The following is a 144,179-nucleotide window of genomic DNA, read 5'->3' as shown; positions in this document are numbered from 1 at the left end:
TGGCAGTGGCATTATCAGAAGGGCCTTTGATAATGATGCTTAATGCTTGTCCAAAACAAAAGTACTTATGCAGCAGGAAAGTTGGTAGTATACTCAGAGTTCTCATTTATGTAAACCATTTCTTTGTTATTGATATTTCATAAAACAGTAACCACTTACTAAGAGACAGAATTCTTAGATAATTTGAATAGTAATTCTTTGTAACATTCTTTATTTGGAAATTTGAGACTACTCAAAATAACAGTGTCCTGCTAGTTGAAAGTTACGTTGTAGTGCTGAACTTTGAGTTACTGTGCAAGATTTTTTTTTTATGCTGTCACTTGTAATATGTTTAGTGAGAATCCTTAGGATTAAAGTTCTGATTACAAATTGTTGTTTAAAAAAATGTAAGAGTTTGTAAATCATTGTCCTAGGCATGTGTGTTAGACTATCACTCCATACATGGTAAGCTACAACTTTGGAATGGAACAGCATTTGTACACATTGCACTCATTGTGTCGCCTACTTGGGCTTATGACAGAGAATGTACTCTGAGATGGTGCAGAACATATAGCTTATTGGAGGACATGGTTGTGTGAGCAGAAATGAAGTTTATTGAAAACTCATTTTGTTCAAGAGCTTTATAGAATATAAAATATATATAATGTTTTCAATCTTTCTTAAGAGTCATAGACACAAGTTTTAAAAAATTAAATGTGTGATAATCCCATTTGGCCTTTCAGTTCATTAATTCATTCAATCTAGCTCTTGCAAGAACACTAAATCTTTCATTTGATTACTGCAGAATTCCCAGATATTTTGGTATTAATTTCTTATATCTATTTCTTTATCTCCCACTCACTCTTCAACCCACTAGAACTTTATTTCTGTTCCTACTGTTTCATGAAAACACTAAGTCCTTTTCTCAAACCGTATTTTATTTGATTGGAAATATCCATTAGAAAGGATATTAGGTATATTATATATGCCCCATTTTTTGTTGACCAAACTAAATGCTAATAAAGGAGAAAAAAATGAAGCTATCAAAAGGTAACATAATCCATAGAAGCTTTTATTCTACATAATGCTTTTACATACTTCTTAGTGAGAAAGATTAAGCTAAAACCCTAGTACGTAACAAAACTTAGGCCAGGGGAAACTGACGTGTTTTGTAGTTATGCTAAGCATCACCCCTCCTACCCTTGACGTTACAGAATGCTGAAACAGTTTCTGATGGCAGTAGTTGAACAAAGGAGAAGTTAAGGCTGTTTTTAGAGAGAATAAAGAGTAAGTTGTTTATTCTAGGTAGCATTATATGATGCAGTTGGTTAAAGTTTATATGTGAATGATCTAGTTACTTTTACATTGAACAAGCCCTAGGTTCATGGGTGGGGAAGACCCCTGGAGGAGGAAACAGCAACCCGCTCCAGTATTCTTGCTTCGAGAATCCTGTGGACAGAGGAGCCTGGCAGGCTACAGTCCATGGGGTCGCAAAGAATCAGACATGACTAAGTGACTAACACACTTTCGTTTAACTTACAGTAACATCTTTCCTCTCTCTCAGCTATGACTGAATTTAGTTGCCAGCTTGCTAATCTTGGTTTCAGACCTTTCCAGATTTGGTTGGAGCGTGAAAGAGAGGAAGAAAAATATGGTAAGAAGGTAAGAAAATCCTTACTCAAAATTTGTTTGGTGGGCTAGATTTGAGGTCCTGGGATTGAGAAATATTTAGGGCTGACCCTTTCATGGATGGTTTTGTAGGTACTTGGCAGAGTCCCATCACTGGAGCCTCTCACCTCGGATTTCCTAATGGATAGATCTCTATTCGAGTGGTAGATTTAGGCTCTCTCTGCCCTTGCTTCCTCCAGAAATTGGGGGTCCACATAGATCCTATCCTTGTAAATTGAGCCCCTTGATCCTTTTCTGTAGCCTTATTGTACTAAATCCAAGATGAGCTTTTTCTTATATACTACCCACCTCCATGCCATGGGAAACCCTCATGTAGACTTTACCTGGTCGCATTTGAGAGTTCTGGCCAGTCCCCAAACAGCAGAACCTCTCTCCCATTACCATCAAAGCAGTTTTTGAGTCAATCTCTTGACTCCTCGATTTCTCTGCAGTCATTTTGCCTCATCACTGCAGAAATAAGACAATACATTTTCTTAGTAGGTTTCTCAAAGGCTCCTTTCAGTAGGCTTCCTGGAGACACATCCAAATAAGCGTGAGGAAACAGGCATAGCCTAATCCCTACGCATCCAGGATGGAGGACCTGGAGGTCCAGGAATTTTGTGATCCTTTCCTTTAAAAATCTGAATTTGGATCTGGCACCTGCCTTGGGTATGAAGTATCTCTGTCCTCTTGATATCTCAGCTGTAACTTGTCATTCAATATCCTACGATATTCCGTTTTTGAAAAATAAGAAACTTGGAGCTGGAATTGAATTTGACTAAGATGTTAACCAGAGAAGGCAATGGCAACCCACTCCAGTACTCTTGCCTGGAAAATCCCATAAACAGAGGAGCCTGGTAGGTTGCAGTCCATGGGGTCACTAGGAGTCAGACACGACTGGGCGACTTCACTTCCACTTTTCACTTTCATGCATTGGAGAAGGCCATGGCAACCCACTCCAGTATTCTTGCCTGGAGAATCCCAGGGACAGGGGAGCCTGGTGGGCTGCCATCTCTGGGGTCGCACAGAGCTGGACACGACTGAAGCGACTTAGCAGCAGCAGCAGCAGCAAGATGTTAACACATTATTTTCTGTTCTTTCTTGCATCTGTGTGTGATCTCAAATTTGTCATTTCTCTTCCTGGTTAATTAATAATTTAGTTATGGGGGACTGGGGAAGGAATTAATATGAATTTTTCTCTTTACAACATTTCTATTATAATAACTGATACTTATTTGAGGATGGCATTTCCCACCTCTTTTATTCTTTTTTTCCCTTTCTGGTGTGTAAAAGAAATAATAAAAATAATCCTTCAAGTAAATCTTGGAGGGCTGATCTTGGACTGTGAAAACTCTCCTGTGTGCCATTCATTTCAAATTTGGACTTCTCTTTGCCTGCTCTGTAAATTGCCTCTCCAACAGTTGGGGGTGATTACATCTCTTCATTAAGGAAATCATCTTTCACATGAAATGTCATCTTGTTAATATTACCCATCTTGCCATGTAATATTTCTGACAGAAAATTCTCTCATAGATGAAAGGTAGTTTCTTCCTTTTAATCAAAGGAAAATGGTGTTTCACTAGCTAATAAGCACTCTTTTTTGTTAAAAGACAATAAGATCTATGATGTCTAGAAATTACAGTTCACAGATTGAAAAATCAATAATATTTACATCAATTTTGTATTACTTCCTCCTAAGATATTAAAGTGTTGAGACAAGAAAGCAAACAAAGATTACTTGTAAAACATTGCTATGAGGCTATATATTAGAGTCTATAGCAGAATTAGATATATATAGATATAAAATTAGATAGATATAAAATTGAGTGATCTTGACTCATTTAATTTATATAGGCACATAGGAATTACCACTAAGTCAGAGCTATATTATTATTATTTCTTGTACATATCAGAAAGGGAAAAAAGAATAAAAGAGGTGGGATATATCATCCCCAAATGAGTATCATTTTACTAACAACTGTAGCCCAAGTTTATGAAAATCACTATGCTAGAACTAATCATAATGTCTGAGAATTTAACACATTATGGAGTGATTAAGTTGTTGGAAACAGAAAGTTGAGTTCTTTGAGTCTTTTGTCTACCTTATATATATGTACTTGTATACTCAATGAAGTAAAATTAAAAAGACAGCTGACTCTCAAGATGTATCCTTTCTTTATATAAATTTAAAATTCTTTGATAACAATTCAGTCTCTACTCTCTTCTCTGCTTTTACATAATCATAAACAGAAAAGGAAGGAAAAAGAAAATCCAGAGGGTAAAGTGTTAGGAAGCACTGACTTTGCTTTCCAGAGACAACTTCAAATTCACTTAAGAATTTGATGAAACTTGTGTATGCTCCCAACACAAAGTCCCTGTGAATACATACACAAAAAATTTCATTCCATTTGAGGGCATTCAAGGCTCCTGAAAAATTCATCCATATAAGCACAGGGAGTTTATGAACCTCCACTTCCTACCAGTTCATTAGGAATTCAGTGATCCAGTTGGCCAAACCCCCTATATATTTCCCAATTCCAATACCCTCTCACCATCTTCACTCTTACCTTTATCCTTTGCCTGGACAGTAGTAAAAGCCTCCCAGTTGATTTGCCTGCTTCTACCCTTGACCCCTTTGGTTCATGCTTCACAGAGTAACCTGTTGGATCCTTTGAAAACATAAATCAGATAATTTTCTTTTCTAGCTTAAAATTCTCTCATATCTCCTCATTGCAATTAGAGTAGAATGCAAAGCTATAAGGCCCCACATGACTTGGTCCCTGACAGTTTTTTCATGACATTCTCTTGACACAACACACTACCCATATACCGAATTTAAGACCTTTCTGCTAGCTAATTCCCTTTGCCTGACATGTTCTAACATAGCCAGCTCTTCTTATATTCTTGGCCAACTCTTTCTTTCTCTTTTTTAAAGATTTTTAAAAATGTGGACCATTTTTAAGATCTTTATTGAATTTTTTACAATATTGCTTCTGTTTTATGTTTTTGGTTTTTTGGCTGCAAAGCATGAGGGATCTCCCCAACCAGGGATCAAGCCTGCACCCTCTGCATTGGCAAGTGAAGTCTCAATCACTAGACCTCCAGGGAAGTCCCCTTAGCCAACTCTTTCATGTCATTTTAGTCACAGCTGAAATGTCATCTCTTCAGAAACATCTTCCAGACCACCACGTCTAAGATTGTAGCCACCTCTCAGTTATCTTCTGTTATTGTCATAACACTTGCCACTATCTAAAACGGTCCCCTTTCTTTATATATCTGTTTACTTGTTTACTATCTGTCTCCTACCTCTAGTGCTTTGTCTACTTGTTTTCCACTACAGCTCCAAACCTAGCTCACCATCTGGCAAGAAGTAAGTGCTAATTAGATACTTCTTGAGTAAAGTGCATGATGGTTTTCTTTTATTAAAAATTATGAAATTAGTTGATGTCACAATTATACTCTGAGTTTTTATAACATGTGCTTATAGAAATAATAGAATTTTAATTAACACTGACTGTCATGCCAATGAATTCAAACTAGTGGTATTTATTAAATTTAAGGAAATTGCCCAGTAACATCTGTCTTACTACCACAACTCAACTCAACTCTCATGCTGCTGCTGCTGCTGCTAAGTTGCTTCAGTCGTGTCCGACTCTGTGCGACCCCAGAGACGGCAGCCCACCAGGTTCTGCCGTCCCTGGGATTCTCCATTCAAGAACACTGGAGCGGGTTGCCATTTCCCTCTCCAATGCATGAAAGTGAAATGTGAAAGGGAAGTCACTCAGTTGTGTCCGACTCTTAGCGACCCCATGGACTGCAGCCCACCAGACTTCTCCATCCATGGGATTTTCCAGGCCAGAGCACTGGAGTGGGGTGCCATTGCCCTCTCCAAACTCTCATGCTAGTGAGCCTCAATTCTAATAAATTCCTTTTATAGATTTTTTAACCTATAAATGAGGGTGATGGAGGAATTCTAACATGAGTTGCTCTTGTTAGATGATCCTTCTACATATGACATGGGTAAACTCTAAGTGAGGCATTGGAGAATGACCAAAAGTAAGTAGATTCTAGAGCGAAGTTGACAGTTTGTAAGAAGGGTTGTTGTACTCAGGTCCCTTGTTTTCACTGTTTCCAGACTAAGGACAAAACTGAGTCTGTTCCCTGCATTTTGGCTAAAATTCTGCTACAAAACACTAGGTTTTGTGGCTTGAAGAGTAGAGGACTGAGTTTGGCATAACTATAGTTGCTTGAAAGTAAGGGGAAAATCCAAAGTAGGAGGGATCCAGAGAAAGGAATCCTTAAATCTTTTTAATGACTCTTCTGCCAATGCCTGAATCACGCCTGAACAGGACAAACTTTAAGCAGTCAGCTTTCCAAAATATAGCCCAATCCATCAATTGCATGCTAAATCAAACAAACATACCAAAAAAAAAAAAAAAAAAAAAAACAAAACTAACATTCTTTGTGAGAGTATTACAGACTCCAATCTGTTTGCAAAATATATGTTAAGGCTATACCTAAAGTTGCTAGGATAATAATATGTTAAGGATACAACCTAAAATTACTTAATAAACCAAGAAACATGGCAATTGTGACTCATTTTTGAGATAAAAGACAATCAACAAAGATCAACCCATAGATGCCCCATATGCTGAAACCAACAGACAATGATTTAAAGCAATTACTATAAAATACATTCAAGGACATAAAAGAAAATATGTGCATTATGAATGAAATATAGAAAATCTAACAGATAAATAGAAACTATAACAAAAGAAATGTAAATTCCAGAACTAAAAACTGTAATATCTGAAATAAAAATTTACCAGATGTACTTAACAACAGAATGAAGGTGATGAAAAAATCAGCAAAGCTGAAGGTATATTAATAGAAATTATTGGGAATTCCCTGGTGGTCCAGTGGTTAGAACTCTGGCCTTCCACCATAGAGGGCATGGGTTCAATTCCTGGTTAGGGAACTAAAATCCTAGATGCCAGCCAGAAAAGAAAAAAGAAAAAAAAAAAGAAAAAAAAAAAAAAAAAAAAGAAAAGAAAAAAGAAAAAAATTAATAGAAATTGTCTAACCTGAGGAACACAGAGAAAAAAAAATAATGAAGTAAAAATGAATGAGCCTCAGGAACTATACTGAAAGCTCTAGGACATGTGTAATTAGAACCCCAGAAGGAGATGAGAGAAAGGTATAATGGGCAGAAATAATATATAAGGAAAATGTGGCTGAATATTTTCCAAATTTTGTGGAGGATATAAATTTACACATTCAAGAGCTTAACAAACCTTAAATGAAATAACAACAAAGAAAACCACACTGTTGTATAATAATTTGGCTGTTTTTTTGTCCCTACTCCCTAGGAGACAACCTCTAAATCTTTGTAATTTCTTGGAGTGATAGGAAAGTCTTTGTTACTCATGGTGGGCCTCTGGGCCCACACCTGAATAAGATGACTCCAAATGGGGGCTAGCCACATGAGAAAGATCAAGCATGGAATTACAGGGTTGGGGCTTTGAGTTAGGTGTTATAAGCCCAGCCTCTGAAGAGGGCAGGATTGGCTGGAGATTGAGTTCAAGCACATGGCCAATGATTCAATCAAAATATTCAAAATTGATTCAGTCAATCAAGCCTATGTAATGAAACTCCAGTAAAAAGTCTAGTCACTGAGGTGAGCCTGATTAGGTAATTATACAGTAATGTGCCTGGAAGGTCGGGCATTCTAAGGACACAAAAGCTTTGTGGGTTGGACACCCAGACCTCACTCTATGGGTCTTTCCACTTGGCTGGTCCTGATTTATATACTTTATGATAAAATTATAGGGTTCCATCCCTAGTCAGGGAATTAGATCCAACATGCCTCAGCTAAGAGTTCATATGCTGCAACTAAAGAGCCCACATGCCACAATGAAAAGTCCCGCATGCTGCAACTAAGACCTGGTATAGTCAAATCAATAAAAAAATAATCCCATGGACAGAGGAGCCTGGCAGGCTATAGTCCATGGAGTGGCAAAGAGTCGACATGATTGAGCAACTGAACATGCAAGTACAAGTTCTGTGACTCATCTTAGTTAACTACAATACTTTGGGGAGTACTGGAAACCTCTGTGTTGGTAGTCAGTTGATCAGAAGCATGGGTGACCTGAAAACTCTGGAATTTGCATCTGGCTTCTGATGTGAGGGTAGGATTATGCTCCTAACTTGCCAAATGTGGCCTAATTCTAGGTAGTTAGCATTGTTGAGTCCTGCCCCCCAGACTACAGGTTGAGGCATTGCCCCAAAGTCACAGAAGGGAAACCCAGAACTAAGCTCACCTCTAAAGCTGACTGAGCCCCTTTATAACCATTGCCAAACGCCCCAATGATCATCACTAACAAAATTTCTGACTCCCAATTAGACAAAGATGCCCACTACAGTAGACACCTTATAGCATTCCAACCAGTTACCTAACACTAACCTTCCAACAGGAATTTTCTTTGTCTTGAGGCTATAAAAATTGGCTATTAACTCTCAAAAACGCTTGACTCTCCCTGGTCTGTCAGGAAGCTGGCCTGCTGCACTTGCAGTACCCACTTTATCTCTATTCTTTGTTCTTACACTCACTCTTTTCTGCAGTACTCTGTCTTGGAGCCTCCTTGGTGACTCATACAGTAAAGAATCTGCCTGTGATTTAGGAGACCCAGGTTCCATCTTGGGCCGGGAAGATCCCCCTGGAGAAGGGCAGGGCAACTCTCTCCAGTATTCTTGCCTGGAGAATTCCATGGGCTGAGGAGCCTGGTGGGCTACAGTCCATACGGTCACAGTTGGACATGACTGAGCAACTAAAACACACTGTGTCTGGAAATTCTTTTCCAATCTGTGCTCAGATTGCCCCAACAAGCATCAGAATTGCACTGTGCACAACTAAGCACATTATTATCAAATTTGAGGGGAAAAAGTTATTTTGAAAGCTTTCAGAGAAAAATGACACATTGCATTTGAATTTGAATTATTGACTACCAGAACACAGTGGAGCATCTTTAAAGTGCTGGAGGGGAAGGGATAACAAGACTACAACAAATCAGAATTCTATATCCAGTGAAAATTACCTTCTAAGAATGAAGGTGAAATAAAATATATTTTCAGAAAAAGAAAACTAAAAGAATATATTGACAGTGGGCATGCACTAGAAGAAATAATAAGGAAGTGCGTGCATGCATGCTAAATCTCTTCAGTCGTGTCCAACTCTGTGTGACCCTATGGACTGTAGCCTGCTAAGCTCCACTGCCCATGGGATTCTCCGGGAAAGAATACTGGGAGTGGGTTGCCATGCCCTTCTCCAGGGGATCTTCCAACCCAGGGATCAAACCCAACTCCCTTACATTGCAGGTGGATTCTTTACCATCTGAGCCACTAGGGAAGCCCCACTAAAGAAAGTACTACAGGCTAAAGAGAAATACAAAGAGATGCAAATTCAGATCTTGTTGTTGGGGGTGTCGATGAGAGCATTGAAGATTGTAGTATCTATCATGGAGTTTTAATGTATGTAGATGTTATACATTTGACAGCTTTAGCAAAAACAGGCAAGGGTGAGTGAATGAACTCCTGTCTTGAAAAGATTTCTGTATTTGACATGAATTGATTCAATACTAACCCTAAGTAGGCTGTGAAAAGTTAAGGATATACATTGTGATCCTTAAAACAACCACTAAAAATTAATGCAAAGAGGTAAAATAAGGATGCTGGAATACATGTTTATGCATATGCTGTGTTAGGTAAACCAAAGATAAAGATACAGAAACCTAAGTCAAACTTTTTATTTCTTGTACTTATTAAATGATGACAAAATATTTCTGTTAGTGGTCTTTTTTGCCAAGGGTTAAGATTATATGATCTTTTTTTCAACTTCTCTCTTCAACTCTTTCTTTTTCTCCTGTTTCAGAGTCAGTATTTGGTTCATCTTTTTCTCCTATGTTCTTGAGAAAAAAATTGCATATTTTCCCTTCAATTTGTCAGCAGTCAGCTAGTGCTTGTTTTCTCCGCAGGGTACTTGTTTGTTTCAACTTCATTTCCTGCCCGTTTTCTCCCTAAGGTCATTGAATCACATTTTGATAAATACATTGTTATTATGGTTTACTAAAGGCCATTATATCGGTAGATTTTTTAATTAATGTCTTTCATTATAATGAGTCAGAAAGTCAGTGAATTGAAAAATTACTCTTTGTGTGGATATTCAACATTAGTCAACATGTCCTTGCTGTGTGTGGAGTGCTCTTCTGAATTCTGTGGGAGTGTGATTATGGCAGTATTTCCTGGAGATAAAAGCTATATAAAGAAGAAATAGGGTAAACAAAAGTGACAGATAAGTGTAAGGTAGGAAGCATGGGAGCAAATGAATAAGCTACTGGCCTGACTAACCTAGGAAATTTTCACAGGCAATACTAGAGTTCTGAAAGACTTGGGTGTGCCTTGTGGAAAGCTGACAAAACTCCCTAAGTGGAGTGAATATCATGGATATGAAGGATAAATCAGCTAAAAATTATTTCCTGAGTGCTGATTGCATCATATGCCAGTCACCAGAAGAACATGAAATAAAGATAGTATTTTTAGTATTTAGATAGTATTTAATATTTCCTAAACCAGTCCATTCTGAAGGAGATCAGCCCTGGGATTTCTTAGGAAGGAATGATGCTAAAGCTGAAACTCCAGTACTTTGGCCACCTCATGCGAAGAGTTGACTCATTGGAAAAGTCTCTGATGCTGGGAGGGATTGGGGGCAGGAGGAGAAGGGGATGACAGAGGATGAGATGGTTGGATGGCATCACTGACTCGATGGACGTGAGTCTGGGTGAACTCCGGGAGTTGGTGATGGACAGGGAGGCCTGGTGTGCTGCAATTAATGGGGTCTCAAAGAGTTGGACACGACTGAGTGACTGAACTGAACTGAACTGAAAGATAGTAGGAAAGATTACATGTTCTCATGGGGGGAAAAGACAATATATATAGCCATAGATGCCAAGTACAAATAGATGCCAACTATTGTAGTGAAAATGGATGCTTAATTGCAGAAGGAAGGCTGAATTAAATGGAGGGGACTTTAAAGTGGGATCAGGGCCTAACATAACAGAGAGAAAGGGAGAGATAGGATATAACTTAAATGATGAAGTCTGGGGACAATGGGAATATGCTGGGAATAAGAGGATCATGATAAGATGGTGGTGAATATGTTGCTGCTGGTGAAGTATGTTGTTAAAAATGATACCTGACATGGAAAGTTGGATTATTCAGGGTTTGTTTTAGATGAAATTATAATTAGATGGATTAGTTAACTTAACTTTATAAATAACAAGTTGTTAAATCTAAGCTTCTACATGAATTTATCATGGCTATGTTTAAATAACGGAGAAGGCAATGGCATCCCACTCCAGTACTCTTGCCTGGAGAATCCCAGGGATGGCGGAGCCTGGTGGGCTGCCGTCTATGGGGTTGCACAGAGTCGGACACGACTGAAGCGACTTAGCAGCAGCAGCAGCAGCATGTTTAAATAAATTGTGTACTTTTGAGTTTCATCACTCCTTTTTGCCACGTGAAAAATATTATTTTCTAGACCAATTTTCCAAGTGGAGACCCATACCAGTGTTTTGATTCTTCAGCTATATACTCTGTCTTAGTTCATTTGGGATAACATAACAAAATACCACAAACCAGCTAGTTTATAAACAACAAAAATTTATTTTTCACAGTTCTGATAGCTAGAACAAGATCAGGGTACCAGCATGGTTGGGTTTTAGTGAAGGCTCCTTTCTGGATTGCCTTCTTTTGGCTGTGTCCTCACCTGATAGAAGGGGCCAGATTCCCTCTGGAGCCTCTTTTATAAGGCAGTGTTTGTCGCTCAGTCATTTCTGACTCTTTGTGACCCTGTGGACTATAGCCTGCCAGGCTCCTCTGTCCATGGAATTCTTCAGGCAAGACTACTGGAATGGGTTGCCATTTCCTTCTCCAGGGGATCTTCCCCACCCAGGGATCAAACCGGGATCTTCTGCATTGCAGGTGGATTCTTTACCATCTGAGCCACCACCTTTTATAAGGCACTGGTCCCATAAACACTTCCCATGGGCCTCCATGTCCTAATACCATCACCTATGGGGATTCGAGTTTCAACATAAATTTTGAAGGGGCACAAACATTCACACTATAGCATCCTCCCTTTGGTTCTGTAACATCATACCACCCTGGAGCTTGTATGGATTGATTGTTCTATCTCTTCCTCCTTCACTGATTCCATTTGAAGTTCATGGACCCCTAAGTTTGGGCATAGTCTTCTATCTTCACCTTAACTTTCTTTTATCAGTGTATACTTTCGTGGAAGCAATAATTTTTATCAAAACAGAGATCGCTCAACTTAATTTTATTTCTAGCTAAATTTTAGATACTCCAGAAGATCCAGAATCAATTCTAATGCAACACATCCCAGATCAAGTTTAACTTCCCCACTAATCTTCCTTTCTGTTTTTCATATTGTTACTGTCACCCCCCAAAAGCAGGCATACGAAAACATTAGTTATCTTTTCTTTCCATCTCATATCAATGTGCGGAGAAGGCAATGGCAACCCACTTCAGTACTCTTGCCTGGAAAATCCCATGGACAGAGGAGCCTGGAAGGCTGCAGTCCATGGGGTCACTAAGAGTCGGGCACGACTGAGCGACTTCACTTTCACTTTTCACTTTCATGCATTGGAGAAGGAAATGGCAACCCACTCCAGTGTTCTTGCCTGGAGAATCCCAGGGACGGTGGAGCCTATTGGGCTGCCCTCTATGGGGTCGCACAGAGTCAGACACGACTGAAGCGACTTAGCAACAGCAGCATATCAATGTGACTAGTTACTAAGCTTTGTCTTTATGTATTTGAAATATATAATTTTGTCACTGTTCTAGAAGTTTTAACATGCATTATTTGACAGTAGAAAAGAATATACCTAACACATTTGTTGGCAACTGTAATCATTTAAGAGATTAAGGAAATTCCCTTCTAAGTTTACTAAGAATATTTTTTGTTTTAATCTTGAATGGGTGTTGAATTTTATCAAATGGTTTCTCTCTTCAACTTATGTGGTGAATTATGTGGTGAATCCACTAATCAATTTTCATGTGTTAATGTTTCATTAATTAGGATAATCCCAGCTTGATGCTGATGTGTATTTTCTTAGATCCTCCTGAATTTGGTTTGATAATATTTTGTTTAGGATTTTTCACTTGTCATATTTTAGTGAGATGGTCTTGTGACTTTACTACTGTTTTTCACATTGTTCTTGTTTCTGGGTCTCAGAGCTGCGGAGGTGAGCAAGGTGAGGGCGGGGCCTTGAGAGCAGCCACCCACTCTCTGCTGGCTCTCCGTCTCTAGAAAAGGCGCGTGGTTCGGTCTGCAGGGCTGACTTCCGAGCCCCCAGCGGCCGCAGCAGGTCCCGCAGCGCCGCTCTCAGGGCGCCTGAGCCGCTTGACTCCGCAGCACGGTGCCGCCCAGAGGGTTCCTCAGGGCGAGTTCAGGGTGCCCGGTGAGCGCTCGCGGCAGGTCACAGCACCGCTTTCGCCTGTCACCTGCCTGCAGTGGGTGGGCTTGGCTGGGCAGGGTATGGGAGTCCCCTCTGAGACCTCTTGTCCCCCTCCAGGCAGGAGCCACCCTCGTACCTGAGGGAGCGCAGTGAACGAACGCAGGACATCACACCAGGACGTCTGTCTCTGCTGCCTACGAGAGGTATCATTCCCCGCCGGCTCCCTCTGCGTGCAGGTGGCCCGATCCGGGAGGAGAGCACTGGTTGGGAAAAGTATAACCTGAAATTCTCGGGGAAGAAAATTCTCTGGTCCCACTCAGTCCCTTTGTGTCATAAACTGGCTACTGTCAGCTCTATTTGGGAAATCTACACAATTTGGGGGAAGTCGTGTTAGCTCTGTTGGGGAAATCTGCACAATTTTCCACAGTGTGGAAACGACCTGAATAATCTAAATTTAAATTTGTTTCCTTCGATTTGTCTTTCACCTAACTTTATTTATTTCTTTTGGCCGGGAGGCGGGGTGCTGGTGGGAGGGGAAGTGAAGGACCGCTGTACACAGGGAAGAATGTGAGTCCCATCTCCTCGATCTGTTCTGGACACTCCACTCCTGGTTGTAAAGGTTGTGTCAGGGACATTTCCAGTGCCAGCCTGGAATGGTTAACTGTATGGCCATTCAAAGCGAATTTAGACCTTGACTTCATCTATAGGCTTCAGGCCCATTTACTGAGCAGTCAGTTTTTAGAGAAGCTTGTGCACAGAATCATAAGAAAATATCAGGATTTTTCTTGAATTTCTTGAATGACATTTCTTGAATGTCATTTGTGCTGCACCATGTCATATTAGCTTCTATCATCTTTATTGTCTTCATACTCCTGAACAACTTGAGAAAAGGCAGGGATCCACTAGTAATCAGTTCATAACACATATTTTTTAATGAATATTCAAAGTTCATCAGTAACTTTGAAACCTAAAATGGTGCTTGAGCGTTCAACACTTGATCGATTGGAAAACGCCAGCGAAACACCACACACTCTTTTTCTTATGGTTACACATAAAATGGGCTGCATTTTGATCCTCTTGATTGAAATGTATGGTGGTAAGATTTGGATAGGGAGACACAAGAGCTAAGAACTTGCTGAACCATATCAAGAGAAATTTTCTAACCTGTAAATGGGAAAGGTTGGAGCACATGCTTCAAAGATCTTTGATGAAATGAATCTCATCACAACTTCATAAACATGTGTTGGATTTCAGAGACTCCTGAAGACTTTATCAGAATGTTGGTAAAGTTGTTACTCTAATATCCTTTTGAGGGGAGGTCTGAAAGTCAGCAAGGTAAAGGAAAACCAACAAATACATAGTAGGCAATTATGATTTGATGAAAACCAAATATATAAGTATTTATAATTTTTAGGTTTAAACAGATCATAAAGTAACTGAATAATTTTCTTTTTAAGCTAAAAATATATTCCTTTTTTTCTGTACAGAATATGGATTTTGCCACAAGAAGATGGTTCTACCTGCCTTTGGGTTGCATGTTGCTGATCCATCTGACTCATGCTGACTTTGAATTTCAAAAGGGGGTACTTGCCAGCAACAACCCAGGGATCATGGAAGACATTGATCCCCAGTGCTGGAATACTTGCTCTTTGACATTGATAGAGCTCAAGGAACTCAAGATAGAGCACAATGTGGATGCTTTCTGGAATTTCATGTTGTTCCTGCAAAAATCCCAGTGGCCTAGACATTATAATGTCTTCTTAAGCATAGCTCAGGATTTCTGGGACATGTATGTAGACTGCTTGCTTTCAAGATCTCATGGAATGGGCAGAAGACAGTTGATGTCTCCCAGGTATAATTTTCTACAGAAGATAAGAGAATTTAAATGTGTACTTAGATAATAGCAGTTTGGTTTTCTTAAAAATTCAACATTTAATCTTTCTGATTTTTAAAGTTTATCTAATAAGCTAGCAAATTTGCCATATTTTTCCTAATTTGATCAGCTTTGGTTTTCATTTTTGCTGATTTTATATTGTTTAGAAAGCATGGGAGCTCTGATGTGCAAATACTTGATTCTAAATGATCTTGGAATATAATATATTTTGGTAATCATTAAATAAATTATCTTATTTTTCCCCATGAATAGTTCATAAGAGAGTCATTTAGCCCTGTAATTATTCATATTACATTTGTTAAAAAAATTTTAAACATCAACATGTGTTTAGACTTTTGAAATTAATATTTTCAGTAGGGTTGCTTAAAGGGAGGGAAACTCAAGAATCATATTAAAATAAGTGTTAACAATTTTTCCTCTCTGACTTTACAGGACTGGATTTTATAAAACATGAGTTTTACATTTAAGAGAACACAGAAAATACCTCAAGCAGGATGGCACCAACCTGAAAATTTAACCCTGTGTCAGTATTTATGAGCTCAAATATTTCCTACAGCATTTATCAAAATTGTTATTTCCAGTTATTTAATATTGATGAAAGTTGTATTTTTGTTGATGTGTAATTGTTTTATGCCTATTGAATCATCATTTCTATATTTTTGGATAATTTTTCAGTAATTTTTTATTTAGAAGGCATCTTTGTAAAGCATCTTTTTTTTTTAAAAAAAAGAAAACACCACTTAAAATGCAAATACAATATATATATTTTAATACAATGATCAATGGGGTAAAATAACAACCAGTTTTATCTGGTGTTATATGTAATATTGACCTTAAAACTGTGCCAAAACTAATGCCAATATTATCCTAAAAAGTAATATTTAATCTTGATGTAGTGTACTCTGTGTCTTCTGATATATGTGTCTCATCACCAAGCTATCTTATATATTATTTTTTATCCATTAAGGACTAAAATTTCATTTTATGTTCTCATTTTTATTGTCCTCATTTTTAAAAAAGGAATAACAAACAGAAAAGTAGTAAGAAACTTCATTTTAGTAAAGTACAAAAATGAAGTGAAAGTCACTCAGTCATGTCTAACTCTGACCCCGTGGATCTGTAGTTCATGGAATTCTGCAGACCAGAACACTGGAGTGGGTAGCCTTTCCCTTCTCCAGGGGATTTTCCCAACCAACCCAGGGATCAAACCCAGGTCTTCTGGAATTGCAGGCAGATTCTTTACCAGTTGAGCCACAAGGGAAGCCCAGGAATACTTGAGTGGGTAGCCTATCTCTTCTCTAGAAGATCTTCCCAACCCAGGAACCAAACTGAGGTTTCATGTGTTGCAGGTGGATTCTTTACCAACTGAGCTAACAGGGAAGCCCTTTAGTAAAATGTAATTGGATAGAATTTTTGTCTTTAGAAGACAAAAATTGTTTTTATATTTCCTTTTATATAACACATTTTATTGTAAAAAGGATGTGGAATTTAAAGACATATACCAAACAATAGAATAACATGAATTAGATGAAGAGGTTGGGATGATGAGAAATAGAAAACAAATAATATGCAGTTAAAGTTTTAGGTCAGTGCTTTTAAATGCATGTCATAAAGTTCTATACCTTTGATAAAGGGTAGCCATAAATTTAGTCTGAATTTCCAATGTGAATTGGGACTCATGAGCAGTTTCAAGATTCACAGTGGGGACCAAGCAATATGTTTGGGAGCCTAGCTTTTCCTAGGTCTGAGGATCAATAGAAGTCTGTCCCATAGGTTTTTTATAATGGCTGCCATGGGTTACAGCATTGTGTTTTCAAGTATCCCAACAGTGACAGCTAGCCTTCAATGTAACCTGATGCCAGCACACCCAAACACAATTAAATACAATTTCAAAAGCATCAAAAATAATATGAATTGTCTGATGGTTTCATTTGATCCAAGAATAAATTTTGAATTAAAGGAGGGGACCTGACATTCTTTGAGTTGTGGACCACTTTGAAATTCTGATGACATTATAGACCCTCTACTAGGGGTTTTATATACATACACTCATACTTTGTACATAATTTCAGGGGTCCCATGAGTCCTAATGGACTGCATAACTTTCAGGTATTTTTTTTTACAAGTAGCATTTCATATAAATAAGTTTTGTATAATAACTGGTTACAGATAATATGAGGTTTTAAGTTTAATATTATAAGTTTCTAGATTGAGAATATTTTATCTTGCCAATTACAGATAGATCCCTAAGCTCAGAAAATCAACTAGTTGGAGGGTAGGTCACATGTTCTTTTATAAAAATGACCAAATACCCATGAAGCTGATTAATTCATTTCCTTTTGTAGAGGCATGGGGTCATGATTTTCCTTAGAAAACAGCCCTCTTTTGGAACTTCAACAGTTGAGTGCCATAAAGCAAGATCATGTCATTTTAGCCTAAAAAATTATTCAACCAGTTGTCAGCAATCCTTGTTGTCATCAAAATTTTATTGCACCAATGATAAGCTTTTTAATATTAATAAAATTAATTTCTAACCTTCCAAAATAGATTAACTGAAAATGGTTTCATAGTTCTCCTAGTTAAATTTACATGCTACCTTGGATTATTAAAGATGTTAAAAATAAACTGAGCATTCTGGTTTTAGAGCCGTTCATCTTAAGTCTCTTTGATGATACTTAGATATAATGCTCTGTTAAATCACCCCAGTTTGGGGCACAAATCATGTCATTTGTATATAGAAAATTTTATTCTTTTTTCATCATTTATTCAACACAAATTCTTTGAGCTTGGAGGTACACTGCTGAGTAATCCAGACACAATCCTTGCTTCCAGAATTGTCACTGCTGTGGGACAAAGATGCAGCAGAAAATAATATAATTAATTCAAAATCACTTTTATGATACCAAAATATAAGCTTTTTTTTTTTTTTTAACCAAAGAGAAATGGTAGCCAGAATAGGGTTGAGTGGGGAACAATTCATAGTTCTATTTTCCATATTCCAAATCATCAGACTAGTCAGATACGACGATGATCCAAAAAAAAAAAAAAAACCCAAACCCACCCATTCTTGCAGTGGTGTTATGGTAAAGACTCAATCAGTTTCACAGCTTTGTGTATATGCTGAACTCTTATAGCTTAATTCAAAACCAGTTGTTTTTTCATAGTGCTGAAAGCTAAGGAGGGAAAAAAGATAGCAAAACATATATTGGGAATTCACTGGAAGTCAAGTGGTTGGGACTTCTCGCTTCCACTGCAAAGGACATGGGTTTGGTTCCTGGACGGGAAACCAAGATCCCACATGCTTCAAAGTGCAGAGAAACAAAACAAATAAAACCATCTAATATTGCTCCCAAAATATTTCTTCATGAGGTGATACAATGGTTAATTTACTGAGTGCCTATGCTTAAAATTACTCTGCTCTTCCTAGAGAATTTTTTTTTTTTTTACTTTAAATAGGCTTTTTATTTCAGAATAGTTTCAAATTTGCTGAAAAGTTGCAAGCTAGTGCAGAGAGTTCTTATATACGCCTCACCCATTTTTCCATATTATTAACATCTTACATTAGTCTGGTATGTTTGTCATAACTAATGAACCAGTATTGATACAACCTAAATTAAACTTCATATTTTATTTGAATTCCACTAGTTTTCCCCCTTTATGTCCTCTTGCTGTTCCAGTCTGATGATTTGGAATAAGGGAAAAGAAAACTATGAATTGTTCCCCACTCAACCCTATCCCATCCAGGACACCATTTACATTGAGTTGTCATGTCTCCTTAGACTCTAAGATGTTTTTGATGACCTTGACAATTCCAGATACTGGCCAGGTATATTGCAGGATGTCCCTCAATTTGGGTTTGCCTGATGTTTCTCTCTGGTTTTGATGGGGGTTATAGGTTTTGGGGGATGAAAACTACAGAGGTAAAGCACTGTCCTCAACACTTCATATCAAGGGTACATGCTGTCAACATAACATACCCCACGGATGGTGTTTAACCTTGGCTAAGGTATTTGGGCTTCCCACGTGGTACTAGTAGTAAAGAACCTTTCTGCCAGTGCAGGAGGCATAAGAGATGCTGCTTCAATCCCTGGCTTGGGAAGATCCCCTGGAGGAGGGCATGGCAACCCACTTCAGTATTCTTGCCTGGAGAATCCCATAGGGAGAGGAGCTTGGCAGGCTACACAGTCCATGGGGTCACAGTCAGACATGACTGAAGTGACTTAGTATGCAAGGTAGTATTTACCAGATTTCTTAGCTGTAAAGTTACCTTCCCTTTGCTTTCTATGTTGTATTCTTTGAAAGCATGGCATTAAGCATAACCCACACTTTAGGGAATGGGAAGTTATGTTACATTTCCTTGAAAAGGAACTATCTACATAAATTAAATATAAGTGTTCATGAAACATGGCTGCCAATGACTAATGTAAGCTTAGGCTGTGTTGGCCGTAGGTGAGAAAAAATGAGTTCAGTTCAGTCGCTCAGTCGTGTCCGACTCTTTGCGACCCCATGAACCACAGCATGCCAGGCCTCGCTGTCCATCACCAACTCCTGGAGTCTACTCAAACCCATGTCCATTGAGTCGGTGATGCCATCCAACCATCTCATCCTCTGTCGTCCCCTTCTCCTCCTGCCCTCAATCTTTCCCAGCATCGGGGTCTTTTCAAATGAGCCAGCTCTTCGCATCTGGTGGCCAAACAAAGTATTGGCGTTTCAGCTTCAACATCAGTCCTACCAGTGAACACCCAGGACTGATCTCCTTTACGATGGACTGGTTGGATCTCCTTGCAGTCCAAGGGACTCTCAAGAGTCTTCTCCAACACCACAGTTCAAAAGCATCAATTCTTCGGCACTCAGCTTTCTTTATAGTCCAACACTCACATCCATATATGACTACTGGAAAAAACAGCCTTGACAAGACAGACCTTTGTTGACAAAGTAATGAGAGGGACTAGTTTTATTATACCCTCTATGTATCTATGTTAAACCTGTAAATTTTTGTTTGGTTCTGTTGGTGTCAGTATAGAGGAATATTAACAAATTTCAGCACTTCAGAAAGAGCTGGCCAGATTCATAGTCTGGAATGATTAAATAAACTGGATATTTGATCCCCAAAGACTTAGGGTGAACATCATAGTTTTTCCCTGTGATATGAAATGTACCCTGTGTTCCAGAAGGCAGACTGAGGAACAGAAGAGCAATAGTTGTTCACCTAATTATTCACTGGTTTTCATCCAATATGAGCAAGCACTGGCTGAAAGGATCTAATCAGGTAATGAACTCCTCCCTCATGTAGTAAGATTCTCATTGAACAGCGTTGAAGCCACTTTCTTCTGGGCTCACTAAACTCCATTTTTATTTTCTTGACTATTTTTTCATTTAGTTTATTAGCAAAAGTTTGGGAGCTAAAATTTTGTCTCAGTTGACTCATGGAAGGAAATATACTATCCACCTTTCAGCCAGGCTGGATGGGCTCAGGAGTGATGTAGTGGGAGCACAGATGTGAGGAGAGACGGAGACTTGTTAGAATTAGTGACAATGTCAGACAGAGGGACTGATTTGCGGGCTCACTGCTGGGTGCCTAGAACTATAACATGGGATCTTGGGTATTGTCTGTCTACCAAGTACAAGCGTCTGGATTAAGCAACCTTACTACCCTTCATCCACATACATTTCTTCCTCTGTTGAATGGTAATAACCTGCCCTATTTTACCTTTCTTCTTTCTGATGGGTGAGATTTACAACAGGGAGAAGTTCTACAGAAGGCACAGACTGTTTTGATTACAGTCAGTCCTAATAAATCTGGAGATACCAAGTTGTACTATATACAAAAGTAATATCAATTCTATTTCTACTCTCTGGTCATATTAATGTAATAGTACTTGTGCCTGATTTTAGAGAAAGTCTACCACTCTTATGAAGTGAATGCATCTGAACTACCATAACGTGTCTGTGTTTAGCATTCCTTGTATAGTGTTTTGTTGGTTGAATCTTCCCTTTGAGTTCAGGACTTTGCTGTATTTGTGTAAGTTGAGGGAAAGGCTGCCAGGAGCTGGGGCTACAATCACACTTATTCAGTAATTAACTAAGGTGTTGGTTACCACAATGAATGAGATATGGTCTCTGTCTTGTCTTTAGGGAGCTTGGAGCCTGAGGAAGGAACTTATAGTCTACAAAATGGGGTAAACATTCCTTTCTCTTAGTCACGGACACTTCATCTCCATTCTGTATGTATCTCAGATGTACCCAATGTGTATCTGGTGCTTTTTGTATGGGCCATCTCATTGTTGCAGGTTCCTGTCCACACCCATTCTTGTGTCTCAGTCATTCCCCTTTGCATGTGTGCGTGCATGCTAAGTTGCTTCAGTTGTGTCCAAATCTTTTCGACTCTATGGACTGTAGCCCGCCAGGCTCCTCTGTCCATGACATTCTCCACACCAGGATTCTGTAGTGGGTTGCCATGCCTGTCTCCAGAGGATCTGCCTGACCCGGGATCAAACCCACGTCTCTTAAGTCTCCTGCATTGGCAGACAGGTTCTTTACACTCCCCTTTACATGGAACCTTTGTGCTTAGGACTGCCTGTGAAGAAGAGGAACAAATTATGCCTTCTGCTGTCCTCTTGGGGGTGGTGGTAATAGAGAAAGGGATTCAAGAGAAGACAAAGATCACTGATAAGCTGATGCATATTATGTACCCCTATGAGCCACAGGAGAGTGGGCAGCCAGGCCAGGCTGAGAGGTCACTGGCAACTCATTCTAATTAGAACAACATCAGTAGCTGTCATTTCTTCTCTCATTGCAAATGCTACTATCCTCACAGAGGGAATAATGAAAAATCCTGGAGGAATGTGAGTTGGAGGAGGAAGTGTAAGGGGAAGAGGGAGGAGAAAGTAGGAGAGGGTGGGCCCAGTGGGGTGTTGGAACCCTCTTTTATTTGATAATGCAAGTGGATCCTATGCATATCTTCCCAACTCTGCTTTCAGCAGCACCATGTTGGTAGCTTGAAATTGGTCATCCTGGGAATATTTATATCATGCAAATTGGCAAACACTATATATAAGAGCTTTTTCCCCTTGAAGAGCTGGTTCTTATACATTTAGCCAGTACACTGCTATGTGCACCCTATGGGTCTAGAGACTAGGCTCAAATTCCAACATATTTTCCTTTCTGAGGAAACAGAGTCTTGTCTCTCCCAGCCCTGGACAGGAACTCAACTTTGCAGCTTCTTGAGTGAAGAAGGGGGTTGACGGGGTTCCAGGCTTTGGAAACACATAATGGCACACAGGGACACAGACACTTATTGCTCTACATCCAGTATTAAGGGATCTACCTCTATGTGGCAAGGTACCTCCACCACCAAAACAGTTTCCCTCCACACCCACTTTCCATCCCCATTAAAGAGAAGTATCATTGGGATTTATTTATATATTAAGAGTTAAAATAGATAGCTAATGGGAAATTGCTGTATAGCACAGGGAACTCAGCCTGGTGCTCTGTGACAATCTAGAGGTGTGGGATTGGGTGGGAGGTGGGAGGGATCTTAAAGAGGGAGGGGACATGACTGATTCATGTTGATGTGTGACAGAAACCAATATATGTAGGTCAAGAAGCAATAGTCAGAACAACAGACTGGTTCAAAATTGGGAAAGGAGTATGACAAGGCTGTGTATTGTCACCCTGCTTAATTTCTGTGCAGAGTACATCATGTGAAATGCTGGGCTGGATGAATAACAAGATCAAGATTGCTGGGAGAAATATCAATAACCTCAGATATGCAGATGATACCACCCTAATGGCAGAAAGCAAAGAGCAACTAAAGAGCCTCTTGATGAAGGTGAGAGAGGAGAGTGAAAAAGCTGGCTTAAAAGTCAACACTCAAAAAACGAAGATCATGGCATTTGGTCCTATTACTTCATGGCAAATAGATGGGGAACAAGTGGAAACAGTGACAGACTTTATTTTCTTGGGCTCCAGAATCACTGTGGACAGTGACTGCAGCTATGAAATTAAGACACTTGTTCCTTGGAAGAAAATCTATAATAAACCTAGACAGCATATTGAAAAGCAGAGACATCACTTTGAGGACAAAGGTCCAGATAGTCAAATCTATGGTTTTTCCAGTAGTCATATCTGAGAGTTGACCATAAAGAAGGTTGAGCACCAAAGAACTCTGCTTTCGAACTGTGCTGGAGATGACTCTTGAGAGTCTCTTGGACAGCACAGAGATCAAACCAGTCAATCCTAAAAGAAATCAGCCCTGAATATTCATTGGAAGGACTGATGCTGAAGCTGAAGCTCCAATAGTTTAGCCACCTGATGTGAAAAGCTGACTCACTAGAAAAGACCCTGATGCTGGGAATGATTGAGGGCAAGAGAAGAAAGGTGTGACAGAGGATGAGATAGTTGGTTGGCATCATCGACTCAACGGACATGAGTTAGAGCAAACTCTGTGAGATAGTGAAGCACAGGGAAGCCTGGTGTGCTGCAGTCCATGGGGTCACAAAGAGTTGGACATGACTGAGTGACTGAACAACAAAAACAACACAACATTGTAAAACAATTTTTCTCCAGTTAAGTATAAATACAATTTTTTAAAAACTATCTTTATTTTTAATTGTTATTGTTTAGCTTCTGACTAACATTTGGTTTTTATAGGAGAAGAACTTTTACTTTGACCAACATACTTGCTGCAAAATTTTTGCTGTCCATATTTATATATATTTATAATAACTTATGTACTTAGCCTGACCCCACTCTAACCATATGCTTTAGATGGGACTGACCTTCAGGCTCTGGGTGTAAGCAGTCCTCAGATCTGGCTAAGGTCATGATGAATGGTTCAGGAGTGGGCATGTGGCCAATCAGATGTCTCAAGATGCAGAGACAGTTGCAGAGACTGTTGAGAGGTAGGCATGCACTCTTTCCTACTGGATATCAACCTGGGAGAATATAATTCAGGAGCTTCTAGGAAAAGAGAAGATCTACTCACAGAGTTTCAGTTTCTGGATCCAACAATGCCTATAGTTTTAATTAGTTTTATATTTGACTTTTGTTATTGTGTTTTTTTTTTTTGTTTTGCTTTTTGGCTCAAATCAGTTGGAGCTGTTCACATCAGTTGAAAGAGTCTTAACTGATACAATATGTTTTACAATTTTCAGTTAAGAGGACTGTAATCTTTAGAAAGAAACTGATGATAACTCTTCTCACAGTATATGTTGATACTTTTAATAACAATATATTATATTTCCTTTCTTTTATTTTTAATAGTATTTTACTAAAATATTTATTCTAAAATGTTTGCTTTACATTTATATATAAAGATATTTAGCTAAAAATTATCAGTGGAATTTATTTCAAAAATCCTTTAGAGTATTTTATGCGGGATCACTCTTCTTTGGCTCATCCACAGTTTTTACTGCTTTCACCTTCTGTAAGGCTCCTCCTCGAATAGGCAGTTTCTTAAGAGCAATATCTGTATCAGCCAGAGGTCCTCCCACTAATCGGGCAGGAGTGCTTTCCACTGTTACTACCCCACCAGAAGGCACCTATAAAAGCAAAATTAAACATTTAAGAGGCCATTTATAAAAATTTTCACTAAGAGGAAAATTTATTCATCCTTTAGCTAACTTTGGATAAGACACAAAATGCATATAGTAACTAGGAGGCAGTGTGTAATAATGGAAAAATCAGGGCTTTGGGGCCTTTGCAATCAGGGCCAAATTATTTCCAGAAGAGGACACCAAGAACACTGGAATATGGTATGGATCTATTAACAAGCAAAGGAGGCACTGCACACTTCCTGTCAATGAGATGTAGAGACCTACTTTGACTAGTGTTTACAGCAGTTTCTTGGGAATCCTGGAGGGCTAGGTCTGGTCTAAACCAGCACTAGGTAAGGGCAGGGATAAATATGCCTTAACTACTTGACATTTTAAAGCAAAAAGAAAAAGTATGAGACAAAACCTCATGGAAATAACATTCTTTGGGAACTAAATTCATTATCTATTAAGAAAAGTTATGGAGAAAAAAAAAATCTTACTGTTGCGTTAAGGCCTTTAATATCTGTTCTGTGAAATATCGCATTTGGTGGTCTTTCACCATATCTAGAGGATTCTATAGCTTTCTCTTGAAGTCTTTTTGCTTTCTGAAGATTTTTAAATTAGAAAGAAAATAAAATTGTTATTAAAGCATTAACTATGGTACTTACAAAGAAGTATACAAAATATATTTGTGTCTGGTTTATAATTTATTAGCACTAGATCTAGCATTTATTCATTTAAGCTAAGAAAATAGTTATTAGCAAGTTATATCCTTTGCACATTGCAGGAAACAACTAAAAATGTTACTGAAATTTCCAGAGGTACTGGCAATATATGACCAAGGGATAAAATAGTTCCTAAGGAAATCAGGCTCAGTTTTTTGCACATGGTTGAATAAACTACTAAATTTACAATAGATGATGCATGTTTTCAAATTATTTTGTACAAATACTAATCCAGTACACTTAAATGTTTTAAGAATTCAGAATAATGCAAACTATATAATTTGCTGCTGCTGTTGCTAAGTCACTTCAGTCGTGTCCCACTCTGTGGGACCCCATAGACGGAAGCCCACTGGGCTCCTCTGTCCCTGGGATTCTCCAGGCAAGAATACTGGAGTGGGTTGCCATTTCCTTCTCCAATGCATGAAAGTGAAAAGTGAAAGTGAAGTCACTCAGTCATGCCCGACTCTTAGCGACCCCATGGACTGGAGCCTACCAGGCTCCTCCGTCCATGGGATTTTCCAGGCAAGAGTACTGGAGTGGGGTGCCATTGCCTTCTCTGATAATTTGCTGCAGTTACCTTCAAATTCAATAGTTGAGGCACTAGAACAGGTGAAATCCTAGGTAACAACTAATCTGTGTGGGAGGGTTTTCATAAACTCTTCCTTAAAAGTACAGGTAGTTATGGGGCTATTTGGTAAATAACATTGGGAAGAACTTTTCATGAGAAGGGGGAGACATGGTATCTTGAATAAGCTTGTTGTTAATTTTGATTTTCCTATCTTAATATGGTTCCACTATTTTTGTGGGCTAATATATCATTTAATGATTTCATATTTAGAGGAAAAATTATCACATTATGTAAAAGTGTATCCCAAGCACAAATGGAAAAAAGTAATGAGATTTTAGAACTCTATGATGTTCTTACATATTTCAAGTGAACAATTAGCATTATAAACTTTTTAGATTACTTTCAAGCTTATTGCTGAAGCAGGTTATCACATTTTCTCAAATTCCTATTTAATCTTTAATATAATGTTTCTTATGGTGGTCACAGGGAAAACATCTTTGATCGAGAGGGCAATATGGACAGTTGTTATTTGTGTCCTTCACTCTGCTTCTTACAGAATCAGTGAATAAGAAGGCTCAGAATGGAAAGCAGAAGCACACTCCTGCTTATTCCTGACTAACTCTCATCTCTTTTATGCAAACCAGGAACACCATCCTTGCATCACCCTGCTAAGCCAAATGAAGCTCAGAGTGGTATCTTCTGAAACTGTGAAAAATGCTTAGTTTCAGTTATCATCTTAAACTGCAAATGAGGATCAACAATGTTGGTATCCCACAGAAAGATCAACAGAAAAAGGTGAATGAATATTTCCCTGAAAAATTCTGTCAGAGTTGGCTGCTTTTTGTGGTTATCATAATATTTAAAAAATCCTACCTTTAAAGTTTTAGCATTTGATGTTCTGGCCAAGAAATTTTCCCATGATTTATTAGCCAATTCTCTTTGCTTGTGTGTGGCTTGTATCTGAAATGAGAAAGATAATTAAGAGTTCGTCAAAGGGCTTGAATACCTCTATTTTGAAGAAAGAGCTAGTTTTTGCCAATATAAATTTTAAGGCCAACTAGCAAAAAGATTAGAGTTTAACAACTTAAATAACGAAGGTCTTAAAACAAACAAACAAACAAAATTCTCTCCTCACTACGTGGCCAAGGTTTGAACTGCTTCCCATGAAATGTAATGAAAAACTGGTGTTATAAAAATATAAAATATGAGAATAACAATAATCGTTCTCAGCAAGACTGTTTTAAATAAATATCACTTGCAAAAACAGAGTATAATCCAGAGCAAGTTACATAAATGACCCAACAGCAAATCCACAGAGAAAATAAAGAGATTTCTGCTGCCACTGATAATAGTTTAGGCAAGATTATATTGGTGGAGCTTCTTCTAATTTATGACTTCAGCAAGACAAGCAATTTTGTGAGAGTGCTGAGTTTGTTGTGGAGTTACAGTCTGGGAAATACTACTGACAAACTACAAAGACTGTGGTTCTCAACAGACTCTCCACTAAATATATAATCAGAAAACACATGCCCTTGGTTGGTATATAGTATATTATTAAGCTTAAATTATGAACCTAAGGGTATTTAATTAAACAACTGCTAAAAAATAAGTGGGGTCAGAGCCATGATAACAAAGCAACGATAATCAGCAGATCAGCAATAGCTAGTCCACACAGCAGAACACTGCCACTCAATATAACTACTGAGAAGCAGAACTTCCATCAGGGATACTCCACTAAAGATCCAAAGAATGGCTTAAATGGCAGTATCCTTGCAATAAAAACTCTCCAACAAATAAAACTTTTAAGAAGGGAGGTATCTAAGATGGAGCAGAATTTATAAGTGGATGCTAAGTTCTGCTAGACGGAAGACATAAACATTTAACAGTATAAGTGAAAACATCAGGCAATAGAAAAACACTTTGGAAATCACCTTAAAGAGTTCTAAATATTTAACTTTAGTCATAAAGGATCACCAAGCAGCAATGGGGAGTCTATATCATCTCTGCATCGGTGGACAAGTTCACTTAGTCACTTAACCTATTTGCTCAAAAACGTCAGGTGTGTTGTTTCTCACCTGTGTAAAGCTTTTGGGGAAAAATGGCTTATATTTTCCCAACAGGCTTTTTCTGACTAGCTAAAGTCAGACAGCACATTTACAGAGTGCTCACAGCATGTGATTTGGCACTGAGGTGAGGAGATGTGCCTCTGGTTGGCATACAAGTGAGGGCCTGTCACAGAGTGAGGGACAAGGGCCGACTTTCTCATTGAGGTTAAACTTACAGTCACAGAGATACACTGTTTGTCAGAATTTTCTAGATATGTGCACTTAAATAGACCACAATTTTTGAAACTCTGACATTTCAAAAATGGAAATGTAAGCCTTTAGAAATAAAATTATAATGTCATAGACCAGCATTGACTACAATAATTGAATTTCAAGCTATTTACTCCATGTTTTCTTTCAATCTGTACAAAGACACAGAAAGTAACTATAAAAGAAAATCACAAAATGACTCTTAAGTGCTGAAGCATTCACAAATAAGGCAAATACCTTAGGGATAATTTCAACTAGTTTATACACTGAAATTATTTTGGCTTACTTTTGTATATACTTTTTGTTCATTTTGCACATCTTGGCGTGCTTGGCTTTCAATCATCTCACTTTGCAGAGAAACAACCATCTTTCCAATATTTTCTGATGCTGCTGTAATAGATTCCAAAATTTTTTTGTCTGTGGTGACTGGTCTTAGCTTTTCTAATTTTATTTCTTCATATATTTCATTCCATATTTCTCCAATCTGTTATAGCAAAGTTTAAACAAGTTAAACTAACCAAAAATAAATGATATACTTTTAGGTAACCTAAAATGTATTTGAGTGATCATTCCAAAGTTAACACTTACGGAACCAGCTTTTCCTAACTTACTCTTTGGGAATAAGTGGCACTGGGAATGATTTGAGGCAACAGTTACATTTGAGTATTCAGGAATCACTTACCTAATGTTTTTCAATGATAAGTATTCACAGAGAAGGCTCTACTATCTAAGTGTAGTTCATTGCCATAATCACTGCCCTCTCCTTTATAGTCACTCTGTTTTCACAGCTGCACAAATTGTTGCTTTACTTTCATCCTCCTGAAGTACTGATGCTTTCCTTTCTAAAGCCCTGTTTGAAGACTGGGTCAAGATGAATTTATAGAACAGTGAAGATGGAGATTTCTGGAATCCTGGTACCTAGTCATCCCAGAAACAGGGCCTTGTCCCTCATCTTCTAGCTAAGGTAATACTTGACCTAAAACTCTTAATATGTTGATTTCATCATGCTGTAGCTCCACCTCATATACTGGGATATATGGAAATTACTGCATTTGAGTATATTTAAATTTAGAGGAAAAAAATATTCATCCAGGATATGGGTAAAATTAAGCCTTGTTTTCCCTTTTTAAGTAGAGATTTATTCATTTACAGCATTCAATACATAGTACTAATATTAGAAGAGCATGTTTACTTAAAAAGGCTTTTCTAGAAGTTCAAAGGCATTTATTTACCAAAAAGTATATAACCAGAGAAGTAAGCAACCCAGGACTATTAATTGATATTTGACCATTGGATAATGTAATGATAAAACAATACTTTAATAAGTATTAATTTATTTTAATAAGTAATAATTCATTCAATTCTAGCTCTTTTAAAGAAAATTATTTTTGAAACTTTTGACTGCACTTAGTCTTCGTTGCTGTGTGTGGGCTTTTTCTAGTTGCTGAGAGCCAGGGCTACTCTTCATTGCCATGCACAGGCTTCTCATTGCAGTGGCTTCTCCTGTGGCAAAGCACAGGCTCACTCTGGAGCACAGGCTCAGTAGTTGTGGCACCAGGCTTAGTTGCCCTGTGGCATGTGGGATCTTCCCAGACCAGGGATCGAACCTGTGTCCCTTGCATTGGCAGGTGGATTCTTAACCACTGGACCACCAGGGAAGTCCCAATTCTAGCTCTAAATACCCTTCTAAAAGAGAAGAAATTATGTTTTAAAGATCTGTTAGGCTTCTATTCAGTAATGTCTATCTTTCTTTATAAACTAAAAGTTGGATGAAATTTTATCCCATGGAATTACCCAATTAATTAATTGTATGCTCCTTGAATAGTATCAGATGTAAAATGAAAACTAAAAACTATATAGTATGTGGATTATTGCTCACAAATATGAATAGATCTTTCCCAACTGATGACTTGTATACTAGATTTTAATAACAAGGCTAAGAAGGTACTCACTTTAAAATCAAGATATCTATGTATGATACACAGAGTGACAAAATCTTCAGCAGATAAGCCAGGTAAATTTTCAAAATCTAAACAAAGTTTATAAAGAGAGAATTACTTTAACTGAGCAAATAATTCTAAAAGGCATATATCTATCATAAAAATGCAAATGATTCCTTTTGATTTCATCCTGATTTATGAAAATGTTACTTCTGTGAGCATCTGGCTTCCTCCTGTAACAAACCTCTGCCAGGTCATCCTTATGTAGTCATTAAAAAAGGAACGCTTTCTGTGCTGTGGTCAGACCATGATACTGTACTTTTACAATCTTTAGAGTGAGGACTTTTTTCTTAATAAGAAGCGAAGTTAAGTCCTCAGGTGATTCAGAATTCTACTATTTAAGTCTAATCATCTAAACTAATTGTCTTTAATCCTGACTGTACTCTGGAATTGCCTGGGGAGCTTAAAAAATACTGATGCCTTCCCCCAAATCCAGAGCTCAAGGGGGCAGCTGGTTGCATTGTGATAACAATGGAACATGCATTTGTCTATATAAAGGGACTTTTATTCATCATGTCTGAAAAACGGACTCCAAAGTGAAATCAATTCACAATACTCAGCAAAGAAAGAGAGGCTCTTTAGAATTTGACAAGTAACTTCTTACCTAGTTTGCCCAACACAGCATAAATTTTTGCTCTGATATTCTCAGCAACATCCATAACTGCAATAGTTGGGCAGTTAGCAGGCAGTGGTATGATTTTTTGCTCTTCTTGAAAACTAGTAAATAAAGGTTTCTTTGTATCTAATCATTGGATATCATAAAAATATAGAAAGGACAGATAAAAATTGTAGTAAATTAATAATTTTAAGATTTTAGTCTAGACATCATACTAACAGAATACAGTACTGCCTGATACATGGTTACTCTTTTAAAAACATAAGTAACCAGCAATTTTTCCCCATTCTGTTGGAAAAATTTAATTTTTTACTATTTATGTAAAGTATAAAAATTTCACAAAATTACTTTTTAAAACTGAAACTTTCACATAAAAAACTTTTCTAATTTTGAGATCCAGAAACTGAACATGTCAGTTTAACAATGATTTAATCTCCTATTTGCTTTTGGTTTCTATATGTTATCCTATAAATATAAAAACTATTTTATGATGTTATGGGTTAGAAGTTAGAAATAATACAAATGGATTGAAGAGAGAAATCACCAGGAGTTAAAGGGGAAGTATTTTCACTTAAAAATAAACAATACTAACATATAAAATTATAATAAGAATCATAAGAGGTTTAGAAAATGTAATAGAGCACTATGCTGCTGCTGCTGCTAAGTCACTTCAGCTGTGTCCGACTCTGAGCGACCCCATAGACGGCAGCCCACCAGGCTCCCCCGTCCCTGGGATTCTCCAGGCAAGAACACTGGAGTCAGTTGCCATTTCCTTCTCCAATGCATGAAAGTGAAAAGTGAAAGTGAAGTCGCTCAGTTGTGTCTGACTCTAGCGACCCCATGGACTGTAGCCTACCAGGCTCCTCCGTCCATGGGATTTTCCAGGCAAAAGTACTGGAGTGGGATGCCATTGCCTTCTCCGATATAGCACTATAGAATAGATAAATGAAATATAAATTCTGGTACTATAAACTTCATTAATTTAGAGTCTAGTCACTTAAATTTATGACCATTGATTTATTTTTATTTAGAAAAGTTTCCTCCTTTACATAAAAAGTAAACTATAAATGAGAATCAACAGAAATGTTCAAAATACCAGAAAAATTGTTCTTAAGCACTCTACTTTTTAAGCACTCAAATTATATTGGTAAATGAAATATTACTGAAAATACTTACAAAAGCAGATAACCCAAAGAAAATGCTTTAGGTTTTTTCAAATTTTATTGGTAAATGAAAGATTACTGAAAATACTTACAAAAGCAGATAACCCAAAGAAAATGCTCCTGTTAAGTTTTGTTTTCCAAGTTAAAGAATATAATCAAATACCATTTCCTGAAAATATTCTATAAAAACATGAACCTACTAATTTACTTAGTTTTCTTTCAATCTGCAGACCCCTGTGAAAAGAACTTTAAACAAAGAGGTAGAAGGCCCCATACTTTCCTAATGTCTCTTTCTAAAAATACGGATCTAATTATTTCTACAAACAATTACAAATACACTTACCAACAATCTTCCCATATTTATCACGTTTTACTCCTAGTTCTTTTTCTTCCTTTCTCCACAATTTAATTAAAAGACTAGCAGCTGTCTGGTCCTTCTTCCCTCGCCAAGCATTGACATGAGCCGCAGTTTTGGGATTATCACAGAATTCAACCATTATTCCAAGTATTAGATTGCAGAATTTTTTTTGGTTTAACTTTTGCAAGGAAACAGAAAAAGAAAAATGTTGCAATAAATACATATATTTTAAATAAAAAAATAAAAATTTTAAGAATTATTGTCTTTTAAAAGAGAAATATTGTATTAATCAGTAGGTTTTTTTCCTAAATGACTGCCTTATAAAATCAAGACTCTAAGTATGATTTGTGACCATCTCCTGTTAAAATAGATACCATTGTAATGAGTTCATTTTCAAACAATAGAGACTTTTAAAAAACAGAAATAAAAAGATTGAATATAATTCTGATGTAGTCATAAACATAACCTGAACAAAAATGTCATTGATTTAGTTCAATAAGAAAAAGAAATATTGAAATTAAGTGGAGCAAGGTCATCTGTTCTATACATAAGAGTGTAATTATAGGATCTTTTTAATTTACCTGGTTTATTAAAGTTTGTTAAGACTCATCCTTGCTGTAACCTCATTATTATTAAGAGACTAACTGATAGTAACTCCAAATGGCAGTCACATGTGAAAATAAATCAAAACGAAGTATAATTTTATAGTTTGAAACTCAGCAACCATAAAAGAGTAGATTAGCATTTAAGAAAAACTATCTTATTAAGCATATTTCCTGTTTTTCTACAAATAGTTTTCAGTAAACTAAAATTTAAGTATGCTGCTGCTACTGCTGCTAAGTCGCTTCAGTCGTGTCCGACTCTGTGCGACCCCATAGACGGCAGCCCACCAGGCTCCCCTGTCCCTGGGATTCTCCAGGCAAGAACACTGGAGTGGGTTGCCATTTCCTTCTCCAATGCATGAAAGTGAAAAATGAAAGTGAAGTCGCTCAGTCGTATCCAACTCCTAGTGACCCCACGGATGGCAGCACACTAGAGAAGTCCAAGTAGAGCAAAGGCGTCCACACAGTTATGGCTTCTGTGTGAAATATTTTTGGTTGAGAAACTCTTACAGTGTACTGCTAATAGAATATGGCAAAAGAAACATGTAACCTGTTGTCTGAATTACATACATTATCAGTTTCCTGTTTGATTAAATTATGGATAATATTACCTGCTTTAGAGAGTTATTATAACTTATATGGGGTTTCCCAGGAGCTACAGGAGACACAGGTTCAATCACTGGGTTGGGAAGATCCCTTGGAGGAGGGCATGGTAACCCATTCCAGTATTCTTGCCTGGAGAATCCCATGGACAGAGGAGACTGGAGGGCTACAGCCCATAGGGTCGCAAACTGTCAGACACGACTGAGTGACTAACATACACACACACTGTCACATAGTAAACTCTCAGTAATATTTAACCTTTATGAGCAATTATTCGGTTCAGTTCAGTTCACTCGAGTCCGACTCTTTGTGACCCCATCAGTCGCAGCACACCAGGCCTCACTGTCCATCACCAACTCCCAGAGTTCACTCAAACGCACGTCCATCAATTCTGTGATGTCATCCAGCCATCTCATCCTCTGTCGTCCCCTTCTCCTCCTGCCCCCAATCCCTCCCAGCATCAGAGTCTTTTCCAATGAGTCAACTCTTCGTATGAGGTGGCCAAAGTACTGGAGTTTAAGCTTTAGCATCAGTCCTTCCAAAGAACACCCAGGGCTGATCTCCTTTAGAATGGACTGTTTGGATTTCCTTGCAGTCCAAGGGACGCTCAAGAGTCTTCTCCAACACCACAGTTCAAAAGTATCAATTCTTCGATGCTCTTTTCTTCACAGTCCAACTTTCACAATCATGTATGACCACTGGAAAAACCATAGCCTTGACTGCTGCTGCTGCTGCTAAGTCGCTTCAGTCGTGTCCGACTCTGTGCGATCCCTTAGACGGCAGCCTACCAGACTTCCCCATCTCTGGGATTCTCCAGGCAAGAACACTGGAGTGGGTTGCCATTTCCTTCTCTGCTTTTCAATATGCTATCTAGGTTGGGCATAACTTTCCTTCCAAGGAGTAAGAGTCTTTTAATTTCATGGCTGCAGTCACCATCTGCAGTATTTTGGAACCCAAAAAATAAAGTCTGACACTGTTTCCACTGTTTCCTCATCTATTTCCCATGAAGTGATGGGACCGGATGCCATGATCTTCGTTTTCTGCATGCTGAGCTTTAAGCCAACTTTTTCACTCTCCTCTTTCACTTTCATCAAGAGGTTCTTTAGTTCTTCTTCACTTTCTTCCATAAGGGTGGTGTCATCTGCATATCTGAGGTTATTGGTGTTTCTCCCGGCAATCTTGATTCCAGCTTGTGCTTCTTCCAGCCCAGTGTTTCTCATGATGTACTCTGCATATAAGTTAAATAAGCAGGGTGACAATATACAGCCTTGATGTACTCTTTTTCCTATTTGGAACCAGTCTGTTGTTCCATGTCCAGTTATTACACACTGAATAAATATTTTAACAGATTGTATTAATCACAATCCTTAATCAAGTCAGTTTTTTATTCTTCTACTTCACTTTGGGAATGCCTAATGGCTCAGTGGTAAAGAATCCACCTGCAATGTAGGAGACATGGGTTCGATCCCTACATTGGGAAGATTCCCTGGAGAAGAAAATAACAACCCACACCAGTATTCTTGCCTGGGAAATCCCATGGACAGAGGAGCCTGGTGTGCTACAGTCCATGAGTCACAAGAGTCAGATATGACTTAACTAAAACTACCACCACATACTTCAGTTTTAGGAGGGAGGCAAATGTCAATGGTTGAAGTTTATATACAAACTTCATTAAAGATTATTTGTAATTTATAATTAGCTTGGTTGGTTTAATCTACATTCAGTTCAGTTCAGTTCAGTTGCTCAGTCGTGTCCGACTCTTTGTGACCCCATCAATCGCAGCATGCCAGGCCTCCCTGTCCATCACCAACTCTCAGAGTTCACTCAAACTCACGTCCATTGATTCTGTGATGCCATCCAGCCATCTCATCCTCTGTCGTCCCCTTTTCCTCCTTCCCCCAATCCCTCCCAGTATCAGACTCTTTTCCAATGAGTCAACTCTTTGCATGAGGTGGCCAAAGTACTGGAGTCTCAGCTTTAGCATCAGTCCTTCCAAAGAACACCCAGGGCTGATCTCCTTTAGAATGGACTGTTTGGATTTCCTTGCAGTCCAAGGGACTCTCAAGAGTCTTCTCCAACACCACAGTTTAAAAGCATCAATTCTTCGGCGCTCAGCTTTCTTCACAGTCCAACTCTCACATCCACACATGACCAATGGAAAAGCCATAGCCTTGACTAGACAGACCTTTGTTGGCAAAGTAATGTCTCTGCTTTTGAATATGCTATCTAGGTTGGTCATAACTTTCCTTCCAAAGAGTAAGCGTCTTTTAATTTCATGGCTGCAGTCACCATCTGCAGTGATTTTGGAGCCTAAAAAAAAAAAAGTCTGATACTGTTTCCACTGTTTCCCCATCTATTTCCCATGAAGTGATGGGACCAGATGCCATGATCTTCATTTTCTGAATGTTGAGATTTAAGCCAACTTTTTCACTCTCCTCTTTCACTTTCATCAAGAGGCTTTTTAGTTCCTCTTCATTTTCTGCCATAAGGGTGGTGTCATCTGCATATCTGAGGTTATTGGTATTTCTCCCGGCAATCTTGATTCCAGCTTGTGCTTCTTCCAGCCCAGCGTTTCTCATGATGTACTCTGCATAGAAGTTAAATAAGCAGGGTGACAGTATACAGCCTTTACGCACTCCTTTTCCTATTTGGAACCAGTCTGTTGTTCCATGTCCAGTTCTAACTGTTGCTTCCTGACCTGCATATAGGTTTCTCAAGAGGCAGGTCAGATGGTCTGGTATTCCCATCTCTTTCAGAATTTTCCACAGTTTCTTGTGATCCACACAGTCAAAGGCTTTGGTATAGTCAATAAAGCGGAAATAGATGTTTTTCTGGAAGTCATTCAGTACAATCTAATAATTACATTCAAGAAAACACAGCAAAAATATGTCAGGAACTATTCAAACCACTGCATGTAAATGTATACACACATGCACATAATTATTCATACAATCCTAGCAGCAATGCATGAGGTAGATAATACTGTTATCTCTATTTTATAGATGAAGAAATTGGTAACAGAGGTGTTAAATAATTTGTCAAAGTTACACAGCTAACAACTCCAAGAGGCCTCAATCAGACTGATTCCAGTCTGTGCTCACAATCACTGTGCTATATGGCTTCTCCTACCAGCCTTCATATCTTTCCATCCAGAAACCCTAATGGTGAAGGAGAATGAATATAAGTAAGAAATGTCTTTTAATTTTTAAAATAAATTTTAATTACTTTATATATATATATATATATATACATACATACACACACACACACACATAATATCATTCCTTACTTCCAAATATTAAGTAGAAGCTACATTCCAGGAAGATATGACAAATTAATTTTGTAGCTTTGAGAATTCCCTGACACTGACCATGTGCTTCTAGACATACTCTAGTCAGAGAAACATGGTGAGATATATGTCGTTTAAGTCTGCCTAAGTAGAGCTATGTGGAGAAGGCAATGGCACTCCACTCCAGTATTCTTGCCTGGAAAATCCCATGGACGGAGGAGCCTGGTAGGCTGCAGTCCATGGGGTCGCACAGAGTTAGACACGACTGAGCAACTTCACTTTCACTTTTCACTTTCATGCATTGGAGAAGGAAATGGCAACCCACTCCAGTGTTCTTGCCTGGAGAATCCCAGGGACGGGGAAGCCTGGTGGGCTGCTGTTTATGGAGTCGCACAGAGTTGGACACGACTGAAGTGACTTAGCAGCAAGTAGAACTATGCATATATCCTTTGTATTATGCTCAATTTTCTGAACTTTCAAAGGGTTTCTGCTTATGACTCATTCAAGGTGGGTTATTTTTATTATTATAATTATTATTTACTTATTTTTTGTTTGTAGTGTTTTATATCTAATGAGCTTGCTATCATCTCTGGTGTCAACTAATTTTCTTTCACAGAGATGAAAGGACACAAATAAGTTTAGTATCTTTGCTAAGTTAAAGTAGGTTCATTATTCTGTTAATAATATCAAGAATGGTGGCAATCACAGGCAGTGACATACCTAGAACTCTGCATGAGAATATCTCTCAGAGTTTTACTGAAACAAAAGTATACTTTTTCTTTATATTATCTTAACTATGGACACACTTATTGAGGCTAGGAGGGGATTACTGTAAGGATAAATGTGAGTCTTTGCCATTCTTCTCAGCCTTTCTGGATTATTCTATGACACACTAGAGTCTTCACATTACCTACAAATCACACAGTTTTTTTTTTAAATGTTGATCTTTCCTTGTTTGTCAAGCTAGAAGTTATTAGTAAATGATTATTGACTTTGAAGTAGTCTAGCTGTTTCTTTAATTTTGTGGGGGAAAATCCACATAAAACAAATTCCCTGCTGTCATATGTTTGGGAACATTCATCTAAGTAAACCAATTTCTTCACTGGAGGAATTTTCAGACTCTTTATTATGCCAATGCACATTATGGAACTCCAGGAGGGATTTTTGTTTAAAACAAACATTTAAACACTATTTGGGGGCACATTTAATCACAGAGTAGTGTTCTGTGATACTCAGTTTGTAAAGAGCTAATAAAGACATATTTAATTTTTGTTAAACAGTTATTATACTTACTGCTAATAAATCCAAAAGGAGAAAAATGCCTTCTTTTTCAAGAAAGTAATCCTCTGAGGGGTAACATCCCAAAATGCAGCACCTTAAATAAAAAGGAAGGTAATAACTTAACAAGGCTTTATTGTTAAATTCAATTTGTGAGTTTATTTCTATCAAAAATATCTTCTCAAAGAATATTTTCCTTCATTCTCTCAAATCAGTTTATTTCTTTGCTTAAAAATTGAACTTTGAAGAGACTTTGCCAGTGTAGTTTAATTTCAACTATTTAAAAACTAATCCCAATTGTTTCTCATTGCTGCCTTTTTTCTGTAGATGCAATGTTCTCCTTTGCTTTCCCCAAATTAATTATTCCTAAAGGTCTCCTCTGGGTGCTCTATTAACTATTTCTTCAAGCTTTATTCATTTACTGTCTTTTACAGTGCTGGCATACCTGAAATACTTGCTTTTTTAAATTGCTTTTAATTACATCTTATCTTGGCATGAGATTATTTGCTGAAGTGCCTGCTGTGAAGTGCCTCACATGGAGTGAGGGGCTGAAGTTGTTGCCAGGGTTTCACTGTTCCTTTCACTGTTTTCCTGGGTTGCAACAGACATGGGCTGAACAAGTCACTGCTGGTGGTGGTGGTAAATTGAGCCCAATCTCCCTCTAGTCTTCCCAGGAATGGCAAGCCTGCTGGGGTCAATCGAAATCTCTTTTCTATTTAACATGGTATTTATCTATGATTCAAAAATAATATGATAATTATTTAACATGGCTCCCTCTTGGGGAAAAAAAAGAGAGAGACCTGTTTCTGCTGGCTGTTTTGTGATGGTGGTTGTGTGTAGTGGTGGTTGTGAGGGTTGGTGCATAAAGGCCATCAGCTTGGCCTCTTTCACTCATGTGCTTTCAAGTTTTACCACCTATGGGTATGAGTCACACTTATTTTGTTCCCACTTTTGAGGTAGTAACTCTCTCATGCCTATCATGGCCTGTCTTTTGCCTCTTTAATTCATAGCATTATTGTAATAATAAGAGAAAAAAATAGAACATCCTTCTCTGTTCAGAAATTAAATAATATACTTCTAAATTTCCCAAAGATTGAAAAGAAGATCACAATGAAAACTGGAAAACAGTTTGAATTTAATGATAAGAGCATATGGAACCCTGTTGGCTTCACAGGAGAATTTACAGCCTTAGATGGATATATTAGAGCAAAAGAACAGTTGAAAAATCTATGATCCTAGCATGTATCTCAAGAAATAGAAAAGATAAAATTGAATGAAAAAAATTCCACAAAATTAATTAAATAGAAAAACAAAATAGCATAGAAACAATGATGCAACAATTGATTCTTTAAAAAGACTAATAATATTGGTATCGATCAACCCTAGTGAAACCCATCAAGGAAAAGGAGAGAAGGCAGAAACGACTAATACCAAGAAAGAAAAAGAAGGCATCACTTTATATCCTACAGACATTAAAAATACTAAGAGGATATTATAAATGCTCACATAGCAGGAAATAACAAAAATTTAGACAAAATAAGTCCCTATAAAAAGACATCAGAACCTATACATGAGTAGAAAATCTTAACATATTTATACATATTAAAGAAATGAAACCTATACTTTAGAATCTTTCTACAAAAAAAATTCCGGTTTTCTTTTCAATTGGAAAACTAATTGGTGAATTCCACAAATTATTTAAGAAAGATATAAAAACAATCTTAGGCAAACTCTTTCTAGAGAAAATAAAATGAAGGAATACTTCCAAACTTGTTTTCTGAGGTCAAAATAAACTAGATTCCAAAACTATTCAGGGAATATTGATAAAAAAGAAATATTAAACTTACATTAACATGGTATTCTCCCCCAAATCTAAAAATATTTGCTAATTGAATCCAGCAACATAAAAAATAAAGACATAATACACCATAACCAGGTCAGGCTTATTCAAGAAATATAATGTGATGTATCATGTAAACAGAATGAAGGAGAAATATGATACTTATATAGAACTAAGTGTTTGATAATATTTAAAGTCCTTTCATGATACAAAGGAATAGATGAGAACTTCACTCATTTAAGTTTCTAAGAAAAGGAAAAAGATCTGATGCCTGGTATTACCAATTAAACACTGAACTTTGTTGTTACTGCTGTTCAGTTGCTAAGTTGTGTCCAACTCTTTGCGACGCCATGAACTACAGCACACCAGGCTTCCCTGTCCTTTACTATCTCCCAGAAGGCAATGGCACTCCACTCCAGCACTCTTGCCTGGAAAATCCCATGGACGGAGGAGGCTGGTGGGCTGTAGTCCATGGGGTTGTGAAGAGTCAGACACGACTAAGCGACTTCCCTTTCACTTTTCACTTTCCTGCATTGGAGAAGGAAATGGCAACCCACTCCAGGTTCTTGCCTGGAGAATCCCAGGGACAGGGGAGCCTGGTGGGCTGCCGTCTATGGGGTCGCACAGAGTCGGACATGACTGAAGCGACTTAGCAGCAGCAGCAGAGTTTGCTAAGGAGAAGGCAATGGCACCCCACTCCAGTACTCCTGCCTGGAAAATCCCATGGATGGAGGAGGCTGGTGGGCTGTAGTCCATGGGGTTTCGAAGAGTCGGACACGACTGAGCGACTTCCCTTTCACTTTTCACTTTCATGCATTGGAGAAGGAAATGGCAACCCACTCCAGTGTTCTTGCCTGGAGAATCCCAGGGACAGACGATGCATTGGAGAAGGAAATGGCAACCCACTCCAGTGTTCTTGCCTGGAGAATCCCAGGGACAGACAAGCCTGGTGGGCTGCCGTCTATGGGGTCGCACAGAGTCGGACACGACTAAAGTGACTTAGCAGTAGCAGTAGAGTTTGCTAAAACTCATCTCCAACTTATTTATTACTCATCTATTATACAAAGGTATTTGAAGTTGTGCTTTAGTAAAAGACACAGATAAAGTCATTTATCTTTATCCTAGTATAATTTTGAAATATCAAATAAAAAAGGGATAAAACATCAAGTTATTTTCTGCAGTAACCACTGAAGCCCAATATATTGGTATATAGGAAGGTACTCAATACTCATGTCTGAACTTTTTACTAGGCTTAATACAGCACTTTGGTCAATAAGACTTTGCTGTTGAAACTAAAGATCAGGTTATCATGTTATCACTATATCCTTCTCTGTAGTAAAAAAGAAACTAGATAATTGATTAGCCCCATTGCCCATGTTTATCTGGAAGAGAGCTGACTATTCCAGCTCTGTATAAAACGAGAGAATTTCCAGGGGATACATCTAGTTACTTTATCCTTTGGAAAGTAATATTCATCAGAGTTTCCCTACTACCCCCATGTTTATTGCAGTATAATTGGAATTTTTAATCTGTATATAGTTTTGTATATAATTTGGTGAGTTTGGACATATGCAAATACTTGTGTTGCTATCATCACAATCCAGGTAATAAAAACATTTATCACCTATTAAAGTTTCCTTATATCCCTTTGTGTGTTTTTGTTGTTGGTGTTTCTTTTTGGTGGGGGGAATAAGACCATTGAACATATGAGATCTACTCACTTAACAAATGTTTAAGTACACAACATCTTACCTTAACTCTAGCCACTATATTCTAGAGTAGGTCTATGTGCAATGTGAGTGAGTGAGTGAAGTCACTCAGTCGTGTCTGACTCTTTGTGACCCCCTGGACTGTAGCCCACCAGGCTCCTCTGTGTGTTACACTGCAGATCTGATCTCTGGAACTTACTAATCTTGTATGACTGTAACTTTATATCCATTGAACAACACATCAAGCCTCCCTCGCTCCATCATTCTACATACTCCATCGTACTACATACTATTATCTACTTTTACACTGGTGACTATTTTAGATGCAGTGTTTAAGAGAAATTATGTATAAGAGATATCCTTCTCTGAATGACATTTCACTTAGCATAATGTATCCTATGTTGTTGCCAATGGTAGGATTTCCTTCTTTTTTAAAGCTGAGTAATATTCCACTGTATGTACATAACACATTTTCTTCATTCATCTGATGGACATTTCTGTTGTTTCTGTATCTTTACTATTGTGAATAGTGAATAATTATTCACAGTGAACAGCGCAGCATAGAACACAGGATGAAGCTATCACTTCAAGATACTGATTTCGATTCTTTCGGGTATATTCCGAGAAGTGAGATTACTGGACCATATGGCAGCTCTATTTTTCATTGTTTGAGGAGCCTCCATATCGCTTGTGATTGCACCACTATGTCTTTCACCTCTTGTTAATGTTGATTTCTAAGAACTTTATTCTTAGAAATTACAAATGTCATTGCTTCTAATTTCCTCTTTACTGTATAGTTCATTACTAGTATATAGAAATGCAATTGTTTTGTATGTTAATTTTGTATCCTGCAACTTTAATGAATTCATTTATTAGTTCTAACAGTCTTTTGGTGGAGTCTTTAGTGTTTTCTACATATTAAGATCATGTAATCTGCAAACAGATGCAAACTTTACCCTTTTTTTCTGATTTGGATGCTTTTTTTTCTTTTTCTTGCCCAACTGCTCTGAGTAGAACTTATGGTACTATGTTGAGTAAAAGCGGTAAGAGTGGGCATCCTTGCCTTGTACAGATCACATGCGAAGCTCTCCAGACCTGGACTTTTTTGGTTGGGAGGTTTTTGATTGTGGATTTAATCTCTTTATTGTTACTGATCTGAGCAGGCTTTCTATTTCTTCTTGATTCAGTCTTGGTAGATTGTATATTTCTATTAATAGTTTAGGTATGTTGTGTTTTCATTTTAGTTTGCCTTGAGAAATCTTCTAGTTTCCTTTTTGTTTTTGTCTCCGACCCAATGGTTATACTAAAGTGTGTTGTTTGATTTCCATGCTTTTGTGGATTTTTCTGGTTTCCTTTTGTTATTGATTGCTAGTTGAACTCAGTTGTAGTCAGAAAAGAATGATTTCCATTTTGTTAAATTTGTCTAGGCTTGTTTTGTGACCTTGTACATGTCTTACCCTAGAGAATGTGCCATATGTGCTTGTAAAACAAACAAACAAAAATCTCTGTGTCTCTTCTCAAAACTACTCTAAATACTTCACTTATGGCCACCAAGTGTGTAGGTTTTTTCTATACCAAACAATTCTTCAATTCGCAGTGGACATCAACTGGGTATCCTCCAATTCAATTCAATTCTGAAACTACTACCTAGAGTCAGCATCCAGTCTCACAGGTTAAGAGCTCAGTCCCACAAGATCATGCTGCTTTCCTCCCCCCAAAATTAGATTCTAGTCCAGGTTGTCACCTGTGCTTCTGACCAACCAGATGTAGAGTAGCTCACAGAACTCGGGAAAATAGCTTACTTACTAGAGTACCAGTTTACTATACAATAATATAACTTGGGGACAGCCTGATGGAAGAGATGAACAAGACAAAGTATATAGGGAAGGGGCCTGGATCTTCCATGCCCCTCTCAGCAACTCCGCGTGTTCACTGACCTGGAAGTTCCTCAATCTCATGGTTTAGGATTTTTATAGAGGCTTCATTGTGTAGGTATAACTGATGAGATCAGTGGCCATTGGTGATTAAACTCAATTTTCAGTCTCTCTCCCCTCCCTGGAGGTTGAGGGTGGAGCTGAAAGTTACAACCTTTAAGTAACTATATAGTTAGTTCCCTGGCAACCAGGCTCCCATCCTGTGGTTTTCTAGGGGATTTCCAAAAATCACCTTAGTACCATAAATTCAGACGTAGTTGAAAGGCGCTTGTTATGAATAAAGAAAGATACTACTTTCACCTTTATTACTCTGAAAGTTTTATAGGAACTAAAAATAAAAGACCAAATATTGTAACAAAAGATGTTCTCATTGCTCTTATTAAGAAATTATAAGAGTTTGGGGGGTTCTGTACTAGAAATGGAGCAAATATAAATTTTTAAATTATAAATCACAATATTACAGTGATTTTAAAAATGTGTTTTCTGCTGTTATTGGTAGAATGTTCTACATACATCTATTAGGTCTCTAGTCATGAAGATTTTTTTTTTCTTAAACAAATCTCTCATGAATTCCACCCAAATAGAACAAAAGAAATGTATAAGTGTTAATGATATATGAAACTCAAGTAATTTCCCCCAAGACAAAATTTCATAAATTGATGTTAAGAAAAGCAGTTTATTTATTATTTGCCCTTTGGGATGCTAAACTTTTTGGGAAATAATATTGACTAGGAAATACCTAATCAATTGGTTTTCAACTCTTTAAGATAAGATGAATGAGGAATTCAAGAGTCTTCATATCCTTTTGAAGGATATGAAGAATACTATATGAGTAACAGTAGATGCTTGTGTTTTCCCAGGCCAGGCCAAAATGGAAAGCATTCAAATCACAAATATAAGGATCTAAGTTTAGATACAAGAATGGTTTTTATATTTGAGTTATGGACAAGACTACTTTCCAAGGTATACTTGTAAGTGTCATTTTTGGACTATTGAAAAGAAAAAGGCTTGTCTTTCTTCTGCAGTTTTGAGGGAAGAAAATGGATACATAGCTAGAGAGGTAATTTTCTTTTACTGTGGGCACAGGCATACTCACCAAATGCTGTCCAATGTACTATAAAGAAGTACATTATAGCCTAATCCACTCTGTAACTTCTTGGGGTCTGTTTTCATTACATGAAGAATTATATCCACTCCTTCAGTTCCAAAAATTTCCTAAGAGATTTATTTACAATTATTTCTTGAAATAAACAAATACTCATTTCCTTTCCCATTTCATTCTGTCCCATAAAACTTTTCAACTAGGAAAATACAACATTGTTAAGAAAATAGTGTGTATGTGCATGTTCAGTTGTTCAGTCATGAACTACTCTTTGTGACCCTATGGACTGTAACCCACAAGAGTCCTCTGTCCGTGGGATTATCTCAGCAAGGAATACAGTACAGTAATACAGTTTTATTTTTTTAATTTTTACTCACTTTTCTCAGGAACTTAAGACAAATTATTGTAAAGTTGATCATTTTTTAAGAGAGGATACCAATCAATATGCCAACTTAATGCCCATGTATATTTTTCCTCTTTCTCTTTCTTAAAAAAAAAAAAACCCATAAGACTTGTCTCATGGTTTTTTTTTTCACACTGTAGTGAATGTAGTCTAACATAATGTCAGATAAGTACCAGATAGCAACAACTAATTTAAGGGGTTAAAATTCTATTATGGGAGATTTTCTAATGTTTCCAAGAGAGAAATAATCAATAGCAGTTAAAACTTTTAATAATTTATATAACGTTATTACCAGTTAATATTTGTCCCATACTAAGTACCTTTCTTATAGTCCTGTTATTCTATTCTGGGTCCCAGTAAGCAAGACTATGAGTATTTTCCAGAAGAACATAGGCACAAGATGATAGAATATAAGAAGTTTCACCAAAGCTTGGAGCTAAGTATGTATTTACTGTTCTTTTTGCTTCTCCCTCAAATCACTGTACTGAAGCCTTCATAATTTTTAATTTTTGTATTTCCAAATCTGTATTATTATGTAAGTTATTAATCTCTGAGACTCAGAGTTTTCTAAGGCATTAAAAAGATCAAAAGGAATTAAACTCTTTTTTAACTTTTAGTTTTAGATACGAACCCAATTCAAACACAAAATAGCATTTATAACGGTACAGCCACTTTGGAGAACTATTTGCCAGTTACTTCAAAATGTAACACCTAGCTTATAATTCATCAGTTGCACTCCCAGGTATTTACCAAAGAGAAATGAAAGCATTTTTTCCCCACAAAAAGACTAGTACAGCAACTTTAATTAAAGCTTTAAACATAGTGGTCCCAAATGGAATCAGCTCAAGTGCTTATCACCAAGGGATAGAGAAACAAATTTTGGTACACAATGAAATACTATTCAGCAATAAGAAAGAATGAATTATTGATATATGCAACAACATGGATATATTTCAGAAATGGTGCTGGGTGACAAAAACCAGAACTAATAGGGTAGATAATTGGCGTGCTGCGATTCATGGGGTCACAAAGAGTTGGACACGACTGAGCGACTGAACTGAACTGATTCATATAAAGTTAAAGAATAGGCAAAACTAATTTATGAAGATAGAAATCAGAACAGTGGGTTGCCTAGAGGCAAGTAGGGGCATGGCTGCTAAGCAGCATGAAAGAATTATAGAGAGAAAAAATTCTATATATTAATTAGGATATTGGTTAAATGGATGATGTTTGTCAAAATCGAACTGTATACTTAAGATCTATATACTTTACGTAATTATCGTAAGATTAAAAAACACCAACATTTATGGACATTTACTAAGAAATAGTTCCTAATGTTATGGGATTGAAAGATCTGAACAATGATTCACAGGCATACATACCTTCCCAGGAATATGATATTCACAAAGACCAGACAAAATAAGTAAAATATCAGACTGAATTTCCAGAAGAATGGCCTCTTCCTTATCATTATACTTGCTTATTGTATTTTTAAAGATTCCTGATTTGAAGAAAGTTAAAGAATGTAAAGTTATTGAACACTGTATTTTTATTTTGATCAATTACTGTTCTGAAGTTCTTATAAAATTTCAACTAGAACTATCTTTAAAAGGGTTATTTTCATTGCATGGTTTCCTAGAAGCTGTAGATAGATGATAAATAGATTCTTTGAGCTCTCAATACAATCAATATTCTGATATATATAGAATTTCTAGTACATAATTAATTGAATATTATTAAAAGCAGCCTTCTCCAACCTGATACTTCACCAAGAAATCAAAACTGTTTAAAAATATGCAGTTTCATGAGGCAAAGACACATGCCTTTGCAAATATATGACCAAAATACTGATCTTAGCTTGCCTCATCTCTTCTTGTCCTTATGATTAACAGGGTCAATTTGGAAGAGTGCCCTAAGTATGTTTTCTATTTCTGTTACTTCTTTCTGTGTTGTCTAATTATGTCTACCCAAAAGCATCTTTGACAACTGAGGTAGCAATATCTCTATGTCCTTTAAAAGTTCTTCCTTGCTTCCAATCAAAATTTTAAAAGACTTGAAAACAGTCACTTACACTGATGGAATGTCATTCACAAGAACATTTTGCTTCAAAAAGGACTTCTCCTTTAAACTTTATATAAGGAACAAAAGTCACTTTTCTTCACTTAAAGGGAATCAAAGGGAATTAGCATTAACAGCAAGGTGTGGAGCTATGTTTCAAAGTAAAAGGGCCATGGAAACTATAGCCTATTTCCATAGTTGTCCCTGAAGGGACAGTTCTTGGTCCTGTTATGGTGAATTACAGGTGAAGGATCAGAGTCTAGGAAGGCTAGTTGAGTGTGCTGGAGGCCAGGGCAAAGGTATGCCATGGACAGAAGGCCTATATTCTCTTATTAGGACACCTTCTAGGAATCCAACTTGGCTTGCCTCAGGTCTGCTTCTCTTTTCTAGATTAACTCCTCTTCTTCCTATCTGTGTACAGCTATGTCACGTTCTCTGTTATCTGTAATAAATGTTAATACTGAATTATTTTCTTAATATTTATTCTTTAACTCCCTACGTTTACCCTCCCTGTGTCCTATTTTAAATCATTAGATATATTTCTTTTGTATTTCTTCTTTCTAAAATAGCATTGTATATATAACTTCCCTAATCCAAACTACTAATAGCTCCCTGTGCTTAAAGTGGATGAAGTTCAAAGTCTATTATTATCTGCCATTCAAAACTCTTTCTAGCTTGGCCTCTGACTTAACACTTAACTTTATCTCATATTATTTATCTTCATAAAACTTTGACTCCACTTAAACTATCTCTGAACACACTATCATGTATATTTTGGCTTCGTGTCTTTGCTAATGCTGTCCCCTTGTGTGAAAGACCATTTCTTTCTCTTTTTTCCTCTTGAAACAGCCTTACCTTCACACCCTTACTCATAAAGTTTCCTGTTAAGATTGCCCAGCCTTGAAAACTACCCTGTGCCATTTACTCTCTGTACTACTCACTAGGTGCTTTACTGATGGTGCAGGGTAACTCATATTATCTTTCTATGACGTATATCTTTCCTTTTGTTTCCATTAAGGCAAGGTCCTGAGAGTTCTGCTCTATACATATTTATGACATCAGTGCCTAGACAACAGGTGTATAAACATTTGTGTTTACAATGCAATTACTATTTGTTGAGCTTATTACTACTACGGAGCCCTCTGTTAGACTCAGTAAGAGAAGATCCCTACCTCTAGGAACTCACATAATAAAGATCAGTTTCTTTCAAGATAAAGGGATAAGGTCCTAAGAAGAAAAGAACCCTTGCTATTTGCTTTTCCTTCCCCACTTACCACCCAGGTAAGATTAAGACTTCTTCCTGGATATATGGAAAACTGTATTCATCCTGTTAGGCTGGGGCCTTAACATTGAATTCTGCATAATGAAATGTGCACAGAAGAGATAAAATCTACTTTCAGGTTTGGTCATCCTAAGTAAACTCATCAATACAGTGAATGTTTTTGCCTAGCCCCTTTTTTTCAAAATCCTCATTTGGTTTATTTGTAATAATATTAGAGGGTACCACCCCGATCCAGGCTTCCCTGGTGGCTCAGCTGGTAAAGAATCTGTCTGCAATGCAGGAGACCTGGGTTCAATTCCTAGGTTGGGAAGATCCCCTGGAGAAGGGAACAGCTACCCACTCCATTGTTCAGGCCTGGAGAATTCGATGGACTCTATATAGTTCATGGGATCACAAAGAGTAGGATATGACTGAGTGACTTTCACTTTCATCCCAATCTACTACTGATGGAAGAGTGGGCACTTGTCTTAACAGACAAGAAAGTTTTTGAGTAAGCATTTATAATTAACTGACATCCAGCAAATTATATCACTTACCCATGTGGCAGTCACTGAACATGAATATGATTAATATAAGTCTTACTTCTCAAAGTCAGGAAAGGTTAGGGCCAGAGAACTATTTATTATTTTTTTAATAATAAAAGGCATAACGTTTTAACTTTAGGGGTTCTCAATTTTTTGAGAACTCAATTTTGAGCTCACATGTATGAATGTTGGGGATAAAGTGACTTGGCATTGTCAACTCTAAGTTAGAAATTAAGGATATCCTGATATTTCACACCAGAAAGCCTATGTAAATTTCTGAATACACCAGTGTACCAGTGTTCTGGTATGTCAAATGCATTGGAAAATGTAATGTTTTCCTCTTTTAAAATGACTCCAAAAGGCCTGGCCAAAAAATGGTGATCTTACTACTAACAGAATGAGACATAACAATAGTCGATTAAAAAAAGGATAAAGATAATCCTAAATGAAACCATATCTGAATTAAATAAACAAATGTTTAAAGGATAAGTAATCCTGATGTTTTAGTAAAGACAAACTAATTTATACCAATAGTATGAAACAAAAATCAAGAAATATTCAGGAGTTTGTCAGCTATCAGACAAAATAAATGTATAGAAAAACATTTCAAACAAAATTTCTAATTTATAAGAATCCTACTTTCATCAGGACAGAAACATGTTATGTTTTACCTATTAGTTGCTGAATTGCTCCGTTTTCACACAGATCCTTGTTTATAGTATCATTCTCAAGGTAGACCATGGCTCTCAAGAGTCTTAAACTGTAACGCATCTGGGCAAACTTGTTGCCACGGCCACCTGCACCATGAAAACTGTTACCATGACTAAAGAAGGAATCTGTAGAAAAATATTAATAGTTTAGTTTACATCAAGAAATTTAGATATTATTTCTGTCTATATATGTTTAAAAAGATGGTAAAATTTTGTCATACTTCAGGATTTTTCTTTTTAGGGAAGTAAATGTGATTTCAATTCCCCTCTTCTTTCTATTTACTGTATACAAATATATATTTTTAAATTTTACTCAAATGTATCATTATTGCATGTATCTTTTGTCATTTGTTTTTTATTAACTCAACATTATGTTTTAAAAATTATTCACATGGTTACAAGTAGATCTAGATCACTCAGTTTTAACTGTTTTCCACATCCACATTATAAATAACAGTTTATCTGTTCACTAGTACAAACTGCTAAGATGATTCTAGTTCATGTCCTCTTGTTTCCACAAAGTGTTTTGCCTGTGACACCAGAATCCTGTAGGGTACACCCACATGGAGTTCTACTCAAGTTGCCAGATTGTTTCCCAAAGTGGTTATATGAGTACAATGTATATAAATAGATTTTTTTTCCCTTGATCTATTAAATGTGAAATGGTAGTTCACTGTTATCTTAATTTGCAGAGCAATTACATTTCCTCTGTAGTGCAGTGGGGTTGAGTGTCTTTTAATTTTCTTTTTTTGAAAATTTGAGATTTTCTTCAAAAATTTTGAAAATTTTTCTTGGCAAACCTTATTCTTTGTCTACTCTAATGAGTTATTTTCTTTTTGATATTTAAGAGTTCTTTATGAGCCTGAATTACAATTGTTTATCAGTCAGAGGGGTGAATAAATATCTTCTCTCAATTTGTAGATTGTTAGTTATCTTATTCAGATTCTGTCATTCTGTCACACAGATATTTCTGTTTTACAGTAATTGATACATTTAATAATCTTTTATAATCTTATAGTTTAAACTCTTCTGTTTTTTAAAAAAATCTTTTTTCACCCTATTATCATAGAGATAATTTCCCATGTTTTCTTCTAAGATTTTTTACAGTGTTTTACATTTAGGGTTTTAGTTCATTTTGCAATTAACTTTTTAAAACAAGTTGAAAAGATCTAATCTTTATTTTTCTCACAGAGGGCCGACTGCCCGAGCACTATTTTTTTCTCATTGATTGGCAATATCATCTCTGATAATGCCCACCTCCCATATATTCCATTTCACTGGTCTATTCCAAGTTTAGTACATTATAATTTTAATTACTCTAGCTTTATGGTCAGTCTTGCTCTTTCTTGGATATAATATGCATTCTTAGAAAGGTTCTTTTAGAGGTACCTTTTTGTTTGGTGCTAAAAAAAAAAGTTCAAAATACTATTCTCAGTAATGTGTATACGTTTAAGAATGTGCATTCTGGAACTAGACTCCCTGTATTAAATCCTGGCTCTGCTACTTACTATTTGAAAGGGACAAGTTATTGAACTCCTCTGACTGAGTTCTATCCACTGACCTACAGGGCTAATAACAGAACCTATAACTCCTAGATTTGTTTTGAAGCCTAAACAATTTAATACTGTTGAAAGGGTTAAGGCCTACCTCACAGTAGGTACTAAATAACTGTTAGCCATCAGGGTTCCTTTGGTTAAGCAGCATTACCTTTTGCTTTTCTTTGGTCTCATAGATTTCTATAAATATAAATTATATAAAGGAGATGCAGGAGAATTGTTTTATTTAACGTGCAGGAAAGATTGAGGGCAGGAGGAGAAGGGGATGACAGAGGATGAGATGGTCGGATGGCATCACTGACTCAATGGACACGAGTTTGGGTAAACTCTGGGAGCTGGTGATGGACAGGGAGGCCTGGTGTGCTGCGGTTCATGGGATCACAAAGAGTCGGATACGACTGAGCGACTGAACTGAACTGAATTTAACATGACAATTTAATAACTCATCATATTAAAAGCTAGAGAAAAAAAATAAGCCATAGTTTTCTCTCCCTCATTGATAAATGAGTGCTATTCCTGATCTAATAAAAATTCACAATGTAAAATTATTTCCAAAGCAAAGTTACTACCAGAAAAGAAAGCAGTATCTTCCGTATAAATTTTTTTTAAGAATATATTTCCCTTCTAAGAATTATGAGAATTGAGATGAAATAGTCATATAAATTATGGCTCTTGTTAATTTAGCAGACAATATGTGGCTAGAGATCTAGATTTGAAGCTCCATGAAGGTAGGATTTTATTATTTTGAACATAAATGTTTCTTTAGCAGATAAAACAACATATGGTAACTAGTAGGCATTAGAAAAGGCAGAGGAACCAGAGATCAAATTGCCAACATTCGCTGGATCATCAAAAAAGCAAGAGAGTTCCAGAAAAACATCTATTTCTGCTTTATTGACTATACCAAAGCTTTTGACTGTGTGGATCACAATAAACTGTGGAAAATTCTGAAAGAGATGGGAATACCAGACCACCTGACCTGCCTCTTGAGAAATCTGTATGCAGGTCAGGAAGCAACAGTTAGAACTGGACATGGAACAACAGGCTGGTTCCAAATAGGAAAAGGAGTACGTCAAGGTTGTATATTATCACCCTGCTTATTTAACTTATATGCAGAGTACATCATGAGAAATGCTGGGCTAGAAGAAGCACAAGCTGGAATCAAGATTGCCAGGAGAAATATCAGTAACCTCAGATATGCAGATGACACCACCCTTATGGCAGAAAGTGAAGAGGAACTCACAAACCTCTTGATGAAAGTGAAAGTGGAGAGTGAAAAAGTTGGCTTAAAGCTCAACATTCAGAAAATGAAGATCATGGCATCCGGTCCCATCACTTCATGGGAAATAGATGGGGAAACAGTGGAAACAGTGTCAGACTTTATTTTTGGGGGCTCCAAAATCACTGCAGATGGTGACTGAAGCCATGAAATTAAAAGACGCTTACTCCTTGGAAGGAAAGTTATGACCAACCTAGATAGCATATTAAAAAGCAGAGACATTACTTTGCCAAGAAAGGTCCGTCTAGTCAAGGCTATGGTTTTTCCTGTGGTCATGTATGGATGTGAGAGTTGGACTGTGAAGAAGGCTGAGTGCCGAAGAATTGATGCTTTTGAACTGTGGTGTTGGAGAAGACTCTTGAGAGTCCCTTGGCCTGCAAGGAGATCCAACCAGTCCATTCTGAAGGAGATCAGCCCTGGGATTTCTTTGGAAGGACTGATGCTAAAGCTGAAACTCCAGTACTTTGGCCACCTCATGGGAAGAGTTGACTCATTGGAAAAGACTCTGATGCTGGGAGGGATTGAGGGCAGGAGGAAAAGGGGACGACAGAGGATGAGATGGCTGGGTGGCATCACTGACTCGATGGACGTGAGTCTGAGTGATCTCTGGGAGTTGGTGATGGACAGGGAGGCTTGGCGTGCTGCGATTCATGGGGTCGCAAAGAGTCGGACACGACTGAGCGACTGAACTGAACTGAACCGAGGCATTCAATAAATATTTGTTGAATGACTAATTTCAATATTATAGGACTTAGTATAATTATTGGATAGATCTAATAATACAAAAAATTTAAATCAGTTTAAATGAATGATTTCCTTTACCGAAAGGTATGCATCAGGTATAGCTAACATTTACTAACGTCTGACTCTAAATGAAATCTCAGACTTTTTTTTAAAACAGAATTTAAATATATTAAAATCACTGAAGGTCAGAGCAACATTTTTAGTTCTCCTTTTAATTGTATTTCTTTTTGTATACCACCATTCAGTTGAAGGATTCCCTGGTGGCTCAGATGGTAAAGAGTCTGCCCGCAATGCGGGAGACCCAAGTTCTATCCCCGGGTTGGGAAAATTCTCTGGAGAAGGAAATGGCAACCCATTCCAGTATTCTTGCCTGGAAAATTCCATGGACAGAGGAGCCTGGCGGGCTACAGTCTATAGTGTCGCAAAGAGCTGGACATGACTGAGCGACTTCATTTTCACTTTTATTCAGTTGAAATATGTAAATTGGAATTTTGACAGGAATCTGAAAGCCCACTTACCTTCGTTATCACACCATGCTAGAAATTCAAGGACTTGATCATTTCCCTTATAGAACAAGTACTCGTCTATTAAAAAAGGAGCCACTGATGACAAAGTGGCAATTGCGTGCAGCTGTAGTTCTTCATACTGTGCTGCAGACCATTCAAGTATTTTGTGTTTCTCAGGCCTTTTAACATAGGTAAACAAAGCCAAAATAACTTTGCCATCAATTAATAGCTACGAGAAACGCAAAAGTACTATGTTAGAAACATAATTAAAACAATTTAAGGAAATTTAATAAAAGATTTCCAATTTGATGTGTTATTGATGATGATTTCAAAATATTTCCTTCCTAAAGATTCCAAGCTATGTTAAGTACCAAAAACTAAAAAACCAAAACCCAAACTCAATAATAACAACAGTTCACTATGATCCCCCTTTCTGGGCTATGCACTCTATGGCTGACAATAATATATAATAAGTAGTAATTAAAAAATCTATATTACTTATATATGCAGTTTCTGTAACTGTAGAACTGCTATAACATAGCTCCTGCTTATGATAAAACCACAAGAGTCAAAAATTTGGGGCAAATAAGCTGGTGGTTATTTCTGCCTTCCTTGGTTTTCTAAAAAAGAAACCTTTTAGAAACTCAATTGTATATTTGAGTTGTATACTTTAAGAAATTGTACACTTTAAGAAATCAATTTTGTCTGAAGTTATGATCAAGACTACAGCTAATTTTTAAGCATAGGCAACAGAACTTATACAAGTACTCTATCTAGTTTGTATTGAATCCATGATTTCAATAAAAATAAAAAGTACAATGCTATGATAATATGACAATCAAGTTCATATTATAGTTGATTCTGACTGATACATATTTATGGTTCACAAGATAGTAACACACCATGTGCTATATTCTATTCAATTTTCTTTTCATCTGGCATTATTCTACAAAGACATTTTCACAACGGTATCTATGGATTTTTCTGAAATTTATATTATTCCACATGGAAAGAGCACAAGATTTAGAACTGAGAAAGCAAAAATAACTATTAGTTCTAGCATTGCTATATTAAGTGAATAATTTTTTTTGAAATACTCTGTGAACTGTAATAGTACACATATTCATTATTACTACCACTACTGAGCCACAAACACAAACATATGACAGAAAAAAAATTGATTGATTCCACTGCTTACATCTGTGCTTTAAGTAACTTACCATAACCTTTGTGCCATTTGACTCTGTATCTGTCATTTTAATAGTTATATGATACTCCATTGCAATAATAAAACACATTCTATTAATTTTCTATATGACATTTCAGAAAATACATTTAGGTTCTACAGAGTACATGTTTTTGATATGAATAATAAAGTTATAATTGTAAAGACGGGCTTTTTCCTGAGCATGTTTTGGTATATTCCTCAAAGTGGCACTACCAAAAATTTTTCTTAGCTCTTTTAATCCTCATAATAATTTCATGAGATACATATTTTTTCCATTTTGAAATTGAGATAACTGGAATTGAAATAAGCTAAAATACTTATTCAAGTATTAACTATTCACATTAACTAGAAAGCAAAGAAACTGAAGTCTACCTGACTAAAGCCTTAATCACTATACTATACCACTTTTATATTATTACTAATAATGTTAATAGACTGAATGCCTCCCTGGAACTTGAGTTTTAAGACTAAAATGAAATTTCAACTAATGTAGTATTATTAACTAAACAGATGGAATTGTTAATAAGTAGTTATTTTTTTCTATTACCTTTTACAAAGCCTTTATCTCAGTCTCACAAGAGACAGAGAAATTGAGCCTCAGAAAGTTCAGGTGACTTTGCCAAGGTCATATAGCAAGTAGATGATAATACAGACTGAAATTCATTTCCAGTGTTCTTCAAATTACATCATGCTTTATTTAGGATATAAAGTATTAAGATAATTCATGGGTAATATATATATATGAGTCAGTCACTCATATATCCAACTCTTTGTGACCCCATGGACTGCAGCCCGCCAGGCTCCTCTGTCCATGGAATTCTCCAGGCCAGAATACTAGAGTGGGTAGCCATTCTCTTCTCCAGGGAATCTTCCCGACCCAAGGATCGAACCCAGGTCTCCCGCATTGCAGGTGGATTCTTTACTGTGTTAGCCACCAGGGAAGGCCAAGTGTTTATATGTGTGTGTGTGTGTACAAAGAAGTTAGATTTGTGTGGAGAAAAAGCAGGGTCATAGGGCTTGAAATGGGCATCACAGAGATGAGCAATTTCTTCTAGCATTAAATCATCCCTTATTACTATGGTCAGAGAGACTATTAGGCTGGGTGGGCCTATATGGATTGCCTTTCATATTATGTTCTCTTTTTAGCAGCTCTAAATATATAAATAAATCTCCTATGTTCTCCTGCTTTTCCTTGACTTGTTTGATTTTAATTTAGGTAAAATCACTATTCATTAATAGATATGAAAAATTTTGAAAAGGTAAAATTCCAGTGAGTAAGAGTTTGTTACTTAGGCAATGGCACCCCACTCCAGTACTCTTGCCTGGAAAATCCCATGGATGGAGGAGCCTGGTAGGCTGCAGTCCATGGGGTCGATAAGAGTCGGGCACGACTGAGCGACTTCACTTTCACTTTTCACTTTCATGCATTGGAGAAGGAAATGGCAACCCACTCCAGTATTCTTGCCTGGAGAATCCCAAGGGCGGGGAGCCTGGTAGGCTGCCGTCTATGGGGTCGCACGGAGTCGGACACGACTGAAGCGACTTAGTAGTAGGAGTAGTATGGTAAACATATGGGCTGATGAAAGATTTGCAGCTGTGACTTTTAAAAAATTATACTACAAAGTGAGACAATTTAAGTTTTTGTTTTGATTACTTTTTACCTGTATAGTAGATAAATCTTTACATAAGATCACAATTATATTAAACAGCAATTTCTTCAACTCAAAATCTTCATAGGAATTAGAAAGCTTAAGACCTTTTACCAAAGGATTTTGACTTTTAACTGTGAGGGAGAAAAAAAGGAAAAGGAAAATAAAAGCTAAAATGATGTATAAGACATATTAAGATAATTATAACTTGAAAATTTTATGGTTTTCACCTTCATTAAATGTCGCAAATAATATCAAATCCCTGGTAAAGCCAGATTCCTAATAAAAATACACAAAAGAAACGGATGAATTAGTTATATGGAAATTAGGTTACAGATTCCCATATTTACCTAATATTTAAGTATAATTGTCACATTCTCCTTTGTCATTGATTTGAATTCATAAAGCACTAATAATAGGAAGGGATGAAAGCAAGAAAATAAAAGCATATAGCCAGATAAGCCTGTAATTTATTTAATATTAAACTTAATTTTGTAGGTCCTAAGAAATATTTTACATTATTCTATGAATATTTTATAAGATGCTGTTTAAAATTTGTTAGGAACCTAAAAATGTTTTACTATAAGTTACTTATGTAATTCATTATCCACAGCTTCAATTGACAAAACAAAGAAAGAAAATAGTTATTTTCAACAGCTTTTCTTCTTAACATCCCCCAGTTCCCCATCCTGACATCAACCACTCTCATATATGAAAGGCTTGGTCAAGAGAAAACAAACAATTCCTATTTAACCCAAAAAGCCCTGAAGAATGACGAGAACTGCAAACATTTCAGCATGAGGGAACTCGTTCCTGACAGAGATATTCTAGGTGGACTTTGTACATTAGGAAGAATTTATAAGACAAACTTTGGGCTTTTGAGCTTGCAACTACATATTCCTACTACTTTAAGATCTACCTGTTTTCTTGAAAATGTGAAGATGTTATACCTGTTGATTCACATTCATGGAATTCACCCAAGTGTTTGCAAGGATGCTAATGAAGATTTATTGACTGACCAAAGGCTTCCACAGAAACATAGGTCCACCTACATATTGCAGCCTTGACTAGGAAGCTATGTAGGTAATGAATGAAAAAAATGACTTTTAGACTGAGGCCAGGCCCTGCACCTTAAACAGATGCTAAAATTCAGGGTAAACCTGTAATCTTAGTGGTTTGAAGAACTAGAAGACAGAGGCAATCACAGGCAACCTGTGGGATAATATCAAAGAAATTAAGTATAATCAGTTTCAGAAGGACAGGAGAGAGAGAATCGGGTTGGAAAAATATTTAAAGAATTGTGGTCTTAAACTCTCCAAGTGAAAGTGAAAGTGTTACCTGCTCAGTCGGGTCAACTCTTTGAGACCCATGGACTGTAATCCTCCAGGCTCCTCTGTTCATGGAATTCTCCAGGCAAGAATACTAGAATGGGTAGCCATTCTCTTCTCCAGGGGATCTTCCCAACCCAGAGATTGAACCTGGGTCTTCTGCATGGCAGGCAGATTCTTTAGCATCTGAGCCACTGAATCACTGGTTTTTCCTTAAATTTACATATTCAGCAAATTTAAATCAAAGTTAATAAGTAAATTTAAAGGAAATCAACACTGAATATTCAATGGAAGGACTGATGCTGAAGCTTCAGCTCCAATACTTTGGCCACCTGATGCCAGGAGCCATCTCATTGGAAAAGACTCTGATGCTGGGAAAGATTGAAGGCAGGAGGAGCAGGGGATGACAGAGGATAAGATGGTTGGAGGGCATCACCAACTGAATGGACATGAGTTTGGGCAAACTCCAGGAGATGGTGAAGGACAGGGAAGCCTGGCGTGCTGCAGTCCATGGGGTCGCAGAGTCAGACACTGAACAACAATAACATATTCAGGAAGATCTATGAATCTCAATCAGGGCAAATACAGAGAAAAAATCATATCTTGGCACATTATAGTAAAACTGCTGAAAACCAAAAATAGAGTGAAAATCTTGAAAACAGTCAGAGGACAAAGTGATACATTTTACATAGAACAGCAATTTGAAATAATGACTGCTTCTTATAGAAAACAATGGAGGCCAGAAGACAGTGGAATGATATCTTTAAAGTGCTAAAACAGAAGAAAAATTGCATCTAGAATTCCATATTTTGTGAACACAGATGTCAAGAATTAAAGTTAATTAAAACTATTCTAAGATACAAGAAACTAAGAAAATTTGTTGCTAGCAGTCAGCAGATCTGCATCACAAGGAATGGTGAAGGAAGTTCTTTGGGTGAAAGGAATGATAACAGTTAGAAACTCATATCATCAGGAAGAGATGAAAAACATCATGAATAGTAAATATTGAGTACATGAGGAAGATCTCAGCTGTCCAAAGGGATGCAAAGAAGAATTGGCAGACCGCAAGTATACTGGTGACCATAATGACATAACCTGGTATTTACAACAAAGTACATAAATATTGGGAAGATCCCCTGGAGAAGGGAAAGGCCACTCACTCCAGTATTCTGGCCTAGAGAATTTCATGGACAGTCCATGGGGTCACTCAAAGAGTCGGACATGACTGAATGACTTTCACTTTCACATAAACGTTACAACACCGTTTAGGACTCTTTCCTGCCCCCTACACCCACCGCTTCCACAATTAAAATTAAAATGCAATTTGATTTATACTTACAATCATTGGTGCCCCAGGATTTTGAGATATAATTGTTGTGATCACTAATATGTCGTTTCTAAGCTGACGATCATAATGACTAATGCCTCTTATAAACAGATTTTTAAATACTTCCTTCAAAGCCCTAAAAAATAAAATCATATCTTTAAAGCCATATTTCTATGGAAATACTCAAGTATTTCCCACCAAAATCTCCCTTTTTTATTCATTTCAAAATATTTCTAATCTTTTCTCTTTCCAAATCTACCTGTAATTCACTGAGGGAGCAAATAAGAATCTCTCAATCGAGTCTATACATGGTGGTCAAAGTGACTTTTCTAAAATAAAGATTCAGTTACATCATTCTTCTTTCTAAAATTACTTGAAGGCTTTTTCCTTTGTTCTCAGGATAAAGTCCTACCTCTTTACCACGGCTTATCAGGCCTTCCATGCTATGATCTCTGCTAACATCGTTAGCTTCATCTTTCACCATTCTACCCTGTATTTTCTCTCTTACTATATTGAATTTCTTTAAATTTTTCAATTTTGCTAAATTCTGCTTTCCCTTCTCTTCCTCTGTCTAGGATGCTCTCTACATGCAAAACTCTTGTGTTGCTAACTCACATTTAGCATTCAGATATCAGATTAGGGTTTGTTATGAAGTGTTCATTAACTCTCCAAATACGGGTTAGGTTCCCTGTACAATGGGCATTTGTCACTTTATCTTCTAGGACCTGCTTGCTCTTCTTATGATAACAGTATCCTTATTTTTATTTAGGCAGTCACTCTTACCCCACTTCTGTTTCTTGTGATGCTGCCTTTAACTAAAAGGAAGCTAGTTAGAGCATTCCTTCTTTCTGTCACTAGTAATTCACTCTGGAATGGGCATATGGTCAGCACCAGGTTAGCAGGAACTCAGAAAATTTTTCTTTGAGCTTTTGGAATAGGAAGTCTTCTCTTCTGCTTGGTTTGGGGTTGTGATGATGTGATTCTAGACTTCTTGGGTCTAACCATATGGATCTTGAGACTTAAGCCAACACAGTGGAAAACAGTGAAGAGAGATGAAGCTGGCTCAAGTCCTGATATTTGCTGAGCTTTTAATACAGCTGCACATGAAATCAGTTTTATCCTTGACTCCGTAGTTACATGAACTCATAAATTTCCTATTTGGTTTAAATCAGTTGAGTTAGGGGTTCAGTCACTTGCAAACAAAAATGTACTGATCTACCCTCTTCTGGAGAACATGAAGGACCTTGCAACAATTCTCTTTCATAATGTTTAGTATGCTCTCTTTTAGTTGCCTATTTACTTGTCTGTCTCTCTTAACGTAATACAAGTGCCACGAAAGCCATGGCAGTATAGAGACCATCTCTATACTGTTTCCAGTTGTACTTCCACAGCCTAGTACTGAACTTGGTACAGAGCAGACAGTAATTATTTGATAAATCAATGAATAAGTCTCACTCATTTTATTGCTAATGCTTACTGCAATATCTGGAAGAGAGTAAATACTCAAAAATAGGTTTACTGAATGAACAAATGAGAGAGTCCTTTTAAATATCTAATTTTACTTTATATATACTCAAGGACACAATTTACTTTTGTTAACAAGCTACTTTAAATGTCTTCCACATAGAAAGAAAAGACTTGTTATTATGCAAATACATTTATACCATGGTACAAAAAAAAGTCCTGAAACATAGCTATCACATGAGTCAAAAACCTAATTGAACACAAATTTAAACAAAGAGTTTAGTTATGTCACCAGCTATCATTTTAAGGCTAAAAACATTCCTATCTAACTCCATATACTTACAGCAAACATTTCAAGTTACTAAGCTGTTGTATGATTTCTTCTTTTGAAGATTTTTCCAGTAAGTTCCAAAGTATTTCAGATGAACGAAATAAAAGTTGTCCAGAGGGATCTGGGTCATTGAGGTGAGCACAGATTCCACTGGCTGCTTGTGCTTTCACCATTAAAGTACAATTAACTTCTGAAAATAAATTCTAAAATTGTTTTATAGACTCGACATTATTAGATAAAAACAAAAATAGTTGAGAATGAAGTGTTCAGTTATGTACATAATATACAAACCAGAAGTTGAGAGATGTTGCAGAGCTTTAAGTACCCAAAGTTTCTCAACAAGTTGATTTTCAAGCAACTCCAATGACTGGATCATTGTTTTTGCCAGTTCTCCAACTTCAGCCATTTTAATCTTATATGAGGAACTAGCCTGCTGGTAACCTAACAACAATTAGTGAATAATATGTGCAATTATTTCACATAGAAATCATCTACATTAAACAAACAAATGAGTAATTTATCACTAAACAGCAATAACAACAACAAAAATTTTTTAAAAGTATATGGCAAAGGGTCGGATACAACTGAGCAACGGAACTGAACTGATATGGCATTTTAAAATGGGATAGCACGGGGCAGGCAAATTTACTCTATAATAGGCCAGGTAATAAGTATCTTAGGTTTTGTAGCCTATAAGGTTTCTCTTTCAAATATTCAACACTGCTACCATAGCACGAAAGCAGGTATAAACTGTATAAAAGTAAGTGGGCATGGCTGTGTTCCAATAAAAGTTTATTTACAGAGGGCTGGTTTTGGCTCAGGATCCATAGTTTGCTGATCCCTAGTGTAGAATTTGAAATAGGACCACAGTTTTAGAGACATATCTTAAATGCTAAAATGAACATTATTTCTTGTCTCTAGATATACTTTTCCATAAATGAAAATGGCACAATTACAGATACTAAATGTATTCATATTCAAGTCAATTCACGACTTTAGTGCTTTCAAGGAATCACAATTATGCAATTTGGTGATGTAATTTGGCAATGAAAATATAATGCTATTCTGATAAATGCTAGTGAAATGTACTGGTATTTTAAGGAAGTATGATTCTTGGTGATAATAGCCCCCATGAGCAACACCACCACCTCTCCTTTGACACAGCTGCACAGGTGGTTGCCCAACAATCTCTCAACTCAAGAGAGATTAAATACACAGCAGAGGGTACCTGCTTACTTGAGATGCAGCTATTTTCTCTCGTAGTGATATACTATCTACCTCCCTGATTTCTTGACTTTTGAGACCAACTAGATTCTTTGCCATGGTTCTGAGACATCTGTTATTTCATCTTTATGCATTTGATCTTTAGCCCCGGACATGGCCCTGTCCTTTGCTATGATGGGTTCTCTATGGTATGCCCTAGCTACTCACTTTAGGTATATAAAAAGTATAAAGAGGAAACCAAAAGTTGCATAATTTCATCATTCAGAGATAACAACCTTAACATTCTGGTATATTTCTTACAGTACTGATATTTTTAATGTATCATATAATTTTAACAATACACTGTATGTAGAATTTTATGTTCAATTGTAGCCGCTAAACATTTTATTGTAAGCCTTTTCTCATTCTATAAAATATTTTCCCAAATCATGGTTTTATTTGCATAATAGCCTGGTTGCATGCCTGTACTTCATGCTTACTGTATCTTTATATATTTAGTTTACATTTATATAGAAGGATATTGTAATATTAAGGCTCATGAACCTGATTCCTGTCCCCAGGGATATATCTCATACAATTGCCCTACTGATGACTTCTCAGCTGTGGTCCCAGATATCCAGCCATGCCATCATCTGAAACCAACTGTGTGACAGCTACTGAGAGCACTGCCTAAGGTTTCCAATATTCAGAGCCTGGTTAAATTAAGATCAGCCTCACTTTTCTGTACCTTAACTCCTCTGTCTTATCTTATACATCATTTGTTTCCTTTTTTTTCTATCTTAAAAAGGCAGTGTATATATTGCCTAGGTTAACCTTATGCTTGTACTCTTAATTCCATCCTCTCATGCTTTGGGAATTTCTTCCTCTCATTTTCCACATACTAGCTTCTTGTTTCTCTGCCTATAGGGGAAAAAGAAGTTTTCCCCTATCCAAAAAATTATGAATGAAACCAAATATCTTCTTTGATTTTGCTACCAGTTGAGTTGTTCTCCATCTTCCTTCTTTTTCTTCTCCATCTGATCTTAATATATAAGTCTGCATTCACTGCCTCTATTCTCACAATCCTTTCATTCTTTGGTCTTGTATCTGTTCTATTTATGGCAATAGTTCCACCAAAGATGTACTAGAGTTTTCCAGATATCACATCAATTGGTACTTTGACTCTTCAATTACAGAAGCCTCTACAGTATTTGACATTAGGACTACTACTTCCTTCATCAAATATTTTATTCACTGGCATACAAGACATGACGATCTTTTGCTTTTCATCCTCCACTTTGAACCTTCTGTCACTGCCAATTTCTTTGGATCGTTTTTTTTCCCCCTGGATCTCAGTATGGGCCCTCTCCATGCTGTTATTCTTGGTTCTTTCCCATGTATGTGTTTTATCTCCTGGGAAAAACTCAAGCATCCAGATGGTTTCAATTTTCATCTCTATTTGGGTGAATTCCAAACCTGTATTTCCATTAGTATGCAGTGTCTACTATCTATCAAACACTTCCTCCTGTTTATCTCATTGATATCTCGAATCTGAGAGTTAATAATCTCTCTACTCATTTCTTCACTTCAGATGTCTTCCCATTTTCCCCTATTCTAAGTAATCTTTTTTTCCTACCAGAGTCTTATTTTCACCTATCTTAAGGAAAAGAGAACTTTAAAATGTATTTTATATCTTCTCTCCTTTCCTAAACTGATTATAAATTATGGAAACTATGAAGGTAGGAAATATATCCTAAAGTAACATTATATCCTCCATATTGCAAGTGCCCCCTGTCTTGATACTACCCATTTCAGTGTGACTCATTTTATCATTATATATTAAGATTCCTTAGCTGTAACGTGCAGAATTCTTTTTCCAGAAGTGGTGGAGAATGGTATTAGCTTTGGGGATCTAACATTATAAATGTTAGAAAATAATAATATTATCAACAGTATTAAATTACATTAATAGTAATAATTATAATTAAACTAGTTTGGGTTTAACCTTAAAAATTCTGTTATAAATATTTAACATCAGAATATCTAAAGTTGAGAAAAACATAATTTTTTTGTTTAAAATGACTGACGAGCTTGAGACTGCCAAAAAAGACTGTTTTTGATGTGTTGCATTTATGATCCCCACTCTGTCTTTACAAGTTCAAAGAGAAATGAGAATGTTCTGTTTTATAAAGACACAAGTTATTACTGAAACAGTATTGAAAACTTTACCTGTAATATGCTTTTTTGGTGGTTCTGCATGATAAAAGTCAATAACACACTTACAAATTTGAATCCTCAATTCAGAATTTTGTATTTTCATTAAGTCACCTGTCAGAAAGATGAATGAATGCTATTTAATAACAATGACATATGTTTATTTACAGTTTTAAGGATAAAGTGTTAGTAACATGATTATTAAAATATCATCATCAGAGATTCAAACTGGATCATGTAATTTTAAATACATACATACACACACACACACACACAAAACACCCTATCTATCCTTGTACCACTTGGCCAACAATCAACTCAGCCTTTCCTTCCCAAGAAGAAAAGAATGGTATTTAGCAGCTAGAACAAGATTGCCTAAGATTAAATCCTGCTTGACCACTTCAGTTCAGTTCAGTTCAGTTCAGTGTCTCAGTCGTGTCCAACTCTTTGCGACCCCATGAATCACAGCATGACAGGCCTCCCTGTCCATCATCAACTCCCGGAGTTCACCCAAACTCATGTCCATCGAGTTGGTGATGCCATCCAGCCATCTCATCCTCTGTTGTCCCCTTCTCCTCCTGCCCCCAATCCTTCCCAGCATCAGAGTCTTTTCCAGTGAGTCAACTCTTCCCATGAGGTGGCCAAAGTACTGGAGTTCTAGCTTTAGCATCAGTCCTTCCAAAGAACACCCAGGATTGATCTCCTTTAGGATGGACTGGTTGGATCTCCTTGCAGTCCAAGGGACTCTCAAGAGTCTTCAACACCACAGTTCAAAAGCATCAATTCTTTGGCGCTCAGCTTTCTTCACAGTCCAACTCTCACATCCATACACGGCCACTGGAAAAACCATAGCCTTGACTAGACGGACCTTTGTTGGCAAAGTAATGTCTCTGCTTTTTAATATGCTATCTAGGTTGGCCATAACTTTCCTTCCAAGGAGTAAGCGTCTCTTAATTTCATGGCTGTAGTCACCATCTGCAGTGATTTTGGAGCCCCCAAAAATAAAGTCTGACACTGTTTCCACTGTTTCCCCATTTATTTGCCATGAAGTGACGGGACCAGATGCCATGATCTTCGCTTTCTGAATGTTGAGCTTTAAACAAAATTTTCACTCTCCTCTTTCATCAAGAGGCTTTTTAGTTCCTCTTCACTTTCTGCCATCCTACTGCTTGTATAAACTTGTGTCTCAGTTTTCTCATCCATAAATTGGTATAGAAATAGTTACTACTTTAAAGATTGCTGTGAGAATTAAATGAGTTAGCCTGAGAAAAGGGCTGAGAGTTTTCCTCCCTAGATAGAGAGTCAGTAATCTATTGCCTCTAATAATGTATCCTTTGCTTAGAAAAGTTCCAGCTGAGCTCTGCCCCCTCAGTTTAGTGACAGACTGGAAGATAGTGTTTCTAGGCAGTCTTTGTCCTGCTGGTAATAATTTTATGTTCAAGTTATTGTGGCAGGGATGGAGGATAGGGAAGATTCCTTTTCAGTCATATCTAAACAACTTCTGAATTGGCTTTAGCCTATACTTCAAACTGGATTGCATTTGCTCTGGCGAAGTCCTCCAAGTATGATCCCTAAGAGAATCTGAAAATGATCAGTGGGATTCTGAAAATGATCCATGCCTTCTGGGCACCTGCAGAACAACTGCAGTCAGGAGTATCAGCTTCAGGATGGAAAAAGATCTGCTTGGATTCTCTGAGGGAAAGAGATAATTAGATGTCCCTTGAAGATCTGTGTTTTGCATTAGGTCCTGCATAATGTTTATCTCTGAGGGTAGTCAGTGAGTGGGTAAGCAAGTGGACAGGAGGAGGGAGCATGAAGGAGACAGCCTAGCTTTAGGAGAATCTATCTGCAAAAACTAACACTGGAGAAAAAAAAAAGACAGGCTCGAGATTATTCTCTTAATTTTGGAGGACCCTCCTTTGTGGTTGAAAACTATGTTTTGAAACAATTAGGCAATAGGAACAACTAAACTTTTCCAACAAAATTACCCAAGCCAAGTTTATGGGAAATGCTAAGATTTCTTGTCTGTTTCACTATCATTTTAGTTCCTGTAAGTTCAGATCATCTTTCATGGTTTCCTGTTTTACAATCTCAGGGTGGAGTACCAACTTTTTCCTTCGTGTTTCCAGAATCCTGCTGTTAAGTGGAAAAATATCTATTATTTAGGAGAAAAAGTAATATAATTCACTTTTATAAACAGCACAAGTAGAAACTGGAAATTATTAGTTAAAATGAATATCCTTTTTTCAAAACTTTGTATTACAATTTAGTTTCAACTCATGTTTCCAGCAATTAATAAAGGACAGAACAGCAGTACTTATTGTAAGTAATCAGTGAAAGGAGTTCATTTTTTAGCTAAGAGTTCATATTGCCCTCAAATGAGGCAATAACATGCTCTGTGGGCAGGCATTCAACAAACAGCCGACTGACACAGTAAGAAAGGGCTATGTATTTATTATACAAATGCATATTTAAAAGTAATAAGGGCAACAGAGAGTTTTTAAATGTTATCAGCCAAACCAAATCTACACATTTTAATCTGTTAATAACTATCATATCCTCTTCCGGGTTGGCTTCTCACTGTAAATTTCTACTGATGATAGAGATTCATAGAATTAAAGTTTCCCATTAGTTTCCAACCTGCCTGTTCCTTAAGGTCATCTTATCTAACTCCCCATGTTTATTCTAATATCCTTCTTCACCCACTGTAGGCCACAATAATTCCTCCCAAAGTATCTACAGATGAAGACTATGAAACTTTATTTAGACATAAAAGTGTTAGTGTCTATGCTAAAAATTTTAAATGATACTAGTACTTTACTAGTTTCTGTCATCTTTCAATATGGAATATAATGTTAGGAACATAAATATTCAGTAAATACTTATTTATAATTTGTATTTCTTTTATTTCTACTATATAAACAAAAACTAAATTAATAAGCATAAATTTAATTTAGGATTTGTTTTGGGAACATGCTGTCATGTCTCGGGCTGATTCAAGGAGCCATAGTGTTTTATCTTATTTCTATTATTTTCTTTCTCTATAAAATTGAGCTATAAGCCAAATATAAACAACTGCCTGTGATTTTTTTATATTTTTGTATATAAAACACAGGCATCTTTATGTATATTATATTAAAGTTCCCAATATTCCAGCATTTTATGATCTTAAATTATTTAATAAATAATTGGGCCCTCAATCAATTCCAGCAATCAATTAGATTCAAGCAGTTATTAGAGTTCAAAGACGAAAACATTTCTGTGATTACTGAGAGGAACATGTACTTCTGATTTACACACAAAAAAATGTTAAACATTTCAACAAACTAAATACATAACATCAAGACATATAAGCACAAAGAAGTATCTGCCAGTCCTTATAATTAAGGAACAAAAAATCCTGTTGGTATCATGAAACACCTGAGTGGAAGATAATACAAAAATATCACCAAGCACACTATGATTAATCTGCAACCAGAAAACAAGAAAAGAGAAGGAGTATTCTTAGTGAAACTTAGTGAAAGAGATATTTCCTTCTTGTCAGTGGCCCAATCATCTTAACTCACCCAAAAGTCCAATTGAATTAGCAGTATCTTCAGCATATGTTATTTCATCTGATGCTTTCTTTTTCAAAAATGGCAAGCTTCAATAAGAATGAATATATGAGTTATGTTTAATGAAGTCCTTCACTGAAGCATCATTTGCAAAACAGAGGAAAATTTCTCTTCTAAAGATTAAAATGAGGATAAATATCCTGTTTCTTTAGTCCTGGAGAATTAACTACCAAAAAAAAATTTGTTTTTCTAACCAGCTGACCAAAATAAAACAAAATAAAATTGGTTTATAAAAATGAAGAGAGATGGACATAAAAGCCAAGAGTTAAGAAAGCCATCTCACAATACTACATAAATACAAAACTTAAGAATCCTCTTTCCTCTCTGAGGGTAAGATAATACTATATCTGTACTTCTATCAAAATTAGGAGTACACTAGAAAAGCTGATACAAATCACAGGTCTAGTTTTACTTATAGCTTAAAGGCTGTTTAGGGATTTTTCTTCCTGAAGTTTTGAAACTCCAGTTAATATATCAATGGTCTATTTGTTCTTAAGGGTTAGTGACTTTTTCCTTATTAATTGGATTAGTTACCATCCACAAAATAACAAATATACTTTTTGAGACACTAAAGAATTCAATTTAACAAATATTAATTATATTTGAATCATATTTCACACCAATATAACCAAAGTTATTTGAAAATAATTTATTGATTCACAAATCAGAAAAGATAGGGCACTTGAACCTACGTCATTAGTCTGTCAGAGAGATAAAAGTCATTTCCTAAATAAAAAATACCAACTATTTCAGCACTTCAGGAGTTCAAAATTTGAACTTTATATGCTATTTAAAGATATTTAATATCTTTAATATTAAAGCACTATATATATTTTATATATATAAGTATATATAATATATTACATATTATATTATAATATAATGTTATGTATTATATTATATATAGACTATATATTTATATATATTATATAATATAAATATATTATATAATTATAATGTATAATATAATATTATATATTATGTTAATATTACATATATAATATTAAAGTACTATATATATCTTATATATATAGTACTTTTAAATCATATTTTTCAAGAAAAATTAACCAAGTGGTTGAAAAACAGCACTGGGAACTATCACATATGGATATATATATATATATATATATATATATATATATATGCCAATTAGAATTAAAAGATATTTCAAGGTTAAACTATGAAAAGGAAAATTTTATAAATGTCATCAAGTTTCATTTCTAGTATTTTTAGGTGTCATTTCTAGAATTTTTCATTTCAAGCAATTTACTACTTGACACCCAGCTCATTGTTGAATCTCTAAAGTGAAAAACTCTAAAATGAATTCTTCTTGTCATATTTTTTTCCTTTTATTACCAAAGAAAACAACTAAAGGATAAAGCATCAGAAAAGTTTCCCACCAAAAAGGTTATGAAAAAAGTAAGCATTATGCTTCTGATGCACTGAGAAAAATGAATTACTTAGAGGCCAAAACAGAAGGGCTTGATTTTACTTTTTAAATTTTCAATGTTTTTATATCCCCAAAATGACCTGAAAAGGGAATCAAGTGAGGGTATGGTATGGAAAAGTGCATGATAAAAGGAGAAATTAGGAAATTTTTAAAAAAGAATGTGGACAATTATGAACTATGAAGGTAAGTGAAGAGTGCATCTCTAAAGATTTCTCATATTATGCAATGAAACATTCAGTTACAGCTTTCCTAAAGAACCAATTCTTGGTGGAGTGCTCAAGTAACACTGATACGGAAAGTAATGCTTGTGAACAAGATTGCATGGCCTCAAAATCTGAAACTATTTTACATAATATTATCTCACATCAATATAAAAATAATTTCCAATTAGTGTATTACAGTTCCTTGACAGCATCAGAGCAATAATTTATTTCTTTATTTTCCATGGTCTCTATTAAAAAGGCATGGTAAGGACTTTCAATAAAGTATTTTCAATCATTTGTTCAGATATCAAAAAACTTAAATGAACTTAGTAGGAAAATTGGAAATATTATTGCTACTAAAAGTGAGAGATATACTTACTATGTATAAATACTATTATTTATAATTAAAAGAAACTCACTTTTTAAAGTTAAATTGGTAGAAAGGTTTAGAAGGTTCAATTGTCAAAAAGTTTATCTCTTTTTAAAGAAATTTCCTCTACTGTATTATATTGAAAACTGGGAATATGTATTTTAATATACATCTTGATTAGCAACTATATGGCTGTTCCCCCAAATGGTTGCTGAAACAATAGTACAGAGGATGGAATATATAAATTTTATAATTCTGATCTCTAATCTACATTTTGAAAAATAATCCCCCAAATAATTTGGTGATAAATCCTTCTTTATTCAAATTTGGAAGATCAAATAAAACATATTGACTCTCATATCTTTGAGAGTCAAATATTTTAAAGAGATAGAAAAAACTAGACAGAAATTAGTATTATCCATAAATTTTCTCAAGGATTCTCTAAAAATACTATAACCTCTCATTTACATCTCACATTTCTCATTCACTTGAGGTAACTTATTATGAGAAAACACTTTAATATACTTGCAGTTTAAGTTCTTGTGGCCAGCAATCTCAGACTACAGTAAAATGGACTACCTTTGAGATATCAGCTGCTGGAATCAAGTGATCAAGTGAAGCTTCCTGAGTTCTATATTGCTTTGCTACACCATAAAGCATAATGTCTTTGTAAGATAAAACATAAAATACTGCATGCGTGCTAATATAAAATAAAGTTTAAAAACTTACCCACATAATTTTATGATATTATATGCAGGTTCTATAAAATGGGGCTGTGTTTTAATTTTTTCTGCACACAAATTCAGAATTTTAAATATCTGTGCTAAATCCCTTAAGGGCTTTAATATTGTTAGTTAAGAAATAAAATTAAGATTTTTATTAACATATTCTGTACAGTATTTCTATCAAGAAAGTCTACAGAACTCCATCTATTTCTTTAAACATGGTTGACCCTACTTTAATTACACTAATTTTGAAGTGTAAAGAGAAAAACAGAACCAGTTTTTTAAAGGAATATTATTTAACTGTCTCAGTAACCTCTTATTCAAAATATTTTTTCTCTTCTCACCACATCTTTAGAATCTGATTACCAACTACCACATCACATACTCAGTTGAGCAATAACTTATTATTGGCAATGAGTAATAACACTTTGAAAAAAAATAACTTAATGGCTCAATTATATCCTTCATCTCCACTCAAATATAAAACATACATTGCTCAGGAATAACCAAACCAAACCTACCTTACTTTCCTGCATTATTTTATTAACATTATTCAGTTGCCTTTTCTTGTTTTTAAGGTTTATATTGGTTGAAATTTTATTTAAGACTAGTTTATGAAAGCAAAATGTACCCTTCTAGACCTTCAGGTAAAAGCAACTTTTATTTTATCTGTTTAAAAAACCCAATTGATACATAAACAAATTTCACTTTTTTAATAGTTAAGGGGACGTGGTAACTGTGACTTGTATTTCTTGACTGAATCTGATCACTTCTAGTCTCTTTCTAGGAGCTTCTCTGAAAAAGACAGGAGAACTGGATGTATTAGAAATACAAACTTCCATTAACTTCCTAGGGAAATGACTAAGCTACCTCTCTAACCTATCCTTGCTTTATGTTTTATAAAGTCTAAAGTCAGATTACTAAAGACATTCAGAAACAGAGCCATTTGCCACCAGCTCTCTGGCCTGAAGAAGAAAAAACAATGGAGGTGTTGAGTTACCAGGTTAAGATAGGAAAAGAAATCACGTGCTAGTACACTTTCTCGGCTACCAGTAAACAATGCTTGATAGCCACAAGCCCTCAGTAGCTGACTGACCAAACAAATCCATATAAAACAAGGCTAAAATAAGGTGAGAAAAGAGTTAGAGAAAATTATAAGGCACATTTCTCTAAATGGGAGGCTTATGATGTTTTGAAATATTAAGCTAAATTAGAGACTGGTATTTCCTTTAAACCTGGTTGGACAACTATTAAAGTTTATTTAGATCAATACTACTGTAATTGTGGTTGTGGACCATGCCAGTTCTGGAACTGTATGTTACCAGTCTATGGAAAAATAACTATAGAAAGTGAGTTTCCTGTGACAATTCTATTGTATTTTACAATAGCATGTATATGCAAAGATTAAAAAAGAAAACAACCCCCCGGCAGCAAACTGGTTCTGAATCACACATAGTTTTGAAACACACTAGTCTCTATATATTCATGGGGGTATATTCATTGGGAATAACACATTTATAGAATGTTTTGAAGATTATCAAGCAATGCTGGTGTGTTATCTAGTCTTCCTTGTGACCTCATGAGGAGCTATTATCCCTGTTTCATAAGGGTGAAAAAATTAAAAAGTTTATCAACAGTGCAAATACTCAAGTAAATTGGTAGAAACAGGACTTTGACTTGTCCCTCCTAACTACATCTACTGTCTCTCTGAGTCTATAGAAACTGACACTACACAGTTAATGTTGCATTATACTGTTTCTTCCACTTTATATTATCTGGTAAAAATATAATTTTTTAAAAGACATAAAATGTTAGATATTTTCTGTGGTAAACAGAATAATGGCCTGTTCAATGATATCTCGGAGAAGGCAATGGCACCCCACTCCAGTATTCTTGCCTGGAAAATCCCATGGATGGAGGAGCCTGGTGTGCTGCAGTCCATGGGGTCGCTAAGAGTCAGACATGACTGACCGTCTTCACTTTCACCTTTCACTTTCATGCATTGGAGAAGGAAATGGCAACCCACTCCAGTGTTCTTGCCTGGAGAATCCCAGGGACGGGAGAGCCTGGTGGGCTGCCATCTATGGGGTCGTACAGAGTCGGACATGACTGAAGCGACTTAGCAACAGCAGCAGCAGCAGCAGCAACAATGTTATCTACATCCTAACCCCTAGAACCTGTGAATGTTACCTTTCTTACTATATGGCAAAGGGAATTTTCTGATCTGATTAAAAGCCTTGAGATGGGAAAGTTTTCCACGATTATCCAGGTAGGCCAAATACAATCACAGGGTCCTTATAAGGAAAGGAGAGGCAGGAGAGGGTCAGAGAAGTGATGACAAAAGTAGAGGTGAGAGGGGTGGTCCTTTGCTACCTCTTGGGAAGGGCCCAGGAAGCCAAGGAATGCTGGCTGCTAATAGAAGCTGACAAAGGCAAGGAATGGCGTCTCCCCTTGAGCCTTCAGAAGGAGCCAGCCCTGCCAACACCTCTCCTTGAGCCCAGTGAGACTTCCAGACTATAAAACAAAAAATGTATGTGGTTTTAAGGCACTGAGTCTGTGGTAATTTGTTACAGCAGCAATGGGAAACTAACATGTTTCCTAATAAAAATTCTCCCATTTTAGGATAAAGGAAACAAACATACACATATAAGTAAAGGATACAAATCCATTTTGATAACACTGCACCAATTTCTTGACAGATTTAAGTTGTCTTTGTTCCAAATCATCCTGAAACAAATTATCTATTTTAGTTGTTTTGTGTTATTCTGTTGAGATTTTTAAAATTTTCCCTTAATGTAAGAAGAAAGTAGACACATTATCAGGTAATTCTTAAATTACTTTATTATAATGTAAGCATTATAAAATGCTCCCTAAAATAGTGAAGGTAAAAATAAACTATATATTCAAATAGGAAATTGCAAATCAAAACTAGATTAATATAAAAGCAGTAACTGTTTCCAGAAATATTAATAATACTTGAAGTATGCTGAGCATTTTTCTATGCCAAATACCATTTAGGCAATATATATAGATATCATTTCATTAATCTTCAAAATAACCTTATTAGGAGGGTATTTTTATTACCCTTCTTTTTTGGAACAGGAAACTCAGCTGAAACACTAATTATTCCAAATCATACAGCTAATAACCGGTGATGTATGAAGTCAGTTTTGACCATCTGACTCCAGAAGTTGTATTTTTAACCTAAAATACACCGAATATAATGGCTCAAACTAAACATCTTCAGTCAATTTAAACAAAACATACACACACACACACACATTTTGGCTACCCTTAATTAACAAGCTATTAAGAGCTCTATGTAGTTGGGTTTCCTTTTTTAAAAACTGTAGATATATTCACAATTAAAAATAACTTTCACAACAATCAGAGCCAACAAAAGAAATTCTTCTTATAAAAGGCATTATTTTTATTGTGTTTTTTCTTTCTATGTAAAAGTATAGAAACTAAAAAATGTTACGACAATGACTAAATTTTTGCACTTGTTAATCACAGGACATTGTTTTGATACGATGGTCAGCCTACTTCCCACATACTGAAAGCATGCAATCTTCATCCTGTAATAATTTTCTGTGTATACTGTGTATACTGTGTGTATACTGACTTTTTAGGCATTCAGTCAATTCTTGAGTAACATCAGCAGAGTGTCCTATAAACATGTATGCACATGCATTTATTATCCTTTCTGCCAAAGCCTAAACTCTCAGTTTTGAGTCTTGTATCTTTATTTCCATTACATTCTGTATGAGAGTGCTCTCAAAATAAATTACTTATGACTGTGTATGAGTATCTATATATCCTAATTTCATATCAGAAAATTTTTAAGTACTATATCATGATACATGTTTCCTACCCTTGCGCCCACATCCTACTTGGTAATAAGCATGAACAAAGGCTAGATGAGTCAAATATACTCTTATGATTTCTGTTTATATTCACCCGTATAACATATGTATATATTATATTCATATATATGTACCTACCAGGTTAAATATATTCATACTAAATTTAAACAGAAGACATATACTGTTTGAAATGTTGTCAATGAAAGGAGAAATGGGACTTATATTTAGGGGAGTACATATTACCTTTCAGGGTAATCACAGTTTCTAAGTGAAATGGAGAAATTTTCTCCCAAAGCTTACTTTACCAGTCTCTTCGAAGAGTTTGATGACACGATTTAGGTCCATAGACTTGAAGGCACCCTAAAAACACAATTCACAGTATTCTGTATCATGAGAATCAAGAAATCACATCAAACACATTATTTTTATATGGTATTATCTCTTAGCAACTTAAAAATACCTTATGACAAAAAGAGAGTGAGGGGAGACTGAAAAGCAGCTGAGACTTATAGGAGTAAATAAATTTTGGAGTTAAAAAAAAAAAATACCCTCTGAATTTTGGTATTATTTTAGAGTCTCAATGTCTTTAAATTTCAATAGTTCCAAAAGGCCCAAGAGAGCATCTGGAATAACAGCACTTCCATGCCTTGAGAAATAAAGTGATTTCATACATATTACACATTTCATGGATACACATCGTATACACTGAGTTTGCCTATGCAGATATACCTAAGACTAGCTTCTAAACTACAGGTAGGAGACCACCTTCCTGAACTAGGTATCCCTTCTCCCAGCAGTCTTACATCACCCATATTAGAAAACAGGAACTGCCAAGTTCTACAGATTTTACATCTTAAAGATTTATTGAGCCCACTCCATCATTTAAAAAATTTTTTTTATTGGAATAGAGATGCTTTTACAATGATGGCATTGTTTTGTTCATATTATGGCTGAGTGATATTCCACTGTATATATGTACCACATTTTCTTTATCCATTCATCTGTCAATGGACATTCAGGTTGCTTCCGTGTCCTGGCTGTTGTAAAGAGTGCTGCCATAAACATCAGGATGCTGTATCCTTTCAAATTATGGGTTTCTCGGGATATATGCCTAGGAGTAGGATTTCTGGCTCATATGGTAGCTCTATTTTTAGTTTTTTAGGAAACCTCCATACTGTTCTCCATAGTGGCTGTACCAATTGACACTCCCACCAACAGTGTAACAGGGTTTCTCTTTTCTCCAGCATTTATTATCAATTTTTTGATGACGGCCATTCTGACTGGTGTGCGATGATATCTCCTTGTAGTTTTTGATTTGCATTTCTCTAATAATTACTGATGTTGAGCATCTTTGCATGTGTTTTTTTTGGCCATCTGTGGGAAATGTCTATTTAGATCTTCCACCCATGTTTTGATTGGGTTGTTTTTTGATATTGAGCTGCATGAGCTGTTTGTATATTTTGGAGATTAGTTCCTTGTCAGTTGCTTTGTTTGCAAATATTTTCTCCCATTCTAAGGGTTGTCTTTTTGTTTTGTTTATGGCTTCTTTTCCTGTGCAAAAGCTTTTAAGTTTAATTAGGTCCCATTTGTTTATTTTTATTTTCATTACTTTAGGTGGTGGATCGAAAAAGATCTTGTTGTGATGTATGTCAAAGAGTGTTCTGCCTATGTTTTCCTCTAAGAGTTTTATGGTAGTTGGCCCACTCCAGCTTAATGATTTATTCAGTTCTTATTTCTCACTCAGTTGTGAAGCTTTCCTGCTATTTGTTCTCCCTACCTCTAGTCTTGCACCCTTCAACACTGTCCTCTACCCTTCTGGTCAGAACAATAAAACTCAAATCTGAACACAACGCATCTAAATCATTCAGTGACTCCACTAATGCCCTTCCCCCTCGTCTGTTTTCATTGTTGTTACGATCCTATCTGTCTCCTTGGTTAACCCTCACAGGTCCTTTGAGACACAGTTCATGTGTCGCCTCCATTCTTATCATCAAAATACATCTTATTATTTTTATATACTATTTTCTGTTTTATATATTTACTTATATTTTATTTTGTTTTTGCTTCCACATATAAAAACATAATTTCATTTACTGCTAACACTATTTTATATTCTGATTTTTAAGTCTATAATACATACATTTCCATATTTCTACATAGTCATTATTTCATTGCCTCCTAGGTCTAGAATTTCCTTTCCTTTCACAATTACAAACTAATATGTTCTGATCTTAAGAAATGTCAAATACAATTTTCAGTTAAGTGTTCTAACTTTGTCTGCAGAATAAGTCCCTGAGTTTACTTAATATGATTTTCATTTTAAAAATTATCAAAAAAGGTGTACTATATACTTATTTATCCTAGGTATTATGATTATCATTAACAGTGTTACATCTTACTATTAAATTGCTTAAATTATTAAATTTACTGTTAAAAATTTTTTGATAAATAGAATTTTGCCTTTTAAGATTTGGAGTTTTAACAGTGCCATCTGCCGCCACCTCAGTTGTCCTTTTTTCTCCCTGTGTTCTCAGAGAAATAAAAATGTACAGTGAATTTTTATTTTCTGATTTTCTGCAATATTGGTTTTGTGGGTTGGAAAAGATATTGAAATGAAATGTCAGTGCAGAATTTTATTTTTAAAATCTGTATTATTATCAGAATTTTTCCCCCTAAATGACCAGGTAGGTAAAGATTAAGGCATAGATTTAACTTATATTATCTTAAATTTATTTTATATTATCACTTCGTGTTACTCAGAGTTTTATTTGCATGACAAATGTTATATTTTTAAGATTTCTCCCTCCTTCCCTTAGCCTTTTCTTCCATTTATAAATATTTATAAGTAGCTTCTACATTTCAGAAATGGTAGGTGTGGGGAACACATTTGTCCTGACTTCAAGCATCTATCAAATCTGGCATGAGATATAGGTAATATAGGTAACATGCTACAAAATGGTTCATGAATGTTGAGAGGTGTGTTCCAGAACTATACAGAGAGGGACAGAATGGCATGGGGAGGAGGGATGGGAATCTGGGACAGCTTCTGAAAGAAGCAATCTGCAGGCAGAGTGAGATTGAACAGGATTTGTGAGATAAACTGAAGGTTTGAGAGATGGAGCAAAGGGAGTAGCATGTGTTAAGGCCTGGAGACAAGAAAAACATGGCATTTAGAGGATTGGTGAGTCAAAAGGTAGGAGAGGATAGTGCAAGGGATAGAAGCTACAGATGCTGCTGATAAGGTAAGCAGAGGTCAAATCATGAATACTAATCTTAGTGATAATAACAATGATGGTACAGTTGTAAGCTCTTTAAATATTTACTAACTGAATTCTGTGAGGTAGATACTATTAACACCATTTTACAGGTGGCCTTGTATATACTATGATAAGGCTCATCAGAAGATATTGAATGGTTTGAGAGACTGGATATTAAAATAGGCAATGGCCAGATTTTACTTGGTAACAGAACTCTGTCCTCCAACCTCTGCAGCAAGCAACCTAGGGAGTCAAACCACAACCTCTGCAGCTGTTGGCTCAGAAAAGTCAGTATTTGGTCAGTGATCATCACATTCCCTATTTTTTGACCACATCTGCGACTCAGGGCCAACCAGAAAAAGCCAAGTATGCTCCCCAAATCAATCATTCAGTCAACAACAAGAGCAAAGCAGAAGCCTCCCTTTTATTCACAGTGAAGCTTCCCTTGGAGTCTCTGCCAAATATAAGTAATGCTGGCTGACTCTTTCTACACCAAGCTCTGCATAAACAGTCGGTGTTCATTCTCATTAGGGTGATCTTTGTTGATTTCCACAGGTTTTAACCAGAGGAATGTAACAATAAAGATAATTCTGTCTGCTGAGTACAGATTGATCTGGAAAGATCTAGACTGGAGGTGGGAGACTAGTCTGTGACTTCAGGCATTGACTAAAGCAGTGGCCACCAGGATACACAACAATAAGTGGAATGAAAAGCATCAAGGAGGCAGAATCAGCAGGTTCTAATAAGTGATTTGATTTGGCAGGAAAGAGAAGGAAAAGGTAAGGATGACTGACTGGCTTGAGGAATGACATAAGCAGTAGCACTGTTTGTTGAAACAGGGACGCTGGAGGAAGAGGCCTGTGTTGAGGCTGGAGATGAGTTAAATTTGGGGCAGAGATTTCTAAATCACAGGCTTAAAGTAATAATGGGGAGAGATTAGGTAAACAAGATCACACAAGCAGAATGCAGCAGCAAGAGAGAATTTACAAATGTAAATATAAAAATAACTGTGATTATCATCACAAGATTTTATGGAAGATTATAAAAACATTTAACGAAATCTTTTAAGATCAAAAGCTCATTTAATTAACTGCTTTGAAGAAAATTACACCTCCAGTTCAAGTCATAGGATGCACTTATTTTCCCACTTTACCAATGAACATTTCAAAGGGGAAAAATTCCTGCTCATTTGATACCTGGTTACAGGGAAAGAACTAACATTTATTATGGTCCATTTATGTCTCTGGTACTTTATATGTTAATTAACATATCTCACATCTACAATATGAAAGTAGAATCATTATCGCTGTTGTTGAAACTGAGATCTAACGTATTAAGGTCACACAGTGACTGTATGGGCTAGCAGGGCTGTTTGATGCAGAAACACTGGTTCTTTGCACCTTAGTTCTCTGCCTGACACCTCAGTTGACCCAGAGATTACTTCTAGCAATTACTCCACAACAGGGATAGGCCACTTTAAGGACACAGTACATGGCAGAATTATAGATAGTGCCAGGATATGACATCAACCAACAAATTGTGTAAGTTCTCAGAGGCTCTCAGAAGGAAAACAAATTTGGGCAAGGAAGCTCAGCCATGACACCCATTCAAGTCAACTGTTTACAATAATGTATTTAACCTACAAATATTATTGTATGCCTCTGCTGTGAAGATATTAAGAAGAGGTGGTAAGAATACACAGAACTGTACAAAAAAGAGCTTCACAACCCAGATAATCATGATGGTGTGGTCACTCACCTAGAGCCAGACATCCTGGAATATGAAGTCAAGTGGGTCTTAGAAAGCATCACTACAAACAAAGTGATGCTTGGTCATCAAATCCTGAAAGATGATGCTGTCAAACTGCTGCAGTCAATATGCCAGCAAATTTGGAAAACTCAGCAGTGACCACAGGACTGGAAAAAGTCAGTTTTCATTCCAATCCCAAAGAAAGGCAATGCCAAAGAATGCTCAAACTACCGCACAATTGCACTCATCTAACACGCTAGTAAAGTAATGCTCAAAATTCTCCAAGCCAGGCTTCAGCAATACGTGAACTGTGAAATTCCAGATGTTCAAGCTGGTTTTAGAAAAGGCAGAGGAACCAGAGATCAAATTGCCAACATTCGCTGGATCATCGAAAAAGCAAGAGAGTTCCAAAAAACCATCTATTTCTGCTTTATTGACTATGCCAAAGCCTTTGACTGTGTGGATCACAAGAAACTGTGGAAAATTCTGAAAGAGATGGGAATACCAGACCACCTGATCTGCCTCTTGAGAAATTTGTATGCAGGTCAGGAAGCAACAGTTAGAACTGGACATGGAACAACAGACTGGTTCCAAATAGGAAAAGGAGTACGTCAAGGCTGTATACTGTCACCCTGCTTATTTAACTTATATGCAGAATACATCATGAGAAACGCTGGGCTGGAAGAAGCACAAGGTAGAATCAAGATTTCCAGGAGAAATATCAATAACCTCAGATATGCAGATGACACCACCCTTATGGCAGAAAGTGAAGAGGAACTAAAAAGCTTCTTGATGAAAGTGAAAGAGGAGAGTAAAGAAATTGGCTTAAAGATCAACATTCAGAAAACAAAGATCATGGCATCTGGTCCCATCACTTCATGGCAGATAGATGGGGAAACAGTAGAAACAGTGTCAGACTTTATTTTTTTGGGCTCCAAAATCACTGCAGATGGTGACTGCAGCCATGAAATTAAAAGACGCTTACTCCTTGGAAGGAAAGTTATGACCAACCTAGATAGCATATTGAAAAGCAGAGATATTACTTTGCCAACAAAGGTCCATCTAGTCAAGGCTATGGTTTTTCCAGTGGTCATGTATGGATGTGAGAGTTGGACTGTGAAGAAGGCTGAGTGCCGAAGAATTGATGCTTTTGAACTGTGGTGTTGGAGAAGACTCTTGAGAGTCCCTTGGACTGCAAGGAGATCCAACCAGTCCATCCTAAAGGAGATCAGTCCTGGGTGTTCACTGGAGGGACTGATGCTGAAGCTGAAACTCCAATATTTTGGCCACCTCATGTGAAGAGTTGACTCATTTGAAAAGACCCTGATGCTGGGAAGGATTGGGGGCAGGAGGAGAAGGGGACAACAGAGGATGAGATGGCTGGATGGCATCACTGACTTGATGGACGTGGGTTTGGGTAAACTCCAGGACTTGGTGATGGACAGGGAGGCCTGGTGTGCTGCGATTCATGGGGTTGCAAAGAGTTGGACACGACTGAGCGACTGAATTGAACTGCTGTGTTAGACATTGTTCTAAGTGGTAAAGACATAGTATTGAATAAAACACACAAAATCTCTTTTTCCATAAGGAAGTGATATGGTTTGGGGGAGACAATAAGTTACACAGTGTACTGCAAGGTAATAACGCTCTGGAGAAATGGGAGTAAACAGTGCTAAGATGCTCAAGCAATTGTCGGCAAAAGAGGAGAGTGGGTAACATTTCACTACAGTCATGAAGGAGGTAAGGTAACACACCATGGATATCAAGGGGAAAACTTCCAGGCAGTGGACACAGCAATTGCAAAGACCCTTAGGCAGGGTACACCTGGCATGGTTGAGGAGAAGCCAGGGAGCCAGTGTGGCTGGAACACAGAAGATTTTATAAGCTACTTAAGAAGAATTAAATATATACTGTGAGTTTAGAGTTGAGTCGGGAAGGACATGTAAGTATTAAGATATATGTCCCACAGTTAAGAAGCCCATACGCTAATGCTACTGCTACTAAGTCACTTCAGTCGTGTCCGACTCTGTGCGACCCCATAGATGGCAGCCCACCAGGCTTCTCCATCCCTGGGATTCTCCAGGCAAGAGTACTGAAGTGGGGTGCCATTGCCTTCTCTGGCGCCATACGCTAACGGGAGAGACAAAACAAGACTAATGAAATAGTAACAAATATAAAACAAGAGATCATTAGGTAAGAAACTGTGTGATTCAGGCTGGGGACTATACCCATTTATGAGAAGAAGGTCTGTAAGTGTGAAAATGAATGGGAAGTGCTTCCTATTGGGGATACTTTATGGTGGAAAGGTAGGACCTGAAGGTAGGGTAAGATTTAAATTCCAAAAACAGGGGAGGACATTCAGTCCACACATAGTTAATATCCCCCCTGTGTACCAGGTGTTGTGCTGGTTGCTACTGGGGGATAATAGGGGACACTTTCACACACAGTTAGTATCCCCTCCTGTGTACCAGGTGTTGTGCTGGTTGCTACTGGGGGATAATAGGGGGCACTTCCACACACAGTTAATATCCCCTCCTGTGTACCAGGTGTTGTGCTGGTTGCTACTGGGGGATAATAGGGGACACTTCCACACACAGTTAATATCCCCTCCTGTGTACCAGGTGTTGTGCTGGTTGCTACTGGGGGATAATAGGGGACACTACAGAAAAAACAACAGAGAAGGTTTCTGCCCTCACAGAGGTAGCTCTAAGCAGACTGTGTGGTAGAGATAAAGTACAGGTTACGCATTAGGAAACCCTGCAAACAGGACAGAGAAGTAGACCTGACACACTGAGGATGGCAAAGACCTTACATGCATCTAGTTCAGAGGTTTCGAGGCCAAAAATCATTTGAGGGAGGTTTTTAAGAGTCCCAGGCTCCACACTGGGGATTATGATTGAGAAAATCTACAGTACCCAGCTAAACTGCCTTCTTGAAGCAGTTATTAACAGGGTAGGAACTTTAATCAATACAAACTGATTTCTACCTGGAGAAGAATCCTAGGCTCTATAAGAAGAGATAGTAATGAAAGAAAAGGAAAAAAAGAAAGGGAAAGGGAAGGGAGAAAATATACACATATATACACAGGTATGCTTGTTCTGCATTACTTGATATGTTGTGGACTATATTGGCAACGGTCTGTTAAAAGTATTTCCCCCTTTTTCTCCTTCTTAACCCATGGTTGCCTGCCTCCTATAACTTCGCACCCCACCCCCTTTTGTAATACCAAGTAAAGGAGGAATGAAAGCCATCAGATGCCAAATTCACCTACTTCTCAGTTTTGCCAGGTGCCTGGGAGAACAGTGGTAGCGTTGAGCCCCCTTGCAGCCTTGGGAGTGAAAGGACATCTGTTGCTCCTCAAAATTCTTCTCCCTGCCTGGACTGCACTACTTCCACAAAATCGATTAGGTAAATTCCCTCAACACCTGCTCCTCTTCATGCAAAAGTGTTGCTGCTCCATAAGTTAAATGTCTGTCTATCTTCAGAGGGTGCAACCCTATTCCCACCACAGGAGAGGTCCCCAGTCAACCAACCGCTCCTAAGGAACTCTCCAAGGCTCCAGGATGTGGGCACAGGAGACAGGGTTCCTGACGCAGCCTGAGCATTGTGAGGCCTCAACAGGAATTCCCAGAGTGGCCCCACACCATCAGTGTGAGGAGGTAGTGCAGGATTCCTCTGTAGAATTCACATTAATATTAGGCTTGATCATGGCTCTCTGGGGAGGAGCAATGGAACCCTAGTATGAAACAAACAACTTGGAGTTTCTAAAGACCCCTGCTACAGATCCACAGGGTTCTGAAGTGAAATTTCTCAACAGAAATTAGAATTAGTTTTGTATGACAAAAAGTAAAAACCAAAATATACGAGCACAATAAAATCAATTCTATTCAATTCCAATTCTCTCCAACGCCCTCCCAAACTAGATTCCAATTTCATATAAAAATGTTGTTTAATTTCTAATTTTAATAGTATTTTCCTCCCCTCCAGATGCAGGTTTTGGTAGCAGCAAATTCAAACACATGAGGATTTACCCCTGTATAAAGAACAGCACACGACAACAGGGTTCTACGTATAAAAGCCTAATGCAAATCAAATTTTCGCTAAGAATGTTTCCCTCCCTCTCAGGCCTTTCGTCGCCTCACACTTTTCGAAGCCAAGTCTCCAAACCTCGGCTACTCAATTTACTGGGACGCTCTGGGAGGACTCAGGAGGACCTCGAGACACAAGTCCCCAGACAGGTTGATTGACGACAACCAACTCCCCTCGCAGGCAGCGCAGTTCGAAGGATCAGCTTTGCGCTTGGAACCTCCGTCCCGTGGGCTGCCCTGGTTTCCACTCGGGCCCCCACTTCCGCTCTCGCTGCCTCCAGGCATCGTTCCCGCCCCCAGATTTCAAACCCCGCCCAGTCCTTGACACCCTCCAAAGCACAGACACCTGGCCATACCTGCACTTCCTCATCCTCCGTCACCACTCCGACTATCGGGATTTGGCGAGGGCTGCTGAACTTGATCCTGCTGCTGGGCTCCGGGGCCTCGGCCGGCTCCGCAGCCTCCGCTCTGGACATGGCTGTGGCTGTGGAGCGAGGGATGGGTGCGTCTCCTTCCTTCCTACACTGTGCCCGCAGCCGCGAGACAGAAAAAGGATCCGCGACCGAAAAGTGAAAGCCGCCCAAGAGCGGCTAGAGTCGCGAAAGGTCCCGGGGGTCCGCCCGTGGCCTCTGCTGCCGCGACGCCACTCGCATCCCGCCCCTGCCGCCCACCCGCACACCTTGCCGCTTTCAGGCTTGCAAGTTGCTAACAAGCTAAAGCGTTGCTAGGGGAGGAGCCAGAAGCTGCAAAAAGGGCTCCTACGGAAGCCGGAGGATCCAAATTACCCCAAACCCTTATCTACATCCTAAATTCTGGAGGGGCTAGGTTTGCATGCGTTCCAGAGGGAAGAGGGGCGAAGACCTCAGTAGGTAACGGTGGAGTGTTACCTTGGCTTGTGTGTCTCAATCTTTGTAGTTTGCGCTGGGCCTTCTTAAAACAAGAATGGGCCGGTGGTGGATGTGGGATGCAGGAATGATGAAAGATAGAATGCTAATACTGGAAGCTGAGCAGTTTATCTCATCCCTAAGAAGAGACCAGTGTTACCTACATTCCCTAGCCTTTTACCTCTTCTGTACTTTAGTGAGCACCAAAGCATTGTACACAATGCTGGAAGGCCTTCGAGTAAAATCGTTGAATTTAGAGCAAGTTAACCCCTGGAAACTCCACTTTTCTCATAACTTTTTCACTTTTCTCATCAATAGGATTGCTGTGAGAGGACTGAATAAGATGATGGTTTTGTAAAGTGGTGCTTGGCACATAATAAGCAAGATGATCTATATGACATTTCTGGCTCTACAAATAGAAATGGAGAACCTAGATTGGGCTTGGCAGCACTTGATGTGAGTCACAGCCAAAGAAACCAAGTTTCTTTGAAAGAGTACTGCACACTTCCAGTCCCTGTTTCCTCAATTCTGTTTAACCCCAGTCCTTGGAAACTGCCCTTACTGAGGTTACCACCACTTGTGGTCAAAGACTGTGTACATTTTCATGTCCTCATCTTGGTGTCGGAGAAGGCAATGGCACCCCACTCCAGTACTCTTGCCTGGAAAATCCCATGGACGGAGGAGCCTGGTGGGCTGCAGTCCATGGGGTCACTAAGAGTCAGACACGACTGAGCGACTTCATTTTCACTTTTCACTTTCATGCATCGGAGAAGGAAATGGCAACCCACTCCAGTGTTCTAGCCTGGAGAATCCCAGGGACAGGGGAGCCTGGTGGGCTGCCATCTATAGGGTCGCACAGAGTCAGACACGACTGAATCGATGCAGCAGCAGCAGTAGCAGCAGCATCTTGGTGTATATTTGTCTATAGTATTTTACACTGTTGACCACTCACCCTTTCTTGAAACTCCCTAGCTTCATTTTCAGCATTCTTTTTTTTTTTTTTTTAATCTTTACAGCTACTCATTGGTGCTTTTAGAGCTCCTCTCAGGCCTCACACCCAGAGGTGGTTCAGTAGGTCTAAGGTTGCTATTAACCTGAGAAAGTGCAAAGGGTGTGTGAACTGTATTGTTAACGTAACCTTAATTACTGTGTAAGTATACTACATCAAGAGGAGACTGAAACCACTTAGATAAACAGACTGGAATCCTGTGAGAATGGCACCAAAGCCTAAAATGGTGCTTGGAAAGCTGATAATCCAATGACTTGCAATCCTCTCTGTGCTCATTCTGGCATCTCAAGATGAGGAAGGATGAAGAAAAGGGATCGCCAAGGAAAATTTTCCACTTAAAGTGAGCTTACCTAGGAGATATCAGCTGACTTTTGTGATTTAGCACAATAGACTGAAGGTGATGAGAGTCCATAAACCTCACTGGCCCTGGGAAACCAAACTCTTCTAACTGGACTTAACTGAAGACGTTTTTCTAACAAATGAACAATAGGATTTTTGTTTTATTTTAACCAGTTGTGTACCAACCTATATATTCATTCTGTCCCATATCCAGAGTACCAGTTTCCCATCCTTAATTAGCACAAATCCCACGAACTCCCCCTTTCCAGCACTTAAAAACTTTTGACTTTTCTCCATCAGTGAGTCCATTACTGGGAAGTTAATAGATCTAACTGCAATTTTTTTTTTTTTTGCTTTAATGATTTTTATCTTTTGACAGGTGAGAAGCAACCAGAATAGAATCCTCAGTCACCCCACGCTCAAGCCATATGGACTGAATTACTTCACTTGTACACAGGTGCCAAACTTCCTCGGGCATTACCTTTGCTTCTTTTGTACTCGTGACTGTCCTCCAATGTCTAACTCCTTATGAAGCTCAGTTCCTGGGACCTTTTCTAGGAAACCTTCTCTATATACTCTGCTACTTTAGGTGCTGCTTTGTCTGTCATTCTGTTTTTGTACTCTCCACACATTTAATGGTATTTACTGGCTCAGCAGACTCCCTGCTAGACTGAGATTTTTTAAAACAAGGAAAGTTACTTACCCAGGTTTTTACACCCCAAGCCTTTGGCATAGTGTTTAGAGAAGTATTTCTCAAAACTTAATGTGCATGAGAATTGTCCAGAGAGCTAATTAAAAGACTTCTGAGCCCCATTTCCAGGGTCTGCTTTAGTAAGTAGGGGTAGGGTTCAAGGGTTTGCATGTACAGTTGATCCTTGAAGAACACAGGTTTGAACTGTGGGTTCCACTCACAAGCAGATTTTTTTCAATAAATACAGACTACGGTCCCACACAAACTGGTGGATTTAATCCATGGATATGGAACCTTGGATACAGAGGGTTAACTGTAATGTTACCCCTGGGTTTTCATCCAAGTCAGGGTCGATGTCCCTAACCCCACACTGTACCCTAACCGCCCCCAGCATCCTTAACCCCTGCACTGGAAGCAGAGTCTTAACCACTGTTCTGCCAGGGAAGGCCCATGGATCCTTCTTTAGTATCGATTTCTAAAAACGGTTAAGAACACAAAAGACATTTTTATGACAGCAGAACCCAGAAGGATGTGGGGTTAAATGGCTAACTACCAAAATGGTAAATTATTTCACAAAAAGATAAATTAATAGTAGAGAAATGTATGATAGATGACATACACAGAGAATAAAAATACTTCACTCTGGTAACAATTCAGCAGAATTTAACATTTCTGTTGAATTACAAATTATAATTTCTTAAAAGCTGCTGTAGACTTAAAGATTAACTCCAAGTTTTAATAATTTTTTGAACTATGCACCATTTTTAAAAGTAACATTGAAAGCTAAATATATTTTTAACTTAAATGTAATATTAGGAAATAAATATTCTTCTTCTGATTTTTTCTTGATAGTTGTTTGCACCCTAATTAACAATATTTAGGAAAATTTTAATTATTCACTAGCATGAATTAAGAATATTTCTAATTAATATTTAGATTATATATGAATCTGGTAGTCAATAACATAGTGCCAAGTGTTCTAAATGTTCACACAAATATTATTTCTTTCTGAGAGTAATTTATTTTAAACAGAAAAATTTTATAGCACATGGGAAGTGTGATTATAGTTCCCTGTAGGGGAATTATGTAACAGAAAAAATACATACAAGCTGAAATTTAATCTATTGTCCTGTTTTCAAAAATCTTTCAAGTTGAGTGTTGTAGAAACAAAGCATAAAAAAGAAACAAAAGTAATTACCTCCTTCTAACAGAATCATTCAATTTGATACTAAGTAATAAGTACATGGAACATAAAAACAAAGTCAACCATTGTTTGGTTGTCAACCATTCTAATGAAGTGTACTAATAATCCAAATTGCAAGTGATTTTTAAATGGGAAGCTGCAAGAGCTATTCATGTTTAGTGGGGCAATGAAATAAATGGTATTAACTTATAAAGAGTGACTTTTATCTGATCAAAGCTTCAGCCCCATGACGTAGTTCCAGTTCATAGTTCCATGAACTGAAAATGTTCTTGAACTTTTAGAACTAAAAGCTATTTATTGTGTTTACATGGTGGGAGGTTATAGTAACCCCAGGAGAGAACTGTCTTTGTTGTGGAGTAGGACTAATCCGACAAGCTTATTCTAGTGACGTTAATTACCCAATTTCTGTAACTAACTTGACTTGTTCTGAATCTATGAACCATGTTTTAGTCTTTGAAGGCTGTGGGAACCAATACAGCAAACTAAGTGGCTTACGCAACAGAAATTTTTTTTCTTCACAGTCTGGAAGCTAGAAGTCCAAGATCAAGGTGTCCAAGATTGGTTTCATTCTGAGGCCTTTCTCCTTGGCTTCTCCCTTTGTCATCACATGGTCTTCCCTCTGTATCTTTATCTACTCTTACTGTTCTTATAATGACGCCAGTCATGTTGGATTAGGGCCCACCACTATGACCTCATTTTACCTTAACTACTTCTTTAAAGACCCTTTCTCCAAATGTAGTTATTCTGAGGTACTAGGGGTTAGGACTTTAATGTGAATTTTAGGGGGACATAATTTAGCCTGTAATTGATCCCGACATCCTTTGGACTATAATTAGAATTCTTGTAAAGAACAGATTGAAGAGTAGAATGTGCTTAGTTGAGGCAATATCAGTTTCTTTGCCTTTAGGACATTGATATTTCTCAATGGCTCCTCTGTCTATGGAGTTCTCCAGACAAGAATACTGCAGTGCGTAGACATTCCCTTCTCCAGGGGATCTTCCCAACCCAGGGATCAAACCCACATCTCTTGCATTGCAGGCAGATTCTTTACCATCTGAGCCACCAGGGAAGTCCAGGTATTTCTCAGATATTTCTGACTTAACAATCTATCACTGTACATTTATCAGTGTGAATCCATCCCTGGGAGATGTATCCACTCAAGGTTCTCAACCAATCTGGATTTTGAGTCTGCAGAGCCCTATGCCTGACTTTGTAAAAATCATCATTTCATATTTTTTTTCCATTTGAAGAATCTACTACCAAAATTAGGGTGCTAGCCTAGGTTCCCTAGTCTTCCACAAACAAACAAGAAACATTCCCCTTCTGCCAGTTGGTTGGGGGCAGGCACTGTCTCTGCTAAGCAGAGGGAGGAAAAGATGGAAGTGAGGCAGGCAGTGGAGGAGGATGTACAAATATAGGTGTTACTGAGGTGCCATAGCTTTGGAACAATGGAGTTATAAGTGCTCGGTCTTTTGGGATATTTTCATGGAGGCCTTGTGAATTATTGAACTTTGGAACAGTCCATCTGGGGAAATGAAGGGAGAACTTACCTACTAGCACCCTCTTATGCTTCAACTCTGATCAAAGTTCACCCTTGAAGTAGGGTTGCCAGATTTAAAGGTGAAAAGCCATGCAGTATTTGTAACAGAATTACACTTATTTGTTGTTTCTCTGCAGTTCAAATTTGATTGAGTGTCCTGTATTTTATCTGAACTCTACTCTCAGGATATTAATACACACACATTTCCAGGCAGCTGCAGGGGGAGCCAGAACCTCCACAGATCCTGTGCACAGGCACGAATATCAGTACGACAGTGTGGTGGGGGTGATGGTGGCACTGACAGCAATAGCAATGACTCCTCTCTGGGCCCATAGGGCAGCTCTAACCACTAGCCAGGAGGCAAAATAGGAAGCTGAGATGGTGATGGGGAGGGTGTGGGCAGGAGGATGCAGGCATGGCTACATAGAAATTGGCTGATAAATAACATAATTTTCTGTAAAAATGAGGCAAGTCATACTATCTCATTGGTTTCTGCAGGACCGTATTTTACTAGACACTAGAAATACAGTTGCCAACAGAGGTCCATATAGTCAAAGCTACGGTTTTTCCAGTAGTCATGTATGGATGTGAGAGTTGGACCATAAAGAAGGCTGAGCGCCAAGAATTGATGCTTTCAAACTGAGAAGACTCTTGAGAGTCACTTGGACTGCAAGGAGATCAAACCAGTCAATCCTAAAGGAAATCAACCCTGAATATTTATTGGAAGGGCTGATGTTGACGCTGAAGCTCCAGTACTTTGGCCATCAGGGTCATTAAAAAAGACCCTGATGCTAGGAAAGACTGAAGGCAGGAGAAGGGGATGACAGAGGATGAGATGGTTGGGTGGCATCACTGATTCAATGGACATGAGTTTGAGCAAACTCCAGGAGATGGTGAAGGACAGGAAGCTTGATGTGCTGCAGTCCATGGGATCACAAAGAGTAGGACACGACTGAGCGACTGAACAACAAAGGAATATAGTAGTAAGACAGAGTTCCTGCTATCAGGATCTATAGACTATAGCTTGAATACTGTGTTCAGTCCTAGTTTAAAGATACTTAATAAATGCTAGTGAAGTGAAATACTTTTAAGAATACCATCTCATTAGATGGATGTTTTTCTACACGTCTGCTTTGATAAAAGCAAACAAAACTCCCCCCAAACACAAAACAATTACATGAATGCTTTCTGGATGCTTCTAAAAAGAAACAGCCAGCAAAGTATAGTATGTATGTATGTATGTAAAGTATGGCTTCCATCAAATACCGGAATGATTATTCAGTAAGAAAGAAAAATCCATTTGTACATAACATTTCAAAAAAGAAATTAAATCACATTAAATAGTACATTTTTATTTAGATGTTTATAAGGCAGATCTATGAGAATGATATAAAAACATGGCATTAATTTGATAATGGTATTTTGGAGATTATGGAGTTTTATCAAATATCTATTACACAGTTATAAAGAAGACAGTATTTTCTAAGCAGATACAAAATACTCAATGAAAGATAAAAGCAGGAAAATGAGTAGAATTAATTAACAATGGAAAATCAATTCTAATGTGAACTGCACACTATCCTTTAAAAACTTTTAAACATAAGAATTATTGCAATCTAGTTTATTCAAACAGTGTTATACGGTATTGTAATAAAGAACTGAAGGCCAGGATGGATTAATTTTGATTTCATATAAAGAAACCCAAATTTACAATGAATTAAATACAGGAAAAGGCAGTAAAAGTAGTGAAGCAGTCAAAACCTTTTTAATTTCTAACATGCCCTCCTTAGGGTTTAGTCTTGGTCTTCTTGGATATTTGCAAGAGTTCCTATTATACGACAGTTTTGGCAGCAAGACAGAAGATTAAGATAAAGGAACACATGCTGCTTTTCTTTGAAGAGACTTCTAAGAATTCACTTATTTGCACCTCTACACTCACTGGTCCACACTCAGTCACAAATGAAGACTTAACTGCGAGGGCTGTTGAATGTGATGGGCAGCAGCTTTTAAAGCAGGGTAACTAGACACAGGGAGACAATTCCAGTCCCCCTTCAGACGCAGTATCTGCAAAACTATGAAAGACCTTTAAAGAAAATAAAAGAATCATCCTTGAAGTTGGCAATTTGGAAATCATTAAAAAAACACCTGCTTTGGTCATTTATATTAGCTCATCTAGCCATTGGGAGAATCCAAATAGTCCGCCCTAATTTTGGATGATTGCATGATGTTAATCCAATGATTTGGGAAGTTAAAAAAAAAAAATCTGTTCAGTAGCCCTCCCCTTATCCACAGGGGATGTTTCAAGACCCCCCAGTGGATGCCTGAAGCCACTAATAGTTCCAAACTCTATATATACTATGTTTCTTCCCCCCATACACACATACCTGTGACAGAGTTTAATTTATAAATTAGGCACAGTAAGATATTACAACAAAATACAAATAATAAAATAGGAAGATTATAACAAAGTACTGTAGCAAAAGTGAATGTAGTCTGTCTCTCTCAAAATCTCTTATTGTATATAATGTCTTTTCCATCTTAACTAAGCACTTGTCACACACTGTATAACTTTCGTAGTATGAAGTGCAATGTAAAACTAGCATGAATTTCTTTTTCCTTCTTCACAATTTCATAGATAGGAGATTCATTCTTACCATATATCCTAGCAACCTCAAGATACAATTTTTTTTCTTTCCTTATTAAGTCAAAAACTTTCACCATTTCACTTAGAGGGGACACTTTACAACTTCCTTTTGACATATCTGAATTCCTAGCATCACTACCCTTGTACTCTGGGGCCATTATTAAGTAAAATAAGAATTACATGCACTACAATACCACAACAGCCAATCTGATAACCAAGACAGCTACCAAGTAACTAAGGGAAGGACATACTGAACAGAGGGCTGATTCACGTCCTAGGCCAGCTGGAGTGGGAACACCCAAGATCTCACCATGCTATTCAGAATGGCACATGATTTAAAAGTTATGAACTGTTTATTTTTAGAATTTTCCATCTAATATTTTCAAATCACAGTTGATTGTGAGTAACTGAAATCACAGAAAATGAAACCATGGTAGGGGAGACTATGGTGTGTACATGTATTCAGCTAAATTAAATGTTTTTTGGTAACATATTGACAGAATCTCTGAATATTAGCACTTTAGAAGTTTGCTTAAAACAAAATTGAAGAAGCTATTTGTTTCTATAAAATTCACTGTTCAAAAGTATGAACAAATTGTTTCCACTTAAATCATTACAGTTTCATTTAGAGCAATTACATATAATGAGTATGTATCAGAATTTGCTTTAGTGGTTTATGAACAACTGAGGGTGGAGCAGCTCATTTTTAGGACAACACATCACAAATATAAATCTTAACACCAGGCTCGGGTTATTATACTACGTGTTACACTACTTTAAGTCATGAACTTATAAAATAATTTCAATGCAACAATTTAGGCTGTTTAAATACTTATTTCAACATAGAGATTTTATAGATTGACACAGGTTCAGTGTTCATAGTATTCCTAAAGAAATATTTATGAATTACACTGATGGCACTTTGTTTAAAATATCACATAAGAAACTTTAAATTTCATAAATAAAAACTTTTTGGCAGGGGGAACCTCTATGTACAGAATTTTTTATGAAATAGTTTAATGGCAATGTACACCCATGGCAGATTCATGTCAATGTATGGCAAAACCAATACAATATTGTAAAGTAATTAGCCTCCAATTAAAATAAATAAATTTATATTTTAAAAAGGCAATTAAAAATAATTAAGATTCTATCACATTACTAAGAGATAAACAATAAAAAATTGGATATGATATATTCTCAAAAGCCCTTTTACACAAATAATTTTCATAATTTCACTGTAAGAATGAATATATGTTAGGCTACTATTAGCAAATTAATTTTGAAAGTAAAATCCCTTAATCAACTCAAAATTATGCTAATTTATAAGAAATTAATCAGGTAGTTTAGCATTGGAGCTCACTAACCAATCCCATATATAGCACAAAATAATTATCTCTGATAAATACCTATAAATATAATTTATTCATACTTTAAAATATTTCAAAATTTAAATAAAAACCTCTACCTGTAGACAATCTAGGCTAATTTCTATATATGCTTTGAAAAATATATGCTAACATGAATATATTCCTATTTAAACATGATTTTAAATATCCTTAATAGAGGAGACATATGAAATCTGTGCATAAAAGCTAGGTAGCATGATTCAGTCCAATAATTAATTCCCTCTTAGGAAAAAAATAAATTATTTTGCATAGGATTAAAACTAGGGCTTCCCATGTGGCTCAGCTGGTAAAGAATACGCCTGTTATGTGGGAGACCTGGGTTCAATACCTGGGTGGAGAAGATCCCCTGGAGAAGGGAAAGCTACCCACTCCTGTGTTCTGGTCTGGAGAAATCCATGGACTCCATAGTCCATGGGGTCGCAAAGAGTCAGAAACAACTGAGCGACTTTCACTTTCAGAACTAGATATATTTTCTACATTCTTATAATTTTCTCAGGGACACTTCTCAAAATATAGTTTAGGAAAACAAGCCTCCTACTTTAAAGTTCCCACTACTTTCTCACATCTAGCAAGAGCAAAATTCAGTCATACGTCTGAGGTCAGAGTAATGATTTCTAAAGAATGATTATGAGAAATGATGATTAAGAAAAGTAATCAGGTAGGAAGTAGTAAAATAAAGCAGTTAAAAGTTATTTAAGTAAAGCAATTAAAAGTCAGTATTTTTCCACTTTTAGAAAAGCTTTTAAACATTTAGAATTATAATGAACATATTACACTTGGGTTTCCCTGGTGGATCAGTGGTAAAGAATCCACCTGCCAATGTTGGATCCATGGGTTGGAAAGATCCCCTGGAGAAGGAAATGGTAACCCACTCCAGTATTTTTGCCTGGGAAATCTCATGAACAGAGGAGCCTGTTAGGCTATAGTCCATGGGGTTGCAAAGAGTTGAACATGGCTTAGTGACTGAGCATGCACATATTATATTCTAAAACTTCAAAATTATGTCAGCTTTGTAGTACGCAAAAGAAGATATTACCATTTCAAACAAATGGTTACATCTTACATACACTTCATAAACTTCGCTTTTTCATATTTTCAAAGGCCCCATTTATCTGTAATAGTGATAATTTTATCTTATTAGCTAATTAATATATACATGCAACAATATAAATATACTTCAATAGTAGTCTAAGTTTTAAAACTATTTCACTGTATTTTCACATTAACTGGTGAAAGCGTGGCTTAAATGGAGTGAAACTGAAGGGACAAGAAATTATTACAAATATGTAGTTAATTTCACAAGTCCACTATGTAGTTTATAGATATTACCTTGAAGTTATCACCCCACTGAATTCCTGCTGAGAACTAACAAGTAAATGATTATCAAGATGGAAAGGCTACAATTAAAATGAAAAGCTCAATTAAAAAGTACAAGTTACTAAAATTCACCAAGGAGAGAATATCAGAGAATCATGAGCAGTTTACCAAACTGACATGATTTGGTGATAGGGAGCGAGCCATTGGTGGGAAAGGTAGCTTCTACTGAATAAAAGTCCTTTTCTTTTTGGCAGCTGGTTTCAGTAGAACCTTACTGGGTAAGTTTTACAATGTTAAAATTTCAGGAAGAGGAATACATATCATTGTATCTTGTTTGCAACTTTCTCTTTTAATAAAGAAAGAGCAAATAGGGGGAAAAATGTAGGACTTTCTAACCAAAGTATGAACAAAATGCAATTTTAATGTGTAATGTCAGTACTGAAAAAATTCATGAATAATTTGTATGATTCTATGTCTCTAGAGTAGATTCATAATTAACCCACTCATCTAAATATCCTTCATAGTTGCAAACTGCTCCCTAATGAATGGCTGAGTATGCAGGAGGATGTCTCAAGAAGAGAGAAAGAGATGACCAAATCTACAGGGACTTTTTAGGACTCTATAGGACCTCCGCTGTTAACTACTACTACAGTCCTATCTCTACTGGAGTCCCTTGGTGCATAAAGAGGTATATGGACTGCCACTGATCTCTAGGGTTCTGTCCCAGGCAAGATTCTTTCCTAGGGTGAGTGTGAATTATATCCCCAAGCAAGGATAAATTTACAATTATATCTTCACATATCTTTTGACACCCATGACACACGATAAAGAATGTCAGTGCCTTTATACTAAAGAGGAAGCATCTAGATTGGAATGCATGGGGATGGGGCAGGGGCCAAACAGCCTAGTGGCTAAAACCATAGCCTCTGAAATATGACTGCCTGGACTTGAATACCAGCTCTGGCATGACCTTGAGCAAATTACTTAACTTTTCTATCCTCCATCCAGTATTCTTATATGTAAAATGAGGATAATCACCTCTGTCAAGGGGCTGTTGTAAGTACTGTATGGGAAATATACGTAAAGTGCTTAGAACAGTGCCTGGCATGTTATAATCCCTTAATGAATGTCAGTAAAATCCTGTATCATTCAGAGTATGACTGGCTAAGGTGCAACAGCAAAACTCAGCGGATAAACAACTATTCGTATGTAAACTTAACGCTTTCCCTCTAACTAGAAATAATTATAAGATTCCCAGGATTTGTATTGTATTAGAAAAATCAGTTTTGGAGGCCATATATTACTGTCTTCTCCCTGGTCAGTATATTAATATGCAAATAAAACTGCTCTGCAACAAGGTAAAGAATAAAACTTTTCATGAGGTACACATTACCAGTATATATCTCATTTCTACAATGCATCTTAAATATAATTTCAAGTTCAAGTTCAGTTTGTCTCTTTGTGTTTGCTCACAAATCACATTGGTTCAAACCCTATCTTATGAAAGAAATATAGGGATGTTAACATATACCCTTACCTAGATGCTAACCTAATGTGTCCTTTCTTAAAAATAATGTATGTTATGCATTTCTATTTCTTAAGCTGAATAATAATTAGAATCTTACTTAAGCTTCAGGAAAAAATATCCATCACATTATATTAAAACTTGAAGTTCTGCTGGTTTGCACAGTTTTTTTTTTTAACATTATGTTGTATCTATACTATTAACTACAAATATTTCTGCCTGATTATGGAATAAAGTTTATTAAAATAACAATAGCATTACAATTGTGCAAAACAAAACATACCTATGTTTCAACGTAAATTGACTACAAACATTTATATTGGCAAAATGTGACATTAGGGAAAACAAATTTGAAGAAAATTCTACCATTAATTCAGTTGAGATCTCATTGAACAGGTTTCAGCCCACAGCAGTTTGACAGAGCACTTGCAAGTGAAGATAAAGGAAGTCATAAAAATAATGGCATGAGGAGAACTTCATATAGCAGCAGGGAGCACCATTTATCATCACATCACTGTAACCCTCTCCGGTGAGAGATGAGGAACTGCTCCTCCAATACCTTCTTCTAGAAATTGGCTCTTTTCCCAGCCCTTTTTAATTCTCTTTAGCTTTTGGCTTATACATGGAAGGAGTAAAACAATCTTGCCCAGAATTACAATTGAGGGCAAAACAAGAGCAAGAACAAAGTTTGGTGGTGTATAAAACCTGTAGTACTCTTCTTCAAAAGCTCGTTTCCATCCATAAATCAAAACGTGGAAAGTACTTATGAGCAGAGCGACATATCCAAGGGTAGACTTGGGACAGGGGAAGAAGAAAGAGAAACAGAATAAGAAGCAAAATTATTCAAACTCATAAATTAATCCATCCAGATATACTATGTTTATATTTTGAAAACACAACTTTATCTTAAATTATTGAGTTACTCTTTGTTATCTACTGAATTAAACAATTTTAATATTTTCATATATTTCTTACATTTATATGCACACTCTCTTTTACACAAATAAGGCCAAATTGCATATCTTTTAATATTCTGATTATTTATTACATCTAGAACTTTTCCTCATGTCATTAAACATGAAAGCATGAGTTTAATTTACAAGGTATTCTACTGAATGGATGTGCTATAATTTTCCTAACCATTCCTTTTTGTTGATCATTTACTGTTTTTTTACCTTCTTCAACTATTTTATAATATCACTTTAAGCCCTTTTTTATATTTTGGTTTAGTTCCTTAGAATTGGTTTCTAATAGTGGGATTACTGGTCAAAACATCTGGCTTTTCCTTAAGGATACTGATAAAAACTGGAAAACTTCTTTTAAAGGTTATCCACATTTCTACCAGTTGTGTATATTTTTTAAAATGTATGTGAGTGTATATATATACTATATATAATATAGTACATATATTATATATGTAATACATGTATACATATATACACACGCATATAATTAAATGCTAAAGAGCACTATGGGTATACACACATATAGTTGAAGATAAATATGAAAAATCTTATAGTATTAATGTGTAACATAAAAAGCATTTCAAATGGTTTTACCAACCATATTGAATGAGATTATGAGTATTTTGTTAAAAAGTTTACAGTTTAAAAATAGAGAACTTCAGCATTTTGGGTTCCCTTTATTATGTTTAACTGCTTATTTGAGAAATGGTCTATATTACACAAAATGTAGCACTCTATCAGCATAATAATGTAATGTCTAACTTCACTGGGGAAGGATGAACTCTCTAGCAGAAAGTTGTTCTGCTTGCAATTACTCATCTAAATTTATCATGATACTTTGCACCTGTCTAGCACCTTTTATCTGGAGAAGGAAATGGCAACCCACTCCAGTGTTCTTGCCTGGAGAATCCCAGGGACAGGGGAGCCTGGTGGGCTGCTGTCTATGGGGTCGCACAGAGTCGGACACGACTGAAGCGACTTAGCAGCAGCAGCAGCTCCTTTTATCAGAGTGCCTTCTATTTCTTTTCAGGTGAGATTAAACTAGCAGTTGGAAAAATATTCACATTTTATTTCCCCCAAAAAGTAAAAATTAATTTAGATGAGGGATAGGCCCTTATTCTGAATGAGGTTCTTAGACCACTTAAAAAAAACACACACACACAAGCAAATAGGCAAAAAACAAAACCCCAAAACAACTAAAAGTTAGTTTACCACCAGATGCCACTCATCTGCATATTGTGCTATAAATCATTTGGATACAACCAATACTGGTTTTATGATAATTTAGGTAGCGTCTAAATTTGAATTATATATTTTAAAAATATGCAAATTCATTAAATAGCTATTACTAGAGAAAGTGAATGTTTAACTTATCATACAACAAATGTTATTTTGAAATCCCTCATACACATATGTATACAACTGATGTACCAAATACATATACTAACAAGATTCATAAGGCTGGCTGCTTGTCATAATCCATTAACCTAGTTTTATTACTGCTTGTATTTGTGTGTATATACACATTTCCTTTAAAATATTCAGACTGAGCTTCTCTCCACTTGAATTACAACTAATGAAACTTTTCTAGACAGATTAAGATGACTCAGAATATAAAATAAGTCTCCACTGAGTTGGCCAATAATACATTGACTTTGGTATTAAATTTGATCTAAGCTGACTCGCCTCCCACTTTCTATTACTTTTTAAAATAACCTGTATCTGTAACATAGTAGGCAGTGCTATCAAAACCTTCCAGTAAAGTCCTGTACTGGTCTTTTATTAACTAAACCAGAATGGTCCTAAGCTGGCCTCTAGCAGCATGTATTCCACGAGCTACTTGCATAAACAGCAGTCCCAGGGGCATTCTTTCATAAGGAACATATTTAAAATTTAATTGTACTTAATTGTAGTTAAAATTCTGTACCAGCCATCCCCTCACCAAACACCATGTACCTGAATGAAACTGAATTCCCTCCAGTTTAAAGCGTTGCTCACTGAAGGGATAGAGGTGACTGCCAGGAGGGAAAGTAAGCCAAGGCTCATTATGCCAAAGGAAATATACATTTCAATTCTCCAGACTTCTTCCTCGTTCCAAGAGTTTTCAATATTTGCGTGAACCTAACAAGAAAGCAAATGTGAATTTCCTTTGTTTGGTAGAACATTAACTGATTCAGCACAGAGTTCACTCTTGGCCTAAGAATGTGTCATATACATACATATTTAAGTTGCACTAATTCAATTTAATGAACTGTTATGGAGAACCTATTACTGGATGGTATTTGTTCCAGGTGTGTGGGAAAGAAAAGAGAGAGTTAAACAGAAAAAGGACTAAGGTCCTCTCCTTCCTCACCCATATGTGATAAGGGTAGTTGACACATTTGTAATACATCATGCTGACATGGACTCTGGAGTCCCAACACTGAAATACTGAGTGGTTGGTTCCACAGGGAGACTAAAGAAGTAGTGGCAGTTAGTTTTCCAGTACTTTTAAAAGTTGGTTTCAACTTGGTTGAATATTCTGGCCTTAGTTCAACTTAGAATCCAAGCAGGGGATTTCTAAACTTTGTTCCTTCCTTTCTCACAAAATATTTACATGTTGATTTACCTCTTTCTTCTTACCTTCTTTTCCCCAGGAAGTTGAAATTGCCCTGAGGATAAAGCCCTAGGGAGCACAAATATTTATCTACTTGAATGACCTCATTAATATACTTTTCAACTGTCTAGTTGCCTCATTCAGTACTTTTCCAAATGTCTTCTCCTTACATTGATAATGCACATATAATCAAGCCAGACTTTAACTCTGAATATGTCGGATTCTGCATAGCAACTACTTTTAGAATTGTCTGTTTACATGCAAACAATATAATTAGAGTATGAATCAAGGTTTGGATTCCTTGGGTTGAAGCTTTGATCTATTCAAGGAAAACAGGTTCTAACTTAATACCAGCTTTACTCGTTGTCCACTTCCAGGTAACCAAACTGAAGTTTAGTTCAGGTAACCATACCTGAACCATACCAGGTAACCATACCTGAAGTTTAAACAAAAGAGAGAAAGGCTATTTCTTAGCCACTAGTTCACTGAAGCAATCAATACCAACATTCTGAAAGAAGCCACAGAGCTCCTCTGTGGAGAAAAGGTTCTTACTATCTCATTTGGCATCTATACAACAATACAGAATAACAGCATACCCCAGTAAACCTGGAGCCTACAACCTGTGTCTATCTATTAATACCCGCCCTCCCAATTCACCCCTTCATTCCATGAGTATGTTTTTTGAGTGTCTACAATGTGTCAGGCACAGTTCCATGCATTAGGCATGTATCAGTGAGCAAAATGGATGAAGACTCCTCCTCTTGTGAACTTACACTCTGATGCGAGAAGGCGGAGAACAGGAAATAAAGAACACAAAGTGTGTTAGAAGGTGGAAAATACTACTGAACAAAGAGAAGGTACAGCAGGGGAAGTAGGAGAGGCTGGGAGTACCAGGCTTGAGGCAGAAGCAGGTGGCAGAATGTCAAACAGTGTCCAATGAGGGCCCTGCTGAGGAGATAAGGACTTGATGGGAAAAAATCTCACATTCTGGCTCATACATGATTTGGTTTGAACTTTATAACTAAGAACAGCCTGTCTTATGTACAAACATACATTGTACATCCAGCTTTACCATTAAAAAAAAGAATGCTGCCCACCATCAAGTTTTACAAAGGGTTTAATCACGATCCTTTGTCAGTTCACAATAGGCCATGAGGAGGATTCAGGAAGAAAACAGAAGGGTGAGGCTTTCTGGGCTATGAAATATTGGCCCCTCGATAGTTCAGATGCATACCTCTGGGAGAATTTCAATGACCCCAGATTCCTGCATCTTCCAATACATAGAAAAACACTGAAATTATTAACTTGAAATATCTGTTCTTTGTGATTAGCAGTAATCCTTTATCAAGGATGTATGTTTGACCACACTTATTTCCTAGCTAAAAAATTCATATACATTCTGGCTCCTTCCCTGCCTCTTCAGAGCAGTCCCCTCAGAGTTACTGAGAGGTTGTTTCCCAGGTTATAGCCTTCAGCTTGGTGTGGATAAAACTCTCTTCTAATCTGATTATTGATTATTATTTTTGTCAACAAATGGAAGACTTGAAGGAGGTGAGGAAGCTGGTAGAGTAGATATCAAAGCCTTACCATTCATTTAAGTGAAGTGGTTTTTAGAGAAAATGGCTTAAAGAACATCAATCTAGTAATTTTTTTTCAAATTATTTTAGGTTTTATTGTTGAAACAAGTGTAATTACTGGATGCTACACACTTGGACCATAATGCTTTGTTTCCTTATAAAATGCAAAAGCTCTTACACATGTGTTTGTTATACTGTGCTCAACTTTCACTGAAAAATGCTACATCAAAGAGCTTCAATGAAACCCCTGATATTTACTGAATGGAAATTGTTGAGGAACATCATAGTCTATGCCATCATCAAGCCAATTCCACGAGGCTGTCCCTGAGATTTTCTTTAAGAGTTAAGTGCTAGAAAAGCTTCACCTGGGGAACCAGTACCTTTCTTGCTTTTTGATAACAAAACCCAGCAATCCTGACTTGCTATTCTTTTTTATATTTTCACTAGGCTTAATTTTATTGTATGTGTTTACTAAAAGCTGCCTTATTATTTCACGGAACATGGCCAATTATAAAATTATTAACTGATGCTGAAAGTAATCACTGCAGTTGTAACAAAAAAGGAAAATAAAATCCAACTCTTCACTTCTCTGCTTTTATTCTGCAGAGAAAGGGATGACAGAAGTTTTAACTATAAATTATTCTGAATTAGCCATATAATTCTATGCAAAAACCTTGTTTAAAGAATAATTCTTTCCCCTCCCTAAATATACCAACATTTCTATTACAAAGTATGTAAAGTTTTACACTATTTTAAATCTTAGTTTTTATAAATTATACTAATCAAGTATTTTACCAGCATCAGATAAATATCAAACATGCTCCATACCTGCTGATAAGCCATGTTGAGAAACAAGTATCTCTCCGATCTTCTCATTGGTAAGCAGAGGCTGTAGGCAACATGGACCGAAGCGAAGAAAAAGCTTAATAATCCGAGCTGTTTTCTACACTGTAACCAGGTCTCCAACCATGGTGGAAATCTCCTATACTTGGTGCCATAATAAAGCTGATAAGCAGCTGCCAGGAGACCTGCCAGGTAGACCAGGGACAGCAAAGTAATGGCAACTATCGGCAAGGTCTTATTCACAATCTCAATAGGAATCTTATAAAAGTCACTCTGCTGGTTTCTAGCATAGGGATGAATCACATCTCTGACAAAAGAATAAAGAAAGAAAAATGTGGCCAGGCTTATGGCTACCACCACTGGCCCTCTCCAGAGAGTAAACAGTCGCAGGGGTAAATTTTCAATCTCCCTGGCTGATGATAATGATCCCAAGTCAACGGGAATGAAATTCAATTGACGGGCAAGTTCAATAACCTGTTGTCGAGCTTGAATATTATTGCTGCATATATAAACCTGTGGGAAAAAACCAGAAGACTCATCATTACCATTGTTGCTTATAAAACTGGTAACAATCACATGCTCCATTTAATCCATGGAGCATCACATATGATGACCTTGAGTGACACAAAAAACTAAGGTGATAAAGCATTTGTTAATTTATTAATCTGTTTATTTACAGGTTAAGATAGTATTGTAAAAAAACAACAAACTCCTTGCTAGTTTCCATGACATGAAATGAAAATGCAGAAAAGTCTAGCGTGAACCTGGAACCAGGTCCTCAGGGCAAGGGAGGCAGGAGGAAAGATTTCTAAACCATGTGCTTCTGAACAGATAAGGTAAGGTCTTCTCTTTGGAATTCAAGCTGCTGGCCATTCCCCTCCCCCATCCAGCTCCCACACTCCTGCAGGGTGTGGGCTGGGGCTGGTTCTCCAGGCTTTGATGGACAGCTTAGCTCTAGGACTGCAGTGATTCTTCCAGAGCGATTGTAGGCAATGCCCTTTATGGCTATTCAGCAAGGGAAAAGATGAGTATGCTGAATAAGCATGAGATGGCTGAATTTGCAATGAAAACTTCTAAATTATGTCATGATGCTATACTATTTATAAAATTTACCTTCTGGCTTAGAAACCAATTAACCAAAACCAGGGATAATCTCAGGTATATTACTTCATTGGTCAGAATTATGAAATTCTTTCATTTTTAAATGAGGATAATATATTTGGTGGGGGGAAATGGCATTATTAGGCTTAGTTAATTTAAATAGTAAAAGTAACTGCCATTTGATGTGATCGAGATCAGTAGGGGTGGGGGTGGGCTTTCAAACTACCGAATACTCTTATATATTGTAATATGGTTGAGAAGTCAACAAATATTTGTTGAACACCAAGTTCATGCTGGAGTGAACCTGGATTAGTTCACTAAAGTTTGCTATAAAATCTCTGAGTGATGTTCAGGGAAAACAAATTCCTAAATATATCCCTGAAGATGTTTATATACATGCTCTGGAACAGACCACACTGAAATTCTTGCCTGCTAAACCTAGTTATATAATGGAAAGAATGTAGACTTCTTAGGATTATTAATTTTATCTAACATTAGCCATATAAATGAAAAAGTCTATACTGTTAGAACTTCTAAAATGGAACAGTGAAGGTAGAGAAATATATATCAAAGAAATAAGGAAAGGCATTCTCAGTTTATTACAGGTGTGACAATGGTCAATTAAACTTTTTTATTTAATTCATTGGGGAAAAACACTAAAAATTATAAAACTTTATAATTTACCTAAAAGACTAAATCAAACATATGTAAAGAAGACACAAATGAAACTCTTTCTGTATTTCACATTGAACAATCTCTTGTTCCATAATTTATTTTATTGAATATTAAAATTATCATTAATACAGGCAAAGGATTAAATTCAGGTTTATCTCTCGTTTACTTGATTTGATCTATTGCTAAACCTTGGTGGATATGCAAAAGAAAAAAATGCTTCAGAATAGTTTCTGCTGCTGCTGCTGCTGCTGCTGCTAAGTCGCTTCAGTCGTGACCAACTCTGTGCGACCCAATGGACGGCAGCCCACCAGGCTCCCCTGTCCCTGGGATTCTCCAGGCAAGAACTGGAGTGGGTTGCCATTTCCTTCTCCAATGCGTGAAAGTGAAAAGGCAAAGTGAAGTCGCTCAGTCGTATCCGACTCTTCACGACACCATGGACTGCAGCCTACCAGGCTCCTCTGTCCATGGGATTTTCCAAGCAAGAGTACTGGAGTGGGGTGCCATTGCCTTCTCTGGAACAGTCTCTAGGAAAGTATATATTCTTTTCCTAGGTCTTCCAAATTAAACACCTGAAAATGAATAGTTAATCATGACTCTCATATGCAGCATGCTGTGCTGTGCTTTAGTTACTCAGTTATGTCTGACTCATTTCAACCCCATGGACTGTAGCCTGCCAGGCTCCTCTGTCCATGAGGATTCTCCACACAAGAATACTGGAGTGGGTTGCCATGCCGTCCTCCAGGGGATCTTCCCTACCCAGGGATTGAACCATGTCTTTGTTGTATGGGGTCGCGCAGAGTTGGACACGACTGAAGCGACTTAGCAGCAGCAGCAGCAGCATTTCAGGCAGATTCTTTACTGCATACAGTGATGTAAATACTTGAATTTATTTTCTAAGACATCTACTCAACTGTCTTTGTGGGCAAAAATAATAAAAGTATTTTATCATCGTGCTCCAATATAATGCATAACTACACTTCTGAAAAAATTTTAAGGTGCACTACTCTATGTGTTTACTTATAAAAGCAGAGATGGAACACTGTTTACTAAATAGGCAAACACTGTTTACATCTTTTTGTTTGCAAAGAAAGGAGGAGGAAGGAAGAAAGGGTAGGAGGAAGAGAGGCAAAGAAAAAAGACATGTTTGAGATTGTTTTAATTTTTGAGGAAGCAAGGAGATGGCCCATTATTCATCTACGAATCTTGTCTTTTTCTTCAATTAGCTGATTATGATAGGAAAGTTCAAGTTATTTTCTCAGATTTTTACATCATTTTGAGGATAGAAATATGTTCTTACATATTTGTCTTTTTCTTCAATTAGCTGATTATGATAGGAAAGTTCAAGTTATTTTCTCAGATTTTTACATCATTTTGAGGATAGAAATATGTCCTTACAAGGTCAGGACACGAATCTTCAGGAGCTCATACATAGTTTTCAAAATGATAATCATGGGAGAGCATCAGAATTCATTTTTTAGGTATATATTTGTCTACCTATTTAAGTATAAAATACCAGCTAAATAAGAATAAAATGTAAAAATACATACCTGCCGGCTGGCATCCTTAGGACCTAACTGAAGTGCCCAAGCTGAGATAACATTAAATCCTTTCACAATCAAGGAGTCCGGGAATAATGAAGCCAAATATTCTGCATTGGATTCTGGATATTGGTTTACCCTCATATTATTGCTCACATCAATCAGGATTTTACCCACAAGCAGATGTCTCAGGTCCCACAGGGAGGTATAATGTTCTCTATGTATAGCAACAAATATTATATTTGTTTTTATTAGAGCATCTTCATGGTGAGTGACATCTACTACATGAGGAAAAAATTCAGAAGCAAATTTAGGATTTCTGCTTCCTATTACCACATGATAGCCACATCTAATAAGTCGAATGGTCAGGGATTTGGCAAAATCCCCACTTCCGATTACACCCACAGTGACCTTCCTTGCATCTTTGATACCATTTATCCCATTAGGCAAAAAAGTTTCACTAAGACTCTTGGGGCTTCCCATCATGGAGATCGATTCCATGATATGGACTCTTCCAAGATCACCAGGGATATCCTAGGGGAGAGAAAATAAAGCACTCATCAATTACTTATTACCAAACATGAATACACTTTTAGATGTTATAACAACATCCCTGTTTCTAGAGATAAAACAATCTGGCAAGCTATATAACATCAAACACCACAAGACACAATTTGTAAGCCAGAAATGGATCTCGAAATAGAAAAATGAACTGTCACAAAGTTGATGTGCTAAATTGGAGCTTCTCCAATTTTAATGTACATTTGAATCATCTGAGAATCTTGTTAAAATGCAAATTGTGATTCAGTAAGTCTGGAGTGAGGCCCAAGATTCTGCATTTCTAATAAGGTGATACCAATGTTGCTGGTCTGTGGGGCCCCTCTTTGAACAGCAAGGCTCTAGAGCACAAAAGGAACGAGAATGAAGTTTTCAACAAGGGAGAACTTTTAAAAAAACGCAGTTGCAACCAGTGTGAATGCCACTAGAGGTAAAGAAGGACTGTGACGACTCATCATAGCTCATGAGACAAGAGAAGACGGACAAACAATAGTAAAACCCAAAGGACCATTTATAACCCCAAACTGTCTAGAGTCATTTGGGACTACCTCAGTAGCTAGTAAGTAGCTAGTAAGAGCTTTATTATTAAATGAGAGTAAGCTAAATCAGCTACTAAAAAAAATGAAATCTGGGGTTTACCATTTTCAGAAAACTAGCCATCAAAATATAATAAAGAATTAAATACTATAGACTTCTATCATCCACCTTATGTCTCATTAACTTATCATCGAGAAAGTTTTCCCGTATAAAGGGGGTTAGTAATGTGTTTATGGTCTTAAATTACACAATACTTACGAAATCTTTTTCTTCCCTTTTTTGCATCGGTTGCCTTGAATATAATGCAGTTATTTTTTTCCGGAAAAAAATCTGTCAAATTCTTTTCTTAGTGACTAACACCTGGAAAGTTCCTATTTGCAGTAACTTGCTCAAGAATACTATTCAGATGGCCAGGAATCAGTGTCACTGTTAGGTCTGAATGAAAAACACTCTTCCATTTTATCTGCAATGTTCAATTTCTTTTATACTAACAGCAGATGTGGATCTCTTCAGAGAACTTAATGGATTTTACAGGAACAGGTGGAATGTTTTTAAAAAAACATGTTTTTCTGGTTTTTAGTAACTGGAAATTGAAATTACTGGAGCCAGGAAAATTCAACTTTTTACCCTAGAAATGGAACATGTTCAATGACTGCAAATATATCAGTAAATTAATCTTTAGAAAGACAATAATATTAGTTGATACTCATATAGCATACACTGTGTGCCAGCCCTGTGCTTTATAGATTAACTGACTGCATCCTCACAACTACCCTATGAGATGGGTACTAATATTGTCGTGCCCATTTTGCAGATGAAAAAACTTGATACATGCAGAAAATAATTTGTACAAGGTCACAAAAGAGAAACTAGAGGAACCAGGATTAGAACCCAGGCAATCTAGCAAGGTATGTCTCATTTGGGTGCCTGTAAGGAATTAAAGAAAGATATGAGGGCAGTGGCAAGGTAGAAGAGAGATGGTTGTGTTCGTATGAGTATATTCTCCTTCTTTAGCCATGTCATTGCTCCTTAGCATTACCTAGTCATCTCAATGTCTAACTTGGGTCCTGGGAGAGGGGAAAACTCACTATTTTTTTAGTCTATTACATGTTTCATTTCACACTTTTCAAGTTATAAGGGGTGATAATTATTTGCTTTCCCTTGGGGTGATCTCACACACCCTGAAAAGCGGGGGTGGAGGGGGTGTCAGAGGAACTAAGGCGGTACAAAACTATCAGCATCCTCCGAGAAATATTCCTGGTATTTAGAGAATCAGGAGCAGTTAAAGAAACCAGAAGTAATTAAATCAATGCTCATTTCATTAAACAATTCAAGGTGGACTGACTGACCTACCCCTAGTCATATATATTATCTAAGGGTAAGGAGAGTTACTAGATTCTCACACAGGAAACCAAGTTTCCTGTATCCCAGTCTCAAGTTCTTTTGAGTAGAGATCGTAGCATCTCCCAAGAATCATGATGATCAAGACCTTTTCAAATGAAAGCAAAAATAAAAACAGTATCACTTATCTGCTTATTTTACAAAGTAAGTTCAAACCCCTTCTGTAAATCAGAATGTGAACAAGTAAAAATATATTAGGGCCTAATAATGTCATCTCTGGGTACCTCGTAATACCATGTATCTTATACATATTAATAGATGACTCTGTCCTAACGTGTCTGGGCCTTATTCATATTGTATTTCTAATGGCAAGTTTTAACTGAACCCTTTAATTGTATGACTGTGCCTATAAATAGAAGTTGGTCTAATAAATGAGACTCTTCTCATCAAAGTTTTAAGTAATTAAAAGCATTCATGAGGAAAAAAAAACAACTTTTAATGGATTTGAGAGATGGATTATTTGTACACTGTTGAAAGCATATGATAATGGCACATACTATTTCATGGTTTGCAATATTTTCACATATATTATCTTATTTAATTCTCAGATGGCTGTGAAGTACCTACTATGCCCATCTTAAAGATGAAGAAACAGAGGCTTAGAGAACTTTAGCAACTTATCAAAGAGAGTGCACTTTGTAGTTAACACAACTCAGCTTCACATATAAGTCTTTTGACCTCTGCTAATTCTAACACTGCAGTGCAAACATTGTATGGGATATCTTAAAACTATCAAGATCACCAAAAGTCACCCATTAGTTTTATTCTTCAAAAAGAAATACTAACTCTAAATGAAGTATGAATCATAGCTCAGATAGTTTTAGGTAAACCCAAAACTATAAAGTGGGCAAACTCTAGGAAATAGTGAGGGATGGGGAGACCTGGTGTGCTGTAGTCCATGGGGCTGCAAAGAGTTGGACAGGACTTAGAACTAACTGAACAACAATGACAAAGCTATATAGTTTGGATTTATAGCTATTAATCAATCATCAGTAAATCCAAGTTTTAGATCAAAACCAACCAAGATATAACTTTATTAATACTATGAAAAAAAAAAAACCATGATTGATTGCTGGGTAATTCTTGAAGAACCCCCAGGTAGCAACCCATTTTCTCTGAGGGCACTGAAAATACCATGAAGGTATATACTGCTTCTAGAGGGGAGGAAAAAAGAGCCAAGAAATATGTGTGGGTCCTGTGGAACTCACCTGTACATAGACCTAAAAAGCACCTCCTCTCCACAAACTGTGGGTGCCAAGACACTGGAGTAAGAATCTCATGAATCTCCTTTCAATTCTGTAAGCTATCATTTTGGATCACTTAGTTAACAGCTGAGCTGAAGTTTACAATTGTGATGTCCATAAAAAATGGGGTTATAAGAGACTTTCCTTGGTCCAGTGGCTTTGACTCTGAGCTTTCAATGCAGGGGCCCTGGGTTCGATCCCTGGTCAGGGAACTAGATCCCACATGCCACAACTAAGATCCTGTGCAGTGAAATAAATAAATATTTTTTAATAGGGTTATAAGAAGTGAATAATGTCAACAGCTGAAAAAGGTTTACCTATTTACAAAGTAAGAGTCATAAATACCTTACATTGTACATTTCCACTGATAAGGAGTGATGCAACTATAATCTAAAGGGAGATCTGTTTTTCCGTGGTCCAGCATGAATTTATTCAGGCCACTGTGTACTTTGCACAGAAGATATAAAGAAGAGAAGCACAGTGCTTACACTTAAGTTTACATTCCATTTAAGAAAAGACAAGATATACTTGAATTAAAAAGCAAGAGAAAGAAAAACAGACTCATATCAGCATATAATTAAGAATTAGATAGTATGATCAGAGCATAGTTATTCTAGAAAATCAGGGAGAGAAAAGTATCATATGGTGTCTCCTTACCTCAAATCATTCTATATATATGAATTGTACTTGCAAAATAATCTCAAAATTACACAGAATGTTTCAAGGGAGGTACACTACAGGTTTATTCTAGCTTAAGACCTCAAGGACCCAAAATTAAATTTGGCTTTCTGTGACCTTACTTTCAAAGTACTAGAGCACTGGCTCCCAAATATGAAGCTATCACTGGTCAACAGCAGTTAAAAAGTATATGGATACAGTAGGGAGTTTTTCATAAAATTATTCAATTTGCCAAATTGTCCTTTTCTCTGAGAGTATATCTTAACTAACTTTAGGGGTCAAAATGTCTGTTTCTCATATAAGGATAGTGATAAAAGTTGTTTGAGTTGGCAGTCCTATATAGATCCTCTCCCCTTCTTTTTATTTTACTGGAAACTCTTATATAAAAGTGCTCCTTAAGCCTTTTGGAGAGAAAATCTTTCTGGGAAGAGGTGGGAAAGCACCCTGGACAACTTCCCTGCTGCTGGAGATGTCTGCTTAATCCTCAGATGATATATCAAATATCCCCATCTAATTTTATGTAACTAGAGATTTTACTATCATGATCTTTAAGTTGCAAAAAGATAACCTCTACAGTCTCTCAGTATTTAAATAAACATAAAACCCAACTGTTTATGGGCTTCCCTTGTGGTTCAGCTGGTAAAGAATCCACCTGCAATGTGGGAGACCTGGCTTTGATCCCTGGTTGGGAAGATTGCCTGGAGAAGGGAAAGGTTACCCACCCCAGTATTCTGGCCTGGAGAATTCCATGGACTGTATAGTCCACGGAGTCGCAAAGAGTCGGACACAACTGAGTGATTTTCACTTTCACTTTCACCTGTTTATAACAATAAAGACTTTCTTTGAGGGAAGAGGTGGGGTCTTTTTTTTTTTAGGCTTTCATTTTTTGGAAGAAATTTGTAAGTCCTTTAGACAAGCCCAGAAGCAAAGCTGCAATTCTGCTAGAAAAATCAGAATGTGATTTCTTAACACAGCAGCTGTCCAAGTATGGTCCCTGAACCAGCAGTATCAGCAGTACTGGGAACTGGTTAGAAATGTGAATTCTTAGGCACTATCCCAGACCTCCTAAATCAGAAACCCTGGGGGTGGAGCCCAGCAATCTGTTATAAAAAGTCCTCAGGTGGTTCTGATGCACATTAAAGTTTGAGAATAACTGCCCTAATGTAAGGCAGTCCAACCACTATTCACCATTTGAATATTTAAATCCACTTAAGTCAGATTATTAAATTCTTTCAGCTGAAACTCTTGGATAATTTGTATGCATCCTCATTTAAAAATCATTCCCTCAAAATTATGAAACTAATTTTATTAAAACTATGCAGATTTATTCTTTGAAATTCTGTTTATAAACTATGGTAATTACAAATGATTCATTAATTTTTCATACTTGGATCTGAGTGTCTTTTTGTGTTCATGTTTTCTAGAACCAACTGAAGAATTTTCAGAAAAGAAATATAATAGCATTAGAGCAAAATAATGCTAACTAACTCCAAGCCTTCCAGACTTTTCAAATAACCTGAATTTAAATGAGATAAGCAAAATAACAAGTAACTCCCAAAATATTTCCTAGGCTCAGTATGTATTCAATATATTTTATATGGGTATGATTTTATGATATTTCTAGGTCCTAAATCACCAAAACAAAACTTTATATGTTTATTATGTTGAAATTATTAGGGAAAGAAAGCAATCTAATTCATGGTAGGAAGATTTTAAACAAAAAAAGCTTTCTGGTTAAATTTAGGTTAGTCTAGAAATTCAATTTTAAAAATGTATTGCCCAACAACTTCAGTTGATAAAAATATTTTAGGATCTTCTTCAATAAATTAAAGCAACAACATCCTTCCTACCCACTTTTCCTCTATGTTTAGGGCACAGAAGATGCTATACACATCCTTCCATCCACCTTATAAGAAAGCCTGTTACATCAAGCACAGTCAGGGGTCTTGTGCATACCTGGACTCTCGTAGCAATGCAAACTGAATGACAAGGGGGTATGTCATATTCCCAAATGAAGCTGGGAATAGCAGGTTATATCATGCTGATATAATCTCCCCATTTTATAACGTGTTGCAGATTATACTTTGAGATAAGGACACCTATGTTTAGTCACTAAGTCGTTTCCAACTCTTGTGACCCCATGGGCTGTAGCCTGCCAAGCTCCTCTGTTCATGGGATTTTCCAGGCAAGAATAGTGAAGTGGGTTGCCATTTCCTTCTCCAGAGGATCTTTCCGACTCAGAGATGGAACCTGGGTCTCCTGAATTACAGGCAGATTCTTTACTGACTGAGCCACCAGAGAAGCCCACACCTATGTTTACTGGCTAGCAAATACAAGTTTTCCTGTGTTGTAGCAACTTACAAATAAATAATCTTCTATGAAAGGCCTAGTACTCTAGCCTCTACACAAACCCATTTCCCCTTTCAATGCCATACCATGAACAGGCTAGAAAAGGCACCAGTGTCCACTGGGTGCTGTGAACCGTAGGGATCTCTGATGATTGACATCAATTTATTTATTTATTTTTGACATCAATTTAGAAATCTGTCTACAGCCAAAGGTCATAAGGATACTCACCATCCATCCCCAACCATTCTCCCATCCAGTGTCTTTTTGAGCCTGACCCCCCAGGCATTCAGCTAGGTATTAACACTTCAGTGACACCAAACAAGCACTGGCTTCTTGGTCTTCCAAACAATATGATGAAACTATAAATATTGAAGCATATATAGCAACTAAAAAAAGCTTTACGGAGGTGCAATTTACATATCATGAAATCTACCCATTTAAAATGTATAAATTAATAATTTTCAGTATATTTAGAGTTATGTAACCATCACAACAATCCAGTTTTAGAACATTCCCACCAGCAATAACTGTTGTTACTCAAATTTTAATAAAAATTTGCTGAGAGCATATGCCTCTTTTTTGTTTTTTAAACTAGTATATGCTTCTTAAAAAAAAAAAAAAATCCTTCTTCCTGCAATGTCCTAAACATCCCCCTGGCTTTCACACAGTAGATTGTGGCCTGTCTTTTGCTGATTCTGCTTGGTACTATGGGTGAAATAGAGGCACCTATTACTTGGCTTAAGTGGAGAGGCAGAATCTCAGTCTCAGAGCTGCCTCTTTCCACAATGGAGAACAACCTTCTAAAGCTGTGGTTCTCAACTCCAGCTGCACCCTCCAGTGACCTGAGGAGCTTTACCACATAGTGATACCCAGTCACCACCACCCCTAACCCCAGATTTTATTTAATTAGTCTAAAGTTCAGTCTGAATTTTTTAAGAGATTTTTTCATCAGGATTTTAAATGATATCCTTTAATTCGCAGCCAAGATTGACAACAACTATACTAAAAGAGGCAGGATTCAACCACATACTCATTTGAGTATTTGGAGATAACAGATAGGGCTTTTTGATACTCAGTTACATTTCTTTTCACATTGTTGTTTGTAATAATGAAAAGTAACCCTAGCAAGAGACTAACAGCCGCCCCTGGATGCTGGAAGCTGGAGGATGCAGCCCTTTCCCTTGCAGGCTCTGAGCTGTCTCAGAAGGTCCACTCACTATTTTTCAATTTCCTCTCTTCATTTTTTGGAAAGGACAGTGCCATTCCTTAAAATGTGTCATCCCACTGCACGGCATATTTTGTTCCTGTTATTTCATAACATTCAAATTTCAGAGTGTTTCAGTAAGAGTCTCTCTTCTGTCTGACTAGGGGCTGTTGCTGCTGCTGCTGCTAAGTCGCTTCAGTCGTGTCTGACTCTGTGCGACCCCAGAGACGGCAGCCCACTAGGCTCCACTGTCCCTGGGATTCTCCAGGCAAGGATACTGGAGTGGGTTGTCATTTCCTTCTCTAACTAGGGGCTTCTCTCCTCAATTCTTCAGGCATCATAGGTTCCACTGACCTGAACAGACAAGGGTTTCCAGGTGGACCAATTATCAAGCTTTAATGTGGGTAGGATCACCTGAGGATCTTGCTACAATGCACATTCGGATTCTTTAGGTCTGGAGGAGGCTTGAGAGCCTGCCTTTCTCCCAAGACCCCAGGTGATACACATGGTCCTAGTTCATGGGCCAGACTTGGACTAGCACGGCCCTAGAGTTTCTCTATCTTTTCTTTTGATGTTATTTACAGGTGATACAGACTAAATAAATGAGAGGACTATGGCATTTGTAGAAAGTTTTATTTATGTGGTATCAAGGAGAAAGAATAGGCCTAGGCTTCTGAAATCATCTTGTTACTATGAATTTCAGTTTCCTTTGTTAAAAAAAAAAGTTGTACTTGACTCTGCAGTCCTTTCTAACCTAAAATTCTTTTGTTTCTAAGACTCAGTCCAGTTCAGTTCAGTCACTCAGTCGTGTCCAACTCTTTGCGACCCATGATTCGCAGCACGCCAGGCCTCCCTGTCCATCACCAAGTCCTGGAGTTCACTCAAACTTATGTCCATTGAGTCGGTGATGCCATCCAGCCATCTCATCCTCTATCGTCCCCTTCTCTTCCTGCCCCCAATCCCTCTCAGCATCACAGTCTTTTCCAATGAGTCAACTCTTCGCATGAGGTGGCCAAAGTACTGGAGTTTCAGCTTTAGCATCTTTCCTTCCAATGAGCACCCAGGACTGATCTTCTTTAGAATGGACTGGTTGGATCTCCTTGCAGTCCAAGGGACTCTCAAGAATCTTCTCCAACACCACAGTTCAAAAGCATCAATGCTTCAGCACTCAGCCTTCTTCACAGTCCAACTCTCACATCCATACATGGGCACTGGAAAAACCATAGGCTTGACTAGACGGACCTTTGTTGGCAAAGTAATGTCTCTGCTTTTCAATATGCTACCTAGGTTGGTCATAACTTTCCTTCCAAGAAGTAAGCGTCTTTTAATTTCATGGCTGCAGTCACCATCTGCAGTGATTTTGGAGCCCCCAAAAATAAAGTCTGACACTGTTTCCACTGTTTCCCCATCTATTTCCCATGAAGTGATGGGACTGGATGCCATGATCTTCGTTTTCTGAATGTTGAGCTTTAAGCCAACTTTTTCACTCTCCTCTTTCACTTTCATCAAGAGGCTTTTTAGTTCCTCTTTACTTTCTGCCATAAGGGTGGTGTCATCTGCATATCTGAGGTTATTGATATTTCTCCTGGCAATCCTGATTCCAGATTGTGCTTCTTCCAGCCCAGTGTTTCTCATGATGTACCCTGTGTATAAGTTAAATAAGCAGGGTGACAATATACAGCCTTGACATACTCCTTTTCCTATTTGGAACCAGTCTGTTGTCCTATGTCCAGTTCTAACTGTTGCTTCCTGACCTGCGTATAGGTTTCTCAAGAGGGAGGTCAGGTGGTCTGGTATTCCCATCTCTTTCAGAATTTTCCACAGTTTCTTGTGATCCACACAGTCAAAGGCTTTGGCATAGTCAATAAAGCAGAAATAGATGTTTTTCTGGAGCTCTTTTGTTTTTGCAACGATCCAGCAGATTTTGGCAATTTGATCTCTGGTTCCTCTGCCTTTCCTAAATCCAGCTTGAACATCTGGAAGTTCACGGTTCATGTATTGCTGAAGCCTGGCTTGGAGAATTTTGAGCGTTACTTTACCAGCGTGTGAGATGAGGGCAATTGTGCGGTAGTTTGAGCATTCTTTGGCATTGCCTTTCTTTGGGATTGGAATGAAAACTGACCTTTTCCAGTCCTGTGGCCACAGCTGAGTTTCCAAATTTGCTGGCATATTGAGTGCAGCACGTTAACAGCATCGTCTTTCAGGATTTGAAATAGCTAAACTGGAATTCCATCACCTCCACTAGCTTTGTTCATAGTGATGCTTTCTAAGGCCCACTTGACTTCACATTCCAAGATGTCTGGCTCTAGGTGAGTGATCACACCATCATGATTATCTTGGCCATGAAGATCTTTTTTGTACAGTTCTGTGTATTCGTGCCACATCTTAATATCTTCTGCTTCTGTTAGGTCCATACCATTTCTGCCCTTTATTGAGCCCATCTTTGCATGAAATGTTCCCTTGGTATCTAATTTTCTTGAAGAGATCTCTAGTCTTTCCCATTCTGTTTTTTTCCTCTATTTCTTTGCATTGATCGTTGAGGAAGGCTTCCTTATCTCTCCTTGCTATTCTTTGGAACTCTGCATTCACATGCTTATAATTTTCCTTTTCTCCTTTGCTTTTCGCTTCTCTTCTTTTCACAGCTATTTGTAAGGCCTCCCCAGACAGCCATTTTGCTTTTTTGCATTTCTTTTCCATGGGAATGGTCTTGATCCCTGTCTCCTGTACAATGTCACGAACCTCAGTCCATAGTTCATCAAGCACTCTGTCTATCAGATCTAGTCCCTTAAATCTATTTCTCACTTCCACTGTATAGTCATAAGGGATTTGATTTAGGTCATACCTGAATGGTCTAGTGGTTTTCCCCCCTTTCTTCAATTTCAGTCTGAACTTGGCAATAAAGAGTTCATGATCTGAGCCAGAGTTAGCTCCCGGTCTTGTTTTTGCTAACTGTATAGAGCTTCTCCATCTTTGGCTGCAAAGAATATAATCAATCTGATTTTGGTGTTGACTATCTGGTGATGTCCATGTGTAGAGTCTTCTCTTGTGTTGTTGGAAGAGGGTGTTTGCTATGACCAGTGCGTTCTCTTGGCAAAACTCTTAGTTTCTAAGACTAATAGCTATATAATAATGGGAATTGCTAGCTTATATTTAACACTGTAACACTTCAAATTTGTGACCTTTAACATTATGATTTAAGTAGTACACAGACTCCTTGAAATCTCAAGGTCACAGTTTTCCTGAGTGGACCTTTGACTTGATGTATGCATTTAATCCCTGAAGTATGTTGTTGTTGTTTAGTTGCCAAGTCATGTCTGACTCTTTGCAACCCCATAGACTGCAGCACACCAGGCTTCCCTGTCCCTTACCACCTCCTAGAGGTTGCCCAGGTTCATGTCCATTGAATCGGTGATGCCATCCAACCAACTCATCCTCTGTCGTCCTCTTCTCCTTCTGCCTTCAGTCTTTCCCAGCATCAGGCTCTTTTCCAGGGAGTCAGTTGTTCCCATCAGGTAGCCAAAGTATTGGAGCTTCAGCATCAGTCATTTCAATGAGTATTCAGGGTTGATTTCCTTTAGGATTGACTGGTTTGATCTCCTTGCTGTCCACGGGACTCTCAAGAGTCTTCTCCAGCACCACAATTCAAGAGCATCAATTCTTCAGTGCTTAGCCTTCTTTATGGTTCAACTTTCACATCGATACAGGACTACTGGAAAAACCATATCCTTGACTATACAGACCTTTGTTGACAAGATGATGTCTTTGCTTTTTAATACACTGTCTAGGTTTGTCATAGCTTTCCTTCCAAGAAGCAACTGTCTTCTAATTTCTGGCTGCAGTCACCATCCAGTGATTTTAGAGCCCAAGAAGAAGAAATTTGTCACTGCTTCCACCTGAAGTATATTATCAAGCTAAGAGAATTCTATTACACTCAGATACATCACCTCATAAGATTTTCAATTTAGTGGAGTTTCCTTGACATTCCTCTGGCTGAATGGCAGCTGTTGTGTTATATTAATTTTATAAAACAGAACCACATTTGTTTCACAAACATCTAGAACATTAATTGTTGGATGATAATAACTATGAAAGGACTGTTGTTCTCAGAGATCTTGGTGGCTTTCAAAGCCTGCTGATTTGGATATGTTACCAAAAAAAGGTAATCCTCTGGGGCCAGGCAATGAGGTTGGTGTATTTTTTACTTTGCAGGCTATACTGAATCTTTCTTCTTCTGTCCTGCAAACCCCAAGCTCCTTTGAAGCTCATGGCAAAATTAAATATCCTCTCCCTATGCCCACTGCTATCATCTACTGATTTCTGGCTTATTCATTATTACCAGTGACTTTGGCTCCCAATACTAACACAGTCTTCCTCTCTACCCCAGCAGTTGTCATGCTGACCACTTCATCATTCAAATGGATGAACCATTTAATCTCATGGCTTCATTTCCTTCATCTAAGGCAACGAATCTTTGCCTCCACCTCACCTCAGATATCTCCAAGCACTATCTCTTGGCCTTCCAATAATTTAGTCAAATAGTCACACTGATAATTCCAGATAGCAGGAGAAATCTGATCTGTTTACTATATTCTCACTCTACTGGTTTCTTTATCCATCCTAGATTTCACAGTGTGTATTTATCATTACTCACTTAAAAAGATGGACTCTTGTTACACACTAAATGTTTATCACCCTACCCAAACTATATGTTGAAATCCTAACTCCCAATGTGAGGGTGTTAGTATGCACAGCCTTTGGGAGGGGATTAGGTCACACGGGTGGAACCCTTATCAACTGGATAAAATAAAACCCAGAGAGCTCTCTTTTCCTATCTGCCATGAGGTCACAGAGAGAAGTCTATGAACCAGGAAGTGGGCCCCTACCAGATTGAATCTTCCGGTGTCTTGATCTGGGACTTGCCAGCCTCCAGAACTGTGAGAAATAAATGTCTGTGGTTTAAGCTACCCAGGCAGTGGTATTCTGTTGTAGTTCCTTTCCATCACATCCACTTGGCAAATCTCTAGTTGTGGAAGAACCCAGCTATCCATTTTCACTGTTATCTGCACTCAAGTTGGTGAAAGCTGCTAAAGAAAAATCTGAAAACTCAGCTCACCTTAAATTCACCATTATCAATCTCACCTATCAAAGGACAGTCTGTCCATTTCTGGCCTGGACACCATCCCGTTTCTCCTTCCAAGCAGCTTTTGTTATGATCTCCTCAGAGACATCTCAAACTTAACAGGTTCAAAATGAAACAGCTTTTTCTACTCAGATCTATTCACATTCATCCAAATTTTCTCCTCTCAGTAAATGATATCATTACCCATTTGGGCTTCCCTGGTAGCTGAGGTGGTAAAGAATCCTCCTGCAAAGCAGGATACGTGGGTTCGATCCCTGGGTCAGGAAAATCCCCTAGAGAAGGGAATGGCTACCCACTCTAGTATTCTTGCCTGGAAAACCCCATGGACAGAGGAGCCTGGCAGGTTACAGTCCAGGGGGTTGCAAAGAGTCAGACAAAACTGAGCAACTAAGCATACATACCCATCATTCGGTCAAGCCAGAAATCTAGACGTGAACTTCAAGTCCTTGCTTTCCCTCACCCTTAACGTAAAACCCAACACCAACTTCTGTTTTCCCAAATATTTCTTAAAAATCTCTCTCCAATGACACTAGCTTAATCCAAGTCTCTCTCATCTTTCACCTGAACTCTGCAGACATTTTCTAATGGGTCTCTCTACATATTTCTTCGTTTCTTTCCAAACCATTCTCCAGGTAGCAGCTAAGATTGTCTTAAAATTTAGATCAGATGATATCTTTCACCTCCTTAAAAATCAACGGCCTCGTGTTGCTTTTTGAATTACAGTCACCTTCCTGACCTACGGGTTTCCCAAGTGGCAGTGGTAGTGGTAAAGAATCCGCCTGCCAATTCAGGAGACATGGGTTCAATCCCTGGGTCAGGAAGATCCCCTGGAGAAGAAAATGGCAATCCACTCCACTATTCTTGCCTGGAAAATTCCATGGACAGAGGAGCCTGGCCAGCTATAGTCCATGGGGCCACAAAGAGTTGGACACAACTCAGCCCTCACTCACACACCTTTCTGACCTAAATGAACCTAACCTGAAGGCTCTGAATGGACTAGCTAGGCCCAGTATAACTCTTCAATATCATCCTGTATGACTGTTCCTCCCTATGTTCCAGTCACAGAATCCTTTTCTTGAAGTAGAAAGGACCAGTCACTTTCCCATTCTATAAACAGGCTATCATGTCTCTTCAGTAAAATGATTCACACCAATTTTGTTTTGAGCCCCTGTTAAGTTTCCTTTCTTATGTAATTATTCTTTACTCATTACTATTTTCCTGACCGGAAAATCAGCTCCCTGAGGGTAGAACCATGTCTGTCTTGTCCATCACTCCCTCCGTAGTCTCTGACACATAGTACATAAGAATACGATAAATATTCTTCCTTGTCAAATGCATCCAAAAATATCATGGACAAAAGAGATGTAATAGGTCTCCAGATAAGATCCCTCATTTTGCTGATGAAGACAGCAAGCCCACAGGCCCAAAGGGGGTGATATATCAATGTCATAGTTAAGTCAATGTCATGGTTACTGGAAGAACACAGAATAAATGCATCTCTCCGATGCCCTGAATATGTTCTTCACTGAAACTGCAGTATTATAATTATGCTCACTCACTATAAGTCTGTTTTCCATGTCACTAGATAATAAAAAGTGACCTGGAGATATAGCCTTTCATTTCCTTTCTGCACAATTTGCTCAATTCATCATTACTGATATTGTCTCACTCCCTCAACACCTCTCCATCCCCTACCCCCTCACACTGCCCCCCCTCTCCAAGTCTGACTAGCTAAGACAAAGAAACTGTAGCCTTTCAAATTATGTTTCTAAATATCCTGCAAAATCTCTAGGATGGGTATTTTTCTTCTGAAGAGAAACAGAGACAGCTGCAGACTAAAAAACAATAAGAGACTTAGAGAAAGAAAAAATAAGTAAATGGAGATCAACAAGACGAAGAAATAATATAGGTGAAAAAAGTGTGTGGGTGTGGCGAGGACGTGGTTTGCAGAGAACTAAAAAGGTTCCCAGCGCGGGGGTTGTTAGCTTGACTAGAATCCAATCAAAGTCAAGAGAGTGGGGGTGGGGCAGGACTTGAAATTCGACTCCTCCCTCTTTCAAGGTGATGAGTGATAATTAACCATGACCTGGAATAAGTTTTTCCATCTAAAAAATGTATTGCCTGAGGAGCAAAAACTGACACCAATCCTTCTCCAAGGCAGTAAGGAAGATAATAACTGGAAATCTCTCAACAAAAATTCTCTTTATCTCTCTGCTCTATTTTAAGAGCAAGATTTTTAGGCCATAATTTTCAACAAGTTTTGGCTGTGGCTGAATACAGGGCTTAGATAATTTACGACACTCAAAGAAGAGGCCAATTACTTTCTAACACATAATGGCCTAAACACACCACGGTCACATCATTGGGTAATAAACAAAATGACTACTAGAAAGATATACACGTTCGCAAAGCAGCGCTGCCGGATCTTCAGTGAAATACGCTGCATGAACCTAAAGTGGATAGAAGAGTATCAGGCAGACTAAGGTAACCTGTCCGTCCTTTCCCTTCGTTCCCTTGGGCCACATCCTACCTGGGACAGTGTCTCTCCTGGCCTCCTTTCTCCTGGGCCCAACCAACCCCAGGACTTTCTGGGAGCTCGGCGAAGTAGGGGTCTGAATCCGTGGAACAGACTCCCTCCCCACTCCCTGCCTCAAGGTACCAGGCGATCAGGAACCCCAGAAGCTCAGAGCGGACGCCGCAGAATCCTGGGAAAGAGGCATGAAGCGCTTGGCACCGACCGCATCTTGACCCCCAACTCTGCAGCTGCTACCGCGCCTGGCGCTCTCCCCAACACTCACCTCCGCGCCCTCCGCGCCGGGCAGGGACGGGCCTCGCAGATCTCTCCAGCAGTGCCGATTCCCCGGGGGCCTCCCCGGGCTCTAGGGCCTAGGGACCGTACCTCTGGCTGGCGGCTTGCAGGGTGGCTACCGCTGCGGTCGCGCTCGGGCAGCTTCCCCGCCTCCCCAAGCTGGATCGCGCAGGGCAGGGGAGCACGGAGAGGAGGGAGGGAGGGAGGAAGAAGGGAGGGAGGCGCGCTGATGCCGGCCTCACAAGACCCACCGCTAGGGGCTGCGCGCAGGGAGCCCGCAGAGCGCGGAGCGGGACCGGGGACCCCTAGCGGGCTAGGTGGGAGAGCTGAGGCGGCGGGGGAGGAGTCGGAGAGCTCGGAGAGGGTGAGGGGAAGATCTGGGGAGAGCCCGGGAGTACGTGGACCATCAGGAAGTGCAAGCAAAGCGGCGGGGAGTACTGGCTGTACGGTTACAACTTGGCGCTTCCCCTAACCTCTGCACCTCCTGGGAGCCGCTGAGTATCCATCCACCCGTGGCCTGAGCCTCCCTGCAGGGCTCCTCCAGTATTCATTTTGAAGCCGCTTAGAACAGTTGAGCCCACTTTTCTCCTCCATTGCTTGTGTGCTGTACAGCCGCCTTTTCCAGTCTAGACTCTGCTTTTAATTACACCCCCGCTCTCCCCACTCTCAGTTCCTGGCAAGTCTCCAAGAAACTGCGCTTTTTATCCTGTACGTGTTCTTTCCCTCGCCTCTACCCACCCAAATCATCTTTTGGCTTGACTGTGTCCTTGGAATAAAATGTTCAGAAATGCCCTTTCATGAACAACATTTAACAACTCCCTGGGATAGGAGAGAACCCTCAGAGCTGGCGGACCACATAGCAGTTTGTTAGCTTTGACCTTCATTCTAGCTGGTGGTGCTTGAGCTTGGTGTAGGAGAAAAAGAGTAATAGGTCGGGAGCGGGGAGGGGGGGAGCGGAGCGGGGAACGGCAGGTGAGGTAGGATACCTGGGTTCCTGGGAATGCCACTTAACTGCCTACGCCACAATGGCCTTGAGTGTTCAGAAGATTCCTGAGCTGTTTGAGGATTTGGTTTGAGGATTATGTAAATAAATACCCCCTCCCCCCCAACCCCTCAGATTGCCAAATAGCCAGGTATCCATCTTTTGTGCCGAAGATGCAGGCAGAAGCAAGAGATCTTTATTTTCAAATGTCAAATCGATTTACTGAAGATTCTTAAATTTGGGGAATTAGTTTTCATAGATCAGTAAATCCCCATTTCAGCAAATTTAAGTTTAAAAAATAATCTCTTCCGGTGTTTTATTAACCAGGGGGGAAAAACTCTTGAAGCAGGTCTTGGATCGATTACTGAACACTGCACTTTCCCCTTTGCAGTCTATACCGAGACTAACCTTTGCAAATGCTGCTTTGGAAATACATTCTTTGTTTGACTTGACATGTGCCCCCTCCCCCACAGCCAAATATTAAGTTCAAAAGTTTAGACATGAGCTACCCATTAATGATGTGTCATGATGTGGTGGCACTGGCATCTGGTAAAATTCTTTCCACGTTGGTAACTGGGAAAAAAATAATTAAATTTTGTATCAATTTTTATTATTTTGTTTCAACACTATGAAATAATGAAATTAGTATTTTTAACACTTCTATGGGGCAGGTAGAGGAAATGCATGAAACTTAGTAGTTGATGAAGTGCTTAGCTTTCCCATGTTCTTAAAATATACAATAGCATTATATAACTTCCACAAGGGTTATTAAAAACAAAGGATTTTTAAGTATCCTAAACTATGTTATTGTATCAAACAGGTAGGTAAGACATATATTTTAAATATTTTAATAGCTGTCTTAACATGGATTTGAACTATTCAAAAAAATCAAGTTATATGTGAAATCGCTTATCCTAAAAGAGAACCAATGAGTCAGTAATTTGCAATTTCCAGAAGACATGTCTACTTGAACTATTAAAATAAGACATTCTCCATGGAAAATCTCAGGTCACCAGATGTGTTTCCCAGAATTGTTGGTATTGATGCAAACATGATTCCTTTCAACTTCTTCCATGGTTACTGTCATTTTTACTACAGTTGTCATTTGGAGTTGCAGAGTATAAAAATGATTTCGCAAGATTTTTCCAGGTCATGACATGCTCTCTGAGAAATCCCTTTAGTTCCATGAAGTAGTAATGGATTCCACTGAAGTACAGCAATAAGTTATTAAATGGTTTTCTAATGGCCTAGAGACGTTCACACAGTATTTTCTTTGAAGTTATTATACAATTGAGTAACTTTAGAGTGGTCATTTCCAAAGTATGTAACTTCAAGCTCTAGTCCCTCAAAATGCTCTTGCAAGAAATGCATTCACTACAAAAGTATTTATTGAGCTCCTGCTGTGTGCCCTGGCTAAGGCACTTGGAAAATGGTGAAGAATAGACATACTTACCTGTCCCATTAGAACTGATAGTTTGGGGACAATAAATTAATGAACAAGTACAAATGAGATTTACACAAATTTGTTTACACAAGTAAAATAAATGTAAATCATGATGAAAATAACAGACTAAAATAACAGATAATAACAGATAAATAATATGATGAACTTCTTTATTTTAGAGATTCACAATTCAAATTAGTGGGTTAAAGGCTCTGAGAATTTCTACCTAAAAGACATTTCCTTTACTTCTCCCCAACAAATTCCCAAACTTTTTTGAGGACTGAATATTAATGAAATAGAACCATTTTTTGAAACACTGCTCTCTGAAACCAATAAACATAAAATTCTGTTACCATTACTTTACATTTTTTGTCAATGCATATTCATGTACTTTAATAAATTTATATATAATATATTTGAAGTATATTGAAGATAAAATTATATACATTTATAAGTATAATAATAAATTTTGGTAGATTTATAAGAATATGTTTCATAAATTTTGTCTGAAGACAAATGATGTAGACACATTTATAAATCTATTAGAATGTATGAGTGTATATCTGTTTAAGACATATTTTGTGGCTAACATTGTTTCATGAATGACTTTGCATGCATCAATATAGTCCAGATGCTTATAATTTTTAATTGCTATCGTCCATAATATTAGTATAGAATTGTTTTCTTTACCCTGAGCTTTAGGAAGACACATTTTTTTTTATTCTTTTGCTATTGCAACTAACACTGCCTTAACCTCTTTGAAAAATTTGCTCTTTGCTATAGTAAGTGGAAGGAATATTTCTGATATCAGTATTTTATTAAACATTTAAAATGTATATTTTTAATTATAATCTACAAAATTTCAGTAGAAGCAGATTTGACTCTGGATCTCATAGATGACCACTTTGTGACCGAGTATAAGTATGCAATTTCAGAATGCATGTTTTTGCATTAATCATGGCATTGGTGCCTAGCAGTATCACCCTGTCAAAGTCTAATGAGAGACCTTAGAGCTGAACAATAAAAAGACAAATAACCCAATTATAAAATGGACAAATGATGTATAAAATGGAAAAATGATTTGAATGTATCTGTGGACTTAGTTTCTAAGAAGACATTCGCTTCAAGTGAATACCAAATAACATTAATTTGTGCTTTTTCAAGGTGTAGTTAACAGCTGACAGAAGAGAAAAAAGAGATGGGAGAAATTAGTCACTCTCCAACTCATTTTAATTAAAAATTTATTTTATGTGAGTTATAGGTATACAATATAGTGATTCACAATTTTTAAAGGTTATATTCCATTTATAGTTATTATAAAATATTGGCTATGTTCCCTGTGTTGTACAGTATATCCTTCTAGCTTATTTTATACCTAATACTTTGTACCTCTTAAGCCCTACCCCTGTGTTGCCCCTCTCCCCACTGGTAATCACTAGTTTGTTATCTATATCTGTGACTCTGCTTCTTTTTTGTTATACTCACTAGTTTCTTGTTGGAGAAGGCGATGGCACCCCACTCCAGTACTCTTGCCTGGAAAATTCATGGACAGAGGAGCCTGGTAGGCTGCAGTCCATGGGGTCGCTAAGAGTTGGACACGACTGAGTGACTTCACTTTCACTTTTCACTTTCATGCATTGGAGAAGGAAATGGCAACCCACTCCAGTGTTCTAGCCTGGAGAATCCCAGGGACAGGGGAGCCTGGTGGGCTGCTGTCTATGGGGTTGCACAGAGTCAGACACGACTGAAGCGACTTAGCAGCAGCAGCAGCTGCAGCAGTTTCCTGTATGGTTTAGATTCCACATATAGGTAATATCATACAGTATTTGTCTTTCTTTCTTTGACTTATTTTGCTTAGCATAATGCCCTCCAAGTCCATCATGTTGTGAATGGCAAAATTTCATTCTTTTTTACGGCTGAGTAGTATTTCTCTCTGTGTGTGTGTACATACGTTATATATGCCATTTCTTCTTTATCCATTCATCTATTGATGAACACTTAAGTTGATTCCATGTCTTAGCAATTGTAAATAATATTGCCATGAACATTGGGGTACCTGTATCTTTTCAAGTACTCATTTTAAGTATGTTAAACCCAGAAGATCTACAGAGGTACAGTCAGTACCACACTCAATTTACAAGCAGCAATTTAATTTCTGTCCAACAATATTTTTCATACTCAATTAATTGTGAAACCCAGGTCCCCACTGACCAGCTGTATCTTGACTTCTCATCTATTAAATGAATAGTCTCCAACCTTATAGAGTTATTCTGGGTATTAAATGAGTTGCTACATATAAAATGGCTATTATCCATTAACTAGTATATGTGTTAGATATTATTCAACAAACTTGCACATTTGTTTTGGTTTCATAGTTATGTACATGTTCTAATCCTAAGAATTTTACACAAAGTTTTGTATTGAACTATAATACAAATATATAATTGAAATATGATACAAAACTATAATCATGTAGTTTTTTAAATAAGAAATTTAAGTCAATAATGTGGCCATTGAGAGTTTTTCTCCTTTCTTTTTTTTTAAAAAGGGGTTCATACTTTACTCAAATTTGAGAATTATTAGTCTATAATAAACTTGGGCTTTTTTTCTCTATATATACTTTTTAATACATCACAGGTGTCACTCTCTGAGCTCTTAAAAATTAATAAGGAAAACCATACTTAGGTCAGTTGTCTTGTTAGTAAAGTTTTAGTTCAAATGTGCTTATTTGCTCAGTCATGTCCAAATCTTTGCGACCCCATGCATTGTAGCCCACCAGGCTCTTCTGTCCATGGGGAGTCTCCAGGTGAAAATACTGGAGTGGGTAACCTTTCCCTCCTCCAGGGGATCTTCCCAACCCAGGGATCGAACCCAGGTCTCCCACATTGCAGGTGGATTCTTTATCGTCTGAGACACTAGGGAAGCCTTTTAGTTCAAATACTTGTGGATAAAAGAAGGAGGCATGTTGCATGCAAATTCGTAAACTACGAGTTAGAATGTCTTCAGTGATTTATATAAACCTTTAGCAAGCTGTTTAACCATTCTTGGCCTTAGTTGGAATGTCTTTGAAATAGAGTTTGCTTTTGGGAATTCCCTGGTTGTGCAGTGGTTAGGACTTGGTGCATTCACTGCCATGGCACAGGTTCAGTCCCTGGTTAGAGAATTAAGATCCTGCAAGCCATGTAATGTAGCCAAAAAACAAAACAGAAAAAAAAGATTGACTTTCAAATCCCATCAAGGTCTAAAATTTTATGACATTTTCAATATGCCCACTGTTATAGTATGATAAGTTGTTATTACATCTGGCACTTAATAAAGAAATGTGCCCTTCAAGGGGCCAAACTTTCATGTGTTATCATTCAGTTGGGAGATTCTCTGGTGGCTTAGTGGGTAATCTGCTTGCAATTCAGGAGACCCAGCTTCGATCCCTGGCTTGGGAAGGTGCCCTGGAGGAGGAAATGGCAACCCACTCTAGTATTCTTGCTTGGAGAATCCCTTGGACAGAGGAGCCTGGCAGGGTACAGTCCATGGGGTCACAAAGAGTAGGACATGACTTTCAGATGCTTGTTCTGCCCTTTTCTCATTCTCTGCTATTAGTCTGAATACACAGTTAAATTCTCCAAAGTAGCAGAAGAGCATTTAGTCAGAAGAACAAGTTATAGCAATTACCACCCTTGTGCAGTATCCTCCACAGTGAATCTGAGCTGGCCCATTTAACAAATAAGAGTGCAGTAGTGGTGATGATTTGTGACATCTAAGACTGAGTCACTGAGTCACTTGGTCTCAGAGCTCATGTTATAGGGGAAACAAGTAGCCACTTAAAATTTACTTTAGACCACCATTCTATGAGGAAACCCAACCTGGCCTCATAGAGAGGCCATGGAAGAGATAGATGCCTGAAGAGCCTATCCAGTTGAAGTGTGAAATGAAGAAGCCATCTTGGATGTCCAAGGCAAGTCTTCACATAACTCCAGCCTCATCTACTATCTGAGCAAAAGCATGACTCCAGAATGAGAGTCACCAAGCCAGAATAACTTAATTTACAAAACTGACAGATAATAAACTGTTTAAAGCTGTTGATTTGGCAGCAATTTGTTATGCAGTGATAGATAGGCTTGTTTAAGGGCAAAAAAAAAATGCTCATTTCTCTTTTGATCAATTATATCTACTTTATATCCCTCTCATATGAACTCCTTTTTAGAAAAGTATAGCCGTATAATTTTTTTTCAGTAGACAATTTCCTCTTTGTTTCATTCATTAAAAAAAAAAATAATCACAAAGACATGGTTTTATGTCATTTCATCATCTTTTTGATGCCCAGTTTAAGATTCATTTTCTGGAAATAATTGAGTCATCATCAACTTTGCAAATTAATACCCATGAAAGAAACTATCTTTAAGAAACAAAACTACTGTTTCTATAAACATACATGTTTGACCCTTATTACTATAAAAGGATCAGAGAAGATTAGGAGTGGGAAAGATGTTAAACAGGAGCCCATTTAAATCTGTTTTATTATTTTAACATTATATTTAACCTAGGTTATTTATCTTAAAATACATTTAAGTAAAATTGAAATGTCCTTTAAGATATTGAAATTTTATAACTAAATCCAACTATCCCTAAAAAAGAGGTTTCCATTTATTTTACTACAAATGTGTTCAGAATTGATAGTGTTGACAAATAACAAAGCGTTTTATAATACTTAATTTCATACAGTACCCCAAAATAAATTCTATTTAGGTCAAAGTGTTAAAATTTGAAGTTCTATGTTTTTTAAAAACATAAGATGAGGGGAAATGTTTCCTGTAAATTTATAAAATTGTTGTCAAATTATTTAAAATAGCTCACACAAATTCAGGATAGAAGTTTAAGCTCCAGTAAATGAACAAAAGAATTGATGGACATTTTAATAAAGAAGAAATAAAATTATTTAATAAACAGAGACTCTGGGAAAGATACCATCAATGGGCTTTCTATAATCTCCTTTTCTTTTCCTTTTCATTAAATTTGAACAATCAAGTACTGTTCTCTAAGCAGCTCACCAAAGGTTTTACTATTTAAAGGCCTGTTCTAAAATTTGCAATCTACTTTGTTAAGGCAAAAAGTAAAAGGTAGGTCATTGGCTTAAAAATGCCCAAGACAACATTTCTCTTTTTTTTCTTAAGCAATTATTTAATAAAGGAGTCCCCAGGTCTCCAATTTTCAATGTACATATATATTGGGCCTTATTATTTCCTAGATTATTTTACTCCAGTCAATTTACCCATTTTATGGGCAGCTTAATGTTTTGAGCCATCTTTTCCAGAAGCATGTTATTAAGAAGATTCATTTTTGAGAGCTTCCCTGGCGGCTCAGATGGTAAAGAACATGCCTGCAATGCAGGAAACCTGGGTTCTATCCCTGGGTCAGAAAGATCCCCGGGAGAAGAAAATGGCAACACACTCCAGTATTCTTGCCCAGAGAATCCCATGGACAGAGGAGCCTGGTGGGCTACAGTCCATGGGGTGACCTGCAAAGAGTCAGATGACTCAGTCAGATGACTGAGCCACTTGCATATTTACTTTAAAACAGTGACTAATAACTTTTATTTTTATGTTTTTCAAGCTATTAATTTATTCTACAAATATTTATTGAATATTCTTTGTGTGTCTCTCTAAGGGGCTGGGAGACACAGTAACGGACAAAGCAGATCCCCACCGCCATGAAGCACGTGCTGGAGTCTGAAATATTTAAATCACAAATTCACCAGTGGAGTATAGGTAGTTAAAAAAGGAAAGAATTCCAAGGATTGAGCTGTGGAACATTCCAACATGTTGTGATGAGAGTGATGAAAAGTAAACGACAAAAGAAATTAAGATACCATTAAGAGATACTTCTCTTAACGAGGTAAGAGAAAAAGTGGAACTGTTGAGTGCCCTGGAAGCTGAGTGAAAGGAGTATTTCAAGGAAAGGGGAGTACTCCAGGGAGTGTCAGGTGCTTTTGTGTGATCAAGTAAGAGGAGAAATAAGAACAAGATTTAAAATGTGAAGATCATTGATAACTTACCTCATGGCAATTCGTTTAGAGAAGGGGAGAACAGAAACTGGAGACAAGTTAAAGAACAGAGCAATCCAAGTATAGACAACTCTTCCTAAGACTTTTTCTGTAAAATAAAGAAGAGAATTGAAGTGATAAGTGGAGGAGAAAACAGGTTTCAGAACCAGGAACAGTTTAAGATAGAAAAAATTGTATATATATGCTTATAGGGACAATCCCAAGGAGAGCAGAAGACAGATGATGCATAACAGAGAGTGAAGAATTGCTAAGTGAAGAATTGCTCAAGGTCATTGAGAAGGTAAGAGGGGATGGGATTCAGTGCAGGAATGGTGGGGCTGGCCTTTGTTGGGAGGATGAATAGTTTATCCTCAATGGAAGAAAAGACACTATAGATGGGTCTAGATGCAGTGAAGTGGCTAGATGTTCTGGGTAAGCTTGGGGAAGTTCTCCTCTGACTGCTGCTTTTTTCTCAGTGATACAGGGAGTATTTGTCTCCTGAGAGTGAGGATGAGGGAAAATGAAAATTTGAGAGAAGAGGGAAAGGCATACAAAATGGGACAGATAAAAAGCACATAATAAAATAGAAATAAATCAAAATATATCAGTAATCACAACTATGAATGGAATAAACTTTCCAATCAAAAGGCAAAAATTTTAGACTGGATTGAAACAAACATTTATGCTATTTATACGAATCAGGTGTAAAATGCAAGAACACAGAAAAACTAAAAATTAAGGATTCAAAAGGGGTACCTGTCAAATGTCAAGTAAAAGAAACATGATCTAAATATATTATTACCAGATGAAATGACTTTAAGGAGAGCTTCTACTTAATGGTAAAATATTCAGTTCACTAAGAGGGTAAAACAATTCTAAATTTGTTTGCCTCTAATAATGTAGCCTCGAAACATAGTATGACAGAATCACAAGGAGATTTTTAAAAGTCGGCCACCGCAGTAAGAGAATTTAATACATTTTTGAGAAACTGAATCTTTAATTAAACTCTTTTTATGAAGTAAAAAGTAAAAAACAAGTAAAATCAGGCACAGGAAGCTTTCCTGGTCAGTTATCTAAACATTTAAAGAACAGACCAATCCAATATAGCACAAACTCTTTCAGAAAACAAATTAAGAAAGAATGTTCCCCAGCTTGTTTTATGAGGTTAGCATAACCTTGAAACAAAAGTTACTAAAATATGGTACAATTTTATTTTTTAATTAAATAAAAAATGTTTTTAAATGAACAACTTGATTTGCTTAATAGCAAATTTTTAAAAAAGATAATACATCAAAATCATGATTATCTCAGTAGATGCAGAAAAGGCATTCTGCATAACTCTCTATTCATAAAAAAATTTTTAGCAAACAGAATAGAAGGAAACTTTTAAAACTTAAATGTAGTTGATTTACAATATTATGTTAGTTTTAATTGTACAGCAAAGAGAGTCAGTTATATATATAGTTTTTTTCAGATTATTTTCCATTATATGTTATTACAAGATATTGAATATTGTTCCTTGTGTTGTACAGTTATTTCTTGTTGCTCCTATATTTTATATATAGTAGTGTGTATCTGTGAATCCCATACTCCTAATGTATATACCCCTTTTCCCTTTGGAAACCATAAGTTTCTTTCCTATGTCTGTGAATCTGTTTCTGTTTTATAAACAGATTCATTTGTATTATTTTTTAGATTCCACGGATAAGTGATATCATACAATATTTGTATTTCTCTGTCTGACTTACCTCACTTATTATGATAGTTTCCAGACCCATCCATGTTTCTGAAAGGCAATATTTTATTCCTTTTTATGGCTGAGTAACATTCCATTTGGAGAAGGCAATGGCACCCCACTCCAGTATTCTTGCCTGAAAAATCCCATGGATGGAGGAACCTGGTAGGCTGCAGTCCATGGGGTCGCTAAGAGTCAGACATGACTGAACGACTTCACTTTCACTTTTCACTTTTCACTTTCATGCATTGGAGAAGGAAATGGCAACCCACTCCAGTGTTCTTGCCTGGAGAATCCCAGGGACGGTGGAGCCTGGTGGGCTGCCGTCTATTGGGTCGCACAGGGTCGGACACGACTAAAGCTACTTAGCAGCAGCAACATTTCATTACGTGTATGTATATGTATATATATATATACACACACACATACATACAACATCTTCTTTATCCATTAATTTGTTAATGGACACTTATGTTACTTCCATGTCTTGGCAATTGTCAGTAGTTCTGCTGTGAACACTGGAGTGCACATATCATTTTGGATTAGCATTCTCTCTCTTCTAAGTATATACTCAAGAGTAGGATTGTTGGATGATATGGTAGTTCTATTTTTAGTGTTTTTAAGGAAGCTCTATACTGCTTTTCATAGTGGTTGCACCAATTTACATTCCCACTAACAGCGTAGGAGGGTTAAAAGGAAACTTTTTTAACCTGCCATTGAGCCTGTCCAAAAAATGTGCAGTACTTACTAACATAGTGTTGAAAGCATATCCTTAAATGATGAACAGGACAAAGATGTCCTCTATAACCATCACTGTTCAACACTGTACCTGTAGCCCTGGCTTGTATAATAAGGAAAGAGGAAGAAATAAAAGGCAAAATGATTAAAAAGGAGGAAACAAATTATCATTATTCATGGATGAAATACAGTTGACCCTTGAACAACAGCAGGGGTTAAGGGGGTTAACAGTGGGGGTTCCACTTCACCACAGTGAGCATCCAAGTATGTATTTACAGTAGGCTTTATGTATCCATGGTTCCTCATCTATAGGTTTAACTAACTGTGAATCATTCAGTGTTATAGCATGTATTTACTTTCTAAAAAATCCACATGTAAGTGGACCTATGCACTTCAAATCCCTGTTGTTCAAGGGTCAACTGTAATTTTACATAGAAAACCTGAGAATCTACAGATAAAGTATACGATTTAAACAGAGGTTATCAAGATTGCTAGATAAAAACATCAACATATAAAAGCCAATTGTATTTCTATGTACTGCAATGAACAGTCAATAATGCAATTAGGAAAGATGCCATTTCTTACAGTGACCCAAAGCACCAAGTACCTGCTACTAGAGTTAATGAAAGATAAGCCGTCTCTTTTTGGAGAAAAACTTAAAGTGTATTGGAAAAGGAATTTAAAAATATCCAAATGAGCATGAAGACCTTTCATAATCTTGTGTAGAAGAACTCAATATGGTAAAATTGTGATTCTCCCCCAATACATCTATTTTCTCAGTATTATTCCAATGGTTGTACCATCAGAATTTTTCATGGAACTATACACATTAGTTCTAAAATTATCATGGAATAGCAAAAGATCAAGAAGTCATGAAATTCCCAGAGAAGAAAAACAATGTAAGATGATTTACCCTTCTAGATATCAAGGCTAATATAAAGCCAAGAAAATTGTTTAACACAGGGTTAGACAAACAGACTAAGGGAATAGAATAGAGAACACTGAAACTGACCCAGGCACAGAGGAAAACTTTGATATGTGCCAGAGCTTGTATGTCAGTAGGAAAGAAGTGCTATTGTTTATGTTAATTTATAAAACATTGTGTTATGAAAAAAATGAAGTTGTACTTCTTTCCACAAAAATCAAATCTAGGAAAAACGAAAGACTTGCTCTGAAAGGAAAACTTGAAAATATAGGAAAATACCTTTAAAGACGAAAACATGGGAAAATATCTTTGTAACCTTTGAATATGGATAGATTTATTAAATAAGACACATTTAAGAATGTGAGCCAAAAGAGTAAAAAAATTATCCATTTACACTAATATTAACATTTATCATACTCAAAAGGAGCCATGGAGGGACTGAAAAATACCACCATTCACTTGTGAGAGAATGAAAGTGAAAAGTTTATCTTAACACTATTTTGAAAATAGCTTTAGATAGGAATACATAGGAGCTAAATGATAAAGGAAAGCAAGACAATGATAGACCAAAAATTTAGCATACTGCCTACCTCTGAGGATTCAGGTGGGGAGTCAGCTATAACAAGGAAGGGGACCTCTGATACACTAAAACTTTATTCTTGAGCTGATGTCTGCTACAGGAGTGTTCATTTCCTTAAAATTATTTTAACTATGCACATATATTTCATATGAATTATATAGAAATAAAATAAAATCTAAAACATATTTATAGTGTAATGCAAATCAATTCAAAATGACAAAGGAATACTAGAAATACATTGGCTTTCAAATGGAAAGGAAGAGCTTCAGGTATGGTTTGATCCAGAATCCATACCTACAGCTGGGGAAGAGGGCATCTTCCTTAAGAGCAGATAGACTACACTGCTGCCGCTGCTGCTAAGTCACTTCAGCCATGTCTGACTCTGTGTGACCCCACAGACAGCAGCACACCAGGCTCCCCCGTCCCTGGGATTTTCCAGGCAAGAACACTGGAGTGGGTTGCCATTTCCTTCTCCAATGCATGAAAGTGAAAAGTGAAAGTGAAGTCGCTCAGTCGTGCCCGACTCTTAGCGACCCCATGGACTGCAGCCTACCAGGCTCCTCCATCCATGGGATTTTCCTGGCAAGAGTACCGGAGTGGGGTGCCATTGCCTTCTCCAAGACTACACTGGGAAAGGTTAAATACCAGGATGAAGAACAACTGAGAATGGAAGAATCTAGGCAGGGAAAATCAGTAAATGTCCAGAGCCACAAAACAAACATTTCAGTTAACATTTCTCATCTTGAACTGAACTTTTAAAATCCTTGTTTTTCCATTTGACTTTTGCTAACCTGGATTTCTAGCCGAAATAAAACATTAAGAGGTGTAATAATTTTATAATATCCCTTAATTATTTTGTACATATAACCTTCCAACTCATGCTTTAACTTTTTGCTCAAAAGATATTTTGATTCAATAATAAGCACTCTTCGTAAGTGTGGTGGCATTCTGATTGAGAAATAGTACTAAAAGCTTGTTAAAATAGTGACTGCTGTGCCTGTCTCCTTGTATCCCAGTGTATGTATAACATATATACAAGTCATAATTAGGATCGTGTTGACTTTGAATATAATTGCAACTTTATTTTATGTTATTTATTTAATTTTCATATTTTTCTAGTTTTGAAGCTGCTATTTTAATAGACAACTTTCCCAAGCTAATTATTATTATCAAAGTTTATAATTTCTTTTGAATAATTATGGGTTTAAATAATTTAAAATCTCCCTATTAAGTCCAAAATTTTTAAAGAAAATTATTCTTTTTAAAATTTCTTTATTGAAGTATAATTAATTTACAACGTTTTACCAATCTCTGCTGTACAGCAAAGTGACTCAGTTATACACATAAATATATTCTTTTTTGATGTTTTTTCCATTATGGTTTATCCCAGGAGATTGGATATAGTTCCCTGTGCTATATAGTAGGACCTTGTTGTTTATCTGTTCTAAATGTAATAGTTTGCATTTACCCACCTCAAACTCCCAGTCCATCCCTCTCCCTCCCCCTACTCCTTGGCAACCACAAGTCTGATCTCTATGGAAGCAAAATTATTCTTGATAGCAATCTCTCAAGACCTTAAACAGATTAAGTGCTATGTAATTTAATGTTTTGTTCATGATGCAAGGTCATTAGAAATGTAAATTACTTTGTTATAATTACAATTAATTTCTGATACAAGTAGCTGTTTGTTTCTGTACTTAAAGGGATTATTCTAACTGGTGAGTGTGAATTTTTTGTTTTTTGGTCACTACTCTCCATATGAGCATTAACTTAAACAAAATTATTTATGTATGTATTTTTGGCAGCACTGGGTCTCTGTTATTTTGCATGGGTTTTCTCTAGTTGTGGTGAGTGGGGGGCTGCTCTTCCTTGCAGTGCATGGCCTTCTCATTGCCGTGGCTTCTCTTTTTGCAGAGTACAGACTCTAGGAGTGCAGGCTTCAGTAAGCTTGGCTAGTGGACTCAGCAGTTGTGGCTCAAGGGCTTCGTTGCTCTGCAGCATGTGGGATTTTCCCAGACCAGGGATTGAACCCAGGGATTGAATTTTCATTGGCAGGCAAATTCTTATCCACTGTGCCACCAGGGAAGCCTGAGCTTTAACTTTCTGAAGCTATTGATATGCCAACACCTATCAGCAAAACTCTTCTAAGCTGTTACATCTTAAGTGCTTCAAACTAATTAAAAGCATGATATAATCATGTCAAAAGTATCTGTGAATAGATTTTAAGTAAAGTTCTCACAAAAATTATGTACTTGAATTTTGGAGCAAAATTTTTGATCTCCCTTGTATATCACAATAGCTTTAAAATTTTTACTTATAATTTTCCTTTTTACCAAGTTTTCAGTTATCTTGTTCTAAGGATTCCTGTGAGTATAGATTGTTTTGTAAATAGGAAAAAGCACTAAATATTAATCAAAGTGCTGAATTATTTTAGTTATGTATGATTTAACTACTGTAATGTTTAAATTCTATACTTCCTACTCATAGTGAGTGAAAGTCGCTCAGCCGTGTCCAACTCTTTGCAATACCATGGACTCTACAGTTCATGGAATTCTCCAGGCCAGAATACTAGGGTGGGTAGCTTTTTCCTTCTCCTACTCATAAAGCTTTATTAATTCCTTTCTAAGCTATCTGTGATTTCTGTTAAAAAAGATTCTGTTTTTAATTGTCTGTCTCATTTATTTTAAAAATTATTTTAGCAATTTATTTCTTATTTTATATTAAAACTATTTGGTGATCTTTCAATAATCTCCATTGTCTGTAGGACAAAACATAGGCTACCAAAACTCTTCTCTTGTGTATTTCCAAATTGTCTACCTTCTTTTCCCTGCTATATCCATGTGTAAGCTCTCTTTTCACATCCTATTTGTCTAGATTATGTCATTTTCAGTCCTATTTCCTGGTGAAGTCTACTAACTTACCTACCTCTACTAAGTGATCCGATGGTTAGATCCCTTTTCTTTATGAGACCTTTCTTAATTTCTTCCAGCCCACACAAAACTCCCTCTTCTCCATGTTTAATACATTACCCTCCTACCAGTGTAGAGCTTGCATACTGTTTTGTATTTGGAATCTGTCTAGAGTAACCTTTGGATTTTGTATATCTCCAACACTTAGCACAGTGTTTATCCACAGTACCTAGAACAATCTCTTAGTAGATACTTGGTAAGGATATAATGATGGTGGATTCTTCATTTAGACGGCACGCCAGTAGCTTTCTTGAGAGTTCTTGTCCTTTTGTGATGAAGTGGTGTGGGTTTCCTTTTGGTAAGGTATTCTTGCAGGCAGAATACTGTGAGTACACATTTGTACCAGGAAAGTAAAATACAGACCTCTGGCCAAAACTCTCAAGTAATTCTGGCCAAAGACATAAACAGCCAAATTCCTTCAAAAATAGTTTCCTAGAAGCAATTCGCATTGACTGTGCTTTGGTCCAAACAGCCTCCTTTAAAGTGTAAATCTTTAAAAGCATGGTAAATCTAATCATTGCAGATAGATGGCTTGGAATAGTAGTGTTTAACTTTTGGCTAAAATCATCTAGATTTTTGTCAGTAATTCAATTAATTTTTCCAAGTCACCATTCATCTTTTCTACAGATATGTGGTAGAAAGTACATATCTTTTTAGAACGGGAGTATCTTTCTAATTACTGACCAGTCTTTCTTTAGGTGTAGAATTTGTTGAACCTAGGATGTCAAAGGAATTTTAAAAATGTGAGTGTCATGGTACAGTGATTAAAGAGTCAGTGGAAATTTGGCATTTTTCCTTAATGTGTACATTGATCAGAAATTTGAATTCCTAAACTGGGTTAAAGACATTCAATTCCTAAACTGGGTTAAAGACATTCACACTGGGTTAAAGACAGAGGTAAGATCAATAAACAAATAAACAAATGTTTATTAATTTGCAAGCCAAGCCTACCAGGTGGCTCAGTGGTAAAGAATCCACCTACCAATGCAGGAGCTGCAAGAGATTCGCATTTGATCCCTGGATTGGGAATATCCTCTGGAGAAGGGAGTGGCTACCAACTCCATTATTCTTGCCTGGAAAATTCCATGGACAGAGGAGCCTGGTGGGCTACAGTCCATGGGATTGCAAAGAGTCAGACACAATTGCGCGGCTTTCACTTTTTTACTTTAAGCCTTACATAGGATGAAAAGAGCCATAATCTTTGCCTTTTAGAAGTTTGCAATCTAAATAAATAGATATAGGTAGATAATATGTGTTATTTATTAAGATATGAGTTCACAATTGAATAAAGCAGTATATCATACTTGCCAAAGAATGATACAACAAAAATACCATGAGAGAGAGAGGTGTTCTATCATGCTGGGAAGAGTATAGAAAGCTATATCAAAGTAAACTGAAAGAGTTGTACTTGAAGAACGGGTGGACTTTGAATATGGATGAAGAGAGGTAAAAACATTCTTGGAGATAAAGAATGAGAACAGTGTGAACAAAGCCATGGAGTCAAAGCCATTTTCGGAAGAGAGAGAAAATCAGTTTTTCAGAGAGGTGCAAAACTGTAGACTAGACTAGGAAAGGAGTTCGGAGTCGGGTTGTGGAAGAGTGTGAATGCCAGGTTATGGAATAAAGATTTACCATGTAAATGAGTGGTGAGGAGCTATTTGGAGGAGATTTTGATAAAAGAGAAAACTTGATCCAAGTTGAGGTTTAGGAGATTAATTGTTAGCCATGTACCATTTGAAAAGGAAGGCAAAGAGGTGAGGTAATGTGAAGAGGTTTAGAAGACTAACAAAGCAGTGCAAGTGTGAGGTAGAACAGAGGACATATGTAATTTTTCTGTGCAGCATCCCCTTTCTTCTGATTCAGTGTTTCTGGTGGAGATGACAGCATCCCCTGCCAAGAGCAGATGACCCTGATGTGCCCAATTAAAGGAGTCCATTCCTCTAGTCATAATTATTGGTTCATGAATGGGCACACACTCTAAAGTAAGAAAATCAGTTTTATCTCTAGAGCTCTTTCTGCTAGACCTATCAGGAAAGATATCCTCTTCTTCAAGGATCCTAACATTGTCAGTGGACATCTTTCCTGTCATATTATATGGTAGCCAGCTTCCAAGATGGTCCTCAATGTTCCCTTCTGATACTCATGTCCTTGTATAATCTTCTTGCATATTGTATCAGAGTCGGTCTATGTCTATATGATGAATGGGGCTTCTCTGATAGCTCAGTTGGTAAAGAATCCACCTGCAATTCGATTGCAGGAGAATTGGGTTTGATTCCTGAGTTGGGAAGATCCTCTGGAGAACGGATATGCTACCCACTTCTTATTCTGGGCTTCCCTTATGGCTCAGATGTGGTAAAGAATCCGCCTGTGATGCGGGAGGCCTGGATTTGATTCCTGGGTCAGGAAGATCCCCTGGAGAAGGGAATGGCTACCCACTCCAGTATTCTGGCCTGGAGAATTCTATTGGACTGTATAGTCCTTGGGATCACAAAGAGTCAGACGGGACTGAACGACTTTCACTTCACTTCGCATGATGAATGAGTATAAGCAGGAGTGATGGTATAATGAAACTGTGTAGGGACAGAAGCTACAGATTCCAAAGTGAAATCTAGACTTAGTATCAAGACTTGATTTTTAGATAAAAGGGAACACCAAGTTTTTTAGTTTAGCAAATGGTTATATCATTAACAGATGTAGCAATGTCTTGAAAGGGGATTTGTTGTTGTGGGAGAACGATAAGAGGAGATAAAGAATATCTTTTCAGGTCAAGATTCTGGATAGTAGCATTAGAAACAATGGCTGGTATTGATAGAAATAGACTGTCTCACAAAACACTGAGTTCTCTGTCACTGTATGATTCCTTGTTGAAGATGTTGGAGACTGAACTAATTATAAAAACATAGCATCTAAAATCACATGCAAGTAGATGATTTGATTTCTATCAGTTATACAAACACATACTCAAAAAAAGGGATACTTAACATAAACGGAGGCAATAGCCATAATCTCTCCTACCTTAGAGCTCTTCAAAGTTTTTTTCCTTGTTTCTCACTTGTTGCATCAGGTGAATTTTAATCTCTTGGAGCACACCCAGTTCACTAGACAGATTAGAACCAGAATCAAGGGGCTTTGGTCACAACCATCTCTCAACTTTGCAAATTATTTCAGTTCCACTTTCACTTGATTCTATGCTGTATAAAACTCACCGTCTCAGAAAACACTAAAAAAGAACCAAAGACACTAAAGGCTACTCTAGCAAACTGACAAACCTATATGTCTTCTTTCTATTAGAAATAATTTTATGTCTGGTAAATATCTTTCCTATATTGCTCAATGCAGTCAAAGCACCCTTTTCCTTAATTTTCTTTTCTTTTAAAAAAAGTTATCACCTATTCCTTGTTTCTGAAAAAAATTCCCTTTTCTTTAACATAATCCCAAAGTAAACAAAATATTTTGCTTGCAGAAAATAAAACAGAAATGTAAAGTGAGGAAATTAGACTATTCCTAAAATTCCTTTCAGCTCATAAACATAAATAGCAAATCCAAAATATTTGTATTCAATAGCACTGAACTCCTTTAATAATAGTTAAACGTTTTTTTAATGACACAATTGTACAAATTATGTTTTTCAATACATTTTCATCAAATTGTAAAATTCTGTGGACATTTAAAAGGGATTTATGGGCTTGGAAAAGCTAATATGCTTTTCTACTAAGCATCTTATTCTTAAGAAGCCAAATCTTGATATTCAATAGGATTTGTGAAAAGCAGCAAATAAGGAAGTGGGACAATGGGGAATAAAACAAGTTCATCAGATTCTTGCCTCATTCTCAGCCTCCCTTTACCCCCTCACCTTGGATTTGCCCAGTACATTCGTTTTTTTCAAGTCTGGAAAAATCTCCCCTGCTTGATCAATTTGGTAGATGCCTACCCTGAAGATTTATTATTTATTTTTCTTGCATCGTTTCAAAATATTCCTTGAATATTTTAATGAGAAATAGGGTTTTTCTTAGAAAAGATTTGATAATTTGAGTGATTTTGTAAAACTACAAAAGAGTTTTTTCATCATTGGAAAGACACTTAACATATTAAGTTTTCTTATGCCATCTAGAAACATCAGAAAGACTAAGCTGATGCAATTTTCCCTCATCCTTTACTTCATAAAAGCAGGGAAATTCCCAGGCGGCCATTTTTAAGCACCCTGATGGGCTAAAGGAACTAGTTGATTTTTAAATTCTATTTGCATATGCAAATACAAATCAAGACCCAAATCATGGATCAGCTGACCTCAAAATTTTCCCCTTCTTGATGTTGTTCTTTTCCTCTGTCCCTCCCTGCAGCCTCCCTCCTCTTGTTGACAGTTCATCTTACCATAAGCTATTATAATATAGAAGATATTATCTTTCAGGATAAAGGCAGAATGCCAATGTGGGAGGCAGAATTTTGGCAGTACTCTGAATTTTCTTAAAGACAATGTTCATTCTTCTTCCTTCATCCCCTTAGAAGTGAGAAATAAATCTCACCAGCTTTAATAGAACAAATTTAGCTCAGCTCTCAACTAGCAAAGTGTTCTTTTTTTTTTTTTTCTGTAGTCACCTCAAGAAGATTCCTGAGCCTTCATTGTATAAGATTGTTTTTAAAATATTTTGCTCTTTCTTTGGGTATGACTTGTACAGTATACAAGTGTAATTTAGTAATAAAATTTTAGTTTTCATGTTGCAAATCTGGTTGCCCTAGTTTAAAATTATATGTTGAATTATGAACATCAAGCATTTAGTTGCTATGGGGAAAAGAGAAATTGTTTAAATATGCAAGCTTGGTGTCTTTTCCACTCATATTTTCCATCCAGAAAGTTGTCTGGAAAACCATTACCCCTGTACTAGAGATATTGCACAAATGTAATGAAAAACTAAAATAATTTTGGTTTTCACCGACCTTTTCTTATGAATTAGTAACAGTTTCCATCTTACTCTCTGAAAATAACAAAAAGATGGATTTTGTCAAAGGATTACTATGAAGAAAGAAATGTGGTTTTGGATTGACTAATACAGATATGAGAAAAGTGTAAAATACTGGTCTATTTGAAAACAATGGACCTAAAAGAAAATTCAGAAAGACTTGCTTTGTTTAGCTGAAAACATTTTATGTTAAAGCCTAAGTAATATAGATTTAGGAAACTTTAGTAGGTATGGCATTTAAGTGTGCCTAAAACGTAGGCACTAATAGGCTATTCTATATTTGAATTTCAAGTTTTAAAAACAATATTCAATGAATTTTACATTAGATTTACTTTTTGGTAGATTAAAAATAATTTTTTAAAACAGAAGAAACGATATCTCTTAATTTGAAATAATATCTCACTACCATGACTAGTCCATGGGATTTTAATGATTATTCTGGGGTTGCTTTTGAAGAGGAACTATGGCTAGAGATACTGCTTAATTAGCAATAAAGTCCAGGGATCTGAAAACTGAAGAATTCATGGTAGTGACTAATGGGGTATAAGACTGCTTAGTGTCTGTCCCAATAGAAGGAAGTATTTAGTATTAGCAATCACTGAATGAGATCCGGATATAAGTTTTCAAGTGGCTGTTTTCCCAGCTCTGTTACACACTTCATACCCTTTGGCAGCCTCAGATTTACTGCCTCTGGATGGTGAGCTTGTCAAGCCAGGACTGAGGGTTTCTGCAGACAAGAGATATTTTCTCTGTCTTGAGTCTCTGGATTCTTTCCCAACCCTTGCAATGGCACAAATGCACATCCTTCATCACAAAGGAGACCAAACCCAAGAGTGTAGAAGGATCAGTGCTAAACTCTCGGCATGACACAGTGACTACAAAGTCACAGAGCCCTGGGTCTCAGACCTTCTGCTGCTTACCAGTGTGTAACTCTGGAACAGTCTCCTCTCTCTGACCTCAGAGTTGGCTATACAATGAGATTCATGGGGATTTATGAAATGAAATTATGCTACATAGTTAGAATTTACAGAAACTATTTTGGATTAGGAATATGTAGACATTAGAATGAACTCTTATAGACTCTGCTTCTTGTGAGAGATGGATTTCATATAAAAAGCCGGCTGATGGAGCACTGACATTTTGGCACCAGTTCATTGACAGCAGGGACCACAATAATTGCCTCGTTCCTGCCAGAACATGAGGTTTTGTGAGAAAAGTGATAATTTTTGTAACCTTAGGTCATTATTAATGATATCCCTTCTAGCAACACCATCTACTGCCCAGCTTTTTTCTAGAGCCAAATTTTAGTAATGTGTGTAACCACCCGCTCTCTCTTCAATTGCTTGGAACTTGGATACTTTTTTATAACTAGTCTGTTTTTTCTTTATGGAAGGTTTGGGGATTTTTCTCTTATTTTTGGTAGCCTGAAATTTCACCAAGACTGAATAGGCATAGATTCCTGAGCTCCCCAACTCTCTAATTCATCTTAAAAAGCCCTTGGGTCTGAAGTCTGGTGTTTTTCTCTAGCTCCAGGAAATTTTCTTTCATATTTATTTTCACATTTTACTACTTCCATTTCCTGCTTCTGAGGACTTACATGAGAGGTATTTGAAATCATCTAGGTCTCTTTTCCATGTCTCTTAAGTTTTCCTTGACATTTTCCATTTTTCTTTTGTACTGCATTCTGGGAAGAGTCCTCAGTTTGGTCTTTTAGTTCTGAAAGTTAGTCTTTAACGATATCTGTTCTGATAGTCAGTTCCTTTATAATTTTTTTTCCTGTTTGAATCCTGAGTGTAAAAAGTTGACTTAATTATAACACCTTAGTTCATAGCACAGTTTTATCATTTGTCCATGTAAGAATCTTATTTCACTCATTTATTTTTCTAAACTTCATCCTTGATTTGCATTTCCATTTTCCCCACCACATTTCCATTTAGTATACTTAATATAAGATCTTGAATCTGCATATATTCTTGCATGCCCAAAGATATTTTGTTGTCTTCTGTGCATGCTTTTCTATTGTTATAAATGTACAATATTGTGCTATGCAGCATAGTTTTTAAAAAATCTGGCAGTAATAGTTTTAATTCCTAAGAACTCCAATTGTCTCTCTTTTTTATAGCAACCATATTTTTTCTCATCAGTGTAATATCTTCTCAAATCTCTCCAAATAGATGTTATACATATTTTAAG

At 37.1% G+C, this 144,179-nt stretch overlaps 3 protein-coding genes across 13 annotated transcripts; 1 reads left to right on the top strand and 2 right to left on the bottom strand.

Annotated features, from left to right (window-relative positions):
* Positions 1-14,671: 14,671 nt before the first annotated feature.
* Positions 14,672-15,156, top strand: FAM237B (family with sequence similarity 237 member B). The gene is given in 2 exon segments (XM_070787980.1): positions 14,672-15,057; positions 15,059-15,156. Coding segments are annotated over 2 exon segments (480 nt in total). The 3' UTR covers positions 15,153-15,156.
* Positions 15,157-24,283: 9,127 nt separating this feature from the next.
* On the bottom strand, positions 24,284-84,532 carry CFAP69 (cilia and flagella associated protein 69). Of its 11 annotated transcripts, none has more exons than XM_070787968.1 (23): positions 84,198-84,530; positions 75,048-75,107; positions 73,543-73,608; positions 70,886-70,995; positions 68,086-68,162; positions 64,535-64,633; positions 61,394-61,543; positions 61,115-61,292; positions 59,320-59,443; positions 56,883-56,931; positions 56,665-56,786; positions 53,788-54,004; positions 49,652-49,816; positions 46,499-46,617; positions 44,708-44,826; positions 38,144-38,225; positions 32,342-32,534; positions 30,824-30,961; positions 30,172-30,248; positions 28,506-28,703; positions 26,778-26,864; positions 25,112-25,216; positions 24,284-24,617 (listed from the first exon to the last, which is right to left on the bottom strand). In XM_070787968.1, exons 1-23 carry the CDS (start codon positions 84,315-84,317, stop codon positions 24,447-24,449), a joined length of 2,826 nt encoding a protein of 941 aa, XP_070644069.1. In that variant the 5' UTR covers positions 84,318-84,530; the 3' UTR covers positions 24,284-24,446. The 11 variants fall into 11 exon arrangements, with proteins under 11 accessions (XP_070644069.1, XP_070644071.1, XP_070644070.1 ...); XM_070787970.1 differs by lacking the exon at positions 84,198-84,530 and adding an exon at positions 83,025-84,089; XM_070787969.1 differs by lacking the exon at positions 25,112-25,216 and having other exon boundaries at positions 84,198-84,532.
* Positions 84,533-90,839: 6,307 nt separating this feature from the next.
* On the bottom strand, positions 90,840-122,213 carry STEAP2 (STEAP2 metalloreductase). The gene is made up of 5 exons (XM_019958891.2): positions 121,608-122,213; positions 105,708-106,232; positions 102,370-102,897; positions 99,325-99,489; positions 90,840-97,197 (listed from the first exon to the last, which is right to left on the bottom strand). The coding sequence occupies exons 2-5, from the start codon at positions 106,197-106,199 to the stop codon at positions 96,910-96,912; spliced, it is 1,473 nt and encodes a 490-aa protein (XP_019814450.1). The 5' UTR covers positions 106,200-106,232; positions 121,608-122,213; the 3' UTR covers positions 90,840-96,909.
* Between the last annotated feature and the right edge of the window lie 21,966 nt (positions 122,214-144,179).

Source organism: Bos indicus, chromosome 4 (genome assembly GCF_029378745.1).
Source record: "Bos indicus isolate NIAB-ARS_2022 breed Sahiwal x Tharparkar chromosome 4, NIAB-ARS_B.indTharparkar_mat_pri_1.0, whole genome shotgun sequence".
In the NCBI taxonomy this organism is placed as follows: domain Eukaryota; kingdom Metazoa; phylum Chordata; class Mammalia; order Artiodactyla; family Bovidae; genus Bos; species Bos indicus.
Note: the sequence above shows the minus strand (reverse complement) of the source record. Positions and strands in the feature narration are given on the sequence as shown.

Excerpts from the sequence above, each read along its gene's own strand:
- STEAP2 (XM_019958891.2), bottom strand. The coding sequence starts at position 106,199 with ATGGAATCGATCTCCATGATGGGAAGCCCCAAGAGTCTTAGTGAAACT. Across the intron at positions 99,490-102,369 it reads TCAACATGGCTTATCAGCAG|GTTCACGCAAATATTGAAAA; the intron begins GTATGGAGCATG and ends CTTTCTTGTTAG. Across the intron at positions 97,198-99,324 it reads GGGAATTCAGTTTCATTCAG|TCTACCCTTGGATATGTCGC; the intron begins GTACATGGTGTT and ends CCCTGTCCCAAG.
- CFAP69 (XM_070787968.1), bottom strand. The coding sequence starts at position 84,317 with ATGTCCAGAGCGGAGGCTGCGGAGCCGGCCGAGGCCCCGGAGCCCAGC. Across the intron at positions 56,787-56,882 it reads ATTTGCGACATTTAATGAAG|TTAAAAGTCAAAATCCTTTG; the intron begins GTGAAAACCATA and ends TCTCCCTCACAG. Across the intron at positions 54,005-56,664 it reads AAGATTTATCTACTATACAG|CTATTAATTGATGGCAAAGT; the intron begins GTAAAAAGTAAT and ends CGTTTCTCGTAG.